Source organism: Caretta caretta, chromosome 23 (assembly GCF_965140235.1).
Source record: "Caretta caretta isolate rCarCar2 chromosome 23, rCarCar1.hap1, whole genome shotgun sequence".
Lineage (NCBI taxonomy): Eukaryota > Metazoa > Chordata > Testudines > Cheloniidae > Caretta > Caretta caretta.
Window position 1 is genome coordinate 8,028,481 of NC_134228.1, and position 121,059 is coordinate 8,149,539.

Sequence of the window (121,059 nt, forward strand, 5' to 3'; positions counted from 1 at the left end):
GGGGGGGGTGTAGTGGGGCTGGAGGGAGCTGAGCGGGGGGGGTGTAGTGGGGCTGGGGGGAGTGTAGTGGGGCTGGAGGGAGCTGAGCCGGGGGGGGTGTAGTGGGGCTGGAGGGAGCTGAGCGGGGGGGGGTGTAGTGGGGCTGGAGGGAGCTGAGGGGGGGGTGTAGTGGGGCTGGGGGGAGTGTAGTGGGGCTGGAGGGAGCTGAGCCGGGGGGGTGTAGTGGGGCTGGAGGGAGCTGAGCCGGGGGGGGGGGTGTAGTGGGGCTGGAGGGAGCTGAGCCGGGGGGGGGGGTGTAGTGGGGCTGGAGGGAGCTGAGCGGGGGGGGTGTAGTGGGGCTGGAGGGAGCTGAGCGGGGGGGGGTGTAGTGGGGCTGGAGGGAGCTGAGCGGGGGGGGGTGTAGTGGGGCTGGAGGGAGCTGAGCGGGGGGGGGGTGTAGTGGGGCTGGAGGGAGCTGAGCGGGGGGGCGTGTAATGGGGCTGGAGGGAGCTGAGCGGGGGGCGTGTAGTGGGGCTGGAGGGGGCTGAGCGGGGGGGTGTAGTGGGGCTGGAGGGAGCTGAGCGGGGGGGGTGTAGTGGGGCTGGAGGGAGCTGAGCGGGGGGGGTGTAGTGGGGCTGGGGGGAGTGTAGTGGGGCTGGAGGGAGCTGAGCCGGGGGGGGTGTAGTGGGGCTGGAGGGAGTGTAGTGGGGCTGGAGGGAGCTGAGCCGGGGGGGGTGTAGTGGGGCTGGAGGGAGCTGAGCGGGGGGGGGGTTGTAGTGGGGCTGGAGGCAGCTGAGGGGGGGGTGTAGTGGGGCTGGGGGGAGTGTAGTGGGGCTGGAGGGAGCTGAGCCGGGGGGGGTGTAGTGGGGCTGGAGGGAGCTGAGCCAGGGGGGGTGTAGTGGGGCTGGAGGGAGCTGAGCCGGGGGGGGGGGTGTAGTGGGGCTGGAGGGGGCTGAGCGGGGGGCGTGTAGTGGGGCTGGAGGGGGCTGAGCGGGGGGGGTGTAATGGGGCTGGAGGGAGCTGAGCGGGGGGGGGTGTAGTGGGGCTGGAGGGAGCTGAGGGGGGGGTGTAGTGGGGCTGGAGGGGCTGAGCCGGGGGGGTGTAGTGGGGCTGGAGGGGCTGAGCGGGGGGGCGTGTAGTGGGGCTGGAGGGGACTGAGCGGGGGGCGTGTAGTGGGGCTGGAGGGGGCTGAGCGGGGGGGTGTAGTGGGGCTGGAGGGAGCTGAGCGGAGGGGGGTGTAGTGGGGCTGGAGGGAGCTGAGGGGGGGTGTAGTGGGGCTGGGGGGGGTGTAGTGGGGCTGGAGGGGTTGAGCCGGGGGGGGGTGTAGTGGGGCTGGAGGGAGCTGAGCGGGGGGGGGTGTAGTGGGGCTGGAGGGAGCTGAGCGGGGGGGGGTGTAGTGGGGCTGGAGGGAGCTGAGCGGGGGGGGGTGTAGTGGGGCTGGAGGGAGCTGAGCGGGGGGGGGGGTGTAGTGGGGCTGGAGGGAGCTGAGGGGGGGGTGTAGTGGGGCTGGGGGGAGTGTAGTGGGGCTGGAGGGAGCTGAGCCGGGGGGGGTGTAGTGGGGCTGGAGGGAGCTGAGCCGGGGGGGGTGTAGTGGGGCTGGAGGGAGCTGAGCCGGGGGGGGTGTAGTGGGGCTGGAGGGAGCTGAGCCGGGGGGGGGGTGTAGTGGGGCTGGAGGGAGCTGAGCCGGGGGGGCGTGTAGTGGGGCTGGAGGGAGCTGAGCTGGAGGAGCATACTTAGTGGGGGAGTTGAGCCGGAGGGGGCACAGTGGGGCAGGAGGCGTTGGGGAGCTGAACTACTTGAGGGTGTGGTGAGGTGGGGGTGGCAATAGCTTTAATCTCTTATTTTATGTGCCATTAAATGAGTCTCTGCTGCTACAGCTAAAACCCTCGGTTTTGGGCCCCTAATGCTGGATGCTCAATCCAGAGTGTGCTGCTCAGTCTCTGCACCTTAAGTCCCCATCTCCACACTGTGGATATAGCACTTCGCTGTCTCAAAATGGGGTGGTGAGGCTCCATACAAAGGTGCTCATACTACAGTGCTGTGGGTCAGATAAGGGCCTTAGGTAAATGGGTTACATTGATTTAAATCAAAGCCATTTAAATCATTCACTGTAACCATGATTTCCATCAGCAAGCAGGAAATCTTGATTTGAATAATCAATTTTCATCTTATTTTGCATTTGCACTCTTCAGTTCTTTTCCTAAGGATAGGTTGAATCTCATACGCTGCTAACCATTAAAACATGTTGGTTTGCAACTAAGTATAGTTTTTACACTAAAATGGGTGTTACTTGTTGCTAACCAGGGAGATATACTATATTACTCATAGACTTTAAGATACACGTTTATGCAATTAGATAGCTTAACATATATTTATTCCGATTCTTAATTTTTACATTTTTCTGTTTTGTGAGAAAATGGTGAATGACACATTTTACTAGATTAGTTTTTTATTTGTGATATGTTTCCAGCTGCATGTGGATGGAAATTAGAATTAAATTAAAAAATCATAAAACAGCATTTTAAAAAGTTTAAGATTATAAGAACGGCAATACTGGGTCAGACTAAAGGTCCATCTAGCTCAGTATCCTGTCTTCCAACAGTGGCCAATGCCAGGTGCCCCAGAGAGAATGAACAGACCAGGTAATCATCAAGTGATCCATCCCTGGTTGCCCATTCCCAGCCCCTGGCAAACATAGGCCAGGGACACCATCCCTGTCCATCCTGGCTAATAGCCATTGATGGACGTATCCTCCATGAATTTATCTAGTTCTTTTTTGAACCCCATTATAGTCTTGAACTTCACAACATCTTCTGGCAAGGAGTTCCACAGGTTGACTGCATTGTGTGGAAAAAATACTTCCTTTTGTTTAAACCTGCTGCCTATTAATTTCATTTGGTGATCCCCAGTTATTGGTGTTATGAAAAGGAGTAAATAACACTTCCTTATTTACTTTTTCCATACCAATCATGATTTTATAGACCTCTATCATGTCCCCCCTTAGTCATCTTTTTTCCAAGCTGAAAAGTCCCAGTCTTATTAATCTCTCTTCATATGGCAGATGCTCCATAACCCTAATCATTTTTGTTGCCCTTTTCTGAACCTTTTTTAAGTCCAATATATCTTTTTGAGATGGGGTGACCACATCTGCAGGCAGTATTCAAGATGTGGGCGTACCATGGATTTATATAGAGGCAATATGATATTTTCTGTCTTATTATCTATCTATCTCTTAATGATTCCCAACGTTCTGTTCGTTTTTTTGACTGCCGTTGCACATTGAGTGGATGTTTTCAGAACACTATCCACAATGACTCCAAGATCTCTTTCTTGAGTGGTAACAGCAAATTTAGACCCCCTCATTTTATATGTATAGTTGGGATTATGTTTTCCAATGTGCATTACTTTGCATTTATCAACACTGAATTTCATCTGCCATTTTGTTGCTCAGTCACACAGTTTTGAGAGATCCTTTTGTAGCTCTTTGCAATCTGCCTGGGACTTAACTATCTTGAGTAGTTTTGTATCATCTGCAGATTTTGCCATCTCACTGTTTACCCCTTGTCAGGGTTCCTTCCCCACTCTGAACTCCAGGATACAGGTGTGGGGACCCGCATGAAAGGCCCTCTAAGCGTATTCTTACCAGCTTAGGTTAAAAACTTCCCCAAGGTACAAACTTTGCCTTGTCCTTGAACAGTATGCTGCCACCACCAAGCGTTTGAAACAAAGAACAGGGAAAGAGACCGTTTGGAGACGTCTTCCCCCAAAATATCCCCCCAAGCCCTACACACCCCCTTTCCTGGGGAGGCTTGAGAATAATATCCTAACCAATTGGTTACAAAATCATCAAAGATCCAAACCCCTGGATCTTGGAACAATGGAAAAATCAGTCAGGTTCTTAAAGAAGGATTTTATTTAAAAAAAAAAGTAAAAATCACCTCTGTACAATCAGGATGGAAAATACTTTGAATTAAAGTACAATTCAAAAACACAGAGGATCCCCCTCTGGGCAAAATCTTAAAGTTACAGAAAACAGGTATAAACCTCCCTCTTAACACAAGGAAAATTCATATAAAACAAAGGATAAACTAATCCGCCTTGCCTGGCTTACCTCTACTGGTTGCAATACTGGAGGCTTGGATTAGGATGGGTTGGAGAAGATGGATTTCTGTCTGGCCTCTCTCAGTCCCAAGAGAGAACAACCACGTAAACAAAGAGCACAAACAAAAGTCTTACCCTCTCCCAAGATTTGAAAGTATCTTGTCCCCTTATTGGTCCTTTGGATCAGGTGCCAGCCAGGTTAGCTAAGCTTCTTAACCCTTTACAGGTAACAGGATGTTGCCTCTGGCCAGGAGGGATTTTATAGCACTGTATACAGAAAGATGGTTACCCTTCCCTTTATATTTATGACACCCCTTTTTCCAGATCATTTATGAATATGTTGAATAGGACTGGAGCTAGTATAGACCTCTGGGGGACACCACTATTTACCTCTCCATTCTGAAAACTGACCATTTATTCCTACCCTTTGTTTCCTATCTTTTAACCAGCTACCGATCCATGAGAGAACCTTCCCTCTTATCCCATGACTGCTTATTTTGCTTAAGAGCCTTTGGCGAGGGACCTTGTCAAAGGCTTTCTGAAAATCTAAATACACTATATCCACTGGATCCCCTTTGTCCGCATGCTTGTTGACCCCCTCAAAGAATTCTAGTAGATTGAGGCATGCTTTCCCTTTACAAAAAAACATGTTGACTCTTACCCAACAAATTATGTTCATCTATGCGTCTGACAATTTTGTTCTTTACTATAGTTTCCACCAGTTTTCCTGGTACTGAAGTCAGGTTTACTGGCCTGTAATTGCTGGGGTCACCTCTGGAGCCCTTTTTAAAAATTGGCGTCACATTAGCTATCCTCCAGTCATTTGGTACAGAAGCTGATTTAAATGATTGGTTACAGACTACAGTTAGTAGTCCTGTTTCAGAGTAGCAGCCGTGTTAGTCTGTATTCGCAAAAAGAAAAGGAGTACTTGTGGCATCTTAGAGACTAACACATTTATTTGAGCATAAGCTTTCGTGAGCTACAGTTCACTTCATCGGGTGCATTCAGTGGAAAATACAGTGGGGAGATTTATATACATAGAGAACATGAAACAATGGGTGTTACCAAACACACTGTAACGAGAGTGATCACTTAAGGTGAGCTAGTACCAGCAGGAGAGCAGGGGGGCGGGTGGGAGAGAACCTGTAGTCCTGCAATTTCACATTTGAGTTCCTTCAGAACTCTTGTGTGAATACCATCTGGTCCTGGTGACTTATTACTGTTTAGTTTATCAATTTGTTTCAAAACCTCCTCTAGTGACACCTCAATCTGGGACAGTTCCTCAGATTTGTCACCTAAAAAGAATGGCTCAGGTTTGGGAATCATATCCTCAACCGTGAAGACCGATGCAAAAATTCATTTAGTTTCTCTGCAATGGCCTTATTATCCTTGAGTGCTCCTTTAGCATCTCAAGCATCCAGTGGCCTCACTGGTTGTTTAGCAGGCTTTCTGCTTCTGATGTACTTTAAAAATTTTTTGCTATTACTTTTTGAGTCTTTGGCTAACTGTTCTTCAAATTCTTTTTTGGCCTTCCTAACTATATTTTTACACTTCATTTGCCAGAGTTTATGCTCCTTTCTATTTTCCTCACTAGAATTTAACTTCCACTTTTTAAAGGATGCCTTTTTGCCTCTCACTGCTTATTTTACTTTGTTGTTTAGCCACAGTAGCTCTTTTTTGGTTCTCTTACTATGTTTTTTAATTTGGGGTATACATTTAAGTTGAGCCTCTATTATGGTGTCTTTTAAAAAGTTTGCATGCAGCTTGCAGGGATTTTACTTTTGGTGCTGTACCTTTTAATTTCTGTTTCACTAACCTCCTCATTTTTGTGTAGTTCCCCTTTCTGAAATTAAATGCTACAGTGTTGGGCCACTGCGGTGTTTTCCCTGCCACAGGGATGTTAATATTTAATAATATTGTGGTTACTATTACCAAGAGGTCCAGCTATATTCACCTCTTGGACCTGATCCTGTGCTCTACTTAGGACTAAATCAAGAATTGCCTCTCCTCTTGTGGGTTCCAGGATTAGCTGCTACAAGAAGCAGTCATTTAAGGTGTCAAGAAACTTTATCTCTGCATCCAGTCCTGAGGTGATATGTACCCAGTCACTATGAGGATAGTTGAAATCCCCCATTATTATTGAATTTTTTATTTTAATTGCCTCTCTAATCTCCCTGAGCATTTCACAGTCACTATCACCATCCTGGTCAGGTGGTCAGTAATATATCCCTACTGCTATATTCTTCTTATTTTATTAATTACGTTTATTAATTAAATAAAACCGCCTTAAATGTTCTGGATACATAAGAAAAAAATAAATTTATCAAAACATGTCTTGCATTTAAAATTAACTGATTTATTCACCAAAGGAAGTATTATCTGTTGTTAGTGAATTGAACAGATTGGTTTTGGTCACCATGTCTTTCAAGATTTTAGGTCTAGTTTTTATCTCCTCATATCTCATTTTTATCTGTAGACTGAGAGAGGAAAACAAGCTGTCCTGTTTTTTTTATGTCTCACTCAGTTTCTCGACTTTGAATGAACTAGTCATTAAACTGAACTAGTTGAATAAAGTAAAGTGAGGGAAATATTCTCCATGTACTGCAGAAGAGGCTACTGCTGTCCAAAGCTGGTTTAGCACATCAATAAACTTTGTTCCAAGTACTTAGCCAGGGACTCCCCCAGTTCAGTGACTAGACTGACTTTAGAACTTTGGCAGCAAAGTTGTTGCTTGAATATTATTTTTTATTTAATTTAAATGATGTTAATAGACCATAGAAAGTTTAGACCTTAATATAGGTTGTAAATAATTTCATTTCAAATAGGTTTATTTTAAAAAAGAATAATGTAATTAAATAAAAATCCAGTATTTTTTAAAAATAGCATTTTTGTGTGCTGCATGTGTGGGACCAACACGCAGCCCCCCAGGTAAGACGGAGGATGATTCTCCCCACCTTCAGGCATGGTTGCAAGATGTTTTGGGTTAACCTACCTGCCTTTCAGCTCTGAACAAACAGGTGCATACCGTGCAAATAAGAGTCTGAAAATCTGGCTCAAAACCAAAATTTGCAAAAGTGGCCCCTGAGTTTTGGTATTTTAATGTTTGGTACGAAACTTGAAATGCTTGAATATGACTATAGTCAGGTGGTGGCACCATTATAGAGATGAGTGGAGACTAGTTCATTGTTCAACAGTCAGTTTTTCTAAGTGCAAAATCCACAAAATCCATGTGCAGATTCAGATTTTTTTTACAAAACTTGACATCTTCAGCAGGATCTCGAGTAGCATTAATGGTCCAAACTTGAGGTCATTTGAGACAGGGGTTCCTAACATACAGCACCCCTAAAATAATCATGTGACATCAAAATGGTACAGTTCTTATCACTTTTTTTTGTCCACACTTGAGGTTCAAACTCCAGCTCTGATCCTTTCCAAATTGGAAAGTCGCCAATAATACACTGCATCCACTGCCCCTCTGAGGAAGCAACAGGGTAAAAGTTGGACTTCCATTGGGGCCCAAGCCACGCTGAGGAGCCAGTGAAAGTCATTTGCATGGGAACCAGAAGATGACTGTGGCTCTAAGCCAGAGGGTTCGTGGACAACCTGACATCAGAGTCAGTGAGTGGCTGAAGGTGGCATGCTATGGCCATTGAACCTGCCCAGCACACAGGAACTGCATGAGTCCTGCCCTTCACAGCTCTCTGAGGATGTGTGTTGTGCATGTTAGTTGCTCTCTGCCTCTGTTCTGCAGGGGCTCATTCTAGAAGTTTTGCTCTGACAGCAAAGCTTCTGGGTTAAGAGATGATATTTCAAAGTGCTCTAAAGTGCCCCCCACACTCCCAGATTTTGCATTACATGTTTGGCCAAGGCAAACAGCATTAATTAGAGGATGGATGAAAGATTCTAGGAAGCAGAAGCATTCAGGGGCTGTAATTATGCCTTGTGCTCCTTCCTCATTTCCTGAACAATGGGACTGAGTGTGATCAAAGAAAACCAAGTAGCTGCGACTCATCAAAGTTGGCATGATCACAGGGGTTGTTGAGCAACAGAAAATGTACCCAGAATAGAGAGCCCTATTGTAACTGACACAAGGTCAACATTGACTATAATGTGGCACCTGGGTACTGTCCTCAGCCCAAACAGTAACTTATGTTTGTCATGAAAAGTAAACACAAAATAATTTGCTGCTTTCTACAATAATTAATTCAATCTACTCAAACCAAAGGGTCATGCCTCTGCATGGCCCCCTCAAAGTGTTGGAGCTTCTGGGAGAAAGGGTTTGAACGAAATGTTAGACTAGAACAATGTTAGTGATGTGGAATGCACGCAGGTACTTGGGCATTGCAACGCTGAGTGTCACTGTGCCTACACAATCACAGGAACGACAAAGCCTGAGTTAGGTGCTCAGGCTCCTGATACAATCAATGAGGAGAGAGAGGCACCTGAGAAGGTGATCCACAAAGCCAGCACACTAGGCAGGGAGCTGCCTAAGCTAGCCAACCAGAGGGGGCATCCCTCAAAGATAGGTGCTTACTTCCAGGTGGCAGGGAGGCATCTAGGTCTGCTAGTGAGCCATGAACCAGGGGAAGAAAGGACATGGCTGTCTTTGTTGCATGCAGAGCCTGAAACAAATGGCTGGGGGTGGGGAGAAGCTTTCCCTTGCAATAATTAGCCCAGGGGATGGGGCATTCAGCCAGGATTACACCTAGTTCAAGTCTCCCTTCCTCCTGAGGTGGAGAAGGGGTTTGAACAAGGTCTGACCACTTGGCTACAGAATGATTTTAACTCTTTCTCTGGCCCAGTTAATATCGATTTATTCAATTGTTTGTTTAAAGTGGAACAACTTCAATAGGTGAGACTGAGAGAGACCCATATTGGACTACCCCGTAGAGCTGTGTGGGCACTCACCTGAGGGGGCAGATCACTGCTCAAATCCTTTTGCTTCATCAGGAGGAGGGGGGACTTGCCCTAGGGTCTCCCACGTGCAGGATGAACGCCCTAGTCATTAAGCTAAGGGTTTTAAGGAAGGGCCTCCTACAGCAGCCTTGCCCTGCAACCTTAACTCTGCCCTTTGCCTATTAATGGCCTTGTCTTCACTAGATTTTACTTTGTGTTAGTTACCATGTAGCATTAGCGAACACGACATAAGAACACCTCCTGTTACCTATGTCTGGGCTGCCTGGCCTCGACCACTTCACCACTCTGCACAAAGCTGCCCTGTGTTCCCACTCCTTGTCCTAAGGATCCCTCTGGAACATCTGCCCTTCAGTGCACTGGGACTCCCACTGTTACAATGTACCCATGGTCACAGACCATTGTGCTCCTCTCTTTGCACAACCCACATAGGTCAGCCCAGACCTGCAGGGGCCAGGCCTTCTGGGTGCAGATGCCCCACTTTTCACATTGCAGCAAGACCACCTACTGCAAGCAATCCCTGACCAATCACTGCAGCCATCCCTAGTGCAGCAGGGGGCGTTTGGAACGGCTGCAGCGAGAATATGCCCGGGGGGCCCCACATCAACGGCACATTTCCTCTGCCTTGTTACAGGGCAGCGCATGCAGGAGTCCACCTGCGGTACATTCCCTGTGGCTCGGGACAAAGTGAAGGTTGCAGTGCAGGGCTGATGTACCAGGTGTGACAAAGTTGGGGATTTTTGTAGTGTTTTATGAATAGTGTGTGTGCCTCAGTTTCCCTTTGTGCTGCATTTTTAACAAGGTGGTGGGAGAGGGTTTGTTGTTGCAGAGGACCAGGTGTGACCTCTGTGACGAAGTGGGACTGTTCTTAATGTTTCCTCTGAATAGTGTGGGGGTGCCTCAGTTTCCCCTAGGCAGTTCTTAAGTATCTAGGGGGTGGAGTAAGGGTGTATGATCATTGCAGAGCCCTAGAGGGCATGTGTGTGCAGGAGTCTGGACACAGAGAATGGCCGACACCCTGTTTCCTGGCAACTGATGGCCTGGGCCCTTCCCCCCCTGCAAGGTGAGAGCTGAAGGGTTGGAGAACAAAGGAATCAGGTGACCACCTGGCCCGGGAAAGGAACAAAGCCCAGAGGAGGAGGGGCTGGAGGGGGTTTTCAGTTTGGGGCTGGCTGGGACATGGAGTGAAGTGCAGACGTGGTTGTCTGGCTCACTGCCCCCCAAAATGGACCCAGCTGAGGGGTCCCGTTCTCTGCACCTGCAAGCTCTGTTTTAGACCATGTTCCTGTCGTCTAATAAACCTTCTGTTTTACTGGCTGGCTGAGAGTCACGTCTGACTGCGAAGTTGGGGTGCAGGACCCTCTGGCTTCCCCAGGAGCCCCGCCTGAGCGGACTCGCTGTGGGAAGCGCACGGAGGGGCAGAGGATGCTGAATGCTCCGAGGTCAGACCCAGGAAGGTGGAAGCTGTGTGAGCTGCGTGTCCTGAAGACAGGCTGCTCACAGAAAGGCGACTGCCCCAGAGTCCTGACTGGCTTCATGGGGAGCAGTTCCAGAGCATCGCCCAGGGACTCCGTGACAACTGGTGGCAGCGGTGGGATGTACTGCACCCCGTGGATGGTGCTTCCTGCAGTAAGTGACTGGGGAGCAGTAACACGAAGGGGGATTGCCGAGGACCAGGCCTGCTGAAGGCTCAGAGAGGAGCGGTTTCGGGGGGCGGTTAACCCCTGGGAGTGTGTGACCAGCGAGAAGGACTGTGCAGTAACAGGGTTCCCCTGGGGATTGCAGCGAGCAGTCCAAGGGGCGGAGGAGTCTGCAGCTCGACCCTGGCAAAGAGGGGGTGACCTCGAGAAGGGCTGGCACACTAGGGGTTCTCCCTGGAAACCATGGGGAGCTGAGAACACACGGGCCTGTGAGTCCACAACAACTTGGGAAGAGCGGAGTGACGGCCTGTCACTGTCTCCTTAAGAAGGACATTGTAACCCTGTGCAAAAAGAGAGGGTTGAGCGTTGGGAAGTTCACCAAAGCAGAGTTAATCGTGCAGCTGGAGGAGGATGACCGCTCTAAGGAACAGATTCCTGACCCCAACTGGGGCTATAGCAGGATCTGGGAGCAGCTGGAGTGGGAGCCAGGCATCCCCAAGACTCCTGTCCCCGACCAGACGAGGGTCTTCACGATCGGGTTCCCCATCGGGGGATCGAGACGGACGGGATTGGAGCTGAGTCTGAGAGAGCAAGAGGACCCTGGGAGACAGCGAGAGCCCGAGAAAGAGCTGCAGAAGCAGCAGCAGCATGAACTGGCGGTGGGGGAGCGGAGAGGCCTAGGGGACCTCCCCGGGGTCAGTGGGGATAGATCCCGGGGGGCCAGTTCCGCAGGGAACCTCGAGACTAAATTGCTGCCCCTGGTTAAGGAGGGTGTGTGTGTGGATGCCCACCTCACTGCCTTTGGGCAGGCTGGCGATTTGAACCAAGGGGACCCTGCGGAAAAGCCCCGGTGTCTAGCTCCCTTGCTGGGTCCCAAGGCCATAGACTCCGTCAGCCAGATGGTTGGGGATGTGGACAGGCTCCCACTCCTGACCCCAACCTATATGTCTGTGTGGAGTTTCCTGGGGCCAGGCCACTCGGACCTCCAGTGGGAGCAGAAGGTGATGGTCAATGGGGAGACATTCTTGGGGTGGCCAAAGGGCATGGGCTGCATAAACCTTCCCACATGCGGCCTGCGAGTGCTATCGACCACCCCTGACCTAAGGGAGGGTGTGAAAATGGAAGGGCCTGGTGTAACTCCTATCAAGGAATGGGAGAGATGCTGGGTCATCCATGGGAACGTTGGTGGCTTCGAACTTCCCCAGGTCACCGGCTAAAGTGACCCCGCTCAGTTCGATCTCGAAGGGGGGAGAGATGTGACGAAGTGGGACTGTTCTTAATGTTTCCTCTGAATAGTGTGGGGGTGCCTCAGTTTCCCCTAGGCAGTTCTTAAGTATCTAGGGGGTGGAGTAAGGGTGTATGATCATTGCAGAGCCCTAGAGGGCAGGTGTGTGCAGGAGTCTGGACACAGAGAATGGCCGACACCCTGTTTCCTGGCAACTGATGGCCTGGGCCCTTCCCCCCCTGCAAGGTGAGAGCTGAAGGGTTGGAGAACAAAGGAATCAGGTGACCACCTGGCCCGGGAAAGGAACAAAGCCCAGAGGAGGAGGGGCTGGAGGGGGTTTTCAGTTTGGGGCTGGCTGGGACATGGAGTGAAGTGCAGACGTGGTTGTCTGGCTCACTGCCCCCCAAAATGGACCCAGCTGAGGGGTCCCGTTCTCTGCACCTGCAAGCTCTGTTTTAGACCATGTTCCTGTCGTCTAATAAACCTTCTGTTTTACTGGCTGGCTGAGAGTCACGTCTGACTGCGAAGTTGGGGTGCAGGACCCTCTGGCTTCCCCAGGAGCCCCGCCTGAGCGGACTCGCCGTGGGAAGCGCACGGAGGGGCAGAGGATGCTGAATGCTCCGAGGTCAGACCCAGGAAGGTGGAAGCTGTGTGAGCTGCGTGTCCTGAAGACAGGCTGCTCACAGAAAGGCGACTACCCCAGAGTCCTGACTGGCTTCATGGGGAGCAGTTCCAGAGCATCGCCCAGGGACTCCGTGACAACCTCACCTAGCAGCTGGGGCCCTGGCAGCCAGTTCTGGCCAGTGGGAAGACAATGGGCTGAGGAGAAAGGACTCCGGTGACCTCACCAACCAGGTCCAGCAGAGGAGGAGAGAGGGCCTCAGCGACTTGTTTACCTGGGATGGAAGACAAAGGACAGGGGAGGAGCGGTTGGGGCCAGTGATATAGCATGCCTTGGCTGGAAGGAGGAGGCTTCTGGACTGGAGAGAGAGCAGCCAGAGCCCACCTGGAGCCTGGAGAGACCTAGATGTACTGTGCTGAAGGAGGCTAGGCCTGAGGGCCCGGAGAGTTTCCTGTGCTTTGTTCAGACGTTCAATAAGCCCTTCTGTTTTACGCTGGCTGAGAGTCACTCCAGTCTAGAGATCATGGTTGCATTATTCCCTCTGGGTGTGGAGGCCTCAGGGGTTCAGAGTGAGTGGACTCCCCAAGGGGGCCCACGGCGAGAGACAGGCGTGCTTAGGGTTCAGAGAGACATGGTTCCAGGAGGCGGTGGGGCCTACGGTTTAACCCCCGAGACAAAGTGGAACCCCCAGAAGGGCTGTCCCTCTGAATGGGGTTCCTCCCAGGGACGTATGGAGCCAAGAGAGAGCATGAGTCTGTGACATCAGGATTCAGTGTCCCGTGGGTTTCAGCGTGTTCAGGCTGGGTGCATTTGACATTCCAGACAGGTATGACATGCTGCTAGACAACACTAACTCTGCATTAATGAAGTTTGGGCCAGTGAATTTTCAGAGGCGCTGAGCACCCAGCTCTCCCATTGGCTTCAGCTACTCAACACCTCCAAAAATCAGGCCCACGATTTTTCAAGAGGGGTTGGCGAAACCTGAGACTGCAAATCTAGCAACCACCTCTGTTGCCTAAGGAGGTGGAGCAGCCCAGTTGCGCTCATTGTAACCACACAAGCCACTTCTGGACCTCTTCTCCCTCCATTTAGCATCTGCTCTAGTTCGAACGGAAATTCATTCAGGGGAGTTACGTGACCTATGTAATGCAGCAGGTCAGACTATATGAGCACAGTGGTCCCTTCTGGGCATAGAATCTATTAATATGTTGTGCCTTGTTCTAGATGGTAATGAATGCTTCAGGGCAGGAACTGTGTCTTCCCTGTGCCTGTACATAGCCCAGCCCCATGTTCTCTAATGTTTTCATAGTATGGGCTGTTTTAGTAGAGTCTGCCAGGGACCTCCCTGCCAGGGCCCATTCCGTGACTCCCTCTGGCAAGGGATTACTCTGGTAGAAAAAAGAACAGGAGGACTTGTGGCACCTTAGAGACTAACCAATTTATTTGAGCATAAGCTTTTGTGAGCTACAGCTCACTTCATCGGATGCTGTAGTTCACGAAAGCTTATGCTCAAATAAATTTGTTAGTCTCTAAGGTGCCACAAGTCCTCCTGTTCTTTTTGCGGATACAGACTAACAAGGCTCCTCCCCGGCCGGAAAGTGCCACCAGCCTCCTCCCCTGGCCGGACCGTGCCACCAGCCTCCTCCCCTGGCCGGACCGTGCCACCTGCCTCCTCCCCTGGCCGGACCGTGCCACCAGCCTCCTCCCCTGGCCGGACTGTGCCACCTGCCTCCTCCCCTGGCCGGACCGTGCCACCTGCCTCCTCCCCTGGCCGGACCGTGTCACCTGCCTCCTCCCCTGGCCGGACCGTGCCACCAGCCTCCTCCCCTGGCCGGACCGTGTCACCTGCCTCCTCCCCTGGCCGGACCGTGCCACCAGCCTCCTCCCCTGGCCTTGCGGCAAGTGCTAAAGTGACAACTTGTCCTCTGCAGGAGCCTCTGACCTCGCACCTACTCAAAGCCAGTGAAAGGAATAAAGCTGGGCCCCCGAGCCCTCCCAGTAACTCACCAACGGGCTCCCCCAGGGCAGTGAGATCAGAAAAGCCTCGCAGGGGACTGAGACACAAACGGCGGGCGCTGCACGGCCCTGGGCTTGGGACTGCTCTGGGTGCTCGCCACACCCACGGCCAGCCCGGGCCCCCTGTCCCCGGCCCGCGCTCCGGGCCCGGGCACCACGTGTCTGTCCCCTCTGTGGCCGAGACGCGGGCCCAGCTTCCGGCGGCCGGGGCAGAGCTGTCGAGTGGCTGGCGGGGGAGTCGGCGCCCCCCGCCCGGCCCTTCCCTGCCTCTGCAGGTGGCCGGAAGCGCTGCCGAGCCGGGAGCTGCGGGCAAGGAGGCGAGATGCGGGTGGCCCCGGCGGCGACCCCGGCGTGAGAGCCGCGGCCAGAGGGCCCTGGGCCGGCGAGAGCGCTGGCGGGTAAGGCCAGGTTCGGCCCGAGCTTCCTCCCGCCCGCGGGCCGCTGGTCCCGCCGGGCAGGGGGCGCGGGCAGCGGGCGCTAGGCTGGCGGGGCAGGGGGTGCCCGGGCACTGGCCGCCCCGCTGCGCCGAGCCCAGCCGGAGCGGGCCGCCTTGCCCAGCGCGGGGCTTTCCCGTTTTACGGGGATGAGCTCACCAGGGCCCGTAGCCAATGGGGCGGCGGCCGCCGGCGGAGCTGGGGAATTCCAGAGCCGTCGCCTCCTCGCTGCCTCCCTGACTGGGGCTTTGGGGGAGCGAGCCCAGCGCGGGGAGCCGAGCGCCAGGCCCCGCCATGCGGGACACCAGGGGACGGCAGCCGCGGCCGGAGGAGCTGGCTCTCCCGCGGGGTGAGGGGCCGGCGCTGCAGGCGCGGGGCACGGAGCCGCGGGGCCGCTCTCCGGGGCAGGGGCGGCTCCTGCCAGCGTTAGGGAGGGTCGGGGGGGGGGGATTGCAGCTTGGCCCAGGGGGACCCTGAGGCCGGGGTGGGGGGCGAGCGACCCCTGGGAGCGAGAGGGGCCTGCGGCAGGCGCCCCCGGGGGATGGGGAAGGCGCGGGGGCGAGCCCGGGGGATGGGGAGGGCGCTTGAGACGGTGCCTGCGGCTTTGCCGTCCAGCGCAGCCTCCCTCGTGTGAGCATCTGGGACCCTTCAATCGCTGCTTGGTGGCACCGGCCTGGCTTAGGCCCTCGCCCGCTCTGCCTGGCGCCCGGGACCCGGTCCCGAGCGCTGGGCTCTCTGAGTTGGTGCTTGGCTGGGGTTAGGGTCTCTCCTTGCTGTCTCTGCTCACAGCTGGAGCTTGGGGGGGTGTCGCCGCCTTCTGGGCCAGGCGCTTGCAGAGCTCAATCTTTCTGGGATCTCCCTAAGCACCTGCCACAGCCACAATCAGCAGGAGCCACCTGCTGATTCCCCTGCCAGGTGCTGTGTGGGGTGGCAGTGGGCGGGGCACAAGGCTGGTTGCTGTTGATTGATGGGGTAATAATGTGTCTTGTCTTTTTAGGTGCTGCTCTTCCAGACCCCGGCCTGGTCATGGCACATACAGCACAGGCCTCTGGTAAGGGAGCTGCAATCTCAGATGAAGGTAATCCCCTTCCCTGCTAAAACTGATAATGCTTCTGCCTTGGCTAGCACTGTCCACAGTCTGGACATGGTACAGGAACGAGAGCATGAATCTGTCCAGCAGCCCCATCGCATGGGCAGCATCATTGCCCCCATTTTACAGATGGGTAAACTGAGGCACAGAGAGGCCAGACCATGTGGTGGGGGATGGTGGGGGCACGGTGGCAAAGCCAAGTTAGAACCCAGGAATCCAGGCTCCTGGGCCTGTGCTCATTTATGCCAACTGTACAGCCTCCCCGCTCCCATGTCTGTAGTCTCCTTCCGCCATGCCTGGCTTGGGCCTGTTGGTGCTGCTCTCCCTCCCTTGACAGCATTATCTCACTCCCTACCCTGATCTCCCAAGGGGCTTGTGGAAATCATGCATTTCAGTCGTGTCCCTACATTTTCTCCCACTCCCCCGCAGCGGGGAGAATCTTGCACAGTTGCAGGAGTTCTGGACTTCAGCACTGTCCCTTGTGCAGCTCTCTGGCTAAGGTAGTATCTCTGCAGCCTGGCGTGGACACCTCCCCCCACCCCCCATTCCTCTCATCTGCGTTGGCACCTGCTGCTCAGCTCTCTGTTTCCTGGGGGAGGGGGCAGCTCTTGCTGGTTAAAGGCTCAGTTTGTACTTTCACTGCAGGCTGAGTGGTGCCAGCAATCCCACAGAGCTGAAACTGCCCCATTGCTCCCATCTCCCTGGAGCCCCTTGAAGTCGGAGCGTCCCCCAGCATAGGGAGCACCACAGTGCTCATGCACTTTCTCTGGGCTCTGCTGTTGTATGTCTCCAGCTGAGTGGGTGGCAGCCTTTATTCAGCCCCTCTAGTGTGGGGAGGGGCTGGTTTGAGACGTAAACTTTTAAACATCTGAATTAGAAATACTCTTGCTTTCTCTTTCCTTTGCAGATGAATTAGGTGAGTGGACGCTGGGAAATGGGGGTACAGCAACCTCAGGTAAGTGCAAGCACTCTAGGCACATGCGAGTGCAGACCCTGTGCATAGGACCCTGGCTGGAGCAAAGGGGGCAGATATCATGTAAGTGTGGTCTGCAGAGGGAGGGGCAATGCAAGACAAATCCTGCAGTCCTTCCTCATGCACCCTCCCCATGAAGTCAATTCCAGAGCTTCAGCATTTGGGCCCAAAGAGCAGGTAAGGGAATACCTGGGAAATGGGACCACATACAAGCCAACAGCTTGCAGGCATGCCTCCTGCAGCATTCCAGGGATCCACCTGCACTCTTTCCAAACTGCCGAGGGGCCTGGAGGCCAGGAGAACAGTGAGCGTGGTACAAAGCTCACACAAGCTGAGAAGAGTTACCATTCCATACATGACAGGTTTCAGAGGAACAGCCGTGTTAGTCTGTATTCGCAAAAAGAAAAGGAGTACTTGTGGCACATCTGATGAAGTGAGCTGTAGCTCACAAAAGCTCATGCTCAAATAAATTGGTTAGTCTCTAAGGTGCCACAAGCATTCCACACATCCAACTTCTAGGAAAACAGTGGGACGTCCTGGAATATTGAGAAGCAAACAAGTACGTTAAGAATGCCTGGCATTCACCTCCACTCCTGGCTCCTCAGCCAGCTTTCTGGCCATGGTACGACGTTTGTAGCCAAAAAGCCACTGCCCTGAGCAAATACCAGCTTCGTGCTCATGAGAGAGAAGAGGCAGTTCTTACCATGGCACAGGCTGTCTCTTTAAAGCGGGACCCACAATTAAGGGGGCTCTGTGAGAAACTGGGTTAGGACTTAAAAAAATTAATTGGTTAGTTTCAAAAAAAGGGAGTTAGTAATGTCCCTTGAATGGGGGCTCTGACCTAGTGGTAAAGCAGAGTGGAAGGTCTGGCGTCGTTCTCTCCTTACGCTCTCTTAGGCTGATTCTTCTCAGGAAGGCCAGGTCCATATGCAGAGTTGCACCAGTTTAGCTGAAAGCATGCCACAAAGTGCAGTGTTTGTGTGGGGACACTTATGTCAGGTTCCACCTGGTTTAGCTTGCACTGATGCCTGCCATGTTCAGACTGAGGGTGGAAGAGAGTCTGCACACAGAGTTGCGCTGATGTCTCTAACCTGATACGGCGTCACACCTTTACCTGAACTGGTGTGACAGAGACCTTTTTCACAGATTCCAGGCGCAGAAGGAACCACTGAGATCGTGTAGTCTGACCTCCTGTATACCACAGGCCAGAGACTACAAGGCGCCCAGGGTGCTAGGGCTGCAGGGAGGTTGGGCGGGCAGTTCTAGTGGGGGGAGGTGCCTGAGTGTCAGGGCCATGGGGTGGGCAGGCCAGCTGATTGGGTGAGGGACCTGGGTGCTAAGGCTGTGGCCTGGCAGACCTAGTTGGTAAAGCATCTGGGCAATAGGGCTGTGGGGAGGGTGGGCCCATCAGGTGAGGCACCTGGGCACCAGGACTGCGTGGAGGGCGGGCTGATCAGGTGAGATGCCTGCACGCTAGGGCTGTGGGGAGGGTGGGCCCACTGGGCGAGGTGCCTGAGCACCAGATCTGCAGGGAGAGCAAGGCCCATCGAGTGAGGCACCTGGGCATCAGGGCTGTGGGTAGAGCGGGCCGACCTAATGTGTGAGGTGAGTGAGTGAGGGGCAGGGATGCCTAGGCAAGTGCTGTGAAGTACCTTGGCCAGATTTCCTGCTGCTTGGCACGTGAGCAGTTGCTGACTTCAGTGTAATGTGACCAAGTGTTATTCTTCAGTCAGGACTGGGGTGTTTCAGAGAGACCTGCTCTAGCTCGAACAGGAATGAATTCAGGGAAGCCCTGTGGCCCGGGTTACATGGGAGGTCAGACTGGATGTGCAGGATGGTCCCTTCTGGCCTCACACTCTTGGTCTCTGTGAAAATGGGTGTGAAACACTCTCAGAGCAGAGCAGGAGCACTCTGCCCTGGTGTGGCTGGTGCAGGCCCTGCAGGGCAGTGACGAATCGGGCCCATTGCTTTTTGGTATCACCCATGTATGTCCACTGACTCGCGCACGCGTACAGAGTCAGTTAAAGGGAGAAAGCTCGCAGTACAAACCTCTGAATCCTCCAGCCCTTGCCTGGGGATCTGCTGCCTTGTTTGCCTGGGCTGGCCCAGTGGTGGCCCTGCAGTGGTGCATGGATCCTCTCGGAGGCTCGAGCCTCTTTCTGTGTGTGCACATGGAGACTGGGCATTCAGAACAAGATCAGTTTAGGCCTGCCCTTTCCCTGGGTCTTGCTAGGGCACTAGTGAGGGTGGAGGTTGGCCCACCATGGCTCTCCTCCAGCCCGTTCCCAGCAGGAGGCCAGCCTGTCCCCCGTCTCACCCTCTGGCTCTGTCCCTGTCCTGCAGAAATCATCGAAGAGTTAATTAAGGAGGATGGATTCCAGCCACAAGCCCTGCCCTTCCTCTCCAAGGCGTCTGCCAAGGGCACGGCCAAGCTGGTGCCCAGGGGTTCAAACCCAGCCGTTCCCTCTGGGATGCTGAGGCTAATGGAGCCGACAGGACCTAGCCCACTGCAAGGCGGCTTGCCCTCCTTTGGAAGCTCCCATCCCGCCGTGGCTCATGTCCTGCCACTGGACTCTCAGCCTCCCCTGCTCTCGCAGAGCCTCAGTAGCCTGCAGCTGACGCCCAGGCTGGTGCCCAGGGGGACGACTCCACCCCCTGCCAGCCGGCCCAAGTGGCCTTCGCCCATGCGCTCGCCAAAGGAGCAGTTGGAAGACATGCTGGAGCCTCCCAGGCTGGTGATCACCGAGCAGCCGAAGCAGCGGGGGATGCGCTTCCGCTACGAGTGCGAGGGCAGGTCAGCAGGCAGCATCCTGGGCGAGAGCAGCACGGAGGCCAGCAAGACCCTGCCAGCCATCGAGGTGAGTGTGGGGGAGGAGCAGGGGCCAGTCTCCTCACAGCAGGGAAAGGGGCTGGGGGAGGGTCAGGGCCAGCCTTGGGCTGCCTGCGCCTTGTGTGGCGGGGCCGACTGTTCCTCTATCTGTCCGTTAGTGCCCCCCTCACAGGAGAGGCGGGGACCGGGGACCTGCCCCACTCCCCTCGCTCTCTTCCTGGTTCTTGGCGCCCCACCGAGGTTGGGGGGCGGGGGAGGGGAGGGCTACCAAGGGCCCTGGTCACTCCTGCTGAGTGCCCATGCTGTAGCACGCCAGCACCTTTGGGCTTGGAAGGGCCCTGTGACTGCCAAACCCTGGCTCCCTCTGCGCAGTCCTGGCCGGCCTAGCACAGCAGCTGGTGGTGGCCATCCAGGGCCCTTCACTCCCAGTGGCCAGGCCCTGCCCTCGGGTTATCTCTGTGGGTTTTATTGCCATTTCACGCTGTGGCAGTCAGGATCCATGGCTGGAAAGTGGAGCTGGGCAGCCCAGCGGGCGCAGGGTCGCTTGCGGGCTCTGAGCCGCTGAAGGGAGCAGCCGTGCCTTGAGCCCTGCTCCCTGTGGAGAGGGGTGGGCAATTTACTGGGCAGGTTAATTACACATAGACCAGGCTCTGGCTTCACTCACCCCCATGGCGTGGCGGGGGATTCCCAGGGTGGCCTTGGCTCTGATCTCTTGCTCTTTCCCCAGCTGCTGAACTGCCAGAAGATCCCTGAGGTGAAGGTGATTGCGTGCCTGGTGTGGAAGGACTGGCCCTACCGCATCCACCCTCACAGTCTCGTGGGGAAAGACTGCAACAATGGGCTCTGTGAGGTCACCCTGAGGCCCCAGACCAACCCCAAACACAGGTACCAGCTCCCTGCTCGGCACAGGGACTCCAGGGCCATCGCCGGGGGTGCTGCTGCGGCCCCACATGCAGTGCAGCGGGCATGGCAGCTCCTCTCCGTGCATGGCTGAGGCCCAGCTGTGAACTGGTGCTGACAGAGCTCACGTGGGGACAGGGCCTGCCGCTCGCAGCTGGACACTGCGCTCCCCCTCGCCCTCTCTGTGAGGCTGAGAGGCTTTGAGGAACGCACGCAGAGGTGGTTTCAGGGTGGCGGTTACTCCCCCGAGTGCTCCCTCCATGATCTCCCCCACCATGTGATCAGCACCCAGTGTCCCCTTGGGGCAAAGTGGGACATCTCAGGCCACATCAACTGAACCGTTCCAAACCTCTCAGTTACTTCCACGTAAGAATGGCCATACCTGGCTCAGACCAAAGGTCCATCTATGACGGAGTCACAGGTCTGATGCTCTGGAACTGCTCTGTATGAAGTCAGCCAGGACTCTGGGTAGTGTGACTCCCTCAGGGCACGCTGTCCAGGGCAAAGAAGCCCCCTCAACTATAGCCTTCCTGGTCTGACCTCGGAGCATTCAGCATCCCTGTTCACACCATACACTCCCCCTTGGTGGGTCCTCCTGGACGGGACCCCTGGGGAAGCCAGAGGGCCCTGCACCCCCACTCCACAGTCAGCAGTGACTCTCAGCCAGCATGTAAAACAGAAGGTTTATTAGTCAACAGAAACACAGCGTAGAACAGAGCTTGTTAGCACAGAAATCAGTGACTTTCAGCAAAGTCCATCTTGGGGGGGGACCCCAGGCCGGACGTCCTGGACTCCCCTCTCTGAGTCCTAAACAGGAGACTGCCCAGCTTCCAGGGACCCCCCCACCTCTGACACACCCATTGCCCCTCCTTCGGTCTTTGTCTCGCTTTCCGGGCAAAGTGTCACCTGGTCACGTCCCCCGCCTGGGTCTCAGGTTACGAAGGGCATCGGCCATCACTTATGTGCAGGCAGCTGGAGCCTCTTCGCCTGGCCCCGAGGGTCTCAGCAAAAGTCACACACCTTTATTCCCACCACCTAGGCATAGGTGCGATACACAGGGAAACTGAGGCACACACAGCATTCATGCAAAACACTAAGACTCACATAGGCTCACATGCAACATAATAAGGAGGAAAACCCCACTTTGTCACACCATCTATTCCAGGATCCTGTCTTCCGATAGTGGCCAATGGCAGGTGCCCCAGAGCGAATAAACAGACCACGTAATCATCAAGTGATCCATTCCCTGTTCCCCATTCCCAGCTTCTGGCAAACAGAGGCTAGAGACACCATCCCAGCCCATCTTGGCTAATAGCCATTGATGGACCTATCCTCCATGAATAGACATTGCTGCCCCTAAGCAGCTCGGTAACCTGATTGCGGCCAATGGGTCAGCTGAGGTGAGATCTCCCCACCCTATAGCTTCTGCCATTGTCCTGGTCTGGTGACAGAACAGTCCTCTCCCTGCCCCAGAGCCCACCATGTTGCCCCGCCCTCACCACATGGGAAAACCAACTCCTAGCACAGCAGTTCTCAACCAGGAGTCCAGGAGCCCCTGGGGGATCATGAGCAGGTTTCAGGGGGTCCGCCAAGCAGGGCCAGTGTCAGACTTGTTTAGGGCCAGGGCAGAAAGCCAAAGCCTCACCACATGGGGCTGAAGCCTGGGGCCCTGAACCCCACCACCCAGGGCCGCATGCCACAGGGCACCACCCTTTGGCATGGGGCCCCTGGCAATGGCCCTACTTGTACCCCCTAATGCCGGTCCTGGCTTTTATCTGCAGGAAACCAGTCGGTGCGGCACAGGTGGGCCACGGAGTTTTTATAGCGTGTTGGGGGGGCCTCAGAAAGATAAAGGTTGAGAATGCCTGCTCTAGCAAATTGCCCTGGAGCTTGGGGGGAGACTTCATTTGCTTCAGAGGAAGTTAATTAGGCATCTGTTCAAGCTAAGCCAAAGTGAGGTACCCTGACACGACACCGGAGAAGCCACATGAGGACTGCTCAGAACTCAGTGAGCCATGTGCCCACAAGAGCACTGTGAGGACCATTGGCACTGCCATGCAGGCATGTCCCTCCTCGGGGTGGATGCTCTGATTCTGGGGCAAGAGTGGCCTTGTCCTAGGGCAGCCACACCCAGAGCATCCTCTTGTGGCAGGCCATGACACAAGTGCACCTGCTTCAGTTTCCCCTCTCCGGTAATCCAATAACTTCACTTCAGACTTTTCTCGCTCAATAATACCCATCCTTGGGGCTGATCTATTACAAAAACCACAATTAGTTGAATCCCCAACAGAAATCCCATATTCCATTTCCCATACCCCGGGGCGGGGGGACAGACATCCGCAAGCCTCTGTCTCTGTTAAGGTGCAGGCCACTCCCTTGCAGGCCTGGCAGGCTCTGGGCTCCATAAGTGAGAGCCTAAGAGAAGCAGGGTCGTATCAATCTCCTGACCCCGATGGAAGGGCTGCTTTGGCTGAAAGGGGGTGATGCCCAGGCCTTCCCGGGGCTGTGGTCCCAGGTGATGGCACTTCCTGTGCAGAGGTGGGGTTCCTCTCGCATGGCCCCTGGCAAAGCGTTGCGTGGGCCACGGTGGCTGGCCACGGTGGCTGGCCATGGCCTTAGCCCCAGCCTTGCCCGCAGCATCTCCAACACGTCTCTCCTTTGGTTCCCGGCAGTTTTAACAACCTTGGCATCCAGTGCGTGAAGAAGAAGGAGATCGAGGCAGCCATAGAGAAGAAGCTGCAGCTAGGGATCGATCCATTCAAAGGTGCGTGGCCCCAAGGAGCCCTGCCCCCCCGCTAGCCAGGCAACTCCATTGTGGAGTTAGATGGGTCAGGTACTGGGTCAGGGTGTGATGGGTTGTCACCCCTGGGGTGCAGTTTGGGAGCCATGGGAACCATTGCACCCTTTTAACCTCCCGGCTTGACTGCCCTTTCCTACACGGCTCTGTTGGTGACTCACAGCCTCTTCAGGCCCTGTGGTCACCCAACATGACAGCAGGTGGCGCCACACACCCAAACTGACTTACCTGAGTGCCTTACTCAAAGACAGGCAGGAAACAGCCAGTTTCCCAGCTTCTCCACTCTGCACCCTTGCTGGAGTATAAACCCCAGATTGTACCGTCTTGCACTGCACAGGGATGTGTACAATGTAAGCTCATAAAGTTTGCCCTCCCCTCACTGTGGGAAGGGTATGCACAATACGCTTGTGTTAACCAAGCTGAGATTGTTCCCCAGACATTTCACTCAAAGGTACACTGGCTTAGATAAAGCAAAAGCAAGCTTATTAACTACAAAAAGATAGATTTTAAGTGATAGCAAACAAATCAAAGCAGATTACCTAGTAAGTAAACGAAACCCCAAAGGAAGCCTAAGATACTAGACAGATTGGAAATGAAGTAGCAGTTTCTCACCCTGACTGGTGATAAGCCGGCTGCAGATTCTCAAGGCACAAGCAGCGCTTGCTTTGCAGCTTGGCCTCCCCACCCCGTTCCAAGTCCTTTTCTTTCGGAGCTTCTCTCAGGTGTTGAGTTGTGGGGGGGTAAAGAATGCCAGATGACGTCACTCCCTGCCTTATATAGCGTTTCCAAATGGTGGGTACCCTTTGTTTCAAACTTGGTTCCCAGACCAGTTTGTGGAAAAATACAGGTACCCAAAATGGAGAGACGTGTTGGAGTTCAGAGTCATGTGATCTGGTCACATGCCCTTGCAGAGTCATAGCAGCCATTACTTACAAGCTGGCCGAAATGTTTACAGGTCGGCTAAGCTATTCCACAGCCCATTGTCTTTGCTGATGGGCCATTAGCACTGTCTGGCTTCTTCATTGTTGTACCTGAAAGGCTGGCTGTGGGTGTTTTCCAGAGTAAGCCCATTTGAAATACAGTTCCATAGTCAATATTTGTAACTTCAGATACAAAAATGATACATGCATACCGATAGGATAATCATATTCAGCAAATCATAACTTTTCCAATGACACCTCACATGACCCAACTTTTACAAAATGCACAATATGTGCCACAATCATATCTTAATAATATTACTATGATGAATATGGGATGCAGTGTCACACTCCGTGCCCCCCAATTCACATGCCTAGGCTGGCCCTCAGAGCTGCCACCCCCAATGCATGCTCCTGCCCCACCCCCAAAGCTTCCAGAGCTGCTCCCCCAACACGTCCCACCCATAGCACCCCCCACCAAGCTCCTGCGAGTCCCCCAGGTTCCCCTCCCCAATGCACACACCCACCCTGCCCTGCCTGAGTCCCCCTGCGTCCCCACACGCACCCACCCACCCTGATTCTGCCCAAGTCCCCTCCCCCACACACACCAGAATCCCACAGAGCCCCCTGCCAACACTCGTGTTCATCCTGACTCCATTGCCCCCAGAGCCCACCAACACACACGCACACACACCCCGCCACCAAGTCCCCCCAGGGCCCTCTCCTCAAACACAGGCACTCACTCTGACTTCCCTCCAGCCCAACCACCCCCACTGTTTCCAATGGACTAAAGGGCTGTCACGGAGCCCCAGAATCGGGGCTAAACCCCCAGCTTTGGAACAGCCTCCTGGAGGAACCAGTCAGTGGGCTAGGCCCCCCAGGGATCTCACTCATCCTCTAGGGCCAGCCATGTAGCCTCCTTGCCTCTGAGACTGAACTTCTGGGCTGTAGCCCTCCTGCCACAGCCCCCTACTGCAGGGACTGACACCCCCAGCAGCATTTGCAGGGACGCCTGGCAGAACAGTTGGGTTTATTGGTCCCTGGAGCCCAGCATGGGACATCCCCAGGTTCTTGCAGAGACATGGAGGTTAAAGCATTGTCTGGCCTGGTCAGCCCAGGCCCAGCCAAGCTGGAGTGATCCCCATGGCCAGGCTCTGTCTCTCTTCCCATCTGATCTCCTTGGTCAGTCCCCAGATGAGAGCCCCAGCTCCTTCCAGAGCTGGCTCTTACCCCCCACCTCCCCATCCTTTGCTCTCCAGCTGCAGGTTCTGCTCAGCTCCCCTGCTGAGAGGTCGGGAAATCCAGCTCTCTCTGGGTTGCCGGTTGTTATGTGTCAATGCCCTGATGACTGGATTTGCCATTATCCTTTTGGATTCTCCATTGATACAGAGTTGGTTTCAGCCAGTCCTTTTCCAATGACCTGTTCTCTGTGTCTCCGCAAAAATAAACACCCTTTTCCCCCGACCCAGTTAACTATGCAGCACATAGGGCTACCCACTATTCATACAAAACATTGTGAAAAATTCCCACTTTGTCCCATCTCTTCCCCTTTGAGACTGAACTGAGTGGGGTCACTTTGGCCGGTGACCTGGGGAAGTTCAGGTACCTCTTTCAGTGACAGAGCATCTGCTCTAAGATTGGCATTCCCACTAACATGAATCACTTCCTTATCATAATCTTGGAGGATCAGACTCCAGCTCAGAAGCATGGCATTAGCCCTTTCCATTTGATGTAGCCATGTTAGAGGACAGTGGTCAGTATACACGGTAAAGAGCCATGCAAATAGATACAGCTGCAGCTTTTTAAGGGCCCACCCAACGGCCAGGCGTTCCTTCTCCATGGTAGCATAGTTCTGCTTCCGGGGCAGCAGTTTCTTACTCAGGTATGCAATTGTGTGTCTCTCCCCCATAGCATTGGCTTGCATTAGCACCACGCCCAGCCCTGTGTCTGAGGCATCTGTGAACACCAGGAAGGGCTCGTCAAAGTCTGGGTTGACTAGAACTGGATCCTGGCTTAGAGCCTCCTTCGACGAACAGAGAGGCCCCTGGCACTGCTTGGTCCAGACCACCTTGTCTGTCTTACCCTTTTTTGTACAGTTTAGTGATGGAAGCTGGTAGGGAGCTAAAGTGGGGTACAAACCTTTGGCAGCACCCCACCATCCCAGTAAAGGTCTGGGTCTGTTTTCTGGTTTTGGGGCAGCTGGTGGAGGGATGCCAAGAGAGGGGTGATGGGGGAAAAGCGATGGGCTGGGAGAATGAGCTTTGCAGCCGCATTCTGCACAGCACAGAGCAGAGCGAGGATGCATGTGTCAAGGCCGGAGAGAAGGATGTTGAGGTGTTCAGGACATGTGATGCTGAGAACCTGAAGGAGTTTTAGCTCTGGAGGGATGGGAAAGGCAGGATCTTCGAGATGTTCTGCAGAAAGAATTGGCAAGACTTGGACACAGGCTGGCTTGCCTCAGCTTGAGGCATAGCTCTGGGATGGCTTTCCAAACTCTGCAGGGGCGCTCTCCTCCTGGAGCCTCAGGATGCTGAATGCCCCGCTCTCTCTCTGCAGCTGGCTCCCTGAAGAATCACCAGGAGGTGGACATGAACGTGGTGAGGATCTGCTTCCAGGCCTCATATCAGGAGCCCTCAGGACAGATCCGGCACCTCAACCCCGTCCTCTCTGAGCCCATCTTTGACAAGAGTAGGTAGCTGGGCTATGGCAGGGGAGGGCGGGGCGGGATGGAACGGATCGATGCAGCGGGCCATGGTGATGCCAGAGGAGGGAATGTGGTCAAGCCCACTTTCCCTAGGATGACAGAGTGCTGGACAGAGGGCAGGATCAGAACTGCAGCTGTGTCCCTGCATGTTTGGACACCCAGCCTGGGCTGGGGACTGCAGGGGGAGGATGTTTCTGAGGGAAAGGAGACTCACTGCAATAGCTCAGCCTACCTTGGCTGAGTGAGAGAACAGCGTCACTAGGCTGGAGGCTGCCAGGGCCCTGGCTGAGAGAACCGGGCTGGGCAGTCCAGTGCTGTGTAGGCTGTTTGTATTGTCGTGGTGTGTGTGCCAGGTAACCTCCTGCCGGATGGGCCGTTTGGGGCCGGGCTGGTATTGCAGCGGTGCCCTGGTGGGACTGGGCAGCCCTGTGCCGGACGGGCCGTTTGGGGCATTGTAAGCTTTCAGACTCACCCGGCGGCGCGTCCTGCTGGTCGTCCTTGGGAATTAGCTCGATATCCAGCCCAGAGCACCCTCTGCAGGCTGGTGGTCCACCTTACCACTGGCCCCCCCAGTCCCTCCCAGGACCCAGTGCCCTTGCCTTGGGTGCTGCCCCCTGGCAGTACCCCCACTCCCTGGGTCTCCCCACCCCATGGAACCCTCACCCACTATCCCCACATCACAGCTACTGCCAGTCACCATCTAGCCCCATGCCCTGGGGCCAACTGCAGTGTAAAAGTCAATCATCACAGGCAACAAGGGGTTTGTACTGGCTGCCTTTACCCACCCTCAGGCTGCCCCTCTGCAACCCCAATACCTATATGGGCCTGGGGAGTTGCTGGCCCAGGGCTTCCCAGTTCCTGAGGCCTTTCCCCAGCTCTGCCTCACTCTAGGTACCCTAGGTGAGTTCCCCCACAGCCAGGCCTGTCTCTCTCTCCAGCCAGAGAGAGTCTGAATCATAAATATCAGGGTTGGAAGGGCCCTCAGGAGATCATCTAGTCCAACCCCCAACTCAAAGCAGGACCAGGACCAATCCCCCCCAGATCCCTAAATGGCCCCCTCAAGGATTGAGCTCACAACCCTGGGGTTAGCAAGCTAATGCTTAAACCACTGAGCTATCCTTCCCCCACAACCCTTCTGGCTGCCAGCTGGGCCCTGATTGGGGTGTGGCCCAGCTGCGGCTACTTCCCCACTCAGCCCAGCTTCTAGCCCATAGCCCTCTCCAAGGGCTAGCTTTTCAGCCCTTCAGGGCAAGAGCAGGTGACCGTCCCACTACAGGCATGGTTTGTATTGCAGCGGTGCCCTGGTGGGACTGGGCAGCCCTGTGCCGGACGGGCCGTTTGGGGCCGGGCTGGTATTGCAGCGGTGCCACGCTTGGTCCTATACGGACCAGTAAGAAGAGATGGTGTCTGCACTTGAGAGTTCACACTAGGGACGGGACATGTGGAGGTGCTGGGAGTGATTGTTAGCGCCACATTTAACCGGTGGATAGGATCTGTTCCCAGTGGCCCTGGCCATCTCCTGTCCCCATGGCAGACGGGGGCTCCTGGGGGGATCTGAACAAGGAGACGGGAGTGGCTTACAGGCCAATTCGTGGGCAGCCGCCAGCCTATCCACTGGTGTGCATTAGTGCGCTCTGCTTGGAGGAATGGCAGCCCGCCTCCTGTGTGTCATGGGCCCTGCACTGCCAATGGCTGATGGAGGCTCTTGTGGGCATTCGGAGCAGGCTGCCAGCACTGTGAGGCTCTGGGTGGCTGCGGGGTGCAAAACAGTGACCATGTGAAGACTGAGATGGCTGCAGATTTGTGACTGGCATAACCTGGTGCTTGCCTGGCAGCAGCACCATGTCTGTTCCCTGGCACAGGGCACCCCCACCTGGCCCCAGAGCTGACGCCACCCAGGTCAGGCAAATAACCAGAATGAATTTTTACAAGTGTCAGCATAGCCCCATTGGCCTTTTCAGAGGCTGCGGGTCCCCCATGCCTGCTGGCCAGCCCTGCATGGTAGGGCAGGGATGGAGGCGGGATGCCTCATTCCTGCCGGCCAGCCCTGCATTGTGGGGCAGGAGTAGAGGGGGGATCCCCCGTGCCTGGTCAGCCGTGTGTGGCAGGGGAGGGATGGGAGGGTCCCTCGTGCCAGCCAGCCAGCCCTGCATGGTGGCGGGTAGGATGGGGTGGCTCCCTGATACCAGCTGGCCCCATGTGGCTGGGGAAGGACGGAGCAGGGTGGGGAGATCTGTGTGGTGGCTGAACTGAGTCTTGGCATGTGCAGAATCCACCAACACGTCAGAGCTGAGGATCTGCCGGATGAATAAGGAGTGCGGGCCCTGCACGGGTGGGGAGGAGCTCTACTTGCTCTGCGACAAAGTCCAGAAAGGTAACGGAGGGGAAGGGGGTCAGCGGACTGGGGCGGTGGGAGGGGGTCTGCTGGAATGGGGGGTGGGAGGAGGCATGGAGCTCTGGTAGAAGGGGAAGGGGTTGGGGGGGGAGGGCAAATGGGCTGGTTCTGGAGCCCTGCTACACCGAGAGGCGAGGGTAGGTGATGGTGTGAGGCCTTTGCGGGGCACATGCTTACTCAGAAGTTTGTAGAGCTCAAGGCCAGGAGGACCCATTAGATTAGCCAGTCTGACCCCTGCATCGCACAGGCCATTGCATTGCACGCAACTGCCCTGTGCAGCGTCCAAGGACATAGTTACACCAGAGGGTTTCAGTCCTCGGACACTGTGCTGCTGACAGCCACAGGCAGAGGACTGGAGAGACCCAGGTGCCCTCAGGCCCCTGCCACGGCAGAGAGTTGATGAGATGAGACGTGGCCAACTGATCTACGCCTGTCAGCCGGGAAAGGTGAAATGCCCCAAGGTCCTGTCAGTCTGATCTGGGGAGGAGGAGTCCTGCCCTGCTCCAAACCTGGAGGTTAGCGTGACCCTGAGCAAGTATGTGAAACCCAGCAGCCAGACAAGTAGGCAGGGAATTCTCTGTGCTACCATACCTTGTGGGCCTGGGGTCTCCTCCCATAGCAGCTGAATCTGGGCCCCAATCTGCCCTCAGGGGCTCTGTCCCCAGCTCCTCCCATCCAACCCAGTCTCCCGGGGCACCCCCTTGCCTGCCAGTCAACTCCCCAGCCCTCACCCCGCATCCCCCGCAGAGGACATTGCCGTGGTCTTCCGGAGGGACGCGTGGGAGAGCAAGGCGGACTTCTCGCAGGCCGACGTGCACCGTCAGATAGCCATTGTCTTCAAGACACCCCCGTACCAGCACCTGGACATCCTGGAGCCGGTGGAGGTGGAAGTGTATCTGCAGCGCCTGACAGACAGCGTCTGCAGCGAGCCCTTCCTTTTCACCTACCTGCCCAAGGACCACGGTAACCGCCACCCCATAATGTCCTTCACAGCCCTTCGGGGAAAGGGGAGGGCCCAGAGCAGGCCCTCAGGGGAAGGGGCATCAGGGGAGCCCAGAGCAGTCCCCGCCAGCCACAGCCCCTCATGGGTAGAGGGGTTGGGGGGCCCAGTGGCGCCCCTGCCAGTCACAGTTCCTGAGGGCGAGGGGGAGGACTGGTCACAGTCCTTCGGGGATAGGGAGGGTCAGAGGGGCCCAGCACAGCCCCTGCCAATCATAGCCCTGTTGGTGGAGAAAAGGGGTCATGAGACCCCAGAGCAGCTTCTGCTGCTCACAGCTCCTTGGTGGGGACCAGAGCAGCCCCCACCAATCACAGCCTTGTTGGGAGGGATGGGGGGCATGGGAGCCCAGAGCAACCACCATCAGTCACAGCCCCGTTGCGCGGGAGTGGGAGAACAGGGGCCAGAGCAGTCCCCACTAGTCAAAGCCCCTCGGGGGAAGGGGGACTCATGGGGCCCAGAGTAGCCCCTGCCACATGCAGCCCCTCAGGGAAAGAAGGGGTCGGGTCATCCAGAGCAGCCATCGCTGATTATAGCCCTCTGGAGAGGGTTGGGGGAGAGCAGAGCAGCCCCAATGGACACAGCCACATCAGGGGGGAAGGGCGGGTCAGGGGGCCCAGAGCAGCCCCTGCTGCACGCAACCCCTCAGGGAAAGGGGGGTCAGGGGGGCCCAGAGCAGCCCCAATGGACACAGTCACATCGGGGGTGAGAAAGGGGGGTCAAGCAGGCACAGAGCAGCCCCTGCTGGTCACAGCCCCTCACGGAAAGGGGAGTCAGGGGCCCCAGAGCAGCCCCTGCTGGTCACAGCCCCACAGGGTGGAGCAGGCACGTGCCCAGCTGGTGCCAGGCAGGTTTTGGGAGCCTGTGGGCAGAGGCCTGTGTCAGTTTCCCATGGTTCAGGCCACACCCTCCTCTGCCTCAATCTCTACAGACACATATGGGGTGCACGTGAAGAGGAAGCGGGGGATGCCAGATGTCCTGGAGGAGCTCTCAGCATCAGGTGAGTGTGCGGGCCTCACACCAGGGCAGGCTGGGGGGGCTGTGGGGATCAGGCTGGCCTGGGCTATGGCCCTTGCAAGAAGCTCTTGGCTCCTGGGCTGGCTCTGCCCATGCCAGGGGTGACTGATGGCTCCAGCCTGGCCCTGGAGTTTCCGGTGGGATGGGATGAGGCCCTGGGTTCCCAGCTCTGCCTCTGGCCGGCTGGGGAGTCACTCCCCTCAGTGTGCCCCCATCTGCAGAACGGCACCAGGGATCTGACTCCTTGGCAGAGCACTTGAAAAGGTAAAAAGAAAAGGAGTACTTGTGGCACCTTAGAGACTAACAAATTTATTTGAGCATAAGCTTTCATGAGCTACAGCCCACTTCATCGGATGCATGCAGTGGAAAATACAGTAGGGAGATTTTATATACACAGAGAACATGAAACAATGGGTTTTACCATACACACTGTAACCTGAGTGATCACTTAAGGTGAGATATTACCAGCAGGAGAGAAAAAAAACCTTTTGTAGTGATAATCAAGGTGGGCCATGTCCATCAGTTGACAAGAACGTGTGAGGAACAGTGGGGGGGGAAATAAACATGGGGAAATAGTTTTACTTTGTGTAATGACACATCCCCTCCCAGTCTTTATTTTGCAAACTGGACACCATTAAATTAGGCTTGAATCCACACCGCTCAGCGTGACGGCCTGATCCCACCCCACTCCACACCGCTCAGCGTGATGGCCTGGTCCCCTCCCCCCCAATCCACACTGCTCAGCATGACGGCCTGGTCCCCCACGCCATCCACACTGCTCAGCATCATGGCCTGATCCCCCCCTGCACATCCACATCGCTCAGCTTGAGGGCCAGTCCCCCACATCCCCCGCTCAGAGTGACGGGTCAATAGAGTGCAGCCTTCAGGCACCTGCTGTCTGAGGGGACGGGGGAATCTTGCAGGGGCTGCTCCCATCAGGCTTGCTGCTGCAGTCATAGGTGGCTTTTGGCTCCTTCGGGTGCCCATTGTGGGGCTAGGTTGTGCCCGTGCTAGGGCACTGTGAAGTGCCTTCTCTTCTTGTCCCTTAGACCCTCATGGGATTGAAGCCAAGAAGAGGAAGAAGAAGCCAGGCTACATGGACCATTTCATCATGCCCCAGACAGCAGGTCAGTTGTCTTGTGTCAGGATGTGGATGGGCACAAGGCTGGCTGGTGCCTCTGAGCAGGGACCCCCCCCATATGGTGTATTTGTCTAGGGGGGGTGCAGTGTTCCCTTCCTACACATGGGAGGGGAGCAGATGGGGCCCAGGGGGTGCTATGACCCCCTCCACACTGGGCAGGAGGAAGGTGGGGGCATCCAGGGATCACAGTGACCCCTTTCACATGGCAGGGGCAGGTTGGGGCATCTGGGGTTGGCATAATGACCTCCTCCCCATGGGGGAAGATAGGGGGGAGCCTGAGGGGACACACTGATCCCCCATGTGGGGACCTGGGGGCACAATGATTCCCACACTTAGGGGGCAGTGGGGTTCTGCGGAGCCCCTTTTCATGGGTGGCAACGATGTCAGGGCCTCAGCTCCGAACTCCTGGGTGGAACCAATGTGAGCTGGGGTGCTCTGGCCCCCTGAGAATTAGCCCAAAGGTGTCCTGAGCTGGGCCCCCCCTGCTGGAGCCCCCAAGGCATTGCCCTCTGCTTCCCCAGGCCTGCAGCACTGCAACCCAGCTGGCCAGGTACGTCCCCAGGAGCCCTCCAGTGACTGCACTCATCGCTGGGGTCACTCCCCACTGTGACGGGATCCCTGGGGTGCAGCCTGGGACTGTGGGACCGCCGTGGCCTCTTAACTCTCCAGCCTGGATTGTCTCTCACAATGCTTTGCTAGTGACAAGCAGCAAACCCCTCCAGGCAATGTGATCACTCAGCACAACCGCATGTGGAGCCCCCACACCCAGCTTGATTGCATGAATGGTCCCAGAGCCACTCATGAATCACACAGAGAAGGGCACCAGCCCAATCCCCCCAACTCCCAGAATATACCATCTTGCACTGCTCAAGATGCTTTCTTGAGCAATATAAGTAAATTAATTGGTTCACCTCTTCAGCAATGGAAAGTGGATATACACCAGCCTCTATAAATCTGAGCAGATTTACCAAACGCTTCAGGCAAATACACTAGTAAAGATAAAGAATGAAACAAGTTTATTGACTACAAAAGATAGATTTTAAGTGATAGGCAAAAAGTCAGAGTTAGTTACCAAAATAAAATGTAAGCACACAGTCTAAACTCTCAACCCTATTAGTCTGGGCAACATCTAGATTAAGCAGTTTTTCTCACCCCACTGGATATTGCAGTTCATAGTACACAGGTTTCATCCTCTGTTGGAGTCTTCAGTCTTCTGAGAGTCCTTGTTGCTTGCAGCATAGGTGGGGGGAGGAGAAAGACCAAGCATGGTACCACTGTGTTCTATTTTATATCGTTAATCCATGTACTTGGAGGACACAAGTGATGACTGCATGGCAGGTGAGTCACCAGGCAAGGTTGAGCAATTCCCCTAGTGTAGCCTTGTGTAAGTGAGTCATTGCATTGTAGCTCCCTTGCTGGACAATGGCTGGTGATGTCCGTTCAGAACCCACTTGGGTGTTGGTTATCTCCTTTGTCATTGTCTCTGGAGAGCTAGTATCTGGATGCTTCCCAAACCCATAGCATATTTTAGTGAAAACCATACAAGACAATTCTTATAGTTTTATATGCATTAATGATACACACATTTAGATGGAACAGCAGGTCATAACCTTTCCCATGATACCTCACAATACCTGCTTTATATGATCACAATTATATACAAAATGATTAATATGAAGGTTACAGGGTATTGCCCCAAGATATAGAGTGTCACACCCATCATGTCCCTGCCTTGGCCCAACCCCACGTATTGACTCGCTCCAGTCCAGACTGGTGGCTAGACATGCTGGCAAGGTACAGGCTGTTCCCCTTGTGGGGAGCCTGTCTGGCCATACCCCCACTGCCCACCCTGCCTCCCAGGAGGATGCCTGTCACTTTTCCCTGTCGTCCCCAAGGCAGCCTGGGCACCATGCTGCATTCCTGGGGGAACAGGGCTCGCTAGCTGACTGAGCCATTCCTGTTCTGATTGCAGAGGAAGGCTTTGCCCTCCACCCCAGCCTGGAGCACATCACGGTGCCTGAGCCCTTCGATTTCTGCCTGGGCCAGGACTACACCACCTACAGCTGCCTGAACCCGAGGGACATGCTGCCCGCCGCCTGCTCTCCCATGGAGCTGCCAGGCTGCCTTGGCCCAGAGTTCCTGTTGGACGCCTACAGCCCCGTGCAGAGCAGCCCTGCCCCATTCCTGGCACCTGGGGAGAACTCTGCGGGGGACATTGAGGGTACGGCCAGTCTGGTTGGAAGTAACATGTTCCCCAGTCAGTACAAGGAGGCCTATGAGCGGGCATAGCTGGGCATGAGGTTGGGAGACATGTGAGGAGCAGTCGAGCCTTGTTTCAGACCTGTCCCGGCAGGGAGCCCCTTGCTCTAGCTGGGCAGGGCCTGGAGATGGAAGGACTGGGGCACTTGGCTTGTTGGCAGAGCTTCCCGGGCCTCCCGGCAGCGAGCACAAAGGAGACTGCTTGTCACTGCAGGGCCTACCTCCAGGAGACCAGCTGAGACCAAGGGGCATGGAGAGAGAATGACAGCACTGCCCTCCCCTAAGAGTGTGGGCCCTGAGGAGTGTGGCTGCCTGGGAATGCTCCACCTGCAACTGGAGTTCCACATCCCAGCCTGTCCAATTCCACCTCCGAGCAGCCTCCTCACTGTCAGCATATTCACTCTGCAGTTCCCCTTGCTGAACTCCCTCCAGGAGCTGAGGTGCTGGCTCGCTGGGGCAGGACCTGGCCAGAGGGGCTCTGCGTGGGCACTGTGCCCAGGTTTGACTGCATAGGCTGCTGCAGGGGTTCACGCTTTGCACTATATTTATAGGGGTTAGTTGTAGCCAGCACTTCCCTGCCATAAAAGGCCACCTCATGGCAAAGGTTGGGGGGGAGAGGCACACGGACACTGTCTGGCCCCCAAATCCTGGCCAGTCAGGGTGGAAGAAATTTAAGGTCTGCTCCTGCTCCCGTTGTAGCCAATGGCCAGGCTCCCCTGGCCAGAGTGAGGACAGCTGGGCCACTGGCTTTGCTATTAATAAGGGGACAGTTTGAAGATCTTCCTGAAGGCCATGCCTTGTGCAGGCTGGATGCCCCGTCCGCAGCAGTCCCTGCACCTGCTGACCTGAGGAGGGTGGGACTAGAACACAGCCTCACACCTGGCCGTGCTGAGATGCCAGCTGGAACGGAGCCGCTGGGGAACTGGGAGCCAGGACACCTAGGGTCTGTCCCCAGCTCTACCACTGACTCACTCTGTGGCCCTGGGTAGGTCACTCACCTCTCTGTGTCTGTTTCCCAAGTTGTAAAATGAGGGTGATGCTGCTCACCCACCACCCAGGTGTGTTGTGACAGATGGTAATAAAAAACAATACTTCTCTACTGCCTCATCCTGAACCAATTTACGAGCCCATATATCACCTCTAGACAGGGGGGCCCATTGCTGTCACTACAGTGCACCCAGCTCTAGGGTGCAATGCAGCAAACATCTTATAGCAACAGCATACCGCCACTGAGGGCGGGACACGATTTAGCTGTGGGGTGGGGGGGATATAAGGAGACTGAACAGAATTACCCAGGCTCTGGGCATTAATATTACTTATCTCACACATCCTCCACCCAAGGAGCACTGGTAAAATACTGACACGGAGGGCAGAGCACCCCACGCAGAGCAATGAGGCCTGACGCCGCTCAGCCTGTGAGTGCTGAGAGGCTGGCAGCACCAGGTGCTAAGTCAGCAGGTGAAGTGCCCAGAGACCCCTGTGTAGCCCAGGCTAACACGGGCTCTGTGCCCCCGTAGCAGCTAGCTCACGTAGAGAGATTTGTGCTGCTGCTGCTCCTCCTAGAGCACTTCCCCGCCGGCTGCTAGAAGTTGCCTCATTGCTAACTGGGTGCATCATTCTGCTCGCTAGGAGCGAAGTCTCGTACTGTTAACCCAAAGAGAATTCTAGGTGGCTCTCCCCACTCAGAGCCCTTAGAGGGCCTGCTCCCCATGTCCTGGGGAAACCCGTGCCCACAGCTACCCTCCAGGACAGGCCTGTAGGGAGCCTGTGACCACCCCCACTTCTCAACATTTCTCTGGCTGCTGCCTCACTGCTCAGGTGCCATCTGGGGCCCCATGGCCTCTCCAGCTGTCATCTCAGCTTTGACCAGCATCTACTAGGGCAGCACTGGCCCCCAGCGTGCGCTCCTACCCTCCACCCATGGGCAGAGTGGCTCTGCCCACCTCTCACTTCCCTTTCCGGCTGTGGCAGTGACATGTAGCACCAGGCTGCCCTTTCACCCAAGTGGCTGGTAGGTCTCAGTAGTGGCTAACGCTCTGCCTGCTGGAGCAGTCCATCCTCTGGCTCCTTCCAGAGGTCTCTAGGGCCACTCCATGATCCCTGGGTATCTGGATGCTTGCTACCAGGAGGAAACCTTTTGGATATCAAGCCTAGTCCAGGCAGAAAGGAGTGAGTTGTGGGCTTCCCCCTGACAAAGCACCTAGAACCACAGTTACTGTACTGTAAGTACTTGCTCTGTATTGGAGTCCCTGTCCATGTGGAGCCCACTCCAGTGACTAGCTAGTAGCTCCCCGACTAACCAGAGGAGGGTGTGAGGAGTCCTAGCTAGAGCTTGACAAAATAAGGATTGCAGAGTTGCTCTACCAAGTCTGGTATCACAACTAGTAATAAAACCCCCAGTGTAATGCATGGTGAAGGTGTGGGCTGCGCTCTGTCTGGCTGCCCTGGAGATCTCGGAGAGGAATACTTCGGAGGAGGTTGCCTGGGCTCTAGTTGAGAGGGCCCTGCTGCCTGAGGCCCGGGGCACATCTGCTAGCTGGTTACAGATTGTAACCGATGGAGTGAGCTCTGAGAAGAGGTGGCCGAATTAACCCACTGCTGGGCCCTAGACAAATGCACACGTCTGGGCCCCTGCTTTCTAATATGAACACCAACAAACAGCTGTACAGGACACGCTCTGCAGCCAAACTTGCCTTGCTGTGGCTCTGCTGGGCCCGGCTCTTCATCTCACTGCTCTGGTCGCTGCTCACTATGATGGAGGCATAGCCTGGCCAAACCTGGGGGGTGCTACAACCCCGTTGGACAGATCACGGTGCCACTCACTCAGGTTTGGCCCAGCCACCCCTCTGTCATGGTGAGCCTCACCCCGAGCAGCAGCAGGATGAGCAGCTGGTCCCAGTGGATCCACAGGAAAGCCAGACCAGTCACAAGCAGCATCCTGTATAGCTGTTTGTTGGGCCCTCCGCTCCACACCCTCACAGCCCCTACCTGCCTGGGTCCCAGGTACATGCCTACTTTGTCTATGTGTTAATCTGGCCCGATCTTCCCCAATGCCAACAAAATAAACTAGGTGATTTTCTGAATGGCTCCATACTGCCTAGAGCCCTCCTTGATTACTTGAAATGAGGAGCTTGGATTCTCCCAGGTTCAAGTGCAGTTTGGGGAAGAAAATGGTGGGGTTGATGGTTTGGTTTAAATGAAAACTCAGACACCACCTCGATGAGGTGCTTAGGGTGGGGCCTCAGCCCCATCTTCTCCCTGTGGAGGACAGTATAATGGAGCTGCTAGGAGGCTTTGCGAGAGCCAAGCACTAATAGCTGGGGTGACAGCCACCATGAAGGTGGTTTGGAGAGTGAGATGGTGAAGATGGTACCTGGATAAGGGTCAAAGGAGGTGCCTGCCAGGCTCCAGTTTACCACATTAAGGGTCCAGGAAAGAGGGGATCATGGACCAGGGTTAGGTGTGGACCAGTCCTTTTAGAATGTTTGAAACAGCCGGACAGGAGAATACCATACAGACTTGCACTGGAGCATGGCTAATGGTGAGGCTCAATAGCTTGAGGTGAAGGATGTAGTCCAAAATCTTGGCATCTAATGGGCTGATGTATTGTGAAGGAAGCTCAGATAGAAAGTCTCTCTCATTACTCTGATCCATAGACTGATCGTGTGCTTCCTCCTCTCTATAAGGATTTATTGGTCTTCTCTAAAGCAGTCCCTGGCTGTAGTGCACAGCCAGCCCATTTTCAAGCCACGAGCTGTAAAGAGGTTGGGTTTGGAAGGAGAATTTTCCTCTTCTCTGAGAGAATACATCTGGTAGACTGGAGTGTTGCGGACAGTGCAATAGGTCTGTGAGGCATCACTGATGCTACAAGTATTACTGTGGTCACATCCTGCTTGATCTTTTTTATGACCCTGGATATCAGAGGAATGGGAGGAAAGGCATAAAGGAGGCCTTGAGACTAGGATATGGGGGAAGCATTCTGGAGGGAGCCTGGGCTGGTACCTGTTCTGGGGCAGAAGAGAGGGCATTTGCTGTTCTTGTTAGTGGCAAACAGGTCTACCACAGGGAAACCCCCTCTGTGGAACACAGGCTTGAGAGACTATTGGTGGCTGGCTGAGTACTGTCATTGAGGTAATCCACCAGATTGTTATTTGCTCCTGGTTGGTGAAGGGCCATGGAAGTTTTCCTGTGCAGATGGCTCTGTTTCCATAGTTTGATTCCCCCCTCACAGAGCCCCCCGCCTGTTGATATTATACATTGCAGGGGTGGTGTCTGTCAGGATCTGTACTGTGGTCCCTTCCAGCACGGTATTTCAGGTGGCCTCTCCTACTACCAGGCATTTTGTGAACACTCCTGGGGTGTAAACAGGCTAGACGATCGTAACCAGTATCAGGTATTGTGTCCCACTGGAAACTGGAGATATTTTCTGTTGGCAGAATGAATCACTGTGTGAAACAAGCATCCGGAAGGCTGAGGTGGTAGAGACTCTGTCCTGTATGCCCTAGTATGAGGGACAAATGGACATGCAGGGCCCAGGCATGGACCCAATGGATACTTCTGGTCAAAAGATTCCAGTCTCACACACGTGAGATGCATATGCACTATAATGGATCCAACTGAACAAAATATCTATGTATCCCTTCTGCCCATCAGAGTTGGCAGCAACAAGGGCCGGGTTCAGTATCTAGGGGTTCCACTCCAATAATGAAATGCAAAACTGGCTTGAGCCCCCACCCAGTGACCTGGGACAAATATATACCACCCCCCTGGCACCTCTAAGAGAGAATACTTCCCCTCTTGCAAGCAGAGTCTGAGTGTAACAAAAGCCTTTTAATAACAGAGAGAAACAATATGGCATTATGTTAGGGAAACAGCACCAACAGTATTCATAACACAAACAATGAGCAAAAACCCACCCCAAGCAAATTGGGCCGTGTCCTTTCCCTTTGGTTCTTGAGTCCAGCAACCCAAAAGTCTGTCATTGGTGAGTCCAGAGTTCAAAAGTTCATCTACAGAGTTTTAACCCCACCACCACCTGTGTGGAAACGGGGTCGGGGAAGAAGCAAAAGGGTACCTTACATGCTCCACACTCCTCTCCCCAGCTGCTCCCCCACCTCTCTGCACTCCTCTCTGCCAGCTGCTCCTCCCCAGTAGCCATCCTGTGAGCCATCCACCAGCTGCTCCTCCCCCGTAGTCATCCTGCAAGTCACTCACCAATATATCTTCAGGCCCCCTACTATTTTTAGCACAGTACTCAGTGATTTCAGCTCATAGTAAGGGAACCCCAGTACTGGTGCACCATTGACCCAAAACAAATTCAGCTCTGTAATCTGTAACCAGGCTCCTAACTAAATCAAAATTAGCTCTGCTATTACATAGTAGAAAAGATACGTCTGGCATTTAGGGCCCTTAAAAAGAACCCATACCACAAAGTACAAATGCCTATTCCCAACCTCTCTCAATTCATTGGGTTTTGGAACCCATGACCCTTGCTTAGCAAGCGCTGCTTCGGTGATGACGAGTCCCTCCATCATAACAAAAGGCCAAGTACAGTTCCACTGTCCTTGATTCACATAATTAGGATAATAACAGTTTATTCTTCCTGTCCCAACAACAGAGAAACAGGCTCCTACAGCAGCCAAAGTGACCATCTAGGAGGGGTGGGTGTGCCTATGCAAATGAGATCAGCCCCTGAAGTTCTTCTCCACAACCTGCCACAGCTCACCACCAGATGTCAGGGTAGAGCTCATCCTGACTCTGCTTACATCTCGAAGAACCCCACCTCCTGTAAAGGACAATAGAACCTCAATTTTACAAACACCAGCCTTGGGAATGACCCTTTTCCTGACCAGGAAAAAAATCCTCACATAACAAGTGATGTTGATGAAGACTAAGTCAACATCCCTTCACATTCTGATCCATTTCCAGTGCATTGAAGGTCTCTGCAATGGCATGAAGGACTGGAAGAAAGCAATGTAGTGCCCTACATCACAGATCCACAGGGTCTGGTCTAAGCCCCAACCTGTAATCAGTTCCGTGGAGTGACGGAAGTTTTAGTGTGTTGGGCCCCCAGCATCCACACACTTCCACAGGGGTAGGCCCATGGACTCCATAACTGAAACTGGGCCTTTGGGTACCAGGGATCCTGGTGGTTCCCTGCTGCAAGTCCAGACTTTTGTGGGAGGCTTGTACGGTGTCCCTTCAGGACGCAATGCTCCCAGTAAGCATTTACAATGGCACCAGACAGCCTTTTCAAAAGAAGGTAATCTATTAGTCACCTGGCCTACAGAATCTGACAGTCCTTAGAGAAGCAAAGGACAGGACAGAGTTCAGCCTGGCCAACATCAGGTCTCTACCCCACCAAGCTGCTGTAAGATCCATTTTGACCCCATCTCTGTCCCTTTGTGTTTGGTTCCATGTGTGTGTGCTGTAGGTATCTATGAGTTCAGCTTTTAACATGGCCACCGACCACTTTTCCCCTTTGTTCTCCTGCTTGGAGCCCTTGCTCAGCTTCCCTGCAGAGAGGTGGGTGGAAATCTCCTTCTTCTTGCCAGCTGGACACTCGCTAGGTGGAAATGTCCTGGCCATTGGGGTTTCCATTGTCTCTTTCACTCACCCATGTAGACATTTACTCTGGTTTCCAACCAGGCTGCTGAATCAACACCTCATCCCTTCTCTTTACACTCAGTGCAAGACAGTGTAAAGCCCAAGGGGAAAGTGAGACACACATAGGGATCATAAAAATATTATCAAAATTCCCACATTTGTCACACCAAATACTGCCACTCATGCACCAGACTGACTGTTGTGAGATGTTCTATTTTAGAAACTTTTCAATCCCTGATTAGTTTATAAGAACGGCCATACTGGGTCAGCTCAAAGGTCCATCTAGCCCAATATCTGATTTTCTGACAGTAGCCTATGCCAGGTGCCCCAGAGGGAATGAACAGAACAGGTAATCATCAAGTGATCCATCACGCATCACTGAGTCCCAGCTTCTGGCAAAAAGAAGCTAGGGACACCGTCCCTGCCCATCCTGGCTAATAGTTCTTTTATCTAGTTCTTTTTTGAACCCTATTATAGTCTTGACCTTCACAACATCCTCTGGCAAAGAGTTCCGCAGGTTGACTGTGCGCTGTGTGAAGAAATACTTCCTTTTGTTTTAAGCTTGCTGCCTATTAATTTCATTTGGTGACCCCTAGTTCTTGTGTTATGAACAAACAACACTTCCTTATTTACTTTCTCCACACCAGTCATGATTTTATAGATCTCGATCATATCCCCCTTAGTTGTCTCTTTTCCAAGCTGACAAGTCCCAATCTTATTAATCTCTCCTCATATGGAAGCTGTTCCATACCCCTAATCATTTTAGTTGCCCTTTTCTGAACCTTTTCCAATATCTTTTTTGAAATGGGGCAACCACACCTGCGCACAGTGTTCAAGATATGGGCATGCCATAGATTTATACAGCAGCAATACGATATTTTCTGTCTTATTATCGCTTCCTTTCTTAAAGTTTCCCAGCATTCTGTTCCCTTTTTCGACTGCCCCTGCGCATTTGAGCAGATGTTTGCAGAGAACCATCCACAATGACTCCAAGACCTCTTTCTAGAGTAGTAACAGCCACTTTAGACCCCATAGATGTAGTTGGGATGATGTTTTCCAACGTGCCTTACTTTGCCTTGATCAACACTGAATTTCATCTGCCATTTTGTTCCCCAGTCACACAGTTTTGAGAGACCCTTTATGTAGCTCTTCGCACTCTGCCTGGGACTTCACTGTCTGGACTAGTTTTGTACTATCTGCAAGTTTTACCATCTCACTCACCCTTGCCAGGACAGACAGACCCGACCCCCACCCACCCCGGGGGGGGGGGGGGAGGGGCACCCCGAGCCAGGACAGACAGACCCGACCCCCACCCACCCCGGGGGGGGGGGAGGGGCACCCCGAGCCAGGACAGACAGACCCGACCCCCACCCACCCCGGGGGGGGGGGAGGGGCACCCCGAGCCAGGACAGACAGACCCGACCCCCACCCACCCACCCACCCCGGGGGGGGGGGGGAGGGGCACCCCTAGTTACCTCTCTCCAGCCTGGAAATGGACCAGTTATTCCTACCCTGTATTTCCTGCCTCTTCACCAGTCACGGATCCAGGAGCCGACCCTCGCTCGGAGCCCAGGGCAGCTCACTGGCCCGCAGCACCGACCGCGCCGCGCCAAGGACCCGGCGGCCAGGAGCGAGTCGAGTCCCCGCCCCCCGCCGCGCTCCTGCTTAGCGCTCCACGCCCCACCCGCGCGAGGGCCCCTAGAGCGACTGCGCAGGCGCCTCTCTACCCCCCCCCCCCCTCCGCCAGTTTATCTCAGCCCGGCCCCACCCCGCAGGGCGGGCCCCCGTGGGGAAGGGGCAGCCATTAGCTCAGGAGGTTGAGCCACGTGATCGGCACCAGCCAACCGCCGACGGGGCGAGTCTCTCCCTTTTCCGGTTCCGGGTCAATTTGCCGCGCCCCTCCGCAGGTGAGTGGTTGATGGCGCCGCAGGTAGGAAACTTGGGTGGGGTGACGGGAGCTGGGCACATTCCCCCCCCATCTCCCCGGGGCGGGGCTGGGGGGGGTGACGGGAGCTGGGCACGTTCCCCCCCCCCATCTCCCCGGGGCGGGGCTGGGGGGGGTGACGGGAGCTGGGCACGTTCCCCCCCCCATCTCCCCGGGGCGGGGCTGGGGGGGGTGACGGGAGCTGGGCACGTTCCCCCCCCCCCATCTCCCCGGGGCGGGGCTGGGGGGGGTGACGGGAGCTGGGCACGTTCCCCCCCCCCCATCTCCCCGGGGCGGGGCTGGGGGGGGTGACGGGAGCTGGGCACGTTCCCCCCCCCCCATCTCCCCGGGGCGGGGCTGGGGGGGGTGACGGGAGCTGGGCACGTTCCCCCCCCCCCATCTCCCCGGGGCGGGGCTGGGGGGGGTGACGGGAGCTGGGCACGTTCCCCCCCCCCCATCTCCCCGGGGCGGGGCTGGGGGGGGTGACGGGAGCTGGGCACGTTCCCCCCCCCATCTCCCCGGGGCGGGGCTGGGGGGGGTGACGGGAGCTGGGCACGTTCACACCCCCCCCATCTCCCCGGGGCGGGGCTGGGGGGGGTGACGGGAGCTGGGCACGTTCACACCCCCACCTTCCCCGTGTTGGGGGGGCCAGGGTTGATGGTAGCTGGGCATGTTCCCCCGCCCTCCCCTTGCAGGGCAGGCTCTGGGGCTAATGGTACCAGGATATGTGCACACGTCCTCCGACCCCCCCCCCCCGCCTTGGTGTGGGGCAGGTTGAGGATGGGGCGATCAGTGGTGGGGCAGGGCGGCAGTACAGCCAAAATGGAGGAGCTGCCTGTACTGGGCACTGGCTCCTGCGAGCGGCAGCCGAACCCGCTGCTGCTGTCACCGCGGCAGGTTACTGGTAGAGCCCTGCAGTTCCACAGATCTGCTTTATATCCACGGATATCCGCATCCACAGATATAAATTTTGTATCCCCACAGGGCTCTAGATCAGCATTTCTCAAATGCTGCCACCATGGCTGCATGCAGCTGCCAGGGGCTTTTGCGGCCACAGCATCCTGGGCAGGGATTGGGGGGGGGCTTACCCCATTCTTGAGCCACAAACGCTGGATGAGCAGACAGCTGGTGTGAGTTCTCCACCTTCCCAGGGCCGGTGGGGCTCAGGCTTCCAGCTTCAGCACTGGTGTGGTAGGCGGCAGGCTCTGGCTGAGCAGCAGCGGGCTCCGGCCACGGGCTCCGGCCACTGGCTCTGAGCGTGGGGCTTCGGGCTCTTGGCTTTGGCTGAACAGCAGCAGGCTCCATCCCCTGGCCACTGGTCTTCGGGCTCATCCCCTCCTTATCACCTCTGGCCCCTGCTGCTGTCCCTGGCCCCTCACCCATCCACCCCATCACCCCTGGCCCTCATTGCCTCCCTACCCATCTCCCCATCCAAGGCTTAATTTGTCCCCTGGCTTGGGCTGAGTACATCTGTTGTGAAAAGTGATATTTGTATGTTTGTTAATGTCACTTTTCACTGTCTCCCAGCTAGCTAACAAGTGTGCTGCTGTGAAAAGCTATATTAACAAACGTACCAAGCAGACTTACTAGGTAGCAAGTCTTAAAAAAAAAAACCAAAAAAAAAACCCCACCACAACCAAAAAAGCAAAGGAAACAACAAAAAAATACGAGAACGTGCAAAGCACCCTATTTGGGTTTCTACTCTCTAAATAGAGACAAATGTAGTTATTACTGAATCTGTAAAAAAACAAAAAAAGAAACCCTACATAAATAAATTACAATGATTTGGACATGGACAAGTGCATATTTATTTATTTTTTTCCTAAAGTTCGTTAAATATTTTAGGAAAAATGATCAAAGCATCCACCAGCAAGAGTTGGTGGATGCCCTCTGAGGTCACCAAAAAATGTGTTGTGAGAACCTGTGCAAGACATTAGGAAAAACTCCCTGTCAGTGTGGTTAAGCACCGGAATAAATTGCTGAGGGATGTTGTGGAATCTCCATCGTTGGAGATTTTTAAGAGCAGGTTAGACAAACAGCTGTCGGGGTGGTCTATGCCCGTGATTCTCAACCTATTTACCATTATGGGCCACATATGCAGTCCATAATGTGTTATGTGAGCCACATCCAATACTACCTGTATGGCCCTGAGTGTCATGTGGGCCGCAGCTGTGTGTTGATTGGGCCGCAGGTTGAGAACCACTGGTCTAGGTAATATTTAGTCCTCCCTTCCCGTCCTACTGTTCTATGAAATTTGAGTGTGATTGTATGACGGGATGATAGGATAGGGCTCAGCAGCCCTGGTGCTCCCTTCTGATTTGTGCGTCATGTTCCTAAAAGTTTGTGCATCAGGGCTTCAGCCAGCTGCCTGCTGGGGTCAGGAAGGGATTTTGTTTTCTTCAAAGTATTCTGGGCTTTTTTTTTTTTTTTTGGCTTCCTTCCTTTGATGCCTCAAGCATGGCTCTAGGTGGAGAGGGGCTATTTGGTGAGGTGACACTGAGCACTCACTCTCTCAAGTGCTTGGCTGGCTGGTTCTTGCTCACAGGCTTGGGGTCTTGCTGACTGCCATATGTGGGGTGGAGGAGGAATTTTCTCCCGGGTCAGAGTAGCAGGAACCTTGGGGTTTTTTCATCTTCCTCTGCAGCGTGTGGGTGTTGGTCACTTGCCAGGATTATCTGGGTATATCTCACGGAATCATTTCCCTGCCATTGTGGGTGCCCCTTAGTCCCTCCTGTTCTCTGCCTGTGGCACGTAATAGTCTCGTCTCCTGTGGACTGCAATGCTTAGGTTGTTTAATTTAGGTTTAATTTCAGTTGTTGGGTTTTGTGGTGTGGGTGCTGAGTGGTGTGGGTGGCCTGTGACACACCGGAGGTCAGACTAGATCATCTGGTGGGCCCTTATGCTCTTAAGCTCTATGCGTCCTGCTGCCCCCCTTCCACCAGTGTGGTGGGGGATGCAGGGAGCACTGTCTCCCTGAGTGCTGTGGGGCAGGGTAGTGGGGGTTGCCAGTGTGTAGGTGCTGCCCCCTCATGCGGGGCAGGGAATGGGGGTGCTGGTGCCTGGGCGCTGCCCCCCGGTGTAGGATGAGATGGGTGCTGCTGCTGTCTAGGTGAAAGCTACTCAGCTTTAACTTCTGCCCATCCTATGCCCTTTCCATGCAGGAGCTTGTCAGCTTTTTCAGAGAGAAGATCAACCAAGGCATGATGTAGCCGCTGCCTCTCTTGGATCGGGAATATTCCTTCAGTAGGTCCATTAATAGTGAGGAAAGCCTTCTGCCCTTACCCCTCAGGCTAGAGATGGCAAACTTGGAGCTGACAGAGCTGGGCTCCTGGGGGGGTTCCCGAGTAAGTTTGGGGTAGAAGCAGCAGCAAAGACTGCTCAGCCAGTGGAGCTCCTGGCTAGCCTGACTCTCCTCATGTCTTGGCTGTGATATTGAGTGTGAATGTGTGGGCCAGGGCTCATAGCAGAGACCTTTCCCTGCAGAGTTGGAAGAACTCCTAGCCCATTTCTGCAGCCTCCCCAGGTTGGGGGCAGCGCACCTCCTGTTCTGTGCTGCGGTCAGTCAGGTGATTGTAGTGAACCTGTGCGAAGGACAGAGCTGCTCCTGCACACAGCATGTGTCCCCTTGAGGGAGGGACCCCCATCCTCCCACACTCAGAGACCCCTGGCCTTCGCTCTCTTTGTTGTAGCCCTGTGGTGTGCCTGCCCAGGTCGCTGACCTGCAGTGTTCTCTTTGTTTAGGCTCCTTTTCCCTTGGCTCATGGGCTGTGCTGAGTGAGCACGCAGCTGCTGCTCCCAGGTCTCCACGCTGCTGTTCTGTGAGTATTGCCCTTCTCCAGCCTGTGACCTCTCTGAGGTGTCTCTTGTGATTAACCCCCCCCCCCCCCACCCTCACTCGGCTGGGCACTCAGAGTGTCTCTGCGGAAGGGCTGGGTAACTGTTCTGGGGGGAATTTGTGGGCGGGGAAAGGCCTGAACGTGTGGTGTAAAGTGGACTGGAGGTGAGCTAATGGGGCTTTTCAGTCCTTTGCCTCCAGCCCAGGGCTCTCGGGGCTTGTCCTGATGTAAGCGCAGCCCATGTCTGCAGGGTGTCTTTGGGATGCTCACAATGCAAGCACCTGTCTGGCTTGCCCTCAGCCTTCAGAGGAAGGATGGCCCAGTAGCTACAGCACCAGCCTGGGCTGTGGGAACCCTGGGGTCAATTCCTGCCCCATCACAAACATCCTGTGTGGTTCTGGGCAAGTCACTTAGTCTCTCTGGGCCTCAGTTCCCATCTGTGAAATGGGGGTAATAGTCCTGCCCTGCCTTACTGGGGCATGGGTATAGGTACATGAAAGATTGACATGCTCAGATGCCATGGTGATGTGGGGGGGCAGAGAGGTATCCTGGCCGAGTCGGTGTTCCTGCTGCCCCGCTCGCTCCCTCTTGTGGTGTATTTCCTTTGGAATAGCTGTCCCTGTGCTAAGATGTTTTTCTCCTTTTATTTCATGCCTGTCTCTCTAATCTCAGTGCATTGTCATTGGTGCTCTGTGACTGTAGTAACCTCACTACAGTAACCTGACTGGCCAGTCTCAAAGCCAAGAGGCTGGTTTCCACCTGCTCAGGTAGAGACCAGATAGACCCCTTGCTGTGGTTATTGCCAGAAGCTGGGACTGGACGACAAGGGATGGATCGACATAATTGCCTGTTCTGTTCATTCCCTCTGAAACTCTGGCATTGGCCACTCTTGGAAGACAGGATACTGGGCTAGTTGGACCATTGGTCTGACCCAGTCTGGCCATTCTTGTGTTCAGCCCACTTGTCCAGGATGCTCTGACTCTCCTATTCATGGCCCTTGCCTGATGCTCTCCTCTGTACCCTTCTGCCTAAGACTTTATGATCTTGGAGTCTCTCAGGGTGGGTGCCATGTAGCTGATTTTTCCTTTTGATTATGATCTCTTACAGCCTCCTGGTCCTGGAATGAGGAGAGCAGCGTGATGTTTTTCTACCCTAAAATGCTTAGCCTAGTCTACACTACAAATTTACGTTGGTATAACTATGTTGCTCAGAAGTGTGGAAAATTCACACCCATGAGTGACGAAGTTCTACTGACCAACCTTCTGGTGTAGGCAGAACTGTGTGGATGGGAGGGCTTCTCCTATCAACGTAGCTACCACCACTTGGGGATGTGGAGTAGCTACGCCAACAGGAGAAGCTCTCCCATTGGTGTAGGTAGTGTCTTCACTAAGTGCTTCAGCAGCACAGCTGCACCGGTGTAAGTGTAGACAAGCCCTTAACATCTGCATTGTGTGATTGGTCCCCTGGGGCTGAGGCTTGGGGGAATGTTTGATTGTAGCTGTTGGTGATGGCTGTGGCATCTGCTGCAGCTCTCTGCAACAATGTGTGTTCCTGGATTAACCCGTAACTCTGTCACTGAGCTTGTTGGTGTCTGTGTGCAGAGTGGAGTTTGCGTTTCTCTCCTTGGCTGTGTGCACACATCCTAGAGTGCACCCCAGTCTCTGGGAATGCTGAGAGGTTGTTGCTTTTACTCAGTTCTGTGTTCCTTCCCTTTGACAGCTTGCAGACAGCAGGATGTGGCACGAAGCCCGGAAACATGAGCGCAAGCTCCGTGGGATGATGGTCGATTACAAGAAACGAGCTGAGCGTCGGAGAGAATACTATGAGAAAATAGTGAGTGCCCCTGCACAGTCCCGGCCCCGCCATCCCGGTCTGTGGCCTTTGCTGTCGGGTTGGGTACTGCTCCTGTTGTTTTCTGTTCCCATGTCTGGCTTTATGCAGCTTTACATATTGCTGTTCAGTTGCAAAGCACGCACAGGAAGCGTCCAAGGTGTGCATCTGCTACTGCTGGGACCTTCGGCCCTTCCTCATTTCTGTGACTTTACTCTTGCTTTAAGTTTTTGCCTTTAATGATGGTTAGGCCTGGACGGTTAGTGCCAAGTCTGTTTGCCTCGGGCTAGAGACACCGCTGTGCTGTGGGGTTTTGCTGTAGGTCAGGTGGCTACAAACCACATTATGGTGTCTCGCAGGGAAAAATTAAAGTGTCTGTGAAAGTATCGGCTTTCCCTGTGCACAGTGTGGGCCTGGACTCTTGATGCTCTGCTGGGGCAGGTGCAATATTCATTGTGCCTCCCTCCAAAGCTGAAATGGAACGAGGCCTTGTGGCAGCCACTCCTATTGCTTTGGGAGCTCAGCCCTCGCCTGAGAGCTGCAGTCCCCCTCTGCCTAAGTGAATTGATACATGTTGAATCCCATACCAATGTCTGACTTCCTGAGCAACCTCTGTTTCAGCAGGCAGAACTGTCTCAGAGGTGCTGTGACCGCAGAGCAGCATGCTGGGCTGCTCCAAGGAGAGGGATGCAGAGTTGTGATGCTGACTGGCGGGCTGTGTGGTTATCATGGTTTGTTGGCCTGCTGTGCTCTTGTGAGGCATTATGTAGAACTGAATTCTTGCACGTTCAATTTCCTTTCTGGAAGAACAGAGCAGGATTACAGGAAACACTCCACATGCAGGAGTGCCTGATCTGCAGCTTGACTCTTGGATCAGCTCTTTGGCCTGCTTCCCTGTGGTGTGTCCCTCTCTAAAATGCAGTCCTGCTCTGAGCCATGGTTAACGCCATATCAAGGCTGCTCGGTTTACAAGTAAAATGTTTTTTTTTTCTAGCTGCCAGCATCACAGAATTCACCTGGGATCTGTGAGCAAACCTTGATTCTTTTGTTGCACAGCAGCACCAGTAACAAAGGTTCTGCAGGCCAAGCCGGCTCTGCTGTACCACTTGTGCAGTCCCTTAGCCTTTCTTGGATGTGCTCAAGTGCAACTGCCTGCAGCGTAGGAAGCAAACTGGTTGACACATACGAAGGAATCGAATCCAGCTCCTTCTGTCTCAGCTGTGCTGGCTCTGCAGGGCTAAGAGCAGTGAAAATTTTTGTCACTAAAGGCATCAGGCTTGCCCCTGATAAGCACATGAGGCAGATTCGAGTAAGCAGGGGCTGCTTCTATTGTTGCTTTTCAGTGTAGCTCGGCACTTTAACTGCTGCTGCCTGAGATCCCCAGGATGTGTTTAACACCCCCCTGCACATGGTACTGTCAGACTCTCTGCTCTGAAGGGATTTCACTTGTAGCTTTAATGAATGCTTAAACCCCTTACAAAGGCTTTGGACTCGGCCATTCAGTGTCTGCATAACTTGGTGCCTTGCTCAAACTGACCAGATCCCGTAAAATGCCAGCCTTATACATCTCGCTGTTTGTGCTTCTTCCAGAAAAAGGACCCAGCTCAGTTCCTCCAAGTGCATGGCCGGGCATGTAAGGTCCACTTGGATTCTGCCGTTGCTCTTGCAGCTGAAAGTCCTGTCAACATGTGAGTAGCTTGAGCGGGCCCTGCCTCCTAGCTCTGCACTGACAGGCAGGGAGCATAGTGAAGCAGATGGGGATTGTGGCTGGAAGGCCCTCGAAGGGGCACCATCAACTTGCTCTCTTCGGTGTGTCTGTTGCACTGCTAGTGGGCTCCCGTAAGGTGACCAAGTGAAGGAGAAGAGGGGGAAGGTCTGGAGTGTTCCTGTTTGTCTGCTTTTGTGCATGGTCAGCGATGCTGAGTCCCTTCTGTGGCCAGTTTCTTCCCCTCATGTTCACACAGCACTGTAGAAATCTCTTTAAAAGGTGGGAAGAAGTGACTGTAAACCCCCCAGAATTGGTGGGAGGCTTGGGGCCTGTTGTACCTGAAGCTCCTTTGCTGTCTGCACTTCAGGCTGACTGTCCCTTGAGCATGCTACCTGCCAGCTCGACTATGCAAAGGTCAACGTCGGCTTGGCAGGGGCATGCCATCTTGTGAGTACAGTTCTGTACCCTAGGGAGTGACCTTCCCTCCTCTCCCTACCCCATCCTTGGGGCATATGATCAGCATCTCAGCACAGGGACCTTGGGTCCAATCCCCAGGAACAGTGGAGACTGTGGAAATGGCTAGTTCTCCCTGTAATAAGTCAAGGTACATGAGTAGGGCCCTACCAAATTCACAGCTGTGAAAAACGCGTCACGGACTGTGAAATCTGGTCTTTTGTGTACTTTTACTTTATATTACACAGATTTCACAGGGGAGACCAGCGTTTCTCAAACTGGGGGTCCCGACCCAAAAGGTGATGAGGGGGTGGGGGCGTTGCAAGATTATTCTACGGAGGTGGCAATATCGCGACCTTTACTTCTGCGCTGCCTTCAGAGCTGGGTGGAAAGAAGCAGCGGCTGCTGGCCAGGCACCCAGCTGTGAAGGCAGCACCGCCAGCAGCAGCGCAGAAGTAAGGGTGGCCATGGGCGGCCGGAGAGTGGCAGCTGCTGGCTGAGGGCAGCAGGTCAGAGGTAAGGATAGCAATACCATACCATTCTCACTTCTGTGCTGTTTCTGGCAGTGGCGCGGCCTGCAGAGCTGGGCTCCTGGCCAGCAGCTGCTACACTCTGGCTGCCCAGTTCTGAAGGCAGTGCCACCAGCAGCAGCAGAGAAGTAAGGGTGGCAATAACACAACCCCCCTACAATAGCCTTGCGACACCCCCACTTTTGGGTCAGGACCCCTACAGGTACAGCATCGTGAAATTTCAGATTTAAATATCTGAAATAAGGAAATTATGATTTTTAAAATCCTATGACCAAGAAATTGACCAAAATGGACCATGAATTTGGTAGGGCCCTATACATGAGGCAGGCAAGGCCTTAGCCAAACCTGTTTGTGGAGCTGGGGTCCTGCCGCAGGTTTGTTTTGAGGGGTGGGAGACCACAGGGAACTGTTCTCTTGGGCACAGGCTGACTGTGGGACAGTGGTTTGAGGGGAGACTGTCCAGGCTCAGACCCTCCCTCCTCATGGCTCCTTCTGACTCTTTATCCTCCCTGAGGCAAGGTGGCCTCTTTTCAAACTGAGACAAGTTCAAAGATGTCTCCCATTCCCCACCCCAGGAGTGGGGCAAGTGCTGCATCTTGCTGGATAGAGGTGCCTCTGAAACCATGCTCTGCCTGGTGTTTACCTTTAGGAGAAGCAGGAACATCCAGTCGGCTCTTCCCCACTCTTTCAGGGCGCTCATTGATGGGTGGGCAGTCAGCTGGACTGGCTGCGTTCTCTGCTCTTCATTGGAGGGACGGGCATGAAGGATCTTTCCGCCAGCTGCCAAGTCTGAGTGAAATACGCAGGAACAAGCTGTTCTGAGGTGTCTGGCTCTGCCTCCTTCCCCTCCTGAGTGCTCAGTTTTCACTAGTGTTTTCCAGCAGAGAGCACACTATGTGGACAATTCCTAATGTTAATAATGAGCAGAGGCCCCTCCCTTGCACTTTATTTTAAAGGATCCCACAAGCCCCAGGAATTTCTTTTGGCAGCACCTCTGAGGAGATACCCGTTACACAAAACAAGTTCACTTGTCTTCCTCCCCACTGGGGTGGTGAGTAAAGTATGAAAGTCCAAGTGCACCAGTGTTTTTATGCTGGACTACTTCGCCCTGCTGAGGTGAAGAACAAGACTCTCAAAGGGATGGCACTAAGGCTCAGGGTAACAGGTGGCTGCTTGTACTAATTTAGGTGGAATAAATTGGTCAAAGAGTCAAAGGTGGTCACGTTACCTGGGCAGAGTGTTAATCAAGGTTCAGGGTTTGGTATACAGAGACCTCAGCCTGCTTAGTGCCATGGCAAACATACAATTAAAAATCCCTCTAGCTTTTTGTTATAGATGCAAGAGAAGTAGAAAGTGTAGAAGCATTTGAAATGTAAAGTATTAAGTAAGGCTTTTATTGCAACAGTATCCCTTGTTCCCTTTCCCTTTAGCTGGAGACCATTTTTAGAAGGGGAAAAATCCCTTGTGTGACAGTCTCTTAGATGTTATCAAAGATAATTGTTCTTTTTGGGGAAAAGAGAAAAGACGGGCTGGAGGAGTTGTTGTTAAGGTCTATTCCTGTTTCCTAGAAGACAAGACAAACACTGCTAGAAAAACACAGGCCTCTTTAAGACCTGGCAAACTTGTACCAGCATCAGGCTGTTTAGGGCCGAGCCTTTAGTTGCCTGTCTGATCACAGGCTTACAGCGGTGTTTACAAAATGTACAGTCTTCGCCTGCTAAACCAGACTCTTATTAAATAGAAGGCAATGGGAGAAGGATAGGAAAGAGAAGAAATAAGGCAGAGAAGGACAAAGGTGCACAAGGAGGTGCGGGACAACAATCTCATATCCCAGATAATTTTCAGGATTTAACCGGTGGAGGTGGCGCTGTCATCTGGGTCCCTCTCTTTGGCCTGGTTTTGTCTGGACTTCTCTTGGGATTAGAATGCCCAAGGCTTAGCGGTGGTATGGTGGATATCCAGTGTTTCAGAAGATGGTGGGGGTAGCAGCCATCACTCCTCCTTGTTTTAGTCACCCAGCATCGTTCTTGTTGATTTTTTTTCCCCTTAAAATCTTTCCTTTTGAGGATCCCAAGACACAGTGATGAAAGGAATAGCAGACTCCTTCATTATTTTGTTAATCAGTTAGGCTTAGTTTTTGACTCACCAGTTTGGGGTTATTGATTTCCGGTCCCATGCTTTTTTGTGTACCGGGCATGATGTCCATCTCACATACTTGAGTTATATCAGGAGGCCTTTCTATTTAGACTCATTTTGTTTTTCTGTCTCCGTTTGGCACCGTTATTGTTATAGATTATTGTGACATTTGATGAAGTTTTATCCACTTTCCCACGGTTAGGCTTATACCTGGGGTAGACCTACTATGCTCCGATTGTCACTACACGCTGGCTCTGGCTAAGAGCGTGTCCCATTGTGTACCATGCAGCAGAGCCAGTGCACAGATGTCACAGGACTGAACTACGTTGGGTCTAGACTGAGTGCCCCAGCACCTCTGCCTTCTTCTTCATAGCAGTTTGTCTCTGGCAGGTCTGTCATTTGTCCCAGTTGAGGTGCTAAATGACTTTGGTTTGTCTGTTGCTCTCTTGCTGCAGGATGCCCTGGCAAGGCGATACAAACAACATGATCGACCGGTTTGATGTGCGAGCTCACCTGGACTACATTCCCATGTACACTCCACCACTGCTCAACCCAATGTAAGCCATTTCCGTGGAGTGCTGCTTGGGAGCAATGCTCCGGAAGCCCCCAACCTCATCCTTTCTAGCAGGGCATAGAGTGCTGGGTGATCAGTGCAGACCAGGGGGACTCGGGAGCATTCCGTGTTGTTGCTGTTGGTATCCCTTAGGACATAGGGTTGGTAAATGTAACCTGACCCCTGACTTTCCAGGCTGTCCAACACTGGTGATGATGGGGTGCTGCAGCGGGTTCTCCAAGCATGGATCTGCTTAACATAGCTCTTAATGGACCCTATGGCACTGGGATTCCATGTTTCTGATTGGTTCTGGGTTGAGTGTGCTTGGCTTCCAAGTAAAAAGACTGTTTCCTCCTTCCTCCCCATCTGCCGGCTCTGCAGACCTGACCCAGGCTTGGAGTCATACCAGGGTCTCTTTTCACATTTCATTGCTATAATGTTCTGCCAAACAAATAAGGGGCCCAGGGCAGCTCCATGAGCTTGCCGAGGTGTGGCTGATGGGAACAAAGCAAGCAGGGCTGCTGTGGTTGAAGTCTTTGCTCTATTGGCTCTGCAGCCCTAAGAAAAGCCAAAATCATTGATGGGGAAGGCCATCGGTTCACATATGGAGCAGAGCGAAGTAGAAAGATCCATTTACAGAGTCCATTTTGGAACAGAACGTCACTAAATGGGGTTTTCCCTTGAACAACTGATCTCTGGTACTTCCAGCTCTGACTCCAGCATTAAAGGGGGCTGGGATCTCCCTTAGTTTAAAAATTTGGTAAGAATTGCCAAGGCAGTTGACTCTGGAGTCTGCCAGATGAAAGGAGCAGGATCTGTCCCTGCACAACTCTGCCCATGTGGCTCCCTGCTTCCCATCCTGGTGTAGAGAGAGCTACATTGGGTGGACTGGGCTGGAGGTGGGTTTATTTGGGAAATGGTCAGTAGACTTCTAGATGGGTTCCCTTCCTGCCCATCCCCTCCATCTGCCGCTCCTCCCATCCAGACTCTGCAAAGTCTCTACTGAGTCCTGCAGAAACAGCTTCAATAACTAAATTTCACCAGCCAGCTCTCCCCTCTCAGAGCTTGTCTTCTCTGAACTTAATGTTTCTAAGCCAAGTCAGTTGTAAGTGGGGGTGACCGTGCATATCTCCCAAGCACCCCAGATTTCCCGGAATTCTAGGCATGTTGTCCCCTGTGAAACTTTAGGCCAACTGGGTTTCAGGGGAGGGAGAGTCGCATCAGTTTGGTAAAGGAGAGCTAGCTTCAGCCTTGCCTATGGAGACTCCCGTGCAGCGTCCTGCTGAGGTCTGTTAATAGCCCATGGAAGTCATTGATGCATGGGGATGGCCACCAAGGGGTTAATGTCGCACTGTTTGAACAGTGGAGTTAGCAGAGTGCAGCCGCAATTGCTTTAGGGTCCAATTTCCATAAGTGCTTTGCTGAGATGTGACATGCGAGTCTGAATCTCACAGGAAGTCACTTGTGGAAATGGGCCATGGGCTGCTAGGTCACTGAGGTGCTTCTGAGCTGGTCACCTTTAGTTCTGTCCTGTCTGCCCAGTAGTCTCCTGGTGCCAGTGTGTGTTCTTGCTTCTCAGCTCTCCTGAGCAGGAGTCGGATGAGAGGAAGTGTAACTACGAGCGCTACAGGGGTCTGGTGCAGAACGACTTCGCTGGCAGTAAGTGTCTGTTGGAGACCACTGTCCTCTGGGGCACGGAGACATCCTTGGGGGCGATGCTGTGAGGAGAAACTGGCTCTGGTGAGAGGTATCAGCTGGCAACAGCAGGGCATGGTTCCTGACACCACTCTGTGAACTTCTGCTCTGCTGTGCTCTGCCAGGAGCCCCTCTGGGAAGGAGGAAGGGACCCTCCCTCCCCCTCATGGCCCGTTCGACTCTTGGGTTCTCTGCCAAGAATAACACTGAGAGGGCAGTTAGTGCACATTTGGTAACTTGCACATGTCACCCAGCTCTTCACCTAGGAGTCCTCAAGCAGACTTCAGCTGGTAACAGCTTTCAGCCACTCCTGGGCAAGGCTGCATTCCAACAATGACTTCTAGGATTCAGGATCAGCAATCCATCCCCGTTCCCCTACGCCCACCCGGCTCTTGAGGCAGGGATCCTGCTCTGCTCATGTGGTTTGATGATACATACAGGAGAGGCTCCCTCTTACCTGTGTCACCTCGAATGAGCCCTGTCGCTCAGCTGTAATCAAGGCCTGTTGGCATCGGTGTTTGCCCTCAAGCTGGCATGTAACTCCCTTGTCTGTCTGTCTCTCTGTCTGAAGTCTCGGAGGAGCAGTGTCTCTATCAAATCTATATTGATGAGCTCTATGGGGGACTCCAGAAGCCCAATGAGGATGAGAAAAAGAAGTGAGTATGGGAGAAAAGAGGATCAGTGCTGGTCCCCAGTGGCGTGTGTGCTGAGCTGCCCCTCTAGGCATGCTTTGGAGGGGACAGAAGTGAATGTATTTGTGCCCCAGGTTGGATCAGAATGAACAACCGCTGCCCTCTGAGCCCCATCTCCCCGGGCCTGCGGGGCATCAGTCCTTCCTCTCTGCCCTGCCTCAGAATTAGGCTTTCCAGGGAGTGTGGGAGTGGCTGATACCTGATGCTGCAGAGGAAGTCCTTCCCTCTTCTTCCTGAATAATAAAGCTGCTGGGCAGGAATAGCACTGGGGACAATGCCTTCCTGACCCTGCGGTGCTCAGCTCGTCCTGAAGCCTGAGACTGGGTTATTTCTGCCTTGGTGCCAGTATTCCAACCAGTCAGACTGCATGCGTAGCACCGCCTAGCGATTGGAAGAGATGGAATATAAAGAAAGGGAGCCCTTTTTCCTTGTACCTCCTCGCCTGGTGCCTCAGCATGGCTTCAGAGGAGGGCAAGGTGATGCCCTTATGTGTCTGGGGCTGGGGGGAGGCCTTTGGTCCCCTGGGCTCTTTCTGTAGTGGTTCTCCATTAACTATGCTTTGGGTTTTCAAATGTAACTGAGGCAACGTGGGGGTCAACAAAGCAGCCCTTAGAGAGCAGGGAAAGCTGGTGCTGCAAGACTCCAGGGACCTTGGGTGTGCGCCCTGTGCCCTTGCCCCGGCAGTACACGTTCACAGACAGTGTTTGTGCCCAGGCTTGCGGAGAAGAAGGCATCGATTGGCTACACATACGAGGACAGCACCGTGGCCGAGCTCGAGAACTCCTTGGAGAAGCGGGGAGACGAAGAGGACTCTGAGGAGGACAGCAACACGGATGAGGACGAAGTCATTCCGGATATTGGTGTGTCTTGCTTGTCCAGGCTGTCCTGCCTCGGGATATTGCCTGTCCGGGCTGTGCTTGGGTAGCCTTTCTCCCCACCCCACACGCACAGACTGGCTTTCCCAGGCCTTGTGCTTACGAGTTCATCCTTCAAGTGCCAACTCCCCAGTGTGTTGGGCGCATGCCTGTTTTACGTGGTGCCTGTGTGTATCTCTAGGGGAGGGGTGTGGGGGAGCAGTGTGTTGCAGTGCAGTTGTTGTGGGGAGTCCTGGCTAACGTGGGGAACCTTGGCCAACCCTTCCCAGCCCCCTCCTCCCTTCATGCATCAGTGGGTGCTTGAAGGGGCCTTGGGTGCTGGCTGGGGTTGTGTTCTCTTCCCCCCACCATCCCCCACTGCAGACCTGTCCCCTGCTGCTGCCTTAGGGCTTGTAAAGAGCTCCTGGGGAATGGGAGTCTGGTGGCTGACCTCAGAGCCCTGGGTTGGGCGGGAGCTGCTGTCCCTGCTTCCCCAGCTGAGCTCAGGTAAAGCTGCTGCTATGTGTTCCAGGGGGGAGGGTAAGAGGGGCTGCTCCCCAGCTCTACCCCCTCAATCCTGTGAGCAGTGGGTGGAGGACTATGTGGGGGTGGAGGGGGCATGTTCACTGAGCTCAGCACCAGAAACAGGCTCCCTGAGAGGCCCAAGAAAGTCCTGTGGCCCCCACATTTCAAACCTCAGCTGCACTATGGTGCAGCAGATACTCCAGCAACACCCCGGGTGGTCCCGGGGCAGCTGGAGAGCAGCCCAGCTCAGCTGTCTGCCCCGAACGATGGTGAGGCATGCTGACACCGGTACTCTGCTTGCAGATGTGGAAGTTGACGTGGATGAGTTAAATCAGGAGCAGGTGGCTGACCTGAATAAACAGGCTACCACGTACGGGATGGCTGAGGGGGACTTCGTCAGGTACGGCCCACGTGTGAGTCAGGGCTCAGAGCCGAGCTCCAGGCGCACCACCAGGTGCTCTGGGGGGTTGGATTGCCATAGTCACGAGCCACATAGGGGAGCTATAGCTACTGAGGGATGTAGGGGGCAGATGTACCCACTGTGGCTTGGTGTGGGGGCTCCCGTGGCAGCAAGCCCTTGGCAGCCCTGGCTTATGGGAAGCTGCTGCTGCCCCTCTGCCCACATGCATGGAGAAGGTTGCTTTGGGGCAGATGTGTACAGCTGTCTGGATGCTGCAGGTATCGGTGAGAGGCTGGTGCAGCCTCAGGGCAGCCCCATGTGTTTGGCTCGCTGCCTGCTGCATCACCTACCATACATGTGAAGTGCCAGCCCTCGGTGGGGAGGAGCGTCCAGCTCTGGCATCAGCACTGCTCCCATAGAGGGGCAAAGCATCTGACCCAGGTGGCAGGAGAGCCAGGGAGAGGTGCAAGTTAAATGCAGCTCCTATCTTCACTGATGCACCTGGGGGAGCAGTGGCTGCTCAGTTAATTTTAGTGTAAGACCCTTTGGATGGCACCTGCCCTGCTTTCCAGGGGCAGCCCAGACGCTGCTGCTGCATGGACCGCTCCGACTTGGAGCTTCCTCCCGTGTGCCAGTAACACCCTGGTACTAGTTTTAGACCCAGCCCCAGCTTAGCCCCTTGACTCTTCCGTTGAAGGCCTAAGTGCTCTGGTAGCAGCCCCTGTGCTAGAGACAGATGCTGGGGCTGTGTCAGGGTGGAGGCAGAGCAGAGGCTCTTGCTTGCCAGCACTTGTTGTGGTAGTGAAGTCCCTTTGTCACAGCGCACCCATGCCCCTGAGCTGTGTACCTCCATCCAGGGGCTGAGCAGGGCAGGCTCTGGGAGCAGCCACACTTAGCCAGCTTTCTTTCCTTTTCCGGAAGGATGCTGCGGAAGGACAAAGAGGAGGCAGAAGCCATTAAACACGCCAAAGCCCTCGAGGAGGAGAAAGCCATGTACTCGGTAAGGCGTAGCCCTGGGGAGGGCTGTCCCAGCCAGGCCTCTTTCCAGCCCTGCTCTGGTCTGCCTGTATTTCCCAAGCCTGACGAAGCTGCTTTCCCCATGGGTCAGCAGTGCCCTCTGGAGAGCTCTTCTGCTTTCCAGCTAGGCCCTGCTTCCAGAGGGTTAGCAGTGGGATGCAGAGGAGGTTTTAAAAGACCTGGCCATGTTAGCCAGGACTCCCCACAGCTGGCCTGCACCCAGACTGGGGCAGCTCAGCCCAGAGGAGCTGGATGGGACAGACTGTCATTTCCCACCTCCTAGTACTGGGGTAGAGCAATGGAAGTGCTGAGCCATGGGCTGGGCGTTCCTGGTAGGCTTTCCTCCGCCGCTCAGCGCTGGGCCTTTCTCATCTAGGGCCGTCGCTCTCGCAGACAGAGGAGGGAGTTTAGAGAGAAGCGCTTAAAAGGAAGAAAAATCAGCCCTCCCAGGTAAGGCAGTGACGATGCAACGTCCCCCTGCAGCAAGCTAGTCAGCCAGAGGGGCTGGCGAGCAACAGGGTGCTGGGGTGGGGCCTCTGGCACTAGCTGTCCTGGGCACAAGGGCCTGGGCTGGGTTCTCGTCTCCCGTGTCTGGCCCCTGCTGCAGTGTCAGGGCAGCTCCCCCAGCCCTGAACACAACTCCTCCTTCTGGAATCATGGTTATTTCAAACAACTGGCTCTGAAAAGGCTATGTCCACATGGGTTCTGCTAGTGCAAACTGGCCAAGGGGCTGGGCAGTGTGATGCTTTCTCTGGCCAGGGGTCTGTGTGTAAGGTAGGGAATCTTCTGCTCTCACACGAACTTATAAGACCGTGATCTGGTAAATTCATTAGCTCTGTCCCTCAAGGTCTCAGGGCGGCTCGCTTAGCTCCAGATGTTCCATGTGCTTCCGTCTCTGCCTCTCCTTGTCTGGACTCCTCTCCTCTGAACCCTTTTAGCGGGGAGGCTGGTGTCACCATTCGTTCGTGGGTCACAACTGAGAATACCAAATGCAGGACAAACTGCTGAGAAATAGGGCAGACACATCCAAAACTGATGGTTATTCTCCTATAAGATATACCAAACCAGCAACAAAAGTAAACTTGTTTCACCACACTGGCTAACAAGAAGTCAGAAAAGCTGTCTCCTTAGGCATTCCAGTCCTTGTATCACAACCAAAAACACTAAACTTAATGAGTAGTTATTTAAAGTCAATTCCATCAAACAAAGGGTTCTTTACCCAATAGTCATGCTGTTGCCAATCCTTTAGTATCTAAAATCTAAAGGTTTATTTATAAAAAGAAAAAAAGGAAGGTGAGAGTTAAAATTGGTTAAAGGAATGAAATACAGTAATTGCCAAGTTCTTGGATCAGGCTTGTAGCAGGCCTGCCCTGCTCAGCCCCTGGATGGAATAAACTGCTGGCTTAAGTCAAGTCTCTGATTGCTTCCAAATCATTGGAAGGTCCTCTATCCCTTGGTTAGAATGCTCCCATTAGTATAAGTTCATAGTCCAGAGGTTTGAGCAGGAAAGAGGCAAAATGGAGATATTTCTAGGGCCGTTTATAGCTTCATAGAATATCAGGGTTGGAAGGGACCTCAGGAGGTCATGTAGTCCAACCCCCTGCTCAAAGCAGGACCGATCCCCAACTAAATCATCCCAGCCAGGGCTTTGTCAAGCCCGACCTTAAAAACTTCTAGGGAAGCAGATTCCACCACCTCCCTAGGTAACGCATTCCAGTGTTTCACCACCCTCCTAGTGAAAAAGTTTTTCCTAATATCCAACCTAAATCTCCCCCACTGCAACTTGAGACCATTACTCCTTGTTCTGTCATCTGCTACCACTGAGAACAGTCTAGATCCATCCTCTTTGGAACCCCCTTTCAGGTAGCTGAAAGCAGCTATAAAATCCCCCCTCATTCTTCTCTTCTGAAGACTAAACATCCCCAATTCCCTCAGCCTCTCCTCATAAGTCATGTGTTCCAGTCCCCTCATCATTTTTGTTGCCCTCCGCTGGACTCTTTCCAATGTTTCCACATCCTTCTTGTAGTGTGGGGCCCAAAACTGGACACAGTACTCCAGATGAGGCCTCACCAATGTCGAATAGAGGGGAACGATCATGTCCCTCGATCTGCTGGTAATGCCCCTAATTATACATCCCAAAATGCCATTGGCCTTCTTGGCAACAAGGGCACACTGTTGACTCATATCCAACTTCTCGTCCACTGTAACCCCTAGGTCCTTTTCTGCAGAACTGCCAAGTGAGGGAAAACCCATTGTTCTCACTGGAAAATTACAGGGAATAAGATGGTGTTTGGAGTCACGTGGGCAAGTCACGTATCCATGCATGCTTCGCTTAGTCATAGTAGAGGCCATCACACGAGAAAGTCCATTAAGTGTAGCTAGGCGTCTTCTATTGTGAGTTAAGTGTTCTTTGATGGGCCATTCAACTTGAATAGTTCCTTCACAATGTGCTGGCTAAACACCTTGTGGGTGTTTCCATATGAGCAAACATTTGAAATACAGGTACATAGTTAATATTCATAGCTTCAGATACAAAAATGATACATGCATACAAATAGCCTAATCATACTCAGCAAATCATAACTTTTCTGTTGACACCTTACTTTGACACACTTTGTGTAAGATCTGTTGCAATTGTGTAACAGTGGAAGCAACAATGATCTACGTGGTCATATTTTAATCAGCCAACATCACACCTCCAACACAAAATTGATGCAGGAAGGGGTGTCCCAGATACTGCTGAATGCATCGTAGGGGCTTCCCATTCTTGGTTCTGTATTACTACAGCTTCTGACCCAGTCTTAGAAGTATCAGTGTATAACAGAAATGGCTCATCAAAATCATGTTTGGCTTAAACAGGCTTTTTCTTTGTAAGGTTCATTATGGAAGTAACAATATTGAATTATTTTACAAACCAAGGTAAAACTTGGTTAGATCAATAGTGGATTGGATGTGCTTTTGCAGCATAATTTCTGCCGGTCTCATATGATCCTGCCATGAGCTAATGAAAATAGTTAATTTATCCATGCAAGCTCTGGCAAATGTTTGGGACGCAATTAACATCGTCAATGTAGATATTAATGTTCTCCGTAGTGTAGGAATCTTGGCATTTAGCCATGAAAGCAATAGGGTGATATGCCTTAGTTTACCTTTTCATACACACATTAGGTCTATAATGCCATCTCTGATGTGAAAAGTTTTAAGACTGGTTACAGGCACTGGCTGTGAAATATCAGTATCACAAGGCCTTTTAACATAAAGTGTGTTGTCATGTAAAGAAACAGTAACCCATAAAGGCTTCTAGCACATAGTGAGTTCTTGTGCACCACTCCCAAGGGTTTTTCCAAAAGATCATGCACACTGTACATTTTTACAGTTTTTGGTATCCGCAACAAACTAATCGCAAGAGTTAACGTTAGCAATAATATTAACATCAAATCTGTCCCATGTGTACATTTACACGCATTTGTGTTATGCCATGCCTCTGGCTCAATACTGTTGAGGTTTTGGCATTTTAGGGCTAACCTGTGGTTTCCGTTAGCAACATGAAGTTTTTCCCTTCCTCCCTGTCCTGAAAGGTCAAAATCTGAGCTATTTTGTGTAACAGAATCCATTGGCTGGCTAGGTGTGTCCTTTTTGCTAACAGTTTTGGTATGGGTAAGTCTTTTCTTCCCCTGTCAGTCAGGTAATCTGCATCAACACAGACACTAGTTTGTTTACTAGTTTTCAGATTCTTAACAATTACCAATTCCAAGGCTGGACTCTGTCTTAAAGAGATACCATCCATTTTCACTAGCATGTTAGACTCAAGGTTCTTGTGTCCTTTAATTACCAACCTCTGCTTCCGCATGGAATCAGATGTCAAGTCCACTAAGAGACTACAAGTCATATCCGAAGTATCTAGGGGTGAAAGTTTGCCTGCCATCCCCTGTATTCTCAAGAGATAACTGCACAGCTGTCCTGCTCTGTAGATTCAGCAACTCAGTCCTCCCTCTGAACCTGAGACCCAGACTGTTCACTCACAGAATCAATATGGAGACATTCATGTTCCAACAAGCTGGTCAAGCACAGCCACTTGGTCGTCATCATAGGGCTGTTCCAAATCCCTGACAATTTTCATTCTATCTGATGCCTTCTCTAAGTTATTCACACTGGGTCTTTCTAAAGCAAAGTCAGCGGATCCATTTTCAACAGAAAAATTCTGGCTGTTAGGAACTGAAATAAATGTCTCAATCAACTGTTGCCTTCTACAGACAGAAATTCATCCTGATCTACATCAGTTAATTCACTTGCACACCCCTCAGTTACAGCAAACTGCTTGAAAAACTACCATGAGGCTTCTTCTCCTTAGGAGCGTCTTTAAGCAACAATTCACGTTTATCTTGCTCCACAGAAGCATTCCTCTGCAGAGCCACCACCACCTCCTTCTAAGTTTCACTTACACTCAGAATCACCACTGGCCCATTAGGAGGATTTTTACACAACCCCCTTTTAGGCAAGCTGCTAGACTCCATAGTTAGAGGCTTTCTCCTTCCCTTTGCAGCTTTCCTCACCGGCAACATGGCTCTCTACACACAGTAACTTAGTTACAAGTTTCCACAATGTCGGTGGGTAACACAGTTAAATCACTTTCATGCTCTCCTTGTGCCCTGGCTATATCAACCTGATTAAAGAGAGTTGTCATATCTTTACCCAGCAACACACTAGCAACAGGCAGAAGAGAAGCACCAGCATCGCCTGGTCCCTGGGACTAACTGGATGCGACCTAATTACAACGTCCTTCTCCCTAGCAGACGCAAACTTAGGAACATTTCCTTCCTGGGCTTTAGTTAAATCCAGAACCAATTCTGATGCAACTGATAAATTTTCAACCATCATAGGCTGACGGGCTTCTTTTGTCTGAGTCACAAAGAGCTAGAGCAGCAGTTCTCAACCTCCGAGGACGCATGCGGCCCAATTAACACACAGCTGTAGCCCCTCTCAGTTGTGTGCTAAAGGCTGGCCCGCATGCCGGGGGTCTGTGAGGTTCCCAGCTGCCCAGCGCAGAGGGGTCCGGCCGGGCTGCCCTGTGGGTCAAGGGCTCGCAGCCCCACCCCTCACGAGCCCCGAGGCTGCCGCTGCCCTGCCACCCGGCCCCTGCAGCCCAGGTAACGCATTGTGGGCCACCGCTGGTACCTCTGTGCTCTCACCTCCATGTAGAGCCAGTACAGGCCGCGTGCACCAGGGTTACGTTCCCTCTCTAGGAGAGGCCTCTGCTCCATTCAGAGGCCTTTGGCTCCCTCACTAACCCTCCTGCTTGTACCGGCAGATGAGGTCTGGGGGGGCTGCGACCCTGGTGGGGTGGGTTAAACCCAAGAGGAGTAGCTCTGCCCTGCTTCCTGCACTGAGTGGGGCACTAGGGAGGGTGAGCGGTGTGGCTGTGCTGCCAGCTGGTCACTCCGCAGGGCGCCTGGCTGCTGGCCACGTGGCAGGCTGTGCCCCTTGGATCTCTCTTTGGCCATTGCCACAGGCTCTCCCTAACGTGTTCTCTCTTTGCAGCTATGCTAGGAGAGACAGCCCCACATACGATCCCTACAAACGGTGAGTGCCTGTAGCTGCTGGGCATGGCAGGAGTGGTTTGCTGTGCCTCTGCCCGTCCTGGGGGAGAGGCCACTGCAGCGACAGTCTCTGAGGGGGATTCTTGTAGTTGACAGACTCTGGCTGTTTCTGAGGGGCCCTTGGGCTGGGGAAAGGTCACCTCCTGCTGGAGCAGGTGCTACGGTACGTGCTGGGTCTGCTGCAGCCCTTGGGAGGTCCAGCAGGGGTCCAAAAGCTGCATCCACCCCAGTGTGCTGCCCCCCTGGGGGAGCTCTTGGCAAATTCCACCTCCTGCAGTGAAGCAGCCCTCCTGTTCTCACTTTGTTCCCAGGTCGCCTTCAGAATCCAGCTCTGAATCCCGCTCACGCTCTCGCTCGCCTTCCCCGGGCCAAGAAGAGAAGATCACGTTCATCACCAGTTTCGGGGGCAGTGACGAGGAAGCAGCTGCTGCTCAAGCCGGAGGAGTCCCCGGGAAAGCCGTCTCCCTTGGCAAGCCGCGCTCCACCCAAGTGCATCAGGGCAGCGCTGCAGCAGGTCATAGCGCCGCCTCCCGGTCGGTAACTCCCCCGTCTGGCTCGCTTTCCCAAACCTTAACACCAGAGACTCAGCAGGGGCTAACGGCCCATCTACGCGATCGGCCTGCACCCTCTGTGCCCCCAATGGGCACCAAGCCAAGCTGCCCCTGCTTGGAGACCCTGTCCAGTGGGAGCTCTTGGCATCCAGTCCTTTCCAGCTGCCATTTCGTTCTCAGCCCTGTCCACAGGCTGGCCAAGCGCTGTGTGGGGTGGCCAGTTGGGGGCACTCTCCAGGAGACTGAGCAAGAGGCCTGTTTGGGTAGACGGTGCCTGGAAGGCCCTGAATAGCCCTATTTTCAACCTATGAGGGGAACTCCGGGAGGGCAGCTTGTCCTGGGGCCCAGGGAAGGGACCTGGCACATCAGTGAGGGAGAGAGATTCTATGACATGGGGGATCTGGCAGCTGGAAAGGGGCAGCTCTTCTACTTGCCCACAATATCCCTTCCTCTCCTCTCCTTTCCTCTCCTCACCTGACCCATACCCTCCACCCCCGAATTGCTGTACTTCCCCTCCCCTCCTGTGCCCAGGCACTTCCTGGCCCTGTTCTCAGCGTACTGGCCTGTCCCAACTCCCTCTCCAGATGAGCAGGGCATTTGAGTGCAGGCTGAGAGCTCACAGGGTTGTAAAGTGCCTGGTATGCACTGTATAGACCAAGCTAGTGCCTGGCCTTGGGGCTGTGGCTGCATCATTGCCATTGTGTGTCTGTGGCTAACTAGCTTGAGCCGGAGGCTCCACCTGCACCCCGTTGGCCAAGGCTGTGTAGGGAGCCAGAGCTGCAGACATTCTGCAGAGCCCTTGGCTGGTGCCCTCAGGTGGAACTGCATGTCCTGGTGTTTTGGGCTGGCACTGGCACTGCCTAACGTTACTGCCCTTCTCAGTGCCTCCCCTGCAGCGTTGCCAGGAGCCAGAATCCTGGTTGGCCCCGGTAGCTCTGCCCCATGAGAGAGTCGTCACACGTTTGAGCCTTCTCATGGCCCACGTTGCAGGAGGTGAAGGTCCACTCCTCCAGCCCTCAGGACGTGCTGGGGGCATGGGGGGCTGTAAAGCCGCTTGCCTGTCTTAGGCAGTGAGGCCATGGGGGAGCTGTGAGAAGAGCCCAGCATTCCCGACGGTCTTTCTCAGAACCACTTCCCTCCTAACTCGCTGTGCCAGCCAGAGTTGAGCCCGGTGTGGAGCCTGTACCTTGCCGGAGGCCTCGTTGAAGGACCCAGGCATGGGCATGGTCTCAGCCTTTAATGGGGAGGGGAGTGATAAGACTTCAGGCTTTTCCCCAGCATTGTGGTAGGATGGTGTAACCAAACCTGCACTGAGCCTGTACCATCGCAATTGGGTTTCCCCTGCCTGCTCTGGGACCATGGAAGTCACTGCAAGCCCTGTCCTCTGTAGAGTCTTCTGGGGCAGACGGGCAAGACCAGAATGGCCTTTCTAGCCTAACGAGCCTTCATGGCCTCTGGCTGCACAAAGGCCTGAGCCCCACTGTTCTCCCTGCAGCCTTCCTTTGTGGGCCCCCAGGGGGAATGGATGGTGGAGGATTCTGGTAGCGGAAGGATAGACATGAGTTACTGAGCCCCTAGCCCCTCCTGTTGGGGGGGCTCCCCCTGTCAGTGAGCCATGGACACCCCCAGATGCTCTCATACTGTGCACGAGTGAATTGGGCAGCAGGCAGTTGTGTTGCAGCCGCTGATGTGTAAGCCCTGCCCCTGTGGACTGGAGTGGAACTGCTAGCCACAGGGGGGTGATGGTGCAGAGTGTGAGGGACTGGTCCACAGGGTCCTCTCCGCAGCTCAAGCCCAGGGACGCTGCTGGGGGGGCAGGGGCCACTGAACATGCTGTTGAGTCATTTGGGGGCACTGCTGTCCTTTCCTTAGCCCTCCCCTGGGCCAGCATGCAGGGATCTTGGCGGCAGTGAGGGGACGGTTGTCTGATGCCTTCATGTGGCCCCACAGTCCACTTGCCGATGTCTCCTGGCTCTGAAGAGCTGCTGTATTGAGATTGTCTCGGAGCTGGACTGGGGGAAGAGCTGGTAACAACCGTCGCAACGTGCTTGTTCCTCCTTCATGCCGAGCCCGCTTCTTGGCTGGCTGTGCTAGCTGGGGGCAGAGGCCAGAGGCTGAGTCTGCCCAGTGCTACTTAAGAGGAGGGCAGGGATCTTGGCGCGCCATGATGCTCCAGTTCTTCGGCACCCCCGTGTCACATCTCTGCCCTCTGCGTGAATGGCTTGCGTTGTCTCTGATCCTCTATAGGAGACGCTCATCCTCCTCCTCCTCTTCCCCATCGTCCTCCTCCTCTTCGAGCTCCCGCTCCAGCTCCCGCTCTCACCGAGCCAGTGGGCACCACCACCGGTCCAGCCGGTACCGCCGCTCCCACAGCCGACGGTATTCCCGCTCCCGCAGCAGGAGCCGGCGCTACTCCGGAGGGGGCTCGCGGGATGGCCGCCGCCGCTCCAGATCACACTCGCCTGATCGGGGCCGCCGGTACAGCTCCCGTCGCAGGTCCAGGTGAGTCCCGCCCGGAGCTGTGCAGTGAGCCGGGTGGGGAGAGTGGGGGGTTGCAGGAATTTCCAGGCATGGCTTGTTCACCCTGCAATGGGACCATGTGCTGCTGTGACCTGCAGGAAGGTGCCTCTGGAGGCAGAGATAGTGACAGGGCTGGGTGGGGCGTGAGATGGCAGCTTTACACCCTGGGTTCCTCCTCCCTTCTCTGTCCCTTGAGGAACCGCTCCAGCCCTGGCCGGAGGCCACTGACCCTCTGGATGGGGCTATGGTGGACAACAGCACTTCCCGCAGTTATCCGCAGCTGTGGGATTGGCAACCTTAATGCCATGCTACTGCCCCGCTTCCAGGGCATGTGCGGTGTGGGAGGGAGGCTGGCTTGCACTGTGGCATAGGGAAGGCTTGGAAGCCTGCGGTCCTTGGCTATGTCCTTGGCACTCTTAGGAGCCATTCCCGGTCTGGGGAGCGCTATCGCCGGAGCGGCCGAGCTGGGAGACACTGGAGTAGCAGTCGGAGCAGCAGGAGTCCCAGTGATTCACGAAGCCGCAGCAGATCAGCTTCTCCAGCAAGAGAGAAACTGCTGAGGCCTGCAGCTTCCCCAGCCGTGGGGGAGAAACTGAAAAAGTGAGTGAGTGGAGCCGGGCCCGTTCAGGGAAGGCCACCCCTGTTCTAGTTCTTCCCCCTGGCCTCCCTTCTGCATGCTGTGTTTGGCCTTGAGCCCTGCAGCAGAAGGGGCTTCTTCTGCCCCCGCCCTGGGGAGTGCTGGCACCTGGGAATGTGGGTACAGGAAGGAGACTAATGCCGAGCTCTGCGTGAGCTGCCTGGTCTGCCCATGTCTGAGGGGGGAGGTTAGTGCTGGGCCTCTCACTCTCCCAGACAAGGACGTGGCGTCCCATCTGCTCCACAATGCTTCTGATCACAGCTCTTTTTCCCCCTCTAGGGCTGACACTGCTGGTGGTAAAGAGACAGGAGCTGCCAAAGTCAGTAAGAATTTAACCTCACCTGTTTAATTCACATCACTGCAGAACAAACTAAGGGACCCCGTAGTTCACGGGAGTGAGGAGATGCAGGGACTTGTCTGAATGAAGGGCTCCTTGACTGCGTTTGAAACCCAAGTCCCCTGTCCCTGGGCTGGAAATCCTGAGCCCTCTCCTCAAGGTGCAGGCCCGCCAAGCCCAGTAGCTCCTTAGAACTGAGAATGGATGGCAGCCAGCATAGGCAAGTGCCAGCAACCCTGCCTCCGAGCGAGGGGGTTAACGGAGCAGTCTCAGATCTGAGTGACATGTGGCGATGGGTTTCGGGTCACTGTCCCTTTCGCTGAATTCCTGGGAACAGAAGACACCTTCCCTTATACTGGCTCCACAAAGACCCCAGTCTGCTGGGTAGTAGCCAGTCCATAGCGTGGGGGGTGGGGCTGGCAGGTACGGGGGCTAACCCAGATCCCCCACTTTCAGTGACCCTGTAAGTGGATGAACCTATGTCCTCTATCGCACTGACTAAGCTAGAATGCAAGAGTGCCAAGTTCTGGGATTATTGCTGCCCCTGGAAACCAGCCTGGTGCGTCAGTCCCCCTGGCAGCTTAACACCCACCCTGCCTTGCCAGCTGTGCTCTCCAGACCCTGTCGGTCTGGGGCTTGGGCTGCTCTGCGGCGAGTGTCTCGTGACTGCTCCCACTGGCTGCCTCTGTGCCGATGCACAAAGTAGTAAACAAAGCGCTGCCAATAGGAGCTGTCGGAGACTCGTTGACAGGAGAAGGTGCTTTGAACTGCCAAGGGGGCTGGGGCCAGGACACATCCTCCCGTCCCAGCTGTTTGGTTCCTGGAACAAACCTCCTGGTGCTTTCGGACTCCGGGCCTCGCAACTGTGGGATCTCTGCATCATTCTGGAGCCTGCTACCCGTTCCTGTGCGGCAGGTTGGAGCACCTTGACCTAGGGTTAGGCTGCTGATCTAAAGCATGGCCCTCCCAGCCTGCATGGCCCTGACTCCAGATGAAGCCCCTAGGAAGGAGCTCCAGACATGGAGGGAGAGGTGCTGGATTAGAAGCAGGGGGCCTTGCTGTACTCTGCAAAGGCCATTTCATGGCCAAGTCAGCCGGCAATGCAGAGAGGCACTCTGTGTTCTGTTGACCCTTGTGTCCTTGAGATCCCAAATAGGAAGGGAAAGCACGTCACTGCATTCCTACCTGGGATCCAGGCGCACACTGGCTCTCCAGGAATGGGCAGCAGGGTGTTGGCTTCCCTCCATGTGTCTGGGAAGGAGTGGCACCCAATGAACTCCTGGTGGTCTAGATCCCAAGACGGCCCCTAGGGAAGCAAGGTGCCTGTGTGGGGGTGTGCAGTGGGATCCTCTGCAAAGCAAGAGAGGGAGTGCCCTTGAAGTTACCCTGGCCTCCCTCTGCCTGCCGCTCTGCAGGTCATCTCCAAGCCACCACCACCATGGGGAGCCTTTGTGTGACCCTTAGGGCTCAGGCTGTCAGATGGGTGCTGTCTATCAGAAAGGAGTGAGGGAGGGGTGTATATAGGCCAGCCACCTTCTTGGTATGATTTGAATGTGGGGAGCTGGTTCTAGCCTCAAGGCAATTGTTAAATATGTTTTCTTGTCTGCTTAATACGCTGGGCTAATGGATCAAATTTGCTAAAGCACTGGGGAAATGTCAATCAACGTGACTGACGGCCAACAGCAGCAATCCACATGCTCAGTCTTGGTGGACTAACTTCTTGCATTCAGGGAATAAGACTTGGGGATGAGCTTCTGCATTTCCGCCAGTGGGCAATGGAGGTGAAGCCCTGGCCAGCCTGGCCCTCCATGAATGGAGCTGGGCTAGGGTGGCCAGGGCTCCGCAGCACTGCAGGTGTCAGACACACTCTTCCTTGGCTAGAATCCCTGCGAGAGATCAGTGCTGTCCCCAGAGTCGTGGTGCTGCCACATGGGTTCTCTCTGGTCCTACCTGTGCTAACTCGTGGGGCTAACGGTCAGGAGAGCGCTAGGCCGAGCGTAGCAGGAGTCTAGTATCAGCTGCCCCATTGTGGGTTGATCTGGCTTTCCATGGGAGCGCTTCCATGGCCCTACCCTGAAGGACTGCAGTGGTCCCATGCCGCTGGCAGATTCGGGGGGGTCAAAGCCTGGGCACTCTTGTGGCATGAGTACCGGTCTGTAACCTGTAACTTAAGGCACGTTAAAGCTGCCCAGGTCACATTTCCGTGTGGGGTTGGAGGGTGTTAAATCAGAGGAGTGCTCCAGGGGTTGGGTTTCTTTGCTCCAGGGAGCCCAAACTGTGGCCCTAAGGCTGCTAGCTGGCCACGAGCTGCAGGGTTTCCCTTAGCTGGTATTGAAAGCTGCACACTCCAGCAAGCCCCTGGAGTGTTGCTGGTGCTGGTCTCCTCCCGGCTGCATGAACAGACGTGGCTGCCTGGGCTGAGTTCCTCCAGTCCTGTGGCTGTTAGAGGAGCAGCAGCTTCTGCCCAGCTCCCCGCCCCATCTACGCTAGAACCAACTGGAGAGTGGCCCTTGGCCCCTACTTTGGGTGCCCCTGCCTGCCTGTGAGTGGGTCCCTGCTGGCCTCAGTTGAGTTGCGTATTCTCACCAGTGAAGCCTCTTGTTTCTGGATGCCTGTCCACAGGGCAGCTCCCCAGAGCTGAGAGGCCCAGCTTGAAACACACAGCCTGAGAGTGCTCCCAGAAAAAGGCAGGAAAGTACATTGTCCTCCCCCTCGCCCACCTTGGAGTGATGTAAATGTGGTGTCCAGTCAGGCCAGAGACCCGGGCACCATTGCAGGCAGCTCCTAACAGAGCCCTCTTCAGTATGCCGCTGCAGCCAGGAAAACAAACCAGGGGCTAGGGTGCAAAGGATCGGATAGAGATTAACAGGGGTGCAGACTGGTCACCCTATCTCACACAGGATACCCTAGAACAGGAGGTTCAGAGGAGGGGGGGGGACTTGATCACAGTCTACAAGTACTTGTGTGGGGAACAAATATTTAATAACTGGCTCTTCCATCTAGCAACAAAAGGTCTAACACGGTCTGATGGCTGAAAGTTGAAGCTAGACAAATTCAGACGGGAACAGTGAGAGTCATTATCCACTGGAACAACTTACCAGTGGTCATGGTGGATTCTCCATCACTGGCAATTTTTAAATCAAGATTGGATGGTTTTCCAAAAGCTCTGCTCTAGGAATTATTTTTGGGCCGTCCCCTGGCCTGGGTTATACCCAATGGTCCCTTCTGGCCTTGCAATCTACAAATCTGTAACAGTGGTCAAAGGCCTAGAAAAACTCTTGGCTAGAGAGAGTGAAAAGATTTGGCTTTATTCCCTTAGGGTATGTCTACACTGCAATTGGAAGTGGGATTGCAGCATGTGTAGATATACCTAAGGTAGATTTGATCTAGCTACCTTGGCCCCTCGGAGCAGCTGGCCTATACCTCCACCCCTTCTGCTGTGACTTCAATGCTATTGTTACTCAAGCTAGCTTTGATCAAGTTCAACCAAAGCTAGCCTGAGTATGTCTACAAATTCACCTCCTGGCGGTAGGGTAGACATTCCTCTAGAGGAGGTGAATAAGAGGCGACAGGAGAAAGTCTATGAATTACTGGCTGGTCAAGAAGGGAGATTGGGAGCTTCTCCCTGCCTCGCAGCATTAGAAGGGGACATTCCATGAAATTAGAAGGTGAAAATTCAAAACTGATGAAGACATCCTTTTGAATAGAATATGAGAGACAGTCTGTGGAACTCCTTGACACAGGATATTGCTGAGGCCAAAAACTTGGCAAGATGCAATAAGGACTGACCATTTCTGTGGCTGACAAGAATATCCTGAGTTCCTCTAGTCAACACAACACAGAACATTGGAAGTGGGGGGAGAGGGGGGGAGAATCTCCTTCAGGGCCTAACCCAATCTCTAGGTGTCAAGGATCTGGATGAGACCTGCCGGGGCAGGTTGCTCCCCCATCTGTCTGCTGCAGGGTTTCCTGTCTCTTCCTCTGAGGCATCTGGTGTAGGAGATGCCCTCCTCGGCAAGAGTGCCTCTGGATCTGATCCTGTCTGGCAGTGCCGATGTCCCTGTGCCTTCCCTTAACATGTCTCTGTTTAACTTTCCTCGTAGCCAAAGCTGACTCCACAGGAGAAGCTGAAGTTGCGAATGCAGAAGGCTCTCAACAGGCAGTGTAAGCAGGACCAGTTTCATTATGCAATTCACTTGCTGCTCTGGCCTGGCCTTGTGGCAGCTGCTTAAAATCTCTCTCTCTGTCTCTCAGTTAAAGCTGACAAAAAGGCAGCACAAGAGAAGATGATGCAACAGGAACATGAAAGGCAGGTACGTGACCCAGCTGCACCCTGACATGGGTCTGCCTCTGCTTCTAATCACTGGGCTGCGCCACTACTCCCATTTCACACCCCTGGGTGGAGTGTCTGGCCATTTGGAATGGCCTCTCCCTGCAGACCCCTCTGCCTGGTTAGGAGCGCTCATGGATGTGTTACCTGAGAGCAGAGCTAGCATCCACAGTGGTGATGGTCCAGGGACTCAGTAGGCAGGGGTGGGGAGTGAAGTTGGGGGAACACTGCTGTGCTGAGGGGAGTGTGTGTGTTTGGGGGTTCACACTGAGCTTGGCTGATCCGTGCCTCTCTCTTTCAGGAGCGAGAAGACGAGCTGCGAGCTATGGCCCGGAAGATCCGAATGAAGTAAACTCTCTTGCTTTCCCTGTTGTTCTCTGGGCATGTTCTCTGCAGGTTGTGCGCTTAGCCCTCTTGTTTCTCTGCAGGGAGAGAGAGCGGCGAGAAAAGGAGCGGGAAGAATGGGAAAGGCAGTACAGCAGGCAGAGCCGCTCCCCGTCCCCACGATACAGTGAGTACCCGCTGCTTGGCACCGCCTGGGCAAGTGACTCCTGTGCTGACAGAGAGTGGGGCAGGCACAGACTCGGGGGCAGGGAGCGTGATGGGTTTGATCACAGAGACCCCCCCCTTGGGACTGTCACCTGATGTGCTGAAATTACCTCTCAGCCCGTTTTCCCTGCCAGCTTGGGACTCCAGAACCCTGCCTTGTTGAGCCAGACACGCTAGCCTGCTGTAACACAGACCCAGGGTCTGAACCATGCCCCCAAAGCAGCAGACTTAACTGAAAACTGCTCGGCAAATACTCCTGTCTCCAGCATCCAGACACCCAGCTCCCAATGGGATCCAAACCCCAAATAAATCCGTTTTACTCTGTATAAAGCTTATACAGAGTAAATTCATAAATTGTCTGCCCTTTATATCACTGATAGAGATGCACAGCTGTTTGCTCCCCCGGGTATTAATCGCTTACTCTGGTTTACTAATAAAAGTGATTTTGAGTATAAAAAGTAGGATTCAAGTGGTTTCAAGTAATAACAGACAGAACAAAGTAGGTCACGAAGCAAAATAAAGCAAAAACACGCAAGTCTGAGCCTAATACATTAAGAAACTGATTACAGGTAAAGCTCACCCTCAGAGATGTTCCAATAAGCTTCTTTTACAGACTAGACTCCTTCCTAGTCTGGGCGCAATCCTTTCCCCTGATACAGTCCTTGCTAGTTCCAGCAGCCATCTCAGGTGGTAACTAGGGGTTTTCTCATGATTGGGACCTTCCTTGTCCTGCTCCACCCCCTTTTATAGCTTTGGCACAAGGTGGGAATAGTTTGTCTCTCTGGGTCCCCACCCCCCTTCTAAATGGAAAAGTACCAGATTTAAGATGAATTTTAGTATCCTGTGACATGGTCACATGTCCTGTGAGACCCCAGCCTCCATTCTTCCTGGACTGGCCTGCTCTTCCACAGGAAGGTTTGCAAGTAAACAGAGCCATTTACAGTTCATTGATTCTGAAGCACCCTTAATGGCTTCCACTTAATATATTTACATCAGTAATACAAGTTTATATGGCACCTTAGAGACTAACCAATTTATTTGAGCATAAGCTTTCGTGAGCTACAGCTCCGATGCATCCGATGAAGTGAGCTGTAGCTCACGAAAGCTCATGCTCAAATAAATTGGTTAGTCTCTAAGGTGCCACAAGTACTCCTTTTCTTTTTGTGAATACAGACTAACACGGCTGTTACTCTGAAACAAGTTTATATCTTCTTCCCCTCACTCCAGACATAGAAATAACACATACAAACAAGATGACCACACTCAGTAGATCATAAGCTCTGTAATGATACCTTTCAAGAGACCTTTTGCATAGAGCATATTCCAGTTACATCATATTCACATTCATAAGCATATTTTCATAAAGCATATGGAGTCCAGTGTCACAGGGAGCAGCTGCTGTTTAGGAGCTAGCTGTCTGCAGAACTGGAGAGAAGCTGCTCCTTGCTCCAGCATTCACTGGGATGGTGCTGCAGTGGCCGTGGGCTAGGCTGGGAGGTGACTCAGTGCTGCATGAGTCCAGCAGATGTCACTCTTCATCCTCAGCATGTGCTCTGGACACTGGCTGGGTTCCCAGAGATTAGGACCTAAATCTTCAGAAGTGGCCAGTGATTTTGAGGCCAGTGGGAGACCCCTACTCCCAGTACCCTCGAGGTCAGACTCTTGCAGTCCCTTAGAGCAGCCTCTTCAGGGGTCCAGGTGTCTGTGAGGGGGAAGCGTGGTGTGTGGTGTTCTAGGGGAACAGTGCCATTTGGGTAGCTTCCAGCCTCACTAATGGCTCATGCCCCTGGAGGGCCAGCACCCGAGCGGGAGCCTGCTGTACCCAGGACTTCCCTTTTCGCCAGGTATTAAGAACATAAGAACGGCCATACTGGGTCAGACCAAAGGTCCATCTATCCCAGTATCCTATCCGACAGTGGCCAATGCCAGGTGCCTCAGAGGGTAGAGCTAAATCAAGATTAATAAGAATAAAAAATATTGATTGTATGTGCAAGTTTAAAAGTGTAATTAGCTTGTTCTGTTTCCATCTGGCTAGTAGGGCTGCAAGAGTCAGGTTACCCTCCCCAGCTTTCAGGGTCAGGCCTGTACCATTCAGTACGTCCTTTCCCCAGAGCAGTTGGCTGATCTCCCTATTAGCCAACTGCTTCTTGGTTCATCTCCAGTTGCTGAACTGGATGGCTCATGCATGACTCCGCAGTTTGCTAAGTGTTCAGAGAATTTCAGAGCTTACATAGCAGTTTTTCTACTAAGATGTGTCACTCTCAAAATGCTCATCTGTTCTGAGAGAGATGAGTCCAGGGCGTCGTTAACATCTGTTCTGAAATCACGTGGGAGCTTCTGGGAATCCCACCCTTAGATGCCTAAATGTGGGCTGAAGGGCCACACTTTAGGCTTCTACTTCTAAAAATATTGGCCTGTGTATTTAAAAAAAAGTTCTCCAGGCTGTGTTGCTCATGTCAATTCCAATTAGGTGTGTGCATGCTGCGTGCACGGCAGCTGGAAGATTTTTCCCCTAGTGGTATCCATCGAGTTGGCCTGGGCGCCCCTGGGGTTGCACCTTCGTGGCGCTCAATACAGGGCCATGCTGACCCACCATCCCTTAAGTTCCTTCTTACCGCCAGTGACGGTTAGCCAGAACATCTTTAGCTCTTGCTTCGGCAAGCGTCCCCACTCTTGCAGTGTCTTTTTATAAATTGTGTATATAGTTATCGTAGTTGTTGTGGTAAGATAAATAGGTAGTTTCTTCGCTAGGTTTAATTTTGGGGGTACCCCTCCCCCCAATGCTCTCCCGGCACTGGGGCATGCCTCGGTCCCCGGGTTTTAAAGCCTGCGAGGACTGTGGCAAGTCTATGCCCAGGAGCAACCCGCACAGATTGTGTCTGAAGTGTTTGGGGAGAGCCATCAGAACCCCTAAAGTCCGGGATCAGTGTCTCAAGAGCCTCCTGATGGAGGCTGCACTCCACCCTCAATTGGACCCCGGCTTGGCAGAGCCAATCCCGAGCCCCTCCTCGTCAGTGCGGAGTGCGCTGGCATGCAAGCCGGTGCCGAGGAAGGGCTCTTTGAGAGACCCTCTGCACCACCATGGTTCCACCCACAAGGCCTCGGCACAGGCCACAGGGAGGCACCAATCTCAGTCTCCGGTGCCCCAAAAGAAGAGGAGGCTGGAGAGGAGCCGCTCTCCTCCAGCAAAACCCAAGGAGCGGTTGGGTGTGTGACCCGTGTCAGGCCAGGCCAGGCCACGCCACCTCAGCCCCACTGCCAACCACTGTCATGCCGACTCCTCCCTCATGGGGAGCCACTCGAGTCCGGACCCTCATTGCTCACCGGCCCGCCACAGCCGAGAGCAGCAGCTCCCCTCCACACTAGAGGCAGCAAGGGACCTGCTGGAGCTTACAGCGCCATCCTCCCCTCCAAGGAGGGACAAGTCACCAGGGCCAGTGTGACCCTCGGTGCCGTTGAGGGGCAAGCCGGTGATGATGGGGCAGCAATCACCATCTCCTGCACATTGTTCCCCGGCACCAGCTACCCATGCAGGGGAGCTGCACCAGTCCCCCGGCACTGATCACCGGCACCAATGGGCACCACTCCTCTGTGGTCCTCCTATATGGAGTCCTCGGAGGTGGAGTTGTATCACTCCAGCAGGAGCAGAAGATCCCGGTGCCATTGGCAGCCCTACCTGCCACCATGGCCGGGTCAATGGCAGGCTCCACTCCAGTGGCTATTCTGGAGTCCCTGGGTGTTCCATCAGAGCCGGGGACAGAGCCAGAGGTCCCATTCCAGGTCATCATAGGTGGCCTTGGCATCAGTTATGCCATCATCGACGCTGTCGGCACTGGGGGCATTGGCTGTAGCGACCACTGCAGTCAGCTGCCATGGCTCCAGTGTCGGTGGCTATGGTATATGTGGCACCGGCATCCACAGCACCGACTTCCATGGCACCACCTGTTGTGGCCACACTGTTCTTCCCATCGGGGACTGCACCAGGACACCGGACGCCACAAGACCCCCTTGGCGCTGAGGGCAGGGAGCACGACCCACTGCCAGACAGGCTTTTGTCTTCGTTGTCACCAGATGAGGCAGTGATGCGCACGTCAACAGCCCCAGCCCTGGAAGACAGCAGGGTCTTGCAACAACTGCTTGGGGGGGTGGCACAGAACCTAGGGATCCAGGCGGAGGAGGTAGTAGAGGACGCGGACCCTATGGTGAACTTTCTTGCCCCCTCCGGGCTCTCCTGCATTGCCCTGCCACTTATTTAAAACTATCAGTGAGGCCACTAAAATCTTGTGGCAGACCCCGGCCCCTTTGCCTCCCACGGCGAAGAGGAATGAGCAGAGGTACTTTGTTCCCTCAAAGGGATATGAGCACCTTTATACGTGCCCTCCACCAGATTCCCTGGTAGGGGACGTGGCTAACCCTCCCCAAAAAACCGGAAGGTGAAGAAATTAGATCTGTTTGTCAGGAAGGTCTATTCGATGTGGGGGTTGCAGCTCCGCATTTCAAATCAACAGGCCGTCATCAGTAGATACAGCTACCACAACTGCGGAGTGATGGCCAAATTTGAGGGAGCTGCTGCCACAGGACTTCCGCGCAGAGTTGTCTGTGCTGGTTGAGGAGGGCAAGCTCATTGCTGGAGCCACCCGCATGATGCAAGGGGGGTAGCCATGATGAGGAGCTCCTGGCTGCAAGTCTCTGGCCTCCCCTGTGAGGTCCAGCAGACCATCCAGGACCTCCCCTTTGAAGGCTCGGCCCTCTTTGCAGAAAAGACAGACACAAGGCTCCATAGCCTGAAGGACTCGAGGGCCGCACTCAAATCCCTTGGCCTGCACACCCCCGCTACACAGCAGAAACATTTCAGGCTGCAACCTCCGCCATGGTTCTACCAGCCACAGAACGGATGGGATGGCTCTTGGCGGAGGAATAGGAATGATGGGAAGAGGCCCCACCCTTCCTCACGCCAGGGCTATGGCCAGTTGAAGCAGTCTCCAGGCCAGAAGCAGACCTTTTGAAGGCGCAGTCGAGGACAGCGCACCAGCACGAACACTGGATCCACCCCTCCTTACCTTCTTGAGCAGATTGTCCCCTTTCTACCCTGTATGGACCCATATTACATCAGACTGCTGGGGGCTCCGCACAATAGAAGGGGGATACTCCCTCCAATTCTTGGCCCTTCCACCCCCCTTCCCCATCCCTCTTCAGGGACCCTTCTTGCAAGCAACTCCTCATACAGGAGGTGCATTCGCTCCTATCGCTGGGGGCAGTAGAAGAGGTTCCTCAGGAGCTGAAGGGCAAGGGCTTCTATTCCTGGTATTTCCTAATACCAAAAGCCAAAGGCGGCCTCAGGACCATCCTAGACCTGCGAGAGCTCAACAGGTTCATGGAAAAAACTGAAGTTTCGCATGGTCTCCATTATTCCTTCATTGGATCCAGGGGACTGGTATGCCACCCTCAACTTGAAGGACGTGTACTTTCACATCTCAATCACATCGTCCCACAGAAGGTACCTCAGGTTTGTGGTGAACCACAATCACTACCATTTCACAGTCCTCCTGTTTGGCCTCTCAGTGGTGCCTTGAGTGTTTACCAAATGCATGACATTTGTGGCCACGTTCCTGCACAGGTGACAGGTACAGGTGTTTCCATACCTCAACGACTGTCTGATCAAGGGCTGCTCCAGAGAGCAAGTGGAGGCCCAAGTTGGGTTCATAACCGCAACTTTCGATGAACTGGGCCTTCTTCTGAATGTGCAAAAGTCAACTGTCCCCAGTCCAGTGAATAGGGTTCATAGGGGCGGTATTGGACTCCATGCAGGCCAGGGCATACCTCCCGGAATCACGGTTCCAGGCCCTGGGCAACATTATTTGAAATCTCAGGCAGTTCCCTACCACAACTGCAAGGAATTGCCTAAAGCTTCTGGGACACATGACCGCTTGTACCTATGTGGGTACAGCAGGCTCAGACTCCGGTCGCTCCAGTCGTGGCTGGCCTCGGTATATCGGTTGGTTCAGCACAATCTGGACAAGATCATCACCCTGCCTCATCCAGCCCTTGACTCCCTCCTGTGGTGGTTCGACCCACAGGTGGTATGTGTGGGGGTTCCCTTCACCAGGCCTCTGACATCCCTCTCACTGGTGACAGATGTGTCGGCCTTGGGGTGGGGTGCACATCTGGGAGACCTCAGGACACAAGGTCTCCGGTCTCAGGCAGAGCTCGCTCTCCACATCAACGTCAGAGAGCTGAGAGTCGTCCGCCTAGCATGCCAGACATTCCAAGTTTATCTGGAAGGGAAATGTGTATCAGTTATGATGGACAACACCACAGCGATGTTTTATATAAACACATGGGGATGCACGCTCCTCTCCCCTTTGCCAGGAAGTCCTCAAGTTGTAGGACTTCTGCAAAACTCATTCGATACAGCTGGAAGCATTGTACCTCCCTGGAGTACAGACTATCTCAGCAGGTCGTTCCATGGCCACAAGTGATCCTTGCGCCTGGATGTTGCACACTCCATCTTTCAACAGTGGGGGTTTCCCCGGATAGACCTGTTTGCCACACGATGCAACAAGAAATGTCAGCAGTTTTGCTCCTTCCTGAACCACAGCCTGGGCTCCATCGTGGACATGTTCTTCCTTTCCTGAGAGGGCCACCTCCTTGTATGCGTTTCCTCCCATCCCTCTTGTTCACAAGATGCTCCTCAAAGTTCAGAGGGACGGGGCCTCAGTGACATTGATAGCTCCAGCATGGCCCCGTCAACACTGATGCACATCTCTCTTGGAAATGTCTGTAGAAGCCCCAATCACCTTGCCACTTTTCCTGGATTTGATAACTCAGGATCATGGCTGTCTCCAGCACCCGAACCTTGAATCGCTGCATCTCACGGTGTGGAAGCTCCATGGCTAAACCCAATGGAGCTCGCTTGTTCGGACCTGGTCAGACAAGTCCTCGGCAGTAGGAAACCTTCCACGAGGGCCACCTACCTGGCCAAGTGGAAGAAATTTTCAATCTGGTCGGTGCAACACCGTCCGTCTCCAACACTCATGTCCATTCCCCTCATACTGGACTATCTGCTCCACCTCAAACAATAGGGGCTGTCCATGTCATCAGTAAAGATTCACTTGGCTGTCATTTCTGCCTTCCATCCAGGTGCAGAGGGCCAGTCGATCTTTGCCAACCCCACGGTCAGTCGTTTCCTGAAAGGTCTCAGCAAGCTATATCCACACATCTGACAGCCAGTCCCGGCCTGGGACCTCAATCTGGTCCTTTCCAGACTAATGGGGCCACCTTTTGAATCGCTGGCGACATGTTCTCTGCTGTACCTCTCATACAAGGTGACGTTTCAGATAGCAATAACAGCCAGGAGGGTGTCTGAACTTAAGGCCTCAACATCAGAGCCTCCTTACACTGTGTTTTGTAAGCACAAGGTTCAGCTCAGGCCACATTTGGCTTTCCTTCCCAAGGTTGTCTCCCAGTTTCACGTCAACCAGGACATCTTTCTCCCAGTTTTCTATCCTAAGCCGCACTCAAGCAGCAGAAAGCGGAAACTTCACTCGCTGGACACTGGCATTTTACATTGAATGAATGAAACCGTTCCAGAAGTCCATTCATCTGTTTGTTGCCATGGCAGACAGAATGAATGGGCTTCCAGTCTTCTCCCAGAGGATCTTGTCGTGGATCATGTCCATGCATCCAGGAGTGCTATGGCTTGGTGAAGGTACCTGCCCCTTTGCTTACAGCACACTCCACCAGGGCACAGGCCTCGTCAGCGGTGTTCCTGGCACATGTTCCAACCCAGGAAATATGCAGAGCAGCGACCTGGTCAATACACACTTTCACTTTGCATTATACAATTACCTAACAAGCCAGAGACAATGCAGCCTTTGGTAGAGCAGCGCTTCAGTCAGCGAACCTTTGACCTCCGACCCCGCCTCCAAAAGTTAAGGATAGGGTTCACCTAATTGGAATGGACATGAGCAATCACTTGAAGAAAAAAGTTACTAACCTTCTCTTAACTATTGTTCTTCGAGATGTGTTGCTCATGTTCATTACAATACCCACCCTCCTACCCCTCTGTCGGAGTAGCTGGCAAAAAGGAACTGAGGGGATGGTAGGTCGGCATGGCCCTATATTGAGCGCCGTGAAGGCGTGACCCCAGGGAACGTCCAGGCCAACCCGATGGATACAGCTAGGGGGAAAATCTGGCTGCCATGCATGCAGTGTGCGCACACCTAATTGGAATCGACATGAGCAACACATCTCAAAGAACAACAGTTACGAGAAGGTTAGTAACCATTTTTTCCCAGTCCTTACGTTATGTAGCCAGCCAGTGCGTGAGGCTTTGGTGTTCACACAGAACCGGTTGTGTTGTTGAGTGACAGACCTTTACACTGCTAAGGTAATGAAACTGCTGCCATAGCCCGCCGTGCTGTAGACACTTGCATGTTGTTTGCCTTGGCGCTCGCCAGTGATCGCATAGGTGTCAGTGGGACGGTGAGTCAGGTTACCCTCCCCTCCTGCAGGGTCAGGTTGGTACTGTGCAGTACGTCCTTTCCCCAGCGCCCTGCATTTCTCACTTCGTTCACAATAAATCAGCACAAGTTTTGAGAGATGCCTCCCCCAGCCTAAAGCTGCTGGAAAGGGCTGTCCCACTTTCCAGAGCAGCCAGGTTACCCCTCTCCTGACCGCTGAGCTATTATGCCCACAGGGCAGCTGCATCTCCTAAACCCCTGCCCGCCAGTACAGAGGCTTCATCTCCAACTTGTAACCCTTGCTTTTTCTTTGCAGGTCGGGAATATGGTTCCTCCAGGAGGTAGGTTCAATCTCCCCTCGTCTGGGATGGGGTAACCAGCTGCCTGCAGCTCCCAGCTGTGCCCACAGGGGAGCTGTGAGGGCAGCCAGTCCTGAACCTTGGGGCGGGTGGGCACAGGGAACACACATCACTCAGGACCCCATCCCCATGTCTTCATAGACCTGGCATGCCCTGCTGGCCCCGCTCACGCCCCTAGCCTGGCCCCTGGCACTCCGCGGGCTCCTCCAGTCGCCACCTAACACGCTGCTGGCCCTGCTCACACCCTTGGCTGTTCACCTGCATGCCAAGGCAGGGGGTGTCCTGGCCCTGCAGCAGGGGAGGGCAAGGCTGGCTGTGCTGAGGGCAGGCTCAGGTGCACTCAGCCAGCTGTGTCTGTGACAGCTTGGCTGCCCTGTGCAGAGTCGTCCTGCATAGGTGGGAGAATCGAGTGGCCCAGTCCCTGTGTGCGGCTGGGTTCAGCAGACAGGAGGGAGTCAAATGCAGGGAGTCCCGTGTCAGGCTTTTTCATGGACCAGAGAAGTTGATGTAGCTCTGCTGCCCCCTATAGGAAGGGGGGCAGCGCCGGCCCCCTCTGCGCATTCCCCTCCTTGCTTTAACCAGCTTGTCTTCTCCCTTTGCAGGCGTTCCCGCTCCCGGTCCAGAAGCCCTCACTACCGCCATTAGAGCGTGGGTCCCAGCGCAGCCCTGGTCTCTGCCCCCTGTGGTGTGGTCGGCTCAGCAGGCCCCGCCAGCCCTGCTGTGTAGCAAAGCTGTACATTGCTGTTCTGTTTTTAAGATGCCAGTATCGGATAATAATAAAAAATCCTCCTTAGCCCTTGCAGGAGCCTTAAACTGGACATACAGGACGAGGCCTCAGATCAGTCTCTACAAGGACCTGCACCCAGGGTAACTGCCGAGCTTTCCTGTGACGGGGCAGGGCAGGGGTGGAGCTGAGCAGTTTCCCTTTGTGAGAAGGGGAGTGGGTCTGCAGTGTAAGGCAACCAGCTCGCACCCTGGAAATTGGGGTTAGGGGGCAATAGCTGTAAGCCATGCCCTTCCCTTTGGAATGGCTGTGGCCTGTCCCTGCAGGCAGCAGAAGGAGTAAGGCTTGGAGGACACAGGGTGGCTTAGGCTGTGGCTTTCCAAAGGAAAGGTCAGATTCCTCCACCCCAGGCCCTCTCTGCTCGATGGGCTAGTGGGTGCTGTTAGGGTATGCCTAGTGTGCTGAGAGGGGAGGCTCCTTCCAGCGTGTTAGAGGGCTTACTTCTTCACCCTCCCATTCGCTTGGTCCTTCTCGCATGAATAGAGAGCACTAATACCCAAAGTCCGAAGGTGCAAACAATTTGATGTTTATTGGGGTGAACTTTCACCAAGCTTAAATCCAAGTTCCGTTTTCCTTATTTTCGAATCCCAACTTACTTCCTGTTTGCCCCTAATTTATATAGTAATAGTCTGTTATACCTTAACCAATCATTTTACTGAAACTTACCTAACCAATCTTAATATATTGTAACATGATTAGCTAACCAACTGTATCCCACCACCTTAATTAGTTTACACCCAGCAAAATTAATTATACAGCAGACAAACAATCACAGAACCAGACACAGACCATACAAATAAACACTAGCAAAGTAGGAACGATGACAAAACAAATTAGAAGTGAGGATTTCACAACTACATCTATAAAGACATAAGGGTTTCCTAACTATGTCTATTGATAAGTGACTTCCTACCAAACAGAAAACTATCAAACTAAATTTCCTTTTACATCTTCTAGGCTCTTCCCTTTATCTGGAGGCGATAGATCGGATCACCTTTCTAACAGCACCAGATTGCCTTATTTCAGTATGACTAGTTTTGGAATGCGAGCATGACACCATACACTTCCCAGCTTATGGCTGCCTCTGCTGCTTAACCAAAGGCTTTACCTTAAGAACAGGGCCTCAGACTGTCCCAGTGAGAGAAGGCCGTTACGCAGGCAGACAGTGATTTTGATTCTTTCTTTTATTCCTCTATAACTAGCAAAATGATAAACATATACCTACATTCTTAAAGTATGGGCTGGGGTAGGCAACCAGCTCGTGTACCGCCTTTGGCATGCGTGCCACAGATTTTCAATGGCCCTCACAGTGCCTGGGTCCTGGCCACCAGTCCTGGGGGCTCTGCCACTGGCCCCTGCTAGCCGGGGTTCTGTCCACCGGCCCTGCTCGGCCCACTGCTGGCTCCAGGTCCCAGCCACTGGTCCCAGGCGCTCTGCAGCTGGCCTGAGGTGCTGGCCCACTGCCACCTGGGGTTCTGTCCGCTGGCCCCCTCAGCCTGCTGCTGGGCCCAGGTCCCAGCCATTGGTCCAGGGGGGCTCCACTGCTGGCCTGATGTACCGGCTGCTGGCCCCCTGCCAGCTGGGGTTCCGTCTGCCAGCCCCACTGCCAGTCCTGGCCACTGGTCTTGGGGGGGCTCTGCTGCCATCCTGGGGCTCTGCTCCTGGCCTCTGCCCAGGACTCTGCAGCCTCCCCCAGCTGTGGCCCTCTGGCCCCAGCCTGGGGCAGTGAGGGGTGCAGACAGGGCCAAGAGGGGGCATAGCTCAGCATGGATCGCATGGATTCTTATTACTGGCACGCGAAACCTTAAATTTTAGTGAATAAATGAAGACTCGGCACACCCATTTCTGAAAGGTTGCTGACCCCTGGTATAGGCCTTTGCAGACAGGCCTAAATATCTATATCCTAACGCGGGGCTATGAGGTCTCCATGCGCTAGCCTGGGACTTTTCTCTGGAAAGGTTCTGTTCCAGTTGGGTATGGACTTGTGGCTACTAAGCCTGTATATGGCAGGTGCAAGCTCACCTGCTGTAAGTAGGGTTTAAACTGATGGAAGTGTTAAACCAGAACAACTTATGTACACGTACGGGTGGGAATCCAAACCAAGTGCCTACTCTGGTACCTGCAGCATGCCATTACCTAGCTCTTTAAATGCCACTACACCACTGCGAGGAGGCTGGATAACAAACCAAGAAGAATTGCAATTCATAGAATCCTAGGACTGGAAGGGACATTGAGAGGTCATCTAGTCCAGTCCCCTGCACTCCTGGCAGGACAAAGTATTATCTAGACCATCCCTGACAGGTGTTCATCTAACCTGTTCTTAAAAATCTCCAATGACGGAGATTCCACAACCTCAGTCGATAATTTATTCCAGTGCTTAACTATCCTGACAGGAAGTTTTCCCTAATGTCCAACCTAAACAGCCCTTGCTTCAATTTAAAGCTATGGCTTCTACTCCTGTCCTCAGAGGTTAACAAGAACAATTTTTCTCCCTCCTTTTGGTAACAACCTTTTGTGTACTTGAAAACCGTTATGTCCCCTCTTTCTTCTCCAGACTAAAGAAACCCAGTTTTTTCAATCTTCCCACATAGGTCATGTTTTCTAGACTGGTGGCTCAAAACCTTTCTAGACTACTATATCCCTTTCAGGTGTCTGATTTGTCCTGTGTACCCCCAAGTTTCACCTCTCTTAAAAACTACTTGCTTACAAAATCAGACATAGAAATACAGAAGTGTCACCACATGATTACTGAAAAATGGCTTACTTTCTCATTTTTACCATATAATTATCAATTGGAATATACATATTGTACATTTCAGTGTATAGTATATAGAAAGTATGAACAAGTCATTGTCTGAAATTTTAGGGTGTGCTGACTTTGCTAGTGCTTTTTATATAGCCTGTTGTTAAAGTAAGAACAGGGCCTCAGACTGTCCCAGTGATAGAAGGCCCTTACACAGGCAGACAGTGATTTTGATTCTTTCTTTTATACCTCTATAACTAGCAAAATGATAAACATATACCTTACATTCTTAAAGTATAGGCCAGGGTAGATGATAGCTAGATGAGTTGCTGTACCCCCTGGAAAACCTCTGAGTACCCCAGGAGTACACGTATCTCTGGTTGAGAACCACTGTTCTAGTCCTTGGATCAGTTTGTTGCTCTTCTCTGGACTTTCTCCAGTTTGTCCACATCTTTCCTGAAATGTGGCGCCCAGAACTGGACACAGTACTCTAGTTGAGGCCTAAGCAGCAGAGTAGAGCAGAAGAATTACTTCTTGTGTGTTGCTTATAACACTCCTGCTAATTTGATCTGGTTGGTATTAGTGAAACCTGCGGGAATGATCTGCATGCTTAGGATGTTACAAACCAATGGTTATAACCTATTTAGTAGGAGGACTAAAATGGGCAAAAGGGGAGGGGAGCTTGATGTCAAAAAGGGCATTAGCTGTTTGAGACATTGATAACAGAAGAAAGTGACGGTGAATGCTTACGGATCAATGTCTAGCAGATAAAGCACAAGATGGGGTATTAGTTGGTGTCCCACCACACACTAGGGAACAGCCCACCACACACTAGGGAACAGGCTGACTGGCTCCTTACACACCTATCTGTAAAATGTAGGGAAAACACTGATCACGGGAGACTTCAAGTACAGTGACACATGCTGGGTCTCATGCTGCCTGTACTAAAAATCCTTGTGTTTCAGGGGCACGGCTTGCTGCTTGGCCCCTCTTCCTCTTTAACATTTTTATTAATGACCTGGAACAAAACAAAATCATCACTGAAAAAGTTTGCAGATGACACAAAAATTGGGGGAGCGGTAAATGAAGAGGACAGGTTGCTGATTCAGAGCAACCTGGATTGCTTGATAAACTGGGTGCAAGGAAACACTGTGTGTTTTAATACAGCTCAGTGTAAACCTAGGAACAAAGAATGCAGGCCATACCTACAGGATAGTCCCCCAGCCTGGGAAGCTGTAACTCTGAAAGTGTTTTTTTGTGGGGGAGGGCTAATCGGCGGAACATGAACTCCCAGACTGATGCTATGGCCAAAAAAACTAATGTGACTCTGGGATGCATAAGTAGGGGCCTGAATTTCAATCTAAGTTACCTTAAAGGGCCTGATCTTCAGAGTCCTCTGCAGGTTCTGAAAATCAGGTATATCTAAGACATCTCCCACTGGATTCCTAAGGAGTGCAAATTGAACTATTAGTCACTACCGAAAACCTTGGCCAATTAGCTCATTTCCAGGTCACAGGAGTGAGCCCCATGGCAGGTTCCAGAGCAGAGAGTTGAAATCCCTGCTCCACTGATGCCAATTCACAGAGTACATTAGCTTGCCAAGTTTCATCTCAAACGGCTAAGCTCAACCGCTCTCTGTCCCACCAGGCCAATAATCCATGCAGCCACAAGAACCTGCAGCCTCCCCCTGCAAGCCAGTGGGGTCCTCTTGCCCTTCTGAACTGGCCAAAAGGAACCAGGGAGATCAGATATTAACTACAATCTGAAAGAAATTGGAGCTGGAAAATCCTACTGCATCTAGTAGGCTACCCCTCTGTCCATGCCCAATGGTGCTTGGCAGATTTCTACCAGCTTCCCCGGGAGACCAGAGCACAGCCTGAGACCTTGCTCCTGGCTCACATTCATCTGAGATTATTATGTGCTCCGCTTCATCCTATTACTTTTCAGCCTCACCTCAATCACAGTCCACATGGGCTGACATCTTCTAACACTGCCTGGGCTGTCACAGGCCTCACCTCTGTACATCCCAGCTCTGCTCTGCACCTTGCCCCACACTATGTTCTACACAGGCCCAAGGGGCTGGCAGTTCAAACCTTACAGCAGGCAGAAATAGGGAGACTGGTTTTACTGCCAAAATATCCATCCCTCCTCTGCTATTCATGGATCCCACACTGGGTCGGGTGTCTAGACAGAAGGGAGGGGAGGGGAGGGGTGCAGCAGTAATAGACAAGTTCCTCAGGTTTCTTCCCCTATTTGAATAGGTGCTCATAAGTTACTCACAGCCAATAACAAGGATGCCAGGTGCTCACTGAGCCACCCAGACTGGTAACCTTCAGTGAGCAGATTTGGTGATCATGAGCTATTTGCAGAATGATCATTTTGGCCTCTGTGCTCCAAAGTGATGGAAACTTTTAGGGGTTCTATTCAGTGGGGCCAAGCGGATTAGCCAAGGGAATGGGATATCTTGTTTCCATAACTAGCAGATAAAAGAAACAGATGAGTTGTGCCAAATGGATGCAGCTCCATGCACCCCCAGCCCCCAAGCTCATTTCCACTCCAATTCAGGGCCATCTCAGAGCAGCACAAATGGGTGGAGGGGAAGCACCACTTTCCAGCTACGATGCAGGGGCCTGAAAATTCACCTCCACTCTGAAAGGCGAAGAAAGAACTCTGCAAGCTGTACCCGAGCGTGTTTTTATTAGAAAGCAGGACAGGTGGGGGGCAGGGTGCCTGTGGCAGTCACAGCTCGAAGGTGTAGGAGATGATGTCCGAGCAGCGGAGCAGCGCCTCCCTGTGCACGCCCAGCGGGGTCTGCAGGTCGGACACCTGGAAGTTCAAGATGTCTATGTCTGAGGCGTCGAAGAAGGCCGAGACATTGACTCTCTCGTACATTGTGAAGTGGATGGTGCGGCCAACCATGGCAAACAGGCTGCGCAGGTACCGCTCCCGCAGAGCCACGCGGCCCTGCTGCTCCCGCTCCAGATCCGCCTCGTTCCCACAGCCCACAGTGGAGATGCTGATGGGGCTCAGAGCCTGGTACCGAGGGGAGTTGGGGTCAAAGCCGCGGCTTGTGCCATCCGGCCCACGGGGCAGGCGGGTCACGCTGACTGGCACCTTCATGGCAGGCTCCTGGGGGCAAAGGCAGCAACATGTGAGCTGGCAGCACAAGTGCCATGCTAGAGCAATGCCTTCCACAGACTCGGGATGTAAACAGCAGTTAAAAAAAGTAACCGTGCAACCGATTACAATTTTATCAGTTACACGTTTAACCGGGGAACTAGCGGTGCAGGGGGTGCTGCAACACCCCCACGTTTTACGTGGGGCCCTAACGCCCGTGCCTGGGGATGCTGGACCCAGGGGTCCCGGCTGCTGCCCCTGGGACAGCAGCAGCGTCCTGGGCTCCGGCCAGCAGCAGGGTTTAACGGTTAGACTGATGCTTACTGGCTAAACTTTTATATCCCTACCACAGACCTGCTTGGGAAGGGCAGGCCCCCGGCTGCCACCCACCCCTGCCTTCCCCGCAGAATTAACCCCTACGGGCAACCATCCTGATACACCAATCCCCCAGCCGCCACTCCCCTCCTCCCCCCAGAGATACCCCTACCAGTACCCCCCATACCCCCCCCGAGTAACCAACCCCAATACACCCAACCCCAGCTGCCACTCCCGCCTCCCCCCAGAGATACCCCTACCAGCACCCCCCCGATACAACCAGCACCCCCATGCCCCCCCGAGTAACCCACCCCCAATACACCCATCCCCCAGCTGCCACTCCCCCCTCCCACAGAGATTCCCCTACCAGCACCCCCACCATGCCCCCCCCGAGTAACCCACCCCCAATACACCCACCCCCCCCGCTGCCACCCCACCTCGACCCAGCTCCCTCCGGAGATACCCCATCCCCGATACACCCAGACCCCGAACTCCCAATTACCGCCCCCTCACCCCACCCTATAGCAGCCCCCCCTCAGCCCCCCCACTCCCCCGAGATCTCCCCGCCGGCCCCCAGGCGCCACCCCCCGCGCTCCCTAGGCTACACCCCGCTCGCACCCCGGCCGGTCCGAGTCAGATCCGGAGGCTCCGGCCCGGCCTCACCCTGCGGCGGCCGGTCCCGGGCGGCTTCCGGAGACCGGTGGACTCGGTGCAGCAGCGAACAGAGCCCGGCCGGGAACACGAACCGCCCGTCTGGTTCCGCCCCCCGCGGCCCCGCCCAGCTCCCCCAGACCCCGCCCCCCGCCGCTTCGTCCCCCCCAGACACCAGCCCCCCCCGCTCCTCCGACCCCGACACCTGCCCCCTGGGCCTCCGTCCTGGGCTCCCTCCGAGATGTGCCACCCGCCCTGCCCCCCCGGACACCTGCCTTCCCCCGACACCTGCCCCCTCGCACCTCCCCCTGCCCCTCCCCCGGACACCAGCCCCCCCCACACCTCCCCCTCCCGACATTTGCCCCCCCTGCTCCTCCCCGCCCCTCCCACCCCGACAGCTGCTCCCTGGGCCTCCGCCCTGGGCTCCCTCCGAGATGTGCCACCCGCCCTGCTCCCCACACCTCCGCCCTGCCCCCCCAGACACCTGCCCCCCGCGCCTCCGCTCTGTCCCCCGACATCTGCCCCCTCGCACTTCCACCCTGCCCCCAACACCTCCCCCCAACACCTCCCCCTGCCCCCCCAGACACCAGCCCCCCGCGCCTCCGCTCTGTCCCCCGACACCTGCCCCCTCGCACCTCCACCCTGCCCCCAACACCTCCCCCTGCCCCCCCAGACACCTGCCCCCCGCGCCTCCGCTCTGCCCCCCCAGACACCTGCCCCCCGCGCCTCCGCTCTGTCCCCCGACACCTGCCCCCTCGCACCTCCACCCTGCCCCCAACACCTGCCCCCCAACACCTCCCCCTGCCCCCCCAGACACCTGCCCCCCGCGCCTCCGCTCTGTCCCCCAACACCTGCCCCCCCACACCTCCCCCTGCCCCCCCAGACACCTGCCTCCCCTCGCCTACGCTCTGCTCCCAGATACCTTCCCCCTGCCCCCCGACACCTGTCCCCTGTGCCTGCCCCTCCAGACACCTGCTCTCCATGCCTCCGCCATGTCCCCCCAGACACCTGCCCCCCAAGTCCCCCCAGAGGAGCCCTGCCCCAAGCCCCCGGTCACCGCCATAGGCGTGCCCAGCGGGTGTGGCGGGCGTGCCCGGTCACACCCTAATCAGGGCCGCCCCAAGCGCAAAAAAAAAAAAAAAAAAGGGCGGCCGGAGATGGGGGCGGGGGAGTCCGGGGTGGGGGGGCCCAGCCCCTCTTCTCCGCCCTTGCTCTCCCCTGCGGGGCAGAAGCGTGATGGGGCTGCGGCCCGGGCTCGGTCCTGCTGCTCCGCGGCAGCCGAGCTCCCGCCTCTTCCCCCAGCGCGCTGCGGACTCGCCCGCACTCCGCTCCCTGCCGCCGGTCCGTGGCGTGCCGGGCAGAGAGAGGGGGAGGTGGAGAAGAGGCGGGGGCAGGGCCTCGGGGAAGGGGGTGGAACCGGGGTATACCCCCTCCAGCCCCCTTCTGTGAACCGCTCAGGGCAGGGGGCTGGGAGCACCCCCACCACCCCCGTCACACACCCAGCCCTCTGCCCTGACTCCTGCAGCCCCCCACCCTGCCCTGACTCCTGCAGCCCCTTACACACCCCAGCCCTCTGCCCTGACTCCTGCACCCCCCTCCTACACCCTGCTGTGACTCCTGCACCCCCATCACACACCCCAGCCCTCTGCCCTGACTCCTGCACCCCCCTCCTACACCCTGCTGTGACTCCTGCACCCCCCCACACACACCCCAGCCCTCTGCCCTGACTTCTGCACCCCCCAACCCCTGCCCTGACTCCTGCACCCCCCCACACCCTGCCCTAACTCCTGCACCCCCTTGCACCCCCACACCCTGCCCTGGCTCCTGCACCCCCCCACACCCTGCCCTGGCTCCTGCACCCCTTTACACACCCCAGCCCTCTGCCCTGACTTCTGCAGCCCCCTCCCACACCCTGCCCTGACTCCTGCACCCCCCTCCTACACCCTGCTGTGACTCCTGCACCCCCCTCACACACCCCAGCCCTCTGCCCTGACTCCTGCACCCCCCAACCCCTGCCCTGACTTCTGCACCCCCTTGCACCCCCAACCCCTGCCCTGACTCCTGCACCCCCCAACCCCTGTCCTAACTCCTGCACCCCCTCGCACCCCCCCACCCTGCCCTGACTCCTGCACCCCCCCACACCCTGCCCTGGCTCCTGCACCCCTTTACACACCCCAGCCCTCTGCCCTGACTTCTGCAGCCCCCTCCCACACCCTGCCCTGACTCCTGCAGCCCCCTCCCACACCGCAGCCCTCTGTCCTGACTCCTGCACCCCCCAACCCCAGCCCTGACTCCTGCACCCCCCTCCTACACCCTGCTGTGATTCCTGCACCCCCCTCACACACCCTAGCCCTCTGCCCTGACTCCTGCACCCCACACACCCCAGCTGGTGACCAATCCCCCCCATGCCCTGCTGTTCTCTGGCCCTTGCCTTGCTCCAGCTGGGGACCAATCCTTCCGTCCCCCCATCCCCACCATGCCCAGCTGTTAGGGTGGATAAAAATCAATGACTTTAAAAAAAATCAAAAATATTGGATTTTTTAAAATTTAAATTGGATTTTTGAGGAAAAAACATATCTAAAGATAGTTTTAATTAAGATACATTATATCTCATCATGCAATAGGGATTATGAATTCTAATTCTATAGTATGAGACAATATATTAATGTAATGTTTAAGAAAAGTTTTGTAAATGAGTTCCAATAGTTCATGGATTAGGGACCCAATTTTATGGGGTTCCACAGGTTTCTGTATAGATTATTTAGGTTAATCTTTCTATCTACCCAATGGGACTCAGTCTAGAAGATACCATCAGAAATGCTTAGTTTTGCAGTTGTATTATGTTGTACTACGCAATAAGCGCCGACTTGCATAATATAGATGTTGTAGAAATATATAGAAAGCCCGTGTTCGCTCACAGCATGCGTCCCCACTACTGCGGCACCATATTACCATTGGTTCTCCCCTCCCCCTCCGACTACTATTCTAGAAAATTCTTTGAGCTATATAAGCGGCCGCGTCAGGCATGCCCAGCACAGTGTCTACAGTGTTTGTAATCTTTGTTGCGCGTACTGTACTGAAATAGCATAACAAGCCCGTGGCTTTATGTTTTAATTCAGTCGTATGATACCCCCTTTTAATTTTAAAATATGGATCGGTTCATTGTTAATATAAGAAAAGGAGCAAACTGAATTATAATGAATGTGCTGATAGAAGTGCAAATACCTTGGACTCCTCGGTTAAGAATTTACATGAAGATAATGCCGCCACCAGTTCCAGTGTGTGCAATAAACTGAGTAATGACCAACAGTAACAGACTTTGTCTCTTAGTTCAGGTCAGTATAGTTCCTATTCAAAGCCATCAAACATTCCATCTGATGACCCGGTCTGTGATATTCCAAAAAATAGATTAGAACGCCAGTCTCGATTATCTAGAGGTCCTTATTAGCCTAGATTGAGTATGTTTCCTAGAAGTAAAATAGGGAATAAACAAAGAAGCATTTATTGATAAGGGATTCAGAAACTGATATAAGGCCAACGAATGTTTTTAATACCACCGACTGTCAAAATCTCATGTGTTGAGCTGTTCTTCATGGTCAAGTTTTAATGAAGGGAAACCTATTGATATATTGTTGGATGAGGGCAAGCAGGATTATCTGTCTAAACAAGAAGAAGAACGGTGCCATAACCGAAGTGTAATGGAGCAACTGATTGACATTGTTCTGTGTTTGGTGAAAGGTGGGAGACCATTCAGGGGTCACAATGAAAAAGCTGACAGTTTTGAGAAAGGTTTATTTCTAAATCTTGTCAATATGCTCCAAAAATATGATCCCATAATGGCAAAGCATGTGCAACAATCTCCTTGAAACGCTACCTCTCTGAGTAATCGCATCCAAAATGATTTAATTGTAGCCTTGCACAGCATTGTGCAACAAAAGATTGTGTCTTCACTAAATGGAAAAAATGGTCTCAATAATTGCCAACTACACTACTGACTGTGGACACCATGAACAGATGTCCATTGTGGTGCGGTATTTTGACAATGAAAAACATAGTCCAGCTGAACATTTTGTGTCTGTTCAGAGACTATTAACAGTTGATGCTCAGTCTATTTTTGACCAGTTAAATGACGTCCTTGACATTCTTAAAATTGACTGGGCATCAGTGATGTCTGTCTGTTTTGATGGCGCGTCTACTATGTCTGGATGTACTGTGGGAGTTAAAATGAAATGTAAAGAAAGAAACAGTGAAATACTCTATGTACACTGCTATGTGCATTGTTTGAACCTCATCCTAGAAGATGCATGCACTGCTAGTAAACAGAACAGAACTGTCTTTGATTTTTTCCATGTTATTCAGACTCTTTATGCCTTCACGGAGGGGAGTCCTGTGCGACATGCAGTAATGGAGAAGATTTCACAAGAAGTAGGATCCCAGTTGAAGACTTTGAAGTCCCTGTCAAACACAAGATGGGCATGCAGAGCAGAAGCAGTGGCAGCTGGAAAGCAAAACTACTCCATCATTTTACAAGCTTTACAAGAGATTATCGAAACAACTCGCCTTGCTGATGCTAAAATAAAAGCCAGGGGCCTTATCCATGAACTAAATTCATTCAAGTTCATCTTTGCCCTTCACATGTTGCATCCTATTCTCCAGATGGTGGTAAAAGTGAGTAAGGCTCTTCAAGCTCCGGATCCAGGGCTGGCTCCAGGCACCAGTTTTCCAAGCAGGTGCTTGGGGCGACATTTAGAATGGGGCAGTAGTCCGTGTCCCGCAGCAGCAATTCGGCGGCAGCTCCGCTGCTCTTCCTGCCACAGCGGCTTGTGGCAGTGGCAATTCAGCGGCGACTGCTTAGGGCGGCAAAATTGGTAGAGCCATCCCTATCCAGATCTCAACTTACTGCAATGACAGGGGTGAAAAGATTGTGTAACTCTTTTGCTGCGATGAGAAGTGGCCCAGAATATTTTCAATCTATTTTCAATGAAAATGTGTGTAGAGAATGATATATCGATTCCTCCAGTTAAGAAGAGAAAAACGTCCACTCGTATTGATGATGCGTTTGAGTCCCAGCATCACTTTGATACAAAAGAGGAGCAGGAGAGAATAACTTCAGTTTACCCACTCCTAGACTCAATGATTACCAGCATTGACCAGCGATTTGAACAGGAGACTTGTAAAATTGTGACTGCAATGGGAAAACTGCTGAGCTTAGACATTGGCCGGATCAATATGAGAATCATTGCCAACAAATTTAAAAAGAAAAGGAGTACTTGTAGCACCTTAGAGACTAACCAATTTATTTGAGCATGAGCTTTCGTGAGCTACAGCTCACTTCATCAGATGTATACCGTGGAAACTGCAGCAGACTTTATATACACACAGAGATCATGAAACAATACCTCCTCCCAAGTCTGCTGCAGTTTCCATGGTATACATCTGATGAAGTGAGCTGTAGCTCACAAAAGCTCATGCTCAAATAAATTGGTTAGTCTCTAAGGTGCTACAAGTACTCCTTTTCTTTTTGCGAATACAGACTAACACGGCTGTTACTCTGAAACAAATTTAAAGTGTCCTTGGATGAGTTGGAAGCTGAAGTTGGATTGCTTTGGGGTTATGACGGATCTGTTCCTAAAGGTAGCACTACGAACACCACCAGAGAGTGGCTTGATTCGCTAAAGGAATCGGATCGGTCTTCCATGTTCCAGGCCTTTTACAAATCTATTCAGTGCTTTGCAGTCTTACCTGTTACAAGCTTCAGAGTAACAGCCGTGTTAGTCTGTATTCACAAAAAGAAAAGGAGTACTTGTGGCACCTTAGAGACTAACCAATTTATTTGAGCATAAGCTTTCGTGAGCTACAGCTCACATCCGATGAAGTGAGCTGTAGCTCACAAAAGCTTATGCTCAAATAAATTGGTTAGTCTCTAAGGTGCCACAAGTACTCCTTTTCTTTTTGCTGTTACAAGCTGTTCATGTGAAAGAGCCTTTTCGAAACTAGCACATGTAAAAAACAAACTAAGAAGTACAATGTCCCAACAGCGCCTCGACTCACTCATGATTTTGTACATTGAACAAGAATTGGCTTTGTCAGTTAATTACAACAATGTGATTGAGGAATTTAAGTCCATAACACCTGGTGAGCGATGTCTCATTCTCTAGGACAGGAAGATGAAGAAACCTTAATCTGTTTTGGTCAGTTTGGGTTAGCTCATTATCTGGTTAAAGATAATGAAAATTGACTGTATCTTTGTATATGCCTGGTTACCACTACAGAAAAATTTGAAATTTTGTGTCTCATTTTTTAAGTTTGTATTTTTTAAGTACAGTTTAGTTGTTAATTTAAAAAACATTAAGTTTAGTTAAGTTTTAGTTTCTTTAATTTGTTTGATGAATAAAAATGTCCTTTATGATTGAGTATTCAATAAATGTTCGCCTTTAAAAAAAAAATTCCCTGGGTGCACCCTCTAATGAAATGTGCACCCCAGCTGTGAATCACCAGATACGCCCACCCCAAGCTGCGACCATCCCCTCACACTCAGGGCGTAGCCTGGGCTGCAAGATCTGCACCAGAGCTAGGCCCTGATCTCTTTCAGCTCCCTGGGCCCAGCCGCTCCCTGGCTCAGTTTCACCGACCCTGCAGCAGGGGCTGCTCCTCTCTGCACTGTCTGGGATACTTGTCCACCCTTTCCTACTGCAGCCTTGGGCAGCCCCCTCGCAGGTCTGTGGGGGAGCTCAAGGACCCAGGGCAGAGGGCAAACGAGGCAGATAGGTCCCTGCTTCTCCCAGCAGGAGAGTGTCCATCTTAACCATGCCTCCAGCCCACTCTTCCTCTCTAGACAGGAGCCACCCACTCCACATGCTACCCCCGGTCCCACTACACTGCCCTGCTGCTTGCGATGCTGGAGCAGCCTCCATGCTGGGCTCCTAGCCCCGCCATCGCTCCTTCTGTTACTAACTCTTTTGCTAAAACAGAGTGCTCAGCTGGGGAGAGCAATACACTTTTTTACAGAAGACTGGGAGCATCTATTTTAGCAGTCTGTAAGGATTTTTTAGGGGACCTATCTGACCAAAAGACTTTGGGGAGCCTTACAGTATACCTCCCGCTGGGTCCCCCCTTAAGCCCGTCTATCAGAGCTGGAACAAAAGAAACCACCCCACGGACGTAAACTCAGAACACCACTTTATTTACTAAAGGAGGGGGATGGATTAAGGACTCTGGAGATTTGGACTATGCACACACACTCGAGAAGGCAATGGTGGTCTTCTGCCTTCTTCAGGTGCGGCTGATGGAGTGGCTGCAGAATCCGGATCGGCGATGGCCACCGACGGTGGATCACAGGTGTAGAAGACAGGTATGTAACCCTATCTCAGACCCCTCCCCCCACCCATCCCTCGCTGCGCTGTCTATGGTCGTATGCCTGAACTAACTAATCGGACCGAGTCCGCGCTTCCCAAAAGAAAATAACAAACAACCCCCCCCCCCACCGACAGTGCTGTTTAGTGAGTGGCTGCTGCAGGCCAGTCCCCAGTGTGAAAGGGGGTCCCACACCACAGAGAGAGAGCGTCGGACACCTGAGCCCCCAAAGGCTCCAGAGCCTCTGACCCCTCCCCTCATCTGCCTTTATAGGAACCGGTTGCTTAGCAACAACAGATTCCCGCTCTTTCTACTTTCCCGCCTTTTGCTCAGCCTAGGGGAACAAGAACCTGCCACAACATGGAGGTCACCTTGTTCTTATCCCAGACCAAGATGGCCGCCGAATAAACAATACCTGACAATCCAGCTTTGGAGCCTTTCCCAATAATTTGGCAGGGGCGAAGCTGTGACTAACCTAGGGAGGGAATGGGGCAAGCTGCGGGGAGAAAGCGTAAAGAGGGGGGATGCATCGGGGCAGGAGCTGGGGGGATGGGAAGCTGCAGGGGAGGGGAGAGAGCCAGGGGAGGTAGTGGGGAGGCCGTAGGGAGGGATGCTCAAGGGGCAGTAGGCATGGGTGGTAGGCACGGGAGGCGGGAGCTCGTACACGGGTTGGGGTGTCAGGCCATCTCCTTGTGAATCCCACCAGGCTCCAGGGAACCCCACGGCCAGCAGATCCCCCTGCCTCACAGCCTGGATCCCCAGCATGTAGTCTCGGGGGGTGGGGGTGGGGGGCGATGTGACTGCCTCAGGGGCATTTACCCCACTCCCACCCCAGGAGGGAAGTGAGGCAGAAGCACAGGACCTGCGCTGCGTGCGTGGAGGCCTTGAGCTCCCCCAGCAAGTGCTTTGGGGCAGCCCTCGCCCTGCGCACCATATACAACCTCAACGGGTGAGCCGGGCACTGGGGGTGGGGGCGCAGAGTGAGCCTGGCAGCCAGGTGGGCGAGCAAGAGAGAATAGACCCCCTGGGGGGGGGGCACTTCCAAACCCCACCCCACACTCCTTGGTGACCGCAAAGTTCTCAGTGGGGCAGGGGCTTGGAGAGGGGTTCAGACTCTCTTGGTTATGGGCCAAGGGATTGGGACACCTGATAGGGCAGGTGAGACTCTATGGGGGATCTATCACAAGTGGATCTCTCATGCATGGATCTATAGGGTTGGGATCTATTATTAGGGGATCTCAATCTGAGAGCTCTGTAGTGAGATCCATAGTGAGGGGATCTCAGTGTTGGGGATTCATAGTGAGGGGATCTCTCTGTGGTGGGGAATCTCTAGTGAGGGGCTCTCTCAGTGTTGGGTCTCTCTCAGTGGGGATCCACAGTGAGGGGATCTCTCATGGGGGAATCTCTAGTGAGGGGATCTCTTGTGGGGATCCATAGTGAGGGGATCTCTCGGTGGTGGGGAATCTCTAGTGACAGGATCTTGGTGTTGAAGATCCATAATGAGGGGATCTCTCAGTGTTGGGGATCTCTAGTGAGGGGATCTCTTGTGGGGATCCCCATCGTGAGGGGACCTCTCGGTGGTGGGGAATCTCTAGTTAGGGGATCTTGGTGTTGGAGATCCATAGTGAAGGGATCTCTCAGTGTTGGGGATCTCTAGTGAGGGGATCCATAGTGAGGGGATCTCTCAGTGGTGGGGAATCTCTAGTGAGGGGATCTCTTGGGTGGGGGATCTCTAGTGAGGGGCTCTCTCAGTTGTGGGGATGTATAGAGAGGGGCTGAGACAATCTGTAATAGGAGTACGGCTCCCCTTTGGGGATCGATGTACAGTACTGGGGTCTCTCGCTCAGGAGATCTATAAGGGGTGATCTGCAGGTCAGCACTCTCTCTCAGGGGGATGATTATGGGGTGAATTGGAACTCTGCCATGGGGTGGTTCTGCCTATGGGGAAGGTGGGGCTCCCTTTCTCCAGGGACTGCTGTATAGGGTGGGGTAGGGGCTCATGGAGGAGGCTGGTGGCACTGCAGTGCCAGCATCATGGAGTGATTTTACCTCCCCCCACTCCGGCTGACCCCAATTCATTTCCCTTTCGCTCAGAGCGATCCAGAGAGCCGGGATCCTCCCGTCCTGCAATCACAGCTACCAGGTACCTCCTTGCGCTCCTGCCCCACAGGCTCCCTAGGGCCCTGTCCCTGGTGTGAGGGGCTCGGCTCATCCCCGCCCCTTGGGATCCCTGGCCTTTTCTGGCTGGGTTTGGCCTTGGCCGCCGATGGTTTGTGGAGGGGGAATTCCTACCTCCCTGTCACCACCCCTGTGTCCTGTTCTCTGACTCATCTCATCCTGCCTCCGAAGCTCCACTCCCTTCAGGAGGCTTTGGTTCCCATCATGGGAAAGGAGCATGAGCTGCAGTGCATGGCCCATGGGCTTTCTCATGCTCCCCAGGGGCCTGCAGGCGACAGCTATGGGGCAGGGTAGGGGACACTGGGGATTCTGGGTAATAAACAATGGGGCTCTGGGTGTGGGCAGGGGCTACAGGGAATTCTGGAAAACAGAGACTGGGGTGCCGGGGTTGGGCAGAGCCCCAGGGGATTCTGGGTAACAGAGAATGGGACATGGGAGTTGTGCAGGAGCAATGGGGGATTGTGGGTGCTGAGGCCAAGCAGGGCTTTGGGGTCAAAGAGAATGGGAACATGGGGCTGGGTAGGGTCGTATGTTTTTGCTGAGCTGAGCTCCTGCTCCACTCCCAGGCCTTCTCCAGAAGCTGAGAGGACCTGGCCCTCCTGCAGCAGGGAGTTCCGCAAGTTGATGCATGGCAAAGCTTTTATTTCTGCTCCTTGGTTGTAGGCCTCACCACCTTTCTTCTCTCTCGGTGTGTTGCAGGCCCGCCAGGTCCTCTTCAGCAACTTCTCTGCTGGGTGCCTGGAGCAGGGAACCAGGGATTTTTCCCTCTATCGGCCCTGTGAAAACCAGAGACGCATCTTCTACTTCCCTCCAAACCAGAAGAACCCACGGGACCCCTGCCCCTGCTGGTGGGGAGTGGGACGGTCTTGTGGCTCAGCAGCAGAGAGCCCATTTGGGAAGGTTCCCCCCGGGGAGGTTGGAAATCAGGGTCCCCGTCATCAGAATAAAGTCCTCAGAAAGGATCGACTGAGTCTTGTGCGAGGGATTATTTTGTTAGCATGGCCCCTGCTACAGAACAAAGGCTACAGGGCACCCAGACGTCCGGGACACATAGTGGTTATAAGGGAAATAAATTCCTCCGGCGGAGGGGGTAAAGGGAGGGCAGCCCCTAGACAAGATGGGAAGCTGCGAGGTGGGTGACAGCAGGAAGGCTGAGACTCACCAACTCATCACAGCAGTGGCTGCACAAAGTGCCACCAGATCCTGTGTCCCTGCACCCCCCTCCCTGCTGCATCCCGGGGGGGGGGGGTCTGGTGACTGCAGCCCCCGTCTGTCTAACTCACTGCAGCCCCCGCCACCCGCTGCACCCCAAGGGTCTCTCTAGCTCACTGCAGCCCCGCTGCGCCCCAGGGGGGTGTCTGGCTCACTGCCCCCCCACCCAAACACGGGGCTGGGGAAGCGTCCTTCTTGCGTTCTAATTGGTGAGGGCTCTGTCTCCTCTTCCTATTGGCTGTGTCGGGGGGGCGGAGCTTCCCAGGGCGGGGGCGGGTGTCAGGGCGCCCGAGGCTCCGGGAGGCCGCTCTTGAGCGGCACGTGGAGCAGCCTGGCGCGCCAGAGGGTAAAGGAGGTGGGGCCGCCTTGAGTTCCCCCCAAATACCCCCCTAGCCCCCTCTCCCCAAATGCCCCCCACCCTCCCCCTTTTCTAGCCCCTGCTGCCAAATTCCTGCCCCCTCTTCTACCCCTTGCCCCCAAATACCTCCCACCCCTTCTCTTCTAGCCCCCTGCCCCAATACCTCTCATCCTCCCCTCTTTTCTAGCCCCCCACCCCCAATATCGTCCATTTCCTTCCTCTTCTAGCCCCAAATATCTCCCATCCCCCTTCTTCTAGCCCCCCTTCCCCAAATACCTCCCACCCTTCCAGCCCCCCAAATACCTCCCATCCCCTTCCTCTTCTAGCCCCCTGCCCCCAATACCTCCCACCTTTCCTCTTCTAGCTCCCCCATCCCCTCCTCCTCTTCTAACCACCTGCCACCCAAATACCTTCCACCCCTCCTCGTCCCTAGCCCCAAATATCTCCCATTCCCCCTCTTCTAGCCCCCAGCCCTGCCTCTAGCCTCCAAATATTTCCCATCCCCCCTCTTCTAGCCCCCCCCATACTTCCTCTAGCCCCCAGCCCTGCCTCTGTCCCCTTCCAAACACCTATCCTGAGCCCCCAGCACTCCCTCTAGACTCTCCCAAACACCATGACCCTTCCACTCCCTCCATTTGTAGACCCCCCTCCCCTAGTACCTACCCTGATCTCTAACATCCTTTCCTGTAGCCCAGTGGTTTTCAACTTTTTTTCATTGGTGGACCCCCAAAACATTTCAAATGGAGGTGCGGAGCACTTTGGAAATCTCAGACATGCTCTGCAGACCCCTAGGAAGCTGCGTACCATAGGTTGAAAACCACTGACCTAGACCCCCCCCCAAATATCTACCCCAGCACCTCTGTCCTCTAAGCCCCCTGTCCACCCCCTCTTTCCTTCTCTAGCCTTCAGAGATAAAAGGAACCAGAAAGGTTCCCGAGAGCTGGGCAGGCGAATGTGTTCTGCTGAATGTGTTGCCCGCTCCACAGGCTGGATGGGGGGAACAGACTCTAGTGTTATTTATCCAATCCGAATAAATAATCCCTCTCCAATTGTAATCTCAGATCCTTCCCTAATTTGCCTCTGGTGCTAATCCTGCCTCCTACCCAGCTAAACCTGCCTGTTCCCTTTACCCTGGCTATAACCCTGCCCCCTCCTCTAATCCCACCTCCTTCCTAATCTGTTTCTGGCACTAATCCCACTTTCTCCTCCAATTCCCCCCACCCCCTGCAATGAACCTAGCCCCCTCTTCTAATTGGCTTCCCCAGGACCCATCTCTAATCCTGCCCCCTCCTCTAATTCCCTCACTCTGGAACTAACTCTGCTTCCCATGCTTGGCTCTAACCTCCTAATCTTCCCCATATCTAATTCCAGGCCCTGGTCCCCTCCTAGCCCCCACATTTCCCATTCTGCTGTCTGACCCACAGCTGGGCTCTTGCTCCTTTCAGCTGGCATGGAGGGGCTGCACCAGATGGTCACCAAAAACACCGGCTGGGGACTTAGCTCTGGATCCAGCTCTTGTCCCTGTGCGAGTGCCTGGATTCGGAGGGGAAGGATCCCTGGCCCGAGCCTGGCTCTCCAGGTTGCGCCTCCTGGCCAGGGGGTGCTAGTGTGCAGGGGGCAGCTGGTGGGGGTGAATTTGGTTGAGCAACTATCAGGGCTGCATTAAACCAGTCCGCAGTCCTAGGTGCATCATGGCATTGGGCTCTGCCCCCCTTGCTGTGTCTCTGCCCTACCCAAAGTGACAGGGGTGACGCTCCCCTCCCCGAGAGGCAAGGGCATTGGTATGGGGCCCTATCCCCAGGAGTGGTACAGGGTCTGCTCTTCTCTGGTGCAGCAGGAGTGACAGTCCTTGCAGGGGGCCATACTAGCCCCAGCAGCTGGGGTGTGTCTGCTGGTGTGGGCCTGCTGCACTCTCCCCCTCCTGTCACACACAGCTCCCGGGGGTTGGGGTTGGCCAGGCCCCCTGGAGCATAAGGCCTGGAGTCAACACGCAGTGAAGCTGAGGCAGCTCCCCCTCACAGTGATAGGCTCAGGCTCTCGGTGGGCTCAGGCTGTCGGCGGGTTCAGGCAGCGTTGGTCACATCCCGAGCAGCTTCCCCCTTGCAGCCATGGTCTTAGGCAGCATTGTTACCTCAGTTACGCTTGGGTTACATTTTTTGAGCTTTTCTTGCTAACCACAGGAACGGTATTTTGCTTTTGGGTGCAAGGCGAGATTCTGCTGGGGTCTCGTGACTCTGGGAGCCTCTGCCATCACCCCTGGTGGTTTGGGGACAGGCTGGCACATGGCAGGGAGCTCCCAGTACAGTTTAACCAGACAAGAATGAGATGGAACAGCGGGTGGGGAAGAGTGGACCCTGTTTGGGGGGGGAGCCAAAGTGGGTGAGTAGGGCGGGTGTGTGGCTGCAGGCTGGGGGGGAAAGCTGGACATCATGGCATAGTGTGGGGTTGGTAGAAAGGGCTGGGGTTGGATGGATGGATGGTGTGGCATAGTGTAGAGTGAGGATGGGGGTGTGTATGGATGGCATGGCCTAGCGTGGGGGGCCAGGAGGTGGGGTACAGGGGGTGGCTGGATGGCTTTGTATGGGGTGGGCAGTGAGGCAGGGGTGCAGTGGGTTTATCTGGAGAGATTCATGCCTGCATTTCCCCCTACCCTGTGCCAATATCTGTCCCTGGTGTCTGTCCCCCCTGCAGAGCCCTTGTCTGGGCCGATTCCACCCTGCGTCCCCTGTGAGTGGCAGTTCCTGAGGACGTGCGCCAGAAACCCCGAGCCAGCTGCTCCATATGGAGACGGAGAACCCAGGTGAGTCTGAAGGTGACTCTGAGCAGAGCAGCACTGGGCAGCCAGCCCCATAAAGCCAGGTGGGGACCCCAGAACCCCCAGCCTGTGCTGATAATGCTGAGCATCAAAGACCTTTAATCTCTAGGGAGTTAGTGACTAAGCTAGGAGTAGAACCCAGGCATCCTGGTTCCCAGCCCTCCCCCCAACCCCCTGCTCTAAGCACTAGACCCCCACGCCCCTTCCAGAAATGGGGAATAGTGATACCCCCTTCCCCCCTGCTCCGTGTGCTCAGTCTGAGCTCCCCGCCTCCTTCTCCGAGTGCCTGGTTTGACTCCGTCGCACTGCTCCCTCTCCCCCATGTGCCCGGTCTGACCCCCACCGGGCATAAGAGGGTTATCCTGACGCCCATCACCGCAGCGCCTGGGCTGAGTCCCTCAATGCCCAGGGACCAGATCTGCTCTCTTCACATTCCCCGTCCCCCTGCTGCAGAAACCGTGTTCTCCCACGTGCATCGTTGTGCGGCCCTCACCAGCGACACGTTCGACCGGCTCCTGGCAGGGGACCCGCAGTACTGGGGCTGTAAGAACAGCGTGGCAGCCTTCATCCTGGAGCGAGGTGAGGAGCATCTGGCTGGTCAGGCCCTGCCCCCGCCCCACCGCCAAGGCCGGATGGCTGCAGGAGAAGCTCACCCTTCCCCTGGCACCTTGAAGGAACCGGTTGAGCAGATGCAGCCAGGCAGCTGATGGCCTGCGGCGGCTGACCCAGGCTACACTGCAGTGTGCGTTGGACAGAGGTGGTGCTCTCCCCAGCAGGGGAGATGCACCCAGCCCTATTGGTGGGGAGGTGGTCTATGGACTGGGGAGAACCCTCCGCAGATGAAAGAACAAATGGGTGGCTGATGATAAACGGGTTGGTGCGTTCCCTGGTGCTGGAAGCCAGGACTCCTGGGTTCTATCCCCAGCTCTCAGAGGGGTGTGTCATTTAAGGGTCGGAGCCAGGAATATTAGCTAGGAAACCTGCCCACTGCCTTCTTCCAAATTCTAAGTGATGCGGAAGTCCCAGAACCAGGAATAGAACCCAGGAGTCCTGGCTCCCAGACCCCTACCCTCTTTAACCACTCAAGCCCACTCCCCTCGCTGAGCTGGGAACAGAACCCAGGAGTCCTGGCTCCCAGTCCCCTGGCTCTGATCACTAAACTGGAGGAGTCACAGTAGTTTGAGGCTGGGGCAGTGATGAGGGCAGGTTACCCCTGGCCCCGCTGCCGCCTCAGCACTGTGGTTGAACCCTTCTCTGCCCTGCAGAGGTGATGGACACGCAGCAGGATTGCAGGGAGAGCTTTGAGCTGGTGGCACTGGGCACTGGCGATACCTGCTACGGTGGCTGGCTGGATTTCAGTGGCCGGCGGCTCCATGACATGCACGGCATGGTGGTGGCTCGCCGGGCGCTGCAGAGGTGAGAAGTGCTCCGGTCGCTAAGCTGCAATGTGAGGCTGGCTGGACAGGCTAGAGATGGGGGGGCGGGGGGTGGGATCTGGAAGAGCCAGCCTATAACAGTCAGGGAGGGGCCCCGATCCTCCTTATCGAGGATGGAGCCTAGCAGTTGTAATAGGAGACTCCGTCCCTCCCATAGGCAGGAATCAGACCCTAACTCCCCAGCTCTGCTCTAACTACTGGACCCCACTCCCCTCCCAGAGCTGGGAATAGAACCCAGGAGTCCTGCCTCCTAGCTCTCCTTCTGTAACCCACTGTATGGACAGGGTGGCTGAGTCCTTGGGGGTGGAGATGAATTTAGGGTGTTATTTGGGCTGGAGAAGTTGGGGTGAGTGTTAGGTTTTAAAGCGACGGGGGGCAGAGAAAGGGATCTAGTCCTCTGTCCCATTGTGGGTTTTCTATGGATGGATGTGAAGGTTGGGGAGATCAGTCCGATCCTGTGGGGGCGGGGGCAGAGTTCGGAGCTCTTGTGGGACCAGTCACTACTGTGATGGGGGATCTCTGCTTCCCCACTCCCCCCAGCAGGTACCTGTACAAACAGCTGTTGCTGGGGTGTAGCGTGAAGGAGCCGGCGGACCAGGAGAAATGCATCTTCCAGCCCTCGGCGGAGGGGGGGCGGCTGGCCCTCAAGCCGAAGGTCTTTGTGCACCTGTATCTGAGCTGCACACCCACAGGGGCCTCCGAAAACTTCCCGTGAGTGTGGGGGTGGGGCGGGGGGCTGGTGGGTAGAAGGGTCGAGGGTGTGGGGCGGTGCTGGGGAGTGCCAGGGCAGTGCTGTGGAACACAGGAGTGGGGTGGTGCTGTGGGGGGGTGGGCTGGGGAGGCAGAGCTGGGGATCAACAGTGCGGTGACGGAGGCAGAGGAGTGGGACAGAGCTGGGGGCAGGGTGTGGCCATGGGGCAAAGGAGCATGGCGGAGCTGGGGAGCAGTACTAGGGTATGGCAGGGCAGTGGGGTAGAGCTGAGGGGCAGTTCTGGGTGGGGGGCAGAGGTGTGGGGCAGTGGGGTGGCAGGGACATGCTGGGGGTGTGGTGCTCAGGATGGTGGGGATCTGCTGAGGGACAGAGGCATGGGTTGATGCTGGGGGCGTGCTGCTGTGGGGTTGGGGCCTGTTTGTCTTTTTTCCCTAGAAATCAGCCCTCTTTCTAGTGGCTGATAAACCCTGAGCTGCCCCCAGCCCAGTGCCCCTGTTCCCTGCCCCCCTGTGACCTGCCGTGCCCGTCCCCCTCCCTGCTCACTGCAGCATCCCGTTCCCTGGGAGGAAGCCCTCGGTCGGCCTCTACGTCCATGCCAAGGGCGCGCTGATGCCTGTCCCCAGCTGCCCCCCAAGCCTGCTGGCCGCCTGCGTCTGCTGCGCCTCTGGCAGTGACAAGCTGAGCCGCTGGAGCGTGCTGGGCCTGCAGGGGGCGCTCCTCAGCCACTTCATGGAGCCGCTGTACCTCTCCAGCATTATCCTAGGTGCGAACTGAGGCTACTCTGGGCAGAGGGGTTGAGTGGAGGGTGCTGGGCTGCAGGGGCCTCAGTGGGGAGGTGTAATGCGGGGGGGGGGGTCAGTAACAGTGCCAGACTGCAGGGAGTGGGGTGGAGGGCTCGTGGGGAGCACGATGATGCAGGTGGGTTCAAAGTAGGGGGCACTGTGCAGCAGGGAGCAGAGCATGGAGGGGGCTCGGTGGGGGTACCGTGCTGAGGAAGTGGGTGAGGGGGTGCTCAGGTCTGTGGAGCCGGGTGGAGGTTCAGTAGGGGGCACTCTCCCTGCACAGCCCTGACCCCAGCATGGCTCAAGGGGATGCTGTGCTATGGGACTGGGGGGCTCAGTAGGGGATGCTGTGCTGCAGGGGGAGGGCTCAGGAGGGGGCGCTCTCCCTGCACAGCGCTGATGCCAGTGTGCCACAAGGGGGCGCTGTGCTGCAGGGAGGAGGTGGGGCTCAGGAGGGGGCGCTCTCCCCACACAGCGCTGATGCCAGCGTGGCACAAGGGGGCGCTGTGCCGCAGGGAGCGGGGCAGGGGGCTCAGTAGGGGGCGCTCTCCCCGCACAGCGCTGATGCCAGCATGGCACAAGGGGGCGCTGTGCTGCAGGGAGGAGGGCGGGGGGCTCAGTGCCTTGGAAGGGGCCCTGCAGCAATGGCTCTGCCTCTGCCTCTCTCTTCCCCCTGCCCAGCGGACCCCGGCCCCGACCAGCCCGCCCTGAACTGGGTCATCAACGAGCGGCTGCAGCTGGGCCCCGAGGCCGGCCTGCCAGCCCCCTATGCCCAGCACCAGATCTGCTTCTTCCTGGGGCCCCGTGTCGGCCCCCTCAGCTCCAGCGCCGAGTGCTGCAGGCTCAGCCTCAACTGGTGCCGTGGGGACGCAGCCCCAGAGCGGGTGGACGGCGCCACTGGGCTGGCCGTGCTGAAGTGAGTGGGGGGACGGGGATCACAGTGCAGGGGGGTAATGAATCTCTTGGTCCCCTTGGTACCCTGAGTCCCCTGGCTGGTCCTGTAGTGCTAGCAGGATGGGCGATGCTGGGGGATGAAACCTAATGGACTGGGTGGCGGTTGTACCCGAGGGGCTGCTCTCTGAAGCAAGCTCCTCTGTTAGATCCCCCATGAACACAGTGCTTGGGCTCCCCCCAGATGGTGTCTCTGCCTCCTGCAGTGCCCCCCATCTAAGCCCCCTCTGCAGTCCAAACCTCTATCCCCCTGGAGCTGGGCACTGGAGCCTGGTTCACCCTCCGGTGCGGCCACAGCGTGTTGACACGAGCGAGCGGCTCGGTTCCTAATGGCAGAGAACAGCCGACACCCCAGTGTTAACTGGCTGCGGATGGGTGGGCGGGTGGTGGGGCACTGGGGCAGAGGTGTGTCTGTCCCCAGGCTGTGGGTAAAGCCGGATCGCTGGCACCCACGGCTGTTGATCAGCAGCTGGAGCTGCCCTTGCCCCCTCTATCTGAGCGTCTCCTTCCGCCCCCCCCCCCCCTCCAGAAACCCTGCCGCGGAGGACCGGGTCTTCCCCAGCCAGATCTGCAAAGCTGCCATGCTGCGATACTTCCGGCAGTTGGTGCACCAGATGAACGAGAATGCTCTGCTGGCGCTGCCCACTTACCACCAAGCCAAGGTTGGGCGCTGTGCGGGGTGGGGAAGGGGGGGCTGCCAAGTGCTGAAGGGAAGACACAGGAGCATGGGGTATGGGTGTCACGGAGTCCCCGGGCGATGCTCTGGAACTGCTCCCCATGAAGCCAGTCAGGACTCTGGGGAAGTCTCCTTTCTGGGAGCAGCCTGTCTGCAGGACACACAGCTCACACAACTTCTGACCTCGGAGCATTCAGCCTCCTCTGCCCCTCCGTGCGCTTCCCACAGCGAATCCACCCAGGCGGGGTCCTGGGGAAGCCAGAGGGTCCTGCCCCCCAACTCTGCAGTCAACTCCCCCAACTCCGCAAACCTAAACTCTCTCCAGCCCCCCTCCTCTGGGCTTTGTTCCTTTCCCGGGCCAGGAGGTCACCGGATTCCTTTGTTCTCCATCCCTTTAGCTCTCACCTTGCAGGGGGGAAGGGCCAGGCCATCAGTTGCCAGGAAACAGGGTGTCGGCCATTCTCTGTGTCCAGACCCCTGCACACACTTGCCCTCTAGGGCTCTGCAATGATCATACACCCTTACCCCACCACCTAGAGACTTAAGAACTGCCTAGGGGAAACTGAGGCCCCCCCCCTCACTATTCAGAGGAAACATTAAGAACAGTCCCACTTCGTCACAGTGGGTATGTCAGGAAGAATGGTAGGAGTCAGGACTCCTGGGTTCTGCTCCCAGCTGTGGGAGGGAAGAGGGGTCCAGTGGTTAGAAGAGGAGGGGATGGGGACTTGGGGTCAGGACTCTGGGGTTCTGTTCCCATCTGCCACTAACTCTGCATGTGACTTTAGTCAGATCACTTCCCCAGTTTATGCCTCAGTCCCCGTTCCGTCCCCACCAGCTCCAGCTCTGTAACACAGGGCTGATTCTGACCCACGTCTGACTGCGAGACTGAAACCCTTTTGCTCAAGCGTCTGTTAAACCCTCCGTGCCCTGGCCAATTCCCACTGTGCCTCTTTCTCCCTCTTTAGACCCAGGCTGCGTCTTACCAGAGTGCCAAGGAACAGTTCTTCGCTCACCTGATCACCCAAGGTCTTGGCAAGTGGCCTGAGAAGCACCTGGTGGACAACTTCACCGGTTAGGCAGTGAAATAGCCCCGGGGGGTCTGGGGAAATGCCTAGGAGAGGCCGGGAAGGAGTAAAATCTAGAGACTGTTGGAAATTTCGGGAGTTGGGGTTAGGGCTTTTAAACTCTGTTTGCTATGCTGCATAGGGAGGGGCCAGGGCTGTGCAATTAACAGACTAGGCTGTGAAGAAGGCCCACTTTTCATTTGATTTTTCTTTGAAGTGCGAGGGCGATGGAGTCCCCAGAGTGCTCCGGCTGGTTCAGCCCTGTTGGCGCAGAGCAGCTGCCAACCTGCTTTCACGGATGGGTTAGGTCACCAGACTGCACAGCCCTGCTACAGCAATGCCAGCGCAGTTAGCCCAGAATTTCTCCCTCTGTATCAACCTTGTCCAGTGGTGAATTACACTTGTTTATTAGCTAGATTGAGCTGCTTTTAGTCTCGCTCGCTCGCTCGCTCTAAGGCAGATTTTCCATCCCTGGAATCATTCTCATGGCTCCTTGAGCCGTTTCCAGTGTGTCCGCAGCCCTTCTGAAGTGTATCCATGAGAACAGGACGTGTGCCCCAGGCTGCATTGAAAGGTACCACCCCCTGTCCTTCCTCTGACAGGATCCCCCTTGGCTGTTCACCCTCTGAGCCCCAACAGTGCCCGAGTGCACCTGTGCAATTGTCTGCCACCAGACGCAGCGAAATCCTGTTCGTTCTGCTCCGGAGCTGCTGGTGGTGGTTTGAGTCACTGCAGTCTGGCCTTAAGAAGTGCAAGAACCTCAAGGAGTGAGCTGGAGCCTGCTGGCTGGGGAATGTGATGCAGGCAGGAGGGAGCATGGCCCAGGGGTTAGAGCACTGGACATCTGATTCTATTCCTAGCACAATACCTGGGCTTTTTGGGGGACCATGGGTGAGTCATTTCCCTGCTCTGTGCCTCAGTTTCCCCATCTGTAAAGTAGAGACAAGGCTGCTGACCTGCTTTGCAAAGTGCTTTGTGCTGGACTGATGCACAGCTGTAGCTGAGAGCGAGGAATCAATTTGAGGTGGAGCCTTTAATTCGCAAGCCCTACAAATCTCAGCGGTGTTAAATACTAGGAATAAATTGCTGGCCCTTGCCAGCATGTGCCATTTCTGGGCCCCACGACTGACCGCCAGCAGTGGCTGGTGACAGCCAAGCCCTGGCAGACATGCTCCTGTTCTGAGCGTTAACTTTATTTCAAAGGCAATAAGATAACTATCAAGAACAATTTTTCCAAGAAGTCCATTAACCCAGCTGCCAGTTCCAGCCCTCTGCCACCAACACCCATAACCTCCAGCCCCATCAAACACACATCCCTTAAATCCCCCATGCCTCAGGAGAGGGAACGTCTGGCTCCTATCATGCATTAGCCAATTAACACAGCAAGGTCCTCGTCTCTCCACAGGAGCACTCAGTGGGGAGAGATCCTGTCAAAATATTAGTTGTGAGCCAAGGGGGAAATGTTGCAAAGGGGGGGTGGGATGGGATTCTGCCAGGGAGACAGGAGATCCTGGGTTGAAATTTTTCCCTCTGTCACCTGCTCCCAGTCTTTCTAGTCAAAACCCGCCCAGTTCACGTAAGTTTTGAATGGCCCATTCTGCTCATCCCATATGACCTCCTATGTAACCCAGGCTGGAGCCTCACAAACCTGAATTCCTGCATTCAGCCCCTAGCTGGTGGTAGGGCTAGCTCGGCTCGAGAATGAGGCAACAATCTCGCTGAAAAGCCAGAGTGCTGAAGGCTCCATCCTGGCTCTGAGCTGGTCCAATGGTTCCCCACCCACCGTGTTACAAACCTGCACCCCGTTTCCCAGCTGAGACTCCCCAGTCCCAGGATCTCACGCTGCATTAACAAGGCCCCTGCTGTCAGAAATCACCTGCTGCTGCAGGCCCTGCAACACCCACATCGCTTTGCCTTTTGACCCAAGCTTTGAATTTTCAAACAACCCTCCAGCCAAACTCAGCCTCCAGCCGGCGTTGGGAGGGGAGAAGTTCAAGCGCTCATGATCTGCCTGCAATGACATGTCTGAAGAGAGACCAGTGGGGTGCGGGAATGTCATTCGTTGGCCCACTTCTTCCGAGGCTTTGGAGCTCCGGAGAGGCAGCCCCCCAGCAGAGTCTCTCACCAGCACAAGTTGGTCCCCATGACCACGTTCCCTCCCCCACCTTGTCTCTCTTGTGCCCCAGGACCAACAGCTATGCCAACTCTGTAGCCTGAACCATCAGGACATTTTCTCACCCCCCCCCATCTCATTTCACACCAACAGCAGGAAGAACCAGGGTCTCCAGCCGTGCCCCAGACACTAACTCAGCTCTTGGCTCCCAGGGGGCTGTGCTAAGAGGGGATGCAGACTGCGGAGCAGCTTGAGAAGACTCCTGGTTGTCATGGGCATCGCAGCCTCGCTCCTCGCTTCATGGGCTGGGTGGCTGCGTTGCTGTAACAAGAAGCCACTTCCAACACCAGCCGGGAAGGTGCTGTGCTGCGTATCCTCCGGCATTCAGGGGTTCCTTCCCCGGGGGTTTGGAGCAGCTTGAGCCCCTCCAAAGGCTGGAAGAGTGCAGAGCAGGGCTGGCCGGTGCAGTGAGGATCAGGAGGGATAATCCAGGGTGGGAATGGCTGGGGGAGGAAAGGATGGATCCTGGCGTAGCTCAGCCAGGAGCCCAGATTAGTAGCCGGCCCTGTGCACCGTGTGGCTAGTGAGGGGGAGAGGTGCACCCATGTGGTTGGAGAGGGATGGGGGGAGCTGTATCACAGCCTAGAAAAATCTATTGCAAATAAATAGGGCACTGCAAAGGCCCCCCTGCCCAGCAGTCCTGGCCCCCAGCCATAGTCCCAGACACAGAGCAGCTCCCCGCAGGGGAATGAGGAAAAGCCCCTCTCCAACAGCAGCCCATGCCCCCATCTCTGCCCTCCCTGCGCCAGCCCAGCCACAGGGGGGCACTCTGGGGGTGGGGGTTGGGCTTGTGGTTGCACGGGGGGGCCCACCTGGTTCATGAGCTTGGCCGCCATGGTGACGGAGGGCTGCTCCATGTTGGTGGCGTTCTTGGGGCTAGTCTCCAGGAACGGCACCTCCAGCACGTCCGTGTCTTCCTGCCCGGGGGGCACGTGAAAGGCCACAGGGTGTGCCAGGCAGCTGCTGGGCAGGTGTAGGTACAGCTGCCCCCTCCCCTGGCATGCAGAGAGAGGGGCTACCCCCTGGTGCAGGCAGTGATCAAGCAGAGCAGTGCAGGGCATAATAGCAAAGAGCTTTCCATTATTAATTGCATCCCTACAGCCCTAGGAAGGGGGCTTGTAGATCCCCCCTGTGCCCTGCCAGCTGACCATGTCTTACGCTAGGCTCTCCTTGTTATTCATGGGAGACCTCCCCTCTCTCAGGATTATCGGTGCTTATGGGCTGGGATTTCAGGGTGTGAGGGGCGCACTAATCTGCCCCTCCCAAGGCCTGCCGTAGGCATTGGTGTAATCTGGTACCTTCTTGAAGGTCAGATCAGCTTGTTCCCATTCTCGCTGGCGTAGCGGCTGGTCTCCTCCAGCCACAAGTGAATGTTGCTGAATGAGTCTTGGGAAAGGCTCCGAGAGCATCCAGCTCCTGCAGCCACTTCCACGGAGCCCAGCTTCCCTCCCCCACAGGAAGATCTGCTGCTGGGGAATCAGGGCAAGAGCATCACCTGCAGTCTAATGCCTATCTACAGATGGGAGCAGCCTCATCAGCCTTCACCTAGTCCATCCCCAGCCAGGATGGAATTGGCCTCTACAAGTCCATTTGCCCCTTGCGGGGGAGAGAACATGGCACCTTGCGTCTCAAATGCAATACACCTTCTCATCCAAACTGGGCCCACCGGCTTCTATCACACACACATATCCCCCAGAGCGGCCTTTAACTGGGAGCAACTGTCAGTCATTACTCCCCTCAGCGGGATTAAAACCCACAGCCTGGAGGGAAAGGCTCCCTAGCCTCATTCCCAAGCAGCTGAGCTAACCAGTCTCAGAGCAGCTGCTCTCTTAAAGAGACACACACACTCCTGGCTACGCAGCTCCTGGGATTCAGCCCAGAAGATTCATTTAAATGTCCAGGGAGACTTGATTTCTACCCCTCAACTTTAAAAAGTTTGTGTTGTTATTTGTACAGAGCCCTGGGCTAGCACTGAGGGGTCTGAGAGAATACAAAGATCATTCACATGCAACGCTCCGGTCTCCCACCAAACACGTGCAGCTGCCTCTAGGGTGGAATGTGGCAGCTGTTTTAAACAACACGCAGAGCACCGCTTCATTGAAGAAGTCCTGCGTTTGAGATCAGTCCATGGCAGAAGGCAGCCAGGTCTGTATTCTCTACACAGACGCCATAGAAAAGGGCAATTCATTTAAAAATCATCTCCCCATGCAGTTACCATTAAACTTTCCCCTGCCCTTCCTTAGGATGCTGGATTCGACTTCCTTCCCCACCTTAAAAGGATGCAGTTTCTATACAGCTGTTGGAAACATCTCCCATATCCCAACACAGACGTAGCTTTATCTCTGCAATAGGTGACATGATCCCTGTATATAGAGCCACTGTGCCTCACCCCAGAGGTGGCTGCATCTCAGTGCTGGGTGATGTGATCCTGGCATAAATAGCTGCCGTGTCCCACCCCAAGGCTATATACAGGTTGTGAAATATTTCAGGATTAGCCACAGCCATTTTTAACCAAGGGCTACAGCAAGTCAATTCCCCGCGTAACAGCACCTCCCTGATCATTCAGTTATTATCCACACCAAGCATCCATCCACATACATCCTCTATCTCTATTTTAATCACAATTGTTAATACAACAAAAGGGCGGGGAGTCTCTGGGTGCTGTTTCTGTTGTTAGAGTATTGCTTTGAGTCTCTCTCTCTGTGAATTGCTTTGAGAACAGACTCTGTCTTAGAATGTACTAACACAATTAGCAGCTTGCAGGTTTCACACATAGAGGGAGAGAAACAGCACCAAAAACCAAGAGACCTCTTAATTAGTAATACCCTGGAATTGAAACTATGGGGAATCAAACTCATTTGTGATTTTAATACAGAACTTCTTTAATATGATCCAACATAATCCCCCTTTTCACACTAAGATTTATAATCGTCAGTGTCACTTTCTATGTAGCCTATCCAGGAGAAAGTACTGGAGGCAATTTGAGTTTGTGATTCCAATTCATGCCACATACATGATCCTAGTGATGTATCTTTACTACAAGGTTCTGGGGCAACAGGCAAGGTGAGGCACACCCACTTTTGAGGAGTCCATTCGGTACAACCTCTAGTGTCCAATAGCTTCCCTCCCTCCCCAGCCCACTGGCTCAAAGTCCAGGGTAGCCAGAAGGATCCCATGTGTAATATATGGGGAGTGGGTTAACCTTCAATACCTTTGCCTCCAGGGACTATTGGTGTGCAATTTTGACAACAATTTCTCCCATTAACAAGTCTGGTTTACAATACTGGAAACATATTGCATCCATTCATATTGATAAGTGTCAAACAATGATCTCTTTCTTTTTTTAACAAATGCATCAAACCCTTAATATTTCCCAATATGACCCAGAGCATTTTGTGTCCCAAAGTAGCTAGTGCAAGTATCTGCATTTCAGTGCATCCCATAGCTATGGCTGTGTAGTTTCCTATTTCTAATATTGTTTTTCCTTATGGATAAGCCATGTGGTCCATTACTAAAGATTCCATCGGCCTTTTAGGTTACCCAGACCAATTTGGACCAAGTCTACATTGGCATGTACTTGTTTTTGTATCAGGCTGTCCTGTAGCTGGGACAGAAAGCTTAATTTATTTTTAAGTTCCTGCAGGTCTTCAGTATTTTTTTTTTAAACACACAACAGTGCTAGCAACAAGACAAAACATAGAACACAAAACACAATTTCTATTGTGACAGTAGATTCATGGTATTGGGTTGCTTTTCAGCTGGCATCAGCTTTTCCTGATTTTTCTGAAAGACAAAAAGAACATGTTTCTACCCCTTTTGGGGTGGCAGATTATTGCTTAAAATATTTCTTTTACAAATACCCTTGCTGATTGCAGGCAAAACAGAGGAATTGCCCCCACATTTTCCTGTTTTTGTTCTATAGGCAGGCCAGGTTTCAATGGCTTTTATCTTTTAAGGGTTATGGGGAAATTATCCCACTGTTTAGTCATTAAATCCCTGAGTTTTCCTTCTTATACAGCAGACCAAGTTTATAACGTTTTTCCTGCTATGTTAAGCTTTAATTTTTATTTACAGGTAATAACTGAGAAGCATCATTACCATACGACCTTAAAGGGGTTTTCCAAAAATCATACACACTATACGTTGTTACAGGGATACTTATTATCATTAAATTTATTAAAATTATCTTTTTATCCCATGCCTTTTATTTAGACAATTTGTTTGCTGACCAGGTATGTCCTTTATCTGCAGCTCCTTTGTGCTGCTAGTTCTTTCCTTCCTTTATCATTTAGGTCATTTGCATTTTCACAGAAGCTTCCTGCTTTTGGATTTAAAGCCATCAGCAGCTCAGAGACTCTGTCTTAAAAGGAAAAGGAGTACTTGTGGCACCTTAGAGACTAACCAATTTATTTGAGCATGAGCTTTCGTGAGCTACAGCTCACTTCATCAGATGTATGAAGTGAGCTGTAGCTCACGAAAGCTCATGCTCAAATAAATTGGTTAGTCTCTAAGGTGCCACAAGTACTCCTTTTCATTTTAAGACTTAGTGTTTCTAACATTGCTTTTGTTTTGTGCACCTCACCCCTGCTGTTGCTTCAGAGAGGCACTGTCTTTTTTTAATTTTTTTTATTACAACTCTCATCTGCTATTTTGTTACAAAAACAAACAAACAAAAAACAAACAAACAAAAAGAATCCAGAATTTTTTTTTCTATTCTCCTGATTTTGACTGCCCTGCTGCAGCCACAACTTAAAAACATTTTAAATTTTGTAAAGCATTGAGTTACCTTTTAAGGGTTAAATGCCAAATCCCAAAGCCAAACAACACTAATTACCTGTGTCTAGCAAAAAGGTCTGTCAGTTTTGCACCTTTGAATTAAAGAGTCAAATGGATTTTTAGTGGCATTATTTAAAACAAAAACAAAACCAACTGGTCCTTAGAACTTTACCGATTTACACACACACAGATAGATACATACATATTTTCTTTTCCTTAACATCCCTTCCACACTGCTCTGTTTTTTTTACATCTTACATTCCCTTTATACATTTGAGGCAGCTAAGTTCCAATAGAACCCCCTTATGTTCTTTTAGCAAATTTGACTAAATTGTCCAGTCAAATGATTTTAATCAGATAGTTTATTTTTGCCTGGCTAATTTACAGACATTCCTTTGGAAAAGGGCCTATTTTTCTTTCAGAATGGCTGCGAAGAAACCAAGAATGCTCTTTCTCTTAACACTTTTCCTTTTTAACATTTTAACAAAGATTAGCTGCTTAATTCCCTCCAGCCTCTGCAGAGTTAACTTTTTTTTACTCTCTTTTCTCTTTGTAATTATGCCTGGGGGTGCCGTACATAGGACCTTCTCCCCATTTACCTGCCTCCCTCCAGCCTCTGCAGAGTTAACTTTTTCACTCTTTTTGTATTCCTGGAGTGCCTCTTTCACTATTTTCAGCTGGCTTTGGGTATTTGTAGCCAGCACCTTCCAATTGTCTGCTCCCTTTTCCGTTTGTGCCTTTTCCTCTTTACATGAAGACAAGCGGAGGGAAGAATCCTTACATGCCTCCCACAACAACCAAATTGCTGCTGCATCTCTTTTGGCAGCACTAGAAGGTTTGTATATGAGGATATACTGAGCCAATCTATCCTCTAGGTCCGAAATAGTGCAGACATCAGCTAAGGCTTGTTTAGTCCAAGGACTGTGCCCAAATTTTTGAAGGATTTGTTTAAAAGGTGTAATTTCTTTAACAAAAGGTGAGGTTGGAGTTCCTTCTGACTCCATTCCTCCCTCTGGTACTGGCTTACCCTGTTTTCTTTTAAACATCTTAACATGGATATTTCAATCTCTTTGTCACTGCTGGTATTTCTTAGCAAGTGACACAGCCTAGATTCTGAAATCGAAGGCCAGCAGGTCCCCTGCTACCTTCCTGGAGGCCAGCAGGTCTGGTTAACCTATTTCTCCCTGCTACCTTCTCGGAGGCCAGCAGGTCTGGTTAACCTGTTCTTCCCTGCTACCTTCTCGGAGGCCAGCAGATCCCCTGCTACCTTCCCGGAGGCCAGCAGGTCTAGTTTAATCTGTTTTCCCTGCTACCTTCTCGGAGGCCAGCAGGTCCCCTGCTTCCTTCCCGGAGGCCAGCAAGTCTGGTTAACCTAATAGAAATGCCTAGCTCAATAGAGCTGGCGGTGTGCACACCAATATTTACAAAAACTGAGGTTTTTTACCAATATTCCCCCTTTCGCATTTCTCCACCAAAATGTTATACCAATAAAATAAAAACCAACAGGATCTCAGGAAAGGGAAAAAGGCAAAATACCACATTTATTGTGAATACAGAAAGAATCATAGTCAGCAGTTAGTTATAGCTGTAACATTCCATTCAATCTCATATTTATTCACACATTCATTCTTACAAACACACACACACAGGTTCTGCAAGGTTGTTAACATAGTTACCAGCCTTAGAGTTGCTCATGTCAAGCCACTGGCCAGGTGGCCTGGACATGAGGAGGGAGCAGGGCCTTGTCAGATGCTCATCTGATGCTCCTGGAAGTTGGTTTGCAGAATCAGACCCCAAAGTTCTCACTTTTTAGAGTCTATTTTTATAGGAATTTCTTCCTATGCCAGTCTATGGGAATTCCTTCATCATGCTGTTGCTGAATCAATCAGCAGATAGCACATTCCTGAGGGCTCCGAGCTGCTAGATGTTATCTTGTTCTTTGGTTCTCCCATTCTTGAGGCTGTTGGGTGGATTCCAGTCTGCCCTCCGGGGGGTCCTCTGGTTATTTCCACTTGACTCCTTCTTCAGCGGATGGACACTGGATTCTTAAGCTGGCACCTCCCTGATCATTGAGTTATTATCCACACCAAGCATCCATCCACATACATCCTCTATCTCTATTTTAATCACAATTGTTAATACAACAAAAGGGCAGGCAGTCTCTGGGTGCTGTTTCTGTTGTTACAGTATTGCTTTGAGTCTCTCTCTCTGTGAATTGCTTTGAGAACAGACTCTGTCTTAGAATGTACTAACACAATTAGCAGCTTGCAGGTTTCACACATAGAGGGAGAGAAACAGCACCAAAAACCAAGAGACCTCTTAATTAGTAATACCCTGGAATTTAAACTGTGGGGAATCAAACTCATTTGTGATTTTAATACAGAACTTCTTTATATGATCCAACACCGCTCCCCACAGTCAGAGACGTTAGGCTGGAAGGGACCGCTGGGCTCCTCTAGTCCCAGCTCCTGCAGACCCCAGGCCAGAGCCCCTCCCTGCGTCCATGTGTCACGGAGTCCCTGGGCGATGCTCTGGAACTGCTCCCCATGAAGCCAGTCAGGACTCTGGGGCAGTCGCCTTTCTGTGAGCAGCCTGTCTTCAGGACACGCAGCTCACTCAGCTTCCACCTTCCTGGGTCTGACCTCGGAGCATTCAGCATCCTCTGCCCCTCCGTGCGCTTCCCACAGCGAGTCCGCTCAGGCGGGGCTCCTGGGGAAGCCAGAGGGTCCTGCACCCCAACTTCGCAGTCAGACGTGACTCTCAGCCAGCCAGTAACACAGAAGGTTTATTAGATGACAGGAACATGGTCTAAAACAGAGCTTGCAGGTGCAGAGAACGGGACCCCTCAGCTGGGTCCATTTTGGGGGGCAGTGAGCCAGACAACCACGTCTGCACTTCACTCCATGTCCCAGCCAGCCCCAAACTGAAACTCCCCTCCAGCCCCTCCTCCTCTGGGCTTTGTTCCTTTCCCGGGCCAGGTGGTCACCTGATTCCTTTGTTCTCCAACCCTTTAGCTCTCACCTTGCAGGGGGGAAGGGCCCAGGCCATCAGTTGCCAGGAAACAGGGTGTCGGCCATTCTCTGTGTCCAGACTCCTGCACACACCTGCCCTCTAGGGCTCTGCAATGATCATACACCCTTACCCCACACCCTAGATACTTAAGAACTGCCTAGGGTAAACTGAGGCACCCCCACACTATTCAGAGGAAACATTAAGAACAGTCCCACTTCGTCACACCATGCTATTGGAGCCAGGGGGTCTCTGGATCCCCGAGTGGGAGGATCACTTCCATCCCGGTTCCTCCTTCTCATGACAGTGCAGAACGGGGATTCATGAACTCTCCGCACCCCCGGCTCCCAGCCCACCCGAGCGGTTCTTTCCACTTTCCCAAGCTGCCGGGTGCTTTGGCCACGGGATGGAAAACGGTCCCCTCTCTGCTTCCTCTCCCACCGCTGCAATGACGCAGAAGCTGCTTTAATAGCAGCCCCCCCTCCCCCGCCCCCGTACTGTGTCCCAGGCCTTGCTAACGCTCAGAGCCACGGCAGCCCCAGGAGATGATTGCTGCGGGGTTCTCGGCCCGGGGAGAGGCAGTGACTCCTAGAAGCAGGGAGAGCAGCAGCAGTGTAGATCAGGGAGATCTGGCAATGCCAGTGGCTGCCTGGGGTCTGGCAGCCCAGGTACTCAGAGCAGATTGTCAAAGGCCAAACCCCTCTCACCACCGGCTCTGTAGCTCCCCCTTGCTTTCGGTCTGTCTTAGGCACCATCCTGGCCCTCATCCCCCTGGCATCCGAGCACTGCCCAACCTCGATTGCATTTATTCTATCTGCCCTCTTCAGGGCAGGGCCTGGCTGCTACCCCCACTGTACAGACAGGGAACCACTGCAGAGAGAGAATAAGGGACTTGCTCG

General features: G+C 54.0%; 4 protein-coding genes and 1 long non-coding RNA gene across 11 annotated transcripts; 3 read left to right on the plus strand and 2 right to left on the minus strand.

Annotated features, from left to right (window-relative positions):
* Positions 1–14,999: 14,999 nt before the first annotated feature.
* RELB (RELB proto-oncogene, NF-kB subunit) lies at positions 15,000–36,053 on the plus strand. 2 transcript variants are annotated; one of them, XM_048834405.2, is made up of 12 exons: positions 15,000–15,280; positions 15,929–16,009; positions 16,929–16,976; positions 19,338–19,852; positions 20,552–20,709; positions 23,397–23,488; positions 26,998–27,129; positions 29,415–29,519; positions 30,288–30,503; positions 31,469–31,537; positions 32,604–32,681; positions 34,668–36,053. In XM_048834405.2, exons 1-12 carry the CDS (start codon positions 15,226–15,228, stop codon positions 34,982–34,984), a joined length of 1,866 nt encoding a protein of 621 aa, XP_048690362.2. In that variant the 5' UTR covers positions 15,000–15,225; the 3' UTR covers positions 34,985–36,053. The 2 variants fall into 2 exon arrangements, with proteins under 2 accessions (XP_048690362.2, XP_048690360.2); XM_048834403.2 differs by lacking the exons at positions 15,000–15,280; positions 15,929–16,009; positions 16,929–16,976 and having other exon boundaries at positions 18,511–19,852.
* Positions 33,695–43,263, minus strand: LOC142069893 (uncharacterized). Its single transcript, XR_012665877.1, has 2 exons — positions 43,036–43,263; positions 33,695–39,380 (listed from the first exon to the last, which is right to left on the minus strand). It is a non-coding gene; the product is annotated as an uncharacterized LOC142069893 (long non-coding RNA).
* A 138-nt stretch (positions 43,264–43,401) lies between these two features.
* CLASRP (CLK4 associating serine/arginine rich protein) lies at positions 43,402–83,855 on the plus strand. Of its 5 annotated transcripts, XM_075122642.1 has the most exons (24): positions 43,405–43,467; positions 46,646–46,727; positions 47,226–47,302; positions 48,428–48,737; positions 49,040–49,153; positions 50,741–50,838; positions 54,433–54,534; positions 56,110–56,189; positions 56,797–56,881; positions 57,632–57,777; positions 58,600–58,696; positions 59,618–59,696; positions 60,090–60,163; positions 65,252–65,293; positions 65,622–65,843; positions 68,109–68,363; positions 68,802–68,981; positions 69,298–69,337; positions 73,459–73,519; positions 73,610–73,668; positions 73,987–74,033; positions 74,114–74,196; positions 83,013–83,037; positions 83,658–83,855. In XM_075122642.1, the coding sequence occupies exons 5-24, from the start codon at positions 49,055–49,057 to the stop codon at positions 83,698–83,700; spliced, it is 1,917 nt and encodes a 638-aa protein (XP_074978743.1). In that variant the 5' UTR covers positions 43,405–43,467; positions 46,646–46,727; positions 47,226–47,302; positions 48,428–48,737; positions 49,040–49,054; the 3' UTR covers positions 83,701–83,855. The 5 variants fall into 5 exon arrangements, 4 of the variants coding, with proteins under 4 accessions (XP_074978743.1, XP_048690356.1, XP_048690359.1 ...); XM_048834399.2 differs by lacking the exon at positions 48,428–48,737; XM_048834398.2 differs by lacking the exon at positions 48,428–48,737 and having other exon boundaries at positions 43,464–43,490.
* Positions 83,856–89,262: 5,407 nt separating this feature from the next.
* GEMIN7 (gem nuclear organelle associated protein 7) lies at positions 89,263–90,784 on the minus strand. Of its 2 annotated transcripts, none has more exons than XM_048834407.2 (2): positions 90,678–90,784; positions 89,263–89,711 (listed from the first exon to the last, which is right to left on the minus strand). In XM_048834407.2, the coding sequence occupies exon 2, from the start codon at positions 89,700–89,702 to the stop codon at positions 89,322–89,324; it is 381 nt and encodes a 126-aa protein (XP_048690364.1). In that variant the 5' UTR covers positions 89,703–89,711; positions 90,678–90,784; the 3' UTR covers positions 89,263–89,321. The 2 variants fall into 2 exon arrangements, with proteins under 2 accessions (XP_048690364.1, XP_048690363.1); XM_048834406.2 differs by having other exon boundaries at positions 90,633–90,771.
* Positions 90,785–101,679: 10,895 nt separating this feature from the next.
* On the plus strand, positions 101,680–110,619 carry ADAD2 (adenosine deaminase domain containing 2). Its single transcript, XM_048834325.2, has 9 exons — positions 101,680–101,763; positions 104,458–104,566; positions 105,035–105,160; positions 105,847–105,997; positions 106,558–106,728; positions 107,278–107,492; positions 108,193–108,427; positions 108,992–109,124; positions 110,104–110,619. Exons 2-9 carry the CDS (start codon positions 104,548–104,550, stop codon positions 110,212–110,214), a joined length of 1,161 nt encoding a protein of 386 aa, XP_048690282.2. The 5' UTR covers positions 101,680–101,763; positions 104,458–104,547; the 3' UTR covers positions 110,215–110,619.
* The last annotated feature ends 10,440 nt before the right edge of the window (positions 110,620–121,059 follow it).

Excerpts from the sequence above, each read along its gene's own strand:
- RELB (XM_048834403.2), top strand. The coding sequence starts at position 19,124 with ATGGATCCTCTCGGAGGCTCGAGCCTCTTTCTGTGTGTGCACATGGAG. Across the intron at positions 29,520-30,287 it reads CTGCGACAAAGTCCAGAAAG|AGGACATTGCCGTGGTCTTC; the intron begins GTAACGGAGGGG and ends CATCCCCCGCAG. Across the intron at positions 30,504-31,468 it reads CTACCTGCCCAAGGACCACG|ACACATATGGGGTGCACGTG; the intron begins GTAACCGCCACC and ends CAATCTCTACAG.
- CLASRP (XM_075122642.1), top strand. The coding sequence starts at position 49,055 with ATGTGGCACGAAGCCCGGAAACATGAGCGCAAGCTCCGTGGGATGATG. Across the intron at positions 60,164-65,251 it reads AGAAAAATCAGCCCTCCCAG|CTATGCTAGGAGAGACAGCC; the intron begins GTAAGGCAGTGA and ends CTCTCTTTGCAG. Across the intron at positions 73,669-73,986 it reads AACAGGAACATGAAAGGCAG|GAGCGAGAAGACGAGCTGCG; the intron begins GTACGTGACCCA and ends TCTCTCTTTCAG.
- GEMIN7 (XM_048834407.2), bottom strand. The coding sequence starts at position 89,702 with ATGAAGGTGCCAGTCAGCGTGACCCGCCTGCCCCGTGGGCCGGATGGC.
- ADAD2 (XM_048834325.2), top strand. Across the intron at positions 105,161-105,846 it reads AGCCTTCATCCTGGAGCGAG|AGGTGATGGACACGCAGCAG; the intron begins GTGAGGAGCATC and ends TCTGCCCTGCAG. Across the intron at positions 107,493-108,192 it reads CCTCTCCAGCATTATCCTAG|CGGACCCCGGCCCCGACCAG; the intron begins GTGCGAACTGAG and ends CCCCCTGCCCAG.